Below are 116,340 nucleotides of genomic sequence, written 5' to 3'. Positions count from 1 at the left end.
ATAACATATTATTGTACTGAACCAACAACAAATTAATTGATAAATGTTTAAAAAAGACGAAATGTGCGTGTGTGCATAGTATTCTGTTCAATTAAAAAAACATGTATCGAGATGAATCGAACTCGATGCATAGAACGAACTAAATGCTTTACTAGCTTGAAAAAAATAAATAAGACAACAAAAATTATAGGCATATAAGTAAAACTATGTTTTGCAATAATATTATTGAATAATTTTCTTTCAAATAATTATTTTAATATATCATGTCAGGCCAAAACGATTTCTTTCGAATCGATGTTTTACTTAAAATCGATTTTCAACACATCTGGGAAATGTCAAAATTTTGCAGGAAGGCACATGCAACGCTGTTTACAAGTCGACGTCGTTCTGTTTGTCGTACAACGTTTGTTTTTCACGTAATCGGCCCGTGTTTTGTACAATGCCTTCCGGCGCCGTGGGTGTCATATTGCGTGTGTTTTCGTGATTTTAAAGTTCTGTTGTGACAGGTGTGTTTTGCGTAACAGAGTCGCAATGGGCGCTAAGGCTAGCACCGCGAATGGGGGGCAGAGTCCGCGGGCCAGAACATTTTCTACCAGCTCTAGTTCCGATGTAGTGTCGGGTGGTGCGGGTTTTAGCTTGTTACGCGCGATTCCGGGTATACAAGTGTCGAATGATAGGCAGCGAGCGCGCTCGCTTTCGTCAGTGCCGGATTTGCATACATCACACGAAGCTATCGCTATCCCTCCAAACTCCCAGAGCTACGAGGCTTCCGCAGCAGCTAGTCCCGATACAGACTCGAGTTCCAATGAAGAGGCAGGGCCTGTAGCGGGCACGTCCTTGGCCCTGGGAAGGGTTTATGCGGCGCATTCTCTTCCTTCACATATTTGGTCTCTAAACGGTAAGTGTTTTACTTTGCGAAACTTTTGATAAATTGCAAGAAAGACTTTGATAAATGGTTATGTTCAGGTTCAAATGTAAATATTAGGGAATAAAGGCTGCATAGGGGTTTTATTTGAAGCTGTAAAATGTGTTCTATGAAGTTTGTAATCATTATGAAAATAAAGCAAGTGTAGTGTTAATTACGTATTACAATATTGATAACAATGAAAGTATATCTGTTAGATAATAATTACATCTTATTTTCTACATTGTTGTATGTAGATAATATAATAATAGAGATAAGAACACGTACACACACAATTACAAATTAAGTTTTCCATCGTTTTGTAATACTTTTCTTTTACTTTACATTATTTACAGTGTTTTCAATTGAATATATTCATGTTTTTGTTTTATCTTACATAGAGTTAGTTACTCTTAAAGGCTACAGGATTCCAATAAGAATTATATAGCTTATATAATGAACAAATAATATATTTAGTTATTACGGAATAGTAAACAATAAGGCTGTTTCTTGCACATAAGGACATTTATTACAAGTGTTGATCAAAGTGGGTGGTATGACAAAGTGACGTCATTGGTCATACTCTGAGGTAATCAGAGCATTTATTTATTTCTTTGAAGCAGATAGATTTGATATTGGTACCATTGATCAAGTTTCTTTTGGGGGCAAGCGATTCGTGTTTCAGCAAACATAATTTTTTTTTTAGTCCCAAATGAGAATCAAATTTCTTTAATTTTATACTGCTCAAATTTTTGTAATCTAAATAACTTCTTTTCCAAAAAATATTTTTTTGATCTGACCACATATTCCAAATTTGTGAGACCAAAACAATTCTTTTTAAAGTTTTACAATTACTCTGACTGACTATATTATAAGTTTATTGGAAATTGTTTTCAATTACCTATAAGTAAGTAGTCTTTTAAGTAGGTCTTTTAAGCAATTTGAAGTAGGTATTTTAGATAAATATTAACCCATTGACCACCGAGCGCCCCGATCGGGGCGCGACACAATAGATTATCTATTGTGTCTGTGATTCCGGGGACTGATGGATTAAGGATAAAAAAACTACTGCAGGGTTTACGTCTGCCAATTTTTTAATGTACTTGATTTATAAAATTGGCACACGTTTATAATTCTTATCTATTTGATGCCCTTTTGACCTAGTTCTTTACACGAGTTAAAGCTTTCATACAAGTTTTAGATTTGGCTTTTGTACAGAACCAAACTTCTTTGTGTCAGTTACCAACTTTTTGAATAAGTTCATGTTTGAATTTCAGTGTCTTAAGAAACATTACTTTGCTTTGGTTTTTTTGTTGTAGAAAGGGCATTTTTAATAAATCTATTTCAAATGGGCAAATATTTTGGTATAATTTGTATCATGCTATCAAAACATTTATGGATTGGCTATAGTTAAAAAATAAATTTACATCATTTATAAGATACAGTAAAATACACTGTACCATAGATAATTATAAATACATGTTGAGTAACAGTAATTATTTATTGCTACAAATTATTGCTTTAAAATTGATTGACACACAGGAGTAGTTTTAATTGAAGTATCCCTTAATATAACGGGGCTTCACAAAATTTGGATAGTAAAAATGGATTAAGTATCATTAAGCATGCTTCAGTGATTTTACAAAGTACTGTTTTGTTTTAGAAGCCATATGAATGTTTATCCTTTATAGGGTGTTCATTTGGAATATTTAAAGTATGTACAGTGATTATCTGTAGGAAGGATAGTTGAACAGGGTGCCCTATGTAATAAATATGTCAGTATAGAAGTAAACCTTATTGATAGAATTTTTAAGTTATAGACGAGACTCATACATAACTGTAGGTATTATTGTTTTTGATAATATTGTACACATACCTATTATGAACTAGAAATATATTGTTGAAAATCATCATGTAGCAATTTAATAATGCACAGTAGATTTTGTATGGCATGATTATTTTTCACAATAATTGTTGTCGCTATAATATATTATAATTTCGGAAATAATATAAGTATATATTAATTGAATTATTTACCAGTTAAATTTGTTTATGTTTTTGTCACATTATTTCTTTAATTCATTCCTTGCTTTTAGAAATAGCACATACCTTAATGTATTTTTCAATTATTTTAACTCACACCTCCGACCTTCACATTTATTATTTTGTCATATATACATTCAAATTCAAGTGTACTTACTTTACATATGTACGACGTAATTATATCTCATTATAAAAACAATGATAGCAAACAATACAGTGTGTATAATTTTAGTCACAGCTTATGTTTGCTCGAGTTGTTAATTTAAAGACATTGAACGAACACCTCTTTGGTATTGTTAAGTAGCATTAGAATCAGAATCAAGTGGAAATAAAACCTTATAAGCTGTGATATAAATAAATACTTATGTCATAAGAATACTGAATAATCAAATGATATGGTCAATGGGTGGACCAATTTGAATAATTCTTTTTTTAATATATTCCTTGAAGTATGAGGATGGTTCTTATGTAGAGAAAACGTGAATATGTATGTACCACGGGCGAAGCCGGGGTGGACCGCTAGTTCTTAATAAAAAATAATAATATTTATAATATTTTAACATAGAAATAGATAAATGGTTATGACGTCTTTTAATTAAGAATAATATGTTTTGTGTGGAATTATTTAAGATAACATTATTATCAGTCTTGCTTTGAGCTCTATGTTAACAGATGTTTACAGTTTCCAATTTTATTTGTATTATTTTTAAATCCAGTGTTAGTTCGAACTACATGATTTCTGTTATATTAATAGAGGTTTATTGCCAGTGTTTGTTAGTTCTACACTCGTCTATCAGCACAATTACATTATTATTTACAATTTATAATCTGTTTTCAGTTTAGATGTGTTCTTACTTTACTTATTGGAAATTGATTTACGTCCGTTACTGTGGTGCGCTTGAACGATTTTATGCAAGCAACCTTGATTTTGTTTTTAAAATTAAAATAGCTGCTGTTACTGCATATTACATAACCTGCAGTTTTAGAGATTAACAGAAACATACAGACTGACATCTCGCTACTAGAGGTAGTATACTTTTAATAAAAAGTTACTATGTACACATCATTATTTAAATTTTATTTCTTTCGATAGACAGAAAGTGAATAGAGTGTAATGAATTGGATATCAAATATCTAGATATCTATTTATTTAGTTTTGTGTGTATTTATTGTGGACTGTGGTGTTAGAAAATCTTGCATTTGATCCTTAATCCAGAAATGTTATGTTAGATTTTCTGTTTGAATCCTTTCGTAATAGATTAATCTAGAACCTATGCCCTTTAGTATGCATTATACGATGCAGTATAAAGTTTTGGTATTTGATTATATCATGTTTGGTTTTTATACCGTCATTTGAATTGCGTCAATTCTTGTCCTCGAAAAAATGTATCCTCAAATTTGTTTATTTTTCTTCGAAACATATTGCACTCATTTGTGTATATACATACTACATAATTTAAATGTATTTGAACGGAAAATAAATTAGAATAAACGCAAATCTGGACGTTATTTGTAGTAGCAAAAGTTTATCGCTACCCACCGCTGCGTGCAGCGTGCTACACAGAAGACTTACATCTCCACATAAAAATTAAAAAGTAACGTATTTTCCATCGCCCGCGCCGTAGTCTATACTAAGAAAACGTTCCCATCGACGCTTCTCGTAATAGCAAATCTCTAAATAGGATTAATTTGCCGCCCCTTTAAGGTTGATGTTCCGACCGTCCCTCCATACATTTTTGATTACCTCTAAACACTTAACACAGACACTATTTCTTTAAAACTAATCATTTTATCACTTCTCTATAATGAAATGTGTGCGCGTTCGACCTTTTTAATCAATAATTTACAATATTTACTTAGAAAAACAACAGTAAAATACCGGAAAAATTTGACACTTCTACAGTAGTGTGCGTGACTTTTGCCAAGCGAAACACGACATAAAGCACGACATCTAGCGCATAGACTATATACTTATTACAGATCTAGCGCGTCAATGTCTAAACGAAAGGCGATGTTTAGACATTGACGCGCTAGATGTCGTGCATTCGCGTTCGTTATCTTATATACATAATGAGCATAATTCTAATAAATCAAAGTTCTGTGTAAAAATTGAGTAATTTCATTTCCAATCGTTCAAAGAAAATAACAATAAAATAAAATAAAACTAATGACCTTAGAAACTATGTTTTTTTTTGTAAATTTATTACTCATTATTGTTCGTCCGTCGTAGGTCTGTAAACTGTATTGTACACTGAAGGTAAATGGTACTGTAGGTACTTTAGTTCGGCGTCGTCATCGGCTTGATATAAAATTACATTCTTGATTTCATTGACACGCGCTATGATTTGCGCGCGGAATTTCTTGTGTTGTGAATTTATTTTTGTATGCTATGCATTTTAATTGATTCAAATTGCAATGTTTCTCTAGTATGCATTTGAGACTATATTGTAAATTGTAATAATTGATCGTGGGTATAGTAATTAATTATTCTAATAACGCAATTAGTAATATATGTATTTTCGGTGGGATTCAAAACAAAAAATTGGCCCGTGATTTTTATGAAATTTCACCACATTGCAAATCACATCAATCATAGTTCATACACATGTATGACGAAAGTGATTAGTATTGTGGCTAACATTGACTCATCAGTTCATCACTGAAACCAGTGATAAATCAGTACCTAACTATATCATATTGTGTTTGAATATTTTTAAACAATGATATAAGTATACAATTATTATAAATCGGTAAACTATCAAAGTAATCACAAACTTGCAAACATTGGTAAAATGTCCAGTAGTTTATGAGCCTATTCATTACAATCAAACAAACAAACAAAGTTTTCCTCTTTATAATATTAGTGTAGACAAACACTATGAATACGATCACGAATGCAAATTCGGGGATTTTCTAATTATTGCTAAATAATAATTGAATTCGTTTTGAAATACTCTATAATTTTTAGTGTATAAATAGACATTTATAATGTGGTGCTCATTTTTTTTGTACTGCTAACGCTATTGTAGGTACCTATTTTCGTTGTTTTATTTCAAGTGAACACGGCCATACAATTTTGTCACGAGCCGCCTATGATTGTAGGTACTTTTGTTAGGCTCCTTCGTCGTCCGCGTCGGCTCGAAAGTTCTTGATTTCATTGTCACGCGCTATGATTTGCGCGCGGATTTTCTTGTGTTGTGAATTTATTTTTGTATTATTATTATTTTTTATTTATTTTTTTATTTTATTGATTCAAATAAAATATTTCACTAGTATGCATTTGAGACTATATTGTATTATGTATAATTTATCGTAGGTATAGTTATTCTTATAACGCAGTTATATTTTCGGTGGGACAATTTGACCCGTGATTTTTCTGAAATATCACCACGTTGCAAATCACATCAATCATACACACGTATGACGAAAGTATAGTGGCTATAATTGACTCATCAGTTCATCACTGAAACCAGTGATAAATCAGTACATATATCATATTTTATTGTGTTTGAATATTTTTTAAACAACGATATATACAATACTAGCGACCCGCCCCGGCTTCGCACGGGTGCAATGCTGATACTAAATACACAACAGAAAAACTGAACGTTGTTTATAAAAATTAAAAACATAGCGGCCCGCTCCGGCTTCGCAAGAGTATAAAATATATACAGTATAGCCGGGTGGCCGGGTGGCCGGCCGGTACAGCCGCAAACGCTACGTCCCGCAATTTTTAAATCTGTAATATCTTCGAAAATATTCACTTAAATCATACGGTGTAATGGGCCAAATAGATCTAAATTAAATGAACAATGTATTCAAGGTATTTAATTGGTTAAGGATTAATGCTGTATTGGTTAAAATCGCATCGAAAATTAGCCATTATTCGTCGTAAAAAGTAAATGACAAAAAAAAGTTATTGTGGGTTATTCATAAGAGATAGACATATACCATCGCGGACTTTTCTGTTGACCTTTTCAATGTGTATGATACTTAGTACAATATTTTGATAAAACTCGTAGGATTCAGCCTGCGTTTGCAATGTAAGCGGAAAAAATGTAATTTTTTACGACATCTCATTAGAAACCTCAAAAATAACAGTACTTCTCCACTATTTAATGGATGTTATTATACATATAAACCTTCCTCTTGAATCACCCTATCTATTAAAAAAAACCGCATCAAAATCCGTTGCGTAGTTTCAAAGATTTAAGCGTACAAAGGGACATAGGGACATAGGGACATAGGGACAGGGAAAGCGACTTTGTTTTATACTATGTAGTGATTATTATAAATCGGTAAACTACCAAAGTACTTCCGAATTTTCAGACAGACAAACAAGTAGTTTGAACACGCAGTTTTCTTATACTAGTAGCAAAAATCAAAACCATAATATTATGTTTCCCTACTATATTTTACTAAAAGTCGAGTGCGTCGAAATCGTAAATAATAATATGTTTTTCACCTTCCTGGTTATTTTCCCATAGTAAATAGTGTTTTAGGTTTGTTGTTGTAGGTAGGAATAATAATAATTATTCTTACATGTTGGTTATGAAATGTATATTGAAATAATTTACTTTTACAAATCATTAGTGATATAAGTTTTGAGTGAAAATGCTTGGATCAGCATAATATTATATGGTACTTCAAATACATGTTTTGATAAAAAAAACAATAGTGTAATAAAATAAAACTGCGTTTTATTGTAATCAATGTTGACAATTTTAAATTCCAAAATTATTGATCAATAAAATAGTTTACACCAACAAATATAACTTTTATTTTTATAACAATCGTTCATAATATAAACCGTAGCAGGTGGCGTTTTGAAGTTCTGTCTACTCATACAGAAAAATGGAAAACTTGTTTTTTTTGTAAACAATTTATTACTCATGTTGTTTGGCAACTCGAAGCGTGGTCGTCCGTCGTAGGTACTTTTGTTCGGCGTCGCGTCGTCGTCCGCGTCGGCTTGATATAAAACATTCTTGATTTCATTGACACGCGCTATGATTTGCGCGCGGAATTTCTTGTGTTGTGAATTTATTTTTGTATGCTATGCATTTTAATTGAATCAAATTGCAATATTTCTCTAGTATGCATTTGAGACTATATTGTAATAATTGATCGTGGGTAGGTATAGTAATTAATTATTCTAATAACGCAATTATATTTTTGGTGGGATTCAAAACAAAAAATTGGCCCGTGATTTTTATGAAATTTCACCACATTGCAAATTATATATTATACAATTACAATTACAATTATTATAAATCGGTAAACTATCAAAGTAATTACAAACTTGCAAAATATGCTTTTCCGAATTTTCAGACAGACACACAATTTTATTAGTTTGTTTTAGCAAAGTAGGTACCTATACCTATACGCTTACGTCGCGCGTCGCGTCGTCGAAAACGGTGCGCCCAGAAACAAACATACCTAATTCAGTTACAATCCTTTTTTTGTTCCGTAATTTATTGTATTTATTCTAATACGATTTTTTTTATTCGTCGGCCAGTTCTACTAGGTATAAAAAGATAAAATTGAAATATAATTATTGTAGCGACAGCCATATTATGTTACTATGTTTTCGTAAATATGTTTTTCACCTTCCTGGTTATTTTCACATAATCTTATCTTATATATAAAAATGAATCGCAAAATGTGTTGGTAAGCGCATAACTCGAGAACGGCTGAACCGATTTCGATCATTCTTGTTTTATTATATTCCTTGAAGTACGAGGATGGTTTTTATGTAGAGAAAACGTAAATATTATGTACCACGGGCGAAGCCGGGGCGGACCGCTAGTATATATATATAAATGAATCGCAAAATGTGTTGGTAAGCGCATAACTCGAGAACGGCTGAACCGATTTCGATAATTCTTTTTTTATTATATTCCTTGAAGTACGAGGATGGTTCTTATGTAGAGAAAACGTAAACATGTACCACGGGCGAAGCCGGGGCGGACCGCTAGTCTTATATATAAAAATGAATCGCAAAATGTGTTGGTAAGCGCATAACTCGAGAACGGCTGAACCGATTTCGATAATTCTTTTTTTATTATATCCCTTGAAGTACGAGGATGGTTCTTATAGCTAGAGAGCTAGTTAGTTTAGTTTTAGTGCAGTGGCAGTGTAAATGTTGTTGTTGAGGTTATGTAAATTTAACACTTTAGTTAACTACCAAGATATAAAGAAATGAGGATAGGACACAATAACTATTGGTTGAGGTATTTATAAACTCATAATATACTTTTAAAAAAATCACGTTTTAATAAATTTCTAGAATTAAATTAGAACAGCTGATTCAAAATAGCCTAAAAAATCTTAATAATAATAATTACGCTTCACAGCAAGAAGAAATGTACCATATGTACCCGCACAAAGTCGATATTGTGTTGCCTACCGTTCGACTCAATGGCTAGGGTTGTAACTACCTTTAATAATTATTACCAAACTAATAAACCGAGTGATGCGAAATAACCATAATTCTTTTAGAGTTTGATAAAATGATCAGGCAGGTATTTTCTTTAATCCTCTGAATTCTCGGTTACTAAATTGTATCGTTGAAATTATTCTTAATCGCGTAAATTTAATAAATAATCATATGGAAAACACTTTTCATTTGTTTTTTTACTTTCACGCCCAACTACTATACAATAATTACGTTGTTTCGGTATTTTGACGAGAAAACGCAGGAAACATCCGTTGTATCATTTTAGATAGATTGTATATTTTGTATCTGTAGAATTGAAATCAAAGCTATGTATATGTTGTCTCCATTCTTTTCTTATCGGATTGTTGATCCCAATGCGAATGCGTCACTTAAATTTTATAAAAGACAATTAAGAACATCAAAAATAAAGTGATACGTAAATATTTCACAGTGCAATATATTATGTAATTAATAATAATTATATATTTATGAAAAAATAATTACATCAGATTTAATAATAGCAATTGTTTTGAATGTACATAATATGAATAAATGATTACATCATAATAGTAATAATCACAATTGTTTTATTTCCCATTTGTTGCAACCCTAGCATATTTTCATGTAGCAGCAGAAGTACCTACACTGGCGGCGCGGCGGCATCGTGCGACATCAAAGGCATTGCCTTACTAGGTAAGTTTATAATGACTCATTTCTTTTATTATATAATTTACGTTTTACTTTTACAGAATCCGATTCAATGGATTATGAAGACGAGTCACACAACGCCATACGATAGTGATGATGAATGAACATTTCAATAAATGCATGCGTGTTTTTTTATGTTGTTTTGTAATTGTTAATTGTTTCTTAAATAAAGAAATAAACTAAATATTTAAATGATGATTTGTTATTTGCAACACAACTTTATATTTGAGATTCTTTACAAATGTATATTTAGTTTTGTATCATCAAATTTATAAATTTTATTCCATAGTTTTCAAAATTAAATGTAAATGACCATAAAAACATTAATAAAGTAAATCATTGATGTAAGGTCAGGGAACGTAATACATATATACATCTGACCATGTAGAAGCTAAGTCTTGTTGACTGCTGAAGTCTGTAAAGTTTTGTTGTCTGCTGAAGTCTGTACGCAATGAAAATGTCTGCCGTTTCGAAAATAAGTTTTTAAGACCCTAATAAATAAAATATATGAATGGCAGATCTGGTCAAATACTTTCAAAATTGTATTTTTTTCAGCACTTTCATAAGTGTCTGCCAGAATGTTATCCGCGTGATAATGGTCTGCCATTGTTATTTTCCGATAGTAATAATAATCTATTTTCAAATATCAAAATGGCAGACGTGGTCAAATGGTTTCAAAGTTCGCCAAAAATTTCCACCTGTCTTACCTAAGCGCGCGCCCCGTCCACCACTCTGGGCTTAGTGACTCCTCATCTCATGTATAGTAGGTATAGGGGAATCAACACACAAAAATCCAGGTCTGGTCAAATACATACAGGTAGCTTTGCGCTAGCTCTCTAGCTATTACTTCTTATGGAGAGAAAACGTAAACATGTACCACGGGCGAAGCCGGGGCGGACCGCTAGTAAATAATAAAATAATAAATAGTGTATTAGATTTGTTATTGTATCTTGTATACCTACGAATAATTATTCTTACGTCTTGTTGGGAAATGTTCAAATACCTACCTATTGAAATAATTTACTGTTACAAATCATTAGTGTTATTAGTTTTGAGTGAATAGGCATGGATCAGAAATTCAGAATATAATATGCTACTAACTACTCAAATACATACATGTTTACACAACAAACACCACTGACCTCTATAACTATAAGTTATAGAGGTCAGTGACCGTCAGTGACAAACACTATGGATACCTACGCTCGCGAATGCAAATTCGGTGATTTACTAATTATTGATACCTAGTCATTGAATTCGTTTTGAAATAGCCTGTACTTTGTAATTTTTAGTGTTATAGACATTTATAAAATGTGGTGCTCATTTTTTTGTAATAAATCATCCCGAACGCTATTGTATTTTCGTTGTTTTATTTCAAGTGAACACCTAGGTATACAATTTTGTCACGAGCCGCCTCTGGCCTCTGGGTGAAATAAACAAGTCAAATGATTTTTGTTCTAATTGTATTTTGGTAGTAGTTTGTTTAGAATTTACATTACCATTGTTTAATTTTTATTTTGTATTTGCAGTAAAATAAAAAGATGAAAAACTTCATTAGGTATATTGTACGACACCTCACTCTGAATCGCGCTAGCGAAATTTTTTCGTTACAGAGCACATATACAACTTTCGGACAATCTTCATTGAGGCCGGCCGGCAAATCGAGTATGTCGAGAAACTTCACTTATTCGATGGAGGTATTCTACCTTCCTTCCTCCACAGTTGTGGGACCCCGACGTGCATTGAACACGCAGCTTTCTGATACTAGTAGCTAAAATCAAAACCACAGATATGTCTGTGATCAAAACCATAATAATATTTTTACCTATTATTTTACTAAAAGTCGAGTGCATCGAAATCGTAAATATGTTTTTCACCTTCCTGGTTTTTTTTCCATAGTAAATAGTGTTTTTGATTTGTTGTTGTATGAATAATTATTCTTACTTGTTGGTTATGAAATGTATTTTGAAATAATTTACTTTTACAAATCATTAGTGATATTAGTTTTGAGTGAAAATGCTTGGATCAGCATAATATCATATTTGCTACTTCAAATACATGTTTTGATAAAAAAAAAACAATAGTGTAATGTAGGTAATAAAATAAAACTGCGTTTTATTGTAGGTAATCAATTTTGACATTATTTATTTCCCAAAATTACAATAAAATAGTTTACGCCAACAAATATAACTTTTATTTTTATAACAATCCTACTTCCTACTAATGCGAAAGTTTGTGAGGATGTGTATGTGTGTGTTTCACGCAAATACTACTGAACCGATTACAATGAAATTTAGCACACATATAGAACGTAACTTGGACACATTGAATAGGTTTTATCCCGGAAACCCCACGGGAACGGGAACTATACGGGTTTTTTTTTGAAAATGCGGGCGGAAAGCTAATCGTTCATAATAATATAAACCGTAGCAGGTGGCGTTTTGAAGTTTTGTCTACCCATACAGAAAAATGAAAACCACAGGAGATTGCCCAAGTGACTATGGCACTTGGTATCGCAATCAAACTTATTGTGTCAAGATGAAATATAGCTCAATTTAAAGCTTGATGTTAGTACTTTTAGATATGATTAAAGTTTTTATGTAAATAAGCCGCAGTTCGCGACAATAAAAATAAAACAATAGTTTTATTCAACACTTCAAAAAACTACTTAATCGAGTTTAAACTAACGATGAACGTTAAGTTTTACATTTATTACATAGGTAATATTTTAATTTACAAGACAAATGTGAAAAGTAAATCGTAATTTAAACATTATTTCAAAATAACATCGAACAATGCGTCGAACACATTCATTTGACATTTCAAATAGAAACTATGACATATGACGTTTGCAAGAGAGATAGATATAGGTATGTGTCAAAACAAAACTTTTACTTTTATTTCTATTTATTCGGTATAATTACAACTTAATAGTGATAAATATGATCATTATAAATACAAATAGGAATTAACAATATCACGAACACGTGACACAACTAGTATTTTACCGATTCCATACGTAGTCATACATGTTTCAAAAGAAAAACTTTTACTTTTACTATTATTTCAATTTATCCGGTTTAATTAAGACTTAATATTGATACATATGATCATTATAAATACAAATAGGAATTAACAATATAACGAATACGTGGCACAACTAAAATTTTACCGATACTACCCGTGGTCATTCTCCTTTGTGGGTCATTTGTAACAGGATGGCGGTTCTACAGCGAAAAAAGAAAAATGATGGTCAGAACGCTGATACCGGATACCTTAAGATACTGTAATATAAAATATTACTAGATTAGATAAAATATTATAGGTAGTATCTTCACCGTGTGTGACGCGCTTTACATTCACGCCATCTAGAGTTAAATCTTTATCATTTTTGTATACGTCTGTGTGTGTAAACGACCCTGTATGCAATGACAGATGTTAAAACGCATAATTTTACCGAATTGGGTGGATTTTAAGGCAATGATATAACATATTTCAATAAAATATAATATTCAGTAACCGCCATGACTATTCCTAGGTTTGATGACTATTCCAATTACGCAAAAACTCAAATAAACTAGAAATGTAGAATTCAGCGCCATCTAGCGGGACATTGGCTGGGAACAGATCGTAGCAATCACCTTAACTCGTATGAACTAAACTATCGATTATGTTCTACGTGCGTCAGTCTAGTTTTCCCGTAATATATAGGCGGCCGCTTTTCCGGGTTGCGCCGCGGGCTGCGCGTGCACAGGCAGTCGCTCACGGACCACCGTCGCGTTAACACGTCTACAATGTATCGCCGCCGCTACAGGACCACGCTCGGCCTCGGCCTGGGCTCCTCGTTCTCTTCTTCCTTCTCGACGACACTCTCGTTCAGTTCAAGAACGTCCACAACGGACTCTGTGAGGTCGGATGCGCGCGCGACGGCCGCTAAACTCAAGTCGAAGTATGAAAATGCCGGCACAGCGCAAGGTCTGTTTGTGTGCTGTGTGTGTGTTTAGGATATGTGGGTCGATGACCTATGACAATTAAATTTAATAAAAAAATGCTCGAAATTTATTTATAATCGACGAATCCACTTAACTACTGAAATTTTCATACAATTTTTTTCAATAAATTTTATAAACCTACCCCTTTTGAAATACATATTAAAATGTTTGTAGAATGCAACCTAACTATTTATACTTAGTGCGGATATTTATATTGTAGTAACAGATTAACTTTTAATTTCAACCAGTCTTTATACTATGAAGCATCTTCGGAGATGAACCTTATAAGCTCATAGGAGCGTTAAAAGTTCGTAATAAGCTTCGATCCACTTAATAAATCACTAAGGTCTGAATGGAAAATATATTCAATAGTTTTTTGTGTACGTCCATTTTTAATATTTGAATTATAAACCCCACAAAGTGCTGAGCCATCGATTTAATACAATAGATCCACGATTAACAATTCATACATCAATCACTTTCAGGCAATTTGAATGAATGTAAAATGAACTTGTTAAATGTGTGTATTGCGAATAAGCAGCCGGCTTTTTTGTCGTATCTGTGTGAACAAATTTATAGTAAATAATTAATCGGAATTTGTATTATTTATTTATGTTGACTTGTAAAAACAACATCGTCATCATATCCTACTTCCATCACGAAATAATGGTATCGTAGCGTTATCATAAAGTATATTGTAAAAAAGTCATTTTGCTGATGATCCTTTAAAACAAGTTAAAGTTCAGAACATTGGAAATGTAACCTTTTGAAATAGCCAGCTATTACCTGCACGGATATATTAAGTGAAGACGAGAAAGAGAAAACGTTGCTGAAATTAAGAAAATTTTAGATAGATATAAAAAAATATATTAATATATAAATAAATTGTATCTACAATCCGCCTACAAATAAATTCGCGCCCTAAAAGGTTCGAGATTGTGCTCTCTAAAGGGCGCCATTAATGTAGTGTGAAGTGATAAAGCTTGTACATAAATAACAACCGGACGATTCACTGGAAGTCATGACGCTTTTAAGGATACAACGCCGAGTTGGATGTTAAGCACTTACGGGAGATAAACATATAGGTCGAATAAACTTAAAGGCCTAATAAGATCCTTGCCTCCATTTCACTATTTTAATAAATATCTACTAGCAAACCCGGCGAACTCCGTTTCGCCACCAGATGACTTCGTTTTATGTAACATTTCATTTTTTCCCGCTTTTCTGTTGAAAATTTTCCCGAATTTTCTTTGCTATAAACCTCACGGAGCCCGAGACCTTTCCAACGAATGCAAAACCGTGGAAATCGGTTCGTGCGTTCTGGAGTTATAGCGTCAGGAAGGAAAACCCGACTTATTTTTATATAGTTATAGTAGATAAAACTAATAGAACTTCTAAATAGCATCCAATTCTATCTTTGGACAGTATGCTTTTCTGCCTTCTTATCCATCGTCTATCCCTATACATTCAAGCCATTTTCAGCATTATACATCTTTCATCGTTATCGTATCATCGTTTTAATTCAGCAGTCCGTTGGTCGGTTAAGTACTCGTTTATGCACAGATTTTCTAAACGTTGCCCTGGATGTAGTTAAAATAAATAAATGTTGATAGCCAGAGCACATGGAAAGCACTCGGCTAAATAAATTCCCACGGCCCAGTTCTTTGGCCTCGACCACAATTGCAATATACAATATTTAAACATACCAATTAGTAAGCCGATATGAATACACTCTTAGTGAATTGAATAGTCGTAGAATAATACTGTAGTGACAGTAATAATAACTACTTAGCAGTATTAATGCACTAACTATGTGCTCGCTAATTAAATAGGAATCACACCGCCAATGTAACTTGGTCAATAGTTTTTTGAGCTATGTACTGGTGTTAATTCCAATTTGTGTACAATAAAATGTGTATGTTTGCTTGTTGATCGATCTGTTATTATAGTGTGTATGTGTATGGTAATTTATTCACATGGCAAAATTAAAGGACGAAACTTTCTGCTCCTTTTTATCAAGGAGTATCGCGATCAAAGGAGAGGAGGAGTCCCAAATTATGTAATGCCTTCACTGAAGAATATAAAGAACTTGCAAATGTAATTGTTTCTATATGGAATATGAAATGCAAAAGTATTATGTTCTTTACTCAATATTTTGTGGTATAGATTGACACAGAACGGAATACCGCTTCGATAGTCGTCCTTTGAAAGCTAATAATGCACGATATCTTATATCTTCACGATTTAAATTTTATAAGGAAGTATTTGATTTGATTACTCAATAATTGAATTATTTTTTTTAATATAAAAGGATTTCTCAAGATCTAAGAAGTATATTCCTCATTACGAAATATGGACTAACGAGAAAACCAGCTTTAAACGTTAAAATCGTACATCACGTGTTTTCAGTGTTAAATGAATGTCATTAAACTATTCTTCTTGCTATTTCGAGTGCAGTTTTGTAACTTTATATTTACTGTTTGGAAATTGGATATTAACTATATTGGACATAATTGATATTGGAGTAGCGGAGAAATTAATATTATACATGCAAATGTAACAGATATCGTATTCAAGTCAATCAAGATATTAAGTTCATTGAATTAATTAGAAGCAGCTTGTGGATTTCTGAATTGTAAATAAAATAATATTATATTATAGAAAATTAAATTATTTAGTTGGCTACGTGTAACAAAGTGTTTTCGTAGGATTTCTCTAGGTTAAGTGGAAACCGATTTCCGTTACATGCCGCACGAGTAGCTAATTCAGTATTATAAATCGGACCTGAGGAACTAGACATATTCGTTGTATTTTAATATACCTAAAGAAAATTAGCCTTGTCGTGTATAATTAAAAAACAAATATGTAGTAACCTATTTACAAATAACAACGAGTACGGAGTACGGTACTCGTATGTTATCGACTTCTCAAATTCAAAACCTTGAAACCACAACAAAGAAATTACTATAATATTATTGTCATATGGGTTGGCCAATGAAATCATTCCGGTAGAAATGCACTTCGCCAAAAAAGGCGACAAACAGTTGATAGACCTCGCTTACCGAAATCGTTAAGGATTCTGATCCTGTTTTGATCTGCCTTTATATCAGGTGTCACTGACCTTCGCATATCGTAAATATATCCAGGGTGAGTGCTCCGAGCGAGGGTAAAGACCTGCATTTGATTCCAGGCCAAAATTATTGTGAATACGTTGAAATTATATTGTTATGATTATTCAAATTAGACCCGACAATAGTTATATTTGGTCGTGTCAAATGACTTGTGCGATTTGTAAGACCTTCTTGTTTTGTTTGACATTTTGGCGTCGATTCCCGGTAGGCGGAAAAAGTTAGGCTCCGCTAGCGTGCAAAGATCACCTGTCAACATGGACAATAAAATAAAATTGAGCAGTTTTATCTTCAGGAACGATTTAAGTGTCAAAAATTAAATGTATAATTCATTCAGAAAACACATGTTCAATCGTCAGCGTACCATTTTCGAGTTATAAATTAACATAGCATTTATGTATGCCTGTATAATGTTTAGGTATCGTCATAAAATGTAATGTTGTAGAACCACCTGCAGAGATGATTTCGAAGCCTCGTATCCTAATACGTATTCCATTTCACGGATTAATTATTCTTAAGTTACAGATATATGATCAGCTTTATGTCTACTGTTGCCTGCTCCAAGAATTTGCCTTTTCTTATGCCTTCCCAAGCTATACTTTCTCCTTAAAATAATCTTTAAGGATTGTCAAGGTTCTTAAAACAAAAACGAATTAACACATATTTAAGGTTTAATTGCAAATTGCCAAGTGAAGCTGCACCAGAAGTAAATTAATTTTCTCTTTAGTGTCCGTATAAATTAACGATTGTATGCGATGAAGTTACTGGATGTTTTTAATTTTATTTCGTTCGTCGGAAGCCCCGCGCAGACTGGACGTGGACGTACTGAGTAAACCCACAAATGTTTACAGTAAACACTGTTACAGGGAACTCGGCGTTTTATGTAGTGCAGGATCGAATGTCTGGACTGTATGTTTTATAGGTTCATGTATATTGCAGAATGTATTTAATTGAATTTGAATTTACTATTCAATTTAATAGTGTACGTGTCGTGTACTACTTGTTATGTAACTAGGTATGTGTATATTTAATGTTTTTTGAAAGCTTTTGATTTTATTATCTTAAATATTCAATGCAATCTCCAAAAAATACGCGAAGAACAAAAGTTATAGCATTTATCTATTCCCGTCACGAGACATGAATAAAGACGTGTCAACAGAGTTGAAATTCTATTTAATCATTTGTTTATTTAACACCGCGTAGATTCTTTATGGTTTTTTACCGTTGATTCATTAAATGTTTTAATTAGATTCCCCTAATAATGCATGTAACCGAATCACTTTTAAAATAACTAGTCTAGCAATAGTTCGCCCCACTGACTTGGCCTACATTGTCTGAAAATAGCGCGTGCGCACCCCCCGCTTCCCCCTTGCAGATTAGCAGCTGTCGAAGCAATGGGGAAATGACACGGTTAAAGAGATTATAGAATAAGTGGTAATGGAGATTTTCTTGTAAAGTAATGCTTCTTTGTGTTTTCTTCGTTGGTTAAAATGTTAACCTATTTGCCTATATGGCTAAAGTTTTACAGGCGCAAGGTTGTTGCCCTGGCTTCACCTGGCATGAGTATGAAGTCTATGTTATGTTCGGTAAAATTGTACACGGTAAAAGAATTTTCATTACCAATTCAATAGAACTTACAAACTTACAACTGTGAAAGATGTACCTTTATTATAGTCAAGTCGAGAGCTTTTATATCGGTTAAGCAGTTTTTCAGGTAAATCGTTACAAACATACAAATAAACTATAATTTTTTCTCCACATATAAGATTAGAGCATACAAGAAGGTATCCACTTATTCTGTTCGTTTTTTCTTGTATTACTAAACACGATACAAAGTAGGATAGGTACTATATTCTATATGCATGCATATAATGTGTGTTGGAGCCTGGAGGTGCGCCAGCCGCTTTGTCCGGTCCGTGAACCCGCTGCACTCGAGTGAGGTGCGCAAGTCGCAACCACTGAGTGGGTGCTAGTGTTTGCACTAAGGGTTACGTAGTAACTATTATTCTGTGGTAAGGTTCTGATGTGCAGTGTTAGGAACAAAATTATCAATAAGAGGATGAATGAAGCGATGAGATTGAGGTAGTGCAGTCGACTGTTCGAAAGAATCATGAGTTATAGAGATGGGCAGACTTCTTGGTAATGTTTGTGGACAAGTCTGTTTTTGTCGAAAATTGAAACTTTAGTCGAATCTTGGAAATTAGTAAGGAAATATCTATGTATGATAGTTGGTATACCAACTTTCTATTCCGAAATAAACTATTATCAATCTATCTGTTTGATTTGAAAGGAAAGTGAATAAGCGATAAAAACATATTCGCTTTTCCAATAAAATGTTCGGGAAATACGTTGAATAGCGCTGTTTTTCAAGAGATTTTTATACACAGCTGGTTCTTTCGACAAATTCTAGGAAGCTGGGAAAATTGACTTCCACGAATATATACGAACGTTAGGAAATAGTTGATACAAAAAAACCTTAATTTCATCCACGATACAAATGGGATAAATCGTATCAACTATTAACCATATTAATTCATTTCAGTAACAGAATTTTGCACTATGGCAAGGATTTTATCATAGATATGTTGTTTTTAATTAAAAATTAAATAAATATTGACATTGATGAGGTCAATAGCTTTAAATTTTAATATATTTTAATGCTCCTGCCCATAATGCGTTGGTGACGGCTATTTTTGTCTCGTTAACCAGCAATTGCCATATAAGAAAGAGAGGACTTGTTTACTTGCTCTCATAAAAAACTTCATCAACAATCTACAAACATGAAAAATAATAAACGCAACCTTCACACCTCCATTCCCTCGAGTTTCCATTACATTTCACTTTAAACTGTCACGTTGAACGTTCTTTATTCTCTCTCCGGTGTATTGCGCTTAAATAAATACAAATAATTAGAATTACAGCGATAAAAGAGATATTACGTAAATGGAGTTCTCGAGAACGAAATCGAATTGAGATAAATACGCGGCATTATTTTCAATTGACTCTGTACTGTACGTACAGTGTACGGTTGTAATGAAGTAAATAAAGCGGTAATTGAGAAACGTATTTTATTTTTTATGTTCAAAAGGAGCCTGGTTTTTTATAATTAATTGTATATTTTCCGTTTTGCACGTTTGTGAGGACAGGTTTGGTAGATAAATAGAATTTATTTGCGTCCGTTGAATCTACATATGTACAGTCTTAGTATGTGATTTTAATACTTTTATTTGTTCCGAAGTAATATTTGGTTAAATAAATATAGAGAGAATGAAAATCAAACGTCTTTTATAACTTAACTTTATCGTGATAAGGTCGTGTCATTGGGTAACGTTACTTCAGTTATGTTATTGCTTTGCTCTTGTTATAAACTCCTGCTAAGAAGTGATGAGGACAGAAACAAACATAAAATATACTTCTTATATACATTTTTCTAAGTCAAAAAGTGTTCTCCTTTATTTTGAATAAGTGAAGTCTATAAAAATTAAAAACGTTAAAAACACATGCATAACATATTTTTTGCAGAATTTCAAATGACAAAAATGAAAAAACGAAGTTATGAATGAAAATCAAACGTCTTTTATATTTCCTATTGATACAAAAACAAACCAAAAGTAAATATTGTTTCTCATTCAGAGCTTTATAGATTTTTCTGCTATAAAACAAAGGTCGGGATAAAGGGAGCGATTTCGTCTTATCCAAACATCACGCGACCTCTTCAATAAAAAACCTATAGTTTTGCCTTTTACATAATATGTCTTATCGGTGATCGAGAATATAATGTATCGATTGTCTATTTATTGAAGGTATCTAACGTTGAGTTTATAAAAAATGTAGAAGGTCGCTGGTTGTCGCACGATGTTATATTTTTAGCTTCTAGACACGGTGCGAAGTTTTAAGGAAGGTTATATTATGTGCTTAATAATGTATGGAATAACTCGTCCCGATATATGTACAAGTGATAACTGCGTTAAAAACAACCGACTTCAAACTTGCACTTGCAACATTTACAAATACAGACAAAAATGCTCATAAAATAAAAACTACTAGGCCTATCCGAATAAAATTTTTATGGGACCAATTCGACACCATCCCGCATCGAACAAAAAAAGAATCACGTAAATCGGTTCAGAAACCTCGGAGTAATCGGTGTACATACATAAAAAAAAAACATACCGGCCGAATTGATAACCTCCTCCTTTTTTTTGAAGTCGGTTAAAAATTAAAATTAATTATTGTGAAAGGAAAGTTAATGTAAGTCAGTATGTTTGTTACACACAAAAGTTGACTCAATTTTAAATTAATGTTTTTAAAACAAGTTTTTCAGAGAATTTTTCCTCGATGAAATCATTTTTTATAAATTAATTTTCTATCTGCAATATATAATACCTACATAGTTTGTAGGATACTTAAGGCGAAAACAAGCATTGTTTACGATAAAATAGCAATACTCTATAATCCTCTTCTATCAGATTCTAGTCTATTTCTTCTTCAGAATTCACCATTATAAATGGAAAATACTATTTATTGATGCTTATTTCTATCAATGGAGGCGGTTGCTTATTAGACTAAAGCACTTGTAATTTGTTTACTTTTATGACTGATATATTATTATACTTTATGAGAAACTAGCTTTCCACCCGCAGCTTCGCCCGCGCAGTCAAAGAAAAAACCGCATAGTTCCCGTTCCCGTGGGCTTTCCGGGATAAAACCTATCCTATTTCCCGGTGTAAAAAGTAGCCTATGTCCTTTCTCGGGTATCAAAATATCTCTATACCAAATTTCATGCAAATTGGTTCAGTAGTTGAGGCGTGATTGAGTAACAGACAGACAGACAGACAGACAGAGTTACTTTCGCATTTATAATATTAGTATGTAGTAAAATATAAAAGTTTATAACTATAATAATGTTAACAATTGTATAATACACGACGAATACAAGTATTGAAGAGAATCGCCAAACGGTTCCAATCCAATAAAATATATCTAGTATTTGAGGAAATATTAAACACAGCAGTCATTTTCCGCGACAGGCCGAATGTTGCCAAAGTTTTCGATACAAAAGATAAATGTTTCGTCATCGGAAGAGAAACGAAGCAGTTCCCTTGGCAATGACCGAGCGTCTGATCTAATAATCTTGTAAACGTCACAATAATTTACTTTTTCCTGAGTTAATTCGGTCACAGAGTAAATAATGGGCTCACGGTGGCCGACGCTGAAAGTGCGTTTTGGCTTCGCTACTCTTTTATATAATTGAATCAGTTGATGTAAATAATGTATTGTAGTTGTGGCAAAATAGTGTACTGGTACTTCTATGCTCCAATGCAATTATGATCTATTTATTATTTACCCTAAAATTCACCAACGTATATTAGAGCGATAATAATAGACCTCGAAGGAATTGTAGCGTGCGTGAAATTCAAATAAATATAGTCGTTGCAGGTTTAACAAGTACTATATAAATAACAACCCTATTCAAATAAAAATACACTCCACTTGAAATAACAAAGTACTGGAATAGACACTAATTTAAGTACACTCAGCATTTTATGCCCCTAAAAGTTCGCTAGCAATTTCATTTTCCAGCGGCATTTTCATTGTTGAAGTGGCAACCTTGATCCTAGAAGCCGGCATTATGAGCGACGCTCGTTACACGCCGTCGCGGTCGGTTATACTGTTGTGGAACTGGTGGATAGGCTGCAGAAAGTTTTGACTTTGTTCCAAATAAATCTAGGACGTGTATTTTTTAAAATTGAGCATTAGCGGCGTTCGCGGTGCCAACATGCAGCTTTTTGGAGCGATCACGTAATACTACACGCTTCTGTTTTATTGGACAAGTTAGTTTGATAAAATTTTCGAAAATAATGTTTAGTTGATGCCCTAATGGATTCATGGACCTCTTAAATCAAGTTCTTCATGAAGCTTTCGCAAATACAACAAAATTAAATGAAAAATCTTAAGAATTTTCTTTAATCGGAGCAATTCATTCAATTTAAACCTTAAATATGACCGCACAGAAGTTAATAAGAAAAAATGATACTTACAAATGGAGAGAGACGACGTCATTTTTAATACCGGTAATCCTAAACGATTTATTAACTTTTTCTCCTAATATTCTCTAAGGAGATGAGATCAAATTTGATCCTCTTTCTATAATTGAAGTCATAAATTTCCAGCATTATGAATCTAATTGGATAGCAAAAGTCGCTTTTTATTTTGACAAATTATGAAAATCTAAATAGGTACCATTTTTTGTCCTCCCTTTTTATTATAAAAGTAACGTACTTTTAAAAAGAACCAACGAAAATTTAATCAACTTCAATCATCTTTATCCCTTTCTGGGAGGAACCCACACAGGTGCCACTAGTTTTAAATAAATGCGTACACATGAATAGTTACATATAGTTGTACGTTAATGTATACGGCCAGTTTTCGGACAGCGAGAAATTGTGTCGGGAATATGTCATGAATAAGGAAAATATACACAGACCTCGCCCAGATTCGGGAGTATTTACTGGTATTGGATTGAATCATTTTTCGATTTTTATTTCGACGCTGCGCGTTAAATGTTTGTGTTATCTGTCCAGAACACGGAGAGTCACTTAATGTTTGCTATGCAATTAGAATCTTCTGATAAACAGTATGAATCAAAACGATTCAAAGCTTTTTTTAAAAGCTTGCTAACCGTAACACAATAATATGGTTTAGAACGTAAAGAAAAATTCGTAAAACAATTTTAAAATCTAGTTTGAAAGAGCTGTAATCTATGCAGCTTAACTGAATCAAAGTTTTGTTTACTGGCATAAATAATAATTATATATATTGCAAACCTCAATCCAATTTATGATTAATTAATTCCCTGCAATACATATTGGACAATAAGCATAGTGCAGGAACTGATATGCGGTGGTGTGCCACGTAATTTCCTCTCTCAATTACTACAGATGAGGTTCTACAATACATTATGCAGTATGTACTCCATCCCTGTATAGTTCTCTTTGCTCTGTCAAATGAAGACGAAGCTTCAATAAATAATTCGTCTCAAAAGCACTGAATTCAAAGACAAAAGGAGTTGAACAAATTGGTCATGTCCGGTGAGTGTGCCGGATTTCAGCTCAGTCTTTGTTCTGAGATGTCCAATTTGCGAAATTGTTATGAATTTAACATTCATGACTTTAATATGAGCATTGCTTGGGGGTTTGCATTTGTCTTGTGAAGTTGACAGCGACACACAATGTAACGCACTGCGTAAATGTTATGAATAAATTTATCGCGTGGAAGAGTGAGCTTCCTGCTATTAAATTAATGTTCGGGAACATTTATATACGTAAACAAGTTATCCAAATAAAGTTTGCTTCTTTGTTGGATAGCGGAAAAGGGAATCATAATTACGTAATGAATCTAGTCTTGAGTTGAAATATAGGGGTGAATCGTTCACAATGAGCCGGAAAAAACTACGCCTCAGGAGATCTATCATTACAATTTTCCACGAAATTTTAGCTTTATCCCGCCGTATTCAGCAGAGCGTTTTACCGGTGAAAATATTAATAATTTCTTCTATAAATTTTACCAATTGGCAATGGAAATTAAGCAAAACAGATCCTCATCGGATGTGGTTTTTCGATTATAAATAGTACTGTTTCAATGGTAACAATTTATTCTATTTTAATTTATTACTTCAGTTGAAGACAATACTGCGATGTGAAATTTGTATGTAGAACATTACAATATTAACGTCAGTAAATGATCGTATTTAGTTTATATGTGTTCGTGATCGAAAATCTTAACTGAAAATATAGATACATATATATGTATCAGTTAATTGAAAAAGTCACTATTCACTATTCCATGACCGGAAAAGCTTCCACAACTGAACGACTGCGTCATTAATGACATTATGGTTTATTTAATTAATTAAGAACTGTATCCGTTACAACGGTTTTGATCCATTTTGTTTTTAACTAGCCGTGGCATTTCGCCAACGGACGTCTCCGCATAAATAATATGCGCTATCATGTTAACTAATAGTGGAATCGCAAAAAATATAAAACATGCCGGTTGGCGAGCCGCCAAATTGAGTATATATGATTTTGTATTGTCTTTATGAGGAGCGGAGATTGCACCCCCGATAGGAAGTTATTCTTCTCGCCTTTGTCATGTTGAACTAATGTTTCTGGAACAGTTAAACGGTTGTGCAATATCCATCATTTCCACTTTTTAGTTTCTAAGTGATGCACATTTGAAACTATTACTGTAACATGTTCATGAGTTTATTTATGTGTTATTACATTAAGTTTATAATTTGTTATTTCTTTTGTTACAGGTAATTCTATTTTTGATTCATCTTTGGGAAATGCTGCTTTTTCCACGCGTTCATTGAGTGATAAGTATTGATTACTTTATGACTTAATGATTTTTCAGCAAATTTGGTTATCCATTGCACTTCGAAGCGTAATAACCTTACTTGCATTTAAAGCACGTATAACATCCCCTTTTCATGCATCGCGTGGTCCAGCATAATGTGCAAAACGCATTTAATTAAACCAAGTGTAAAATTTTCAAATCAAAGTAACATGCATGCTCGTTATTCCCACCGCTGACCCTCTGTCACGTTCGGTTTGATTACGTGACGTTTGCACGTTTCACGCGTCCTACGGTAGTTGATTATCGTTTTCATATCGTGCAATTTTTCTCTTTTATTATATAGGTAGAGACTTTAAAAATTGTCAAATAGGGGGAAGTTGACGTACGAGATATGGAACAGTTGCACTTTTATTGATTTGTTGCGGCAGGTCAGTTTTCCATACTATTTATATAAACTGGACGGGATCGAACTGTATTCTTTTCTATCATATGTACAAAACAGGCTGTTTTTATTATGATTTTGCAATTAAATTCGTCTGAATCATTCGATTACAAAATGATTATAAAAATACGTTCATCAACAAATCAATATCCTTATCATCAATGAATATAAATTATTCCAAACAAGACTTAACAGTAACTGACCTACATAACAAGCAACGACTCTTTGTAATCTCCTGCTTCAGAATAGCCAAGGTATTTGTCAGTCGCGTCCCGCTCAGCATTAACTCCCTAGCCTCTACGAGGGGTGTCTCATCTCGTTAACCTGATCTGTTTAATTATGCTGAACAGCTGAGAGCCGGGTGAGCACGATGTTGCACTCGGAGTGGCATTAATATGCCCGAGAGTAGCTACGGCATGGCAAATATGTTAAGGAAGTTTTATGAACTGGGGTGCATTTTAGTTAGAAGTTCTTGATGGTATGATAGGAGGATCTGGATGGGTTGTTCAATTTATAATTGATTGCCTGTGGTGGTTACCTTTTGACCCAGAATTATTTAGCATAAACAAATACATAATTAACACTCTATAATATAGGTACTTTCGAGTACCTATAATATATTATTGATAAGCATTTATTTTTATTTTCTAAGTAGGAACGTCATCTACAAAACAGCTATTAATCATTTTAATACTATGTCTAATATAATTCATGTTATGAGCCAGTTGGAAATGAGTTTCGCTGCCTTTATATTTACGTCAGCGATGTTGATGTTTTCCTGTAAACATTGAAGAGCTTTTGGGACAGATTGTATTGTTTTTTGATCCTTTGTGAGGGTTTAAAAAATGAAATGTGAAATGTTCCGGTTCCGGTAGTCTATCTGTCAATACGTACGTTAGTAAGCTCCGTGATTAAAAATCGAAAACAAGTGCACAAGATCAAAAAACTCGTGAAATTTCGGTGTTTCGTAATTAGTAAACCATCAAAACCTAGAAGAAAGTGGAGAATTTGCAGAAGGGACTAAGATTAATGCGAAAAAGTGCAGTGAATACTCATTGTGACATATCATAACAATTCATGCTAAGTGAAGTTAGTCGCAAATCAATCTGTCATCCATCAAGCATACCAACCTAACAGAAAGACAGTTTACAAGTGTTGCAAGCAAAAAATTATTAAATATACGAAAAGGGTTACCACTACAAATTAGAAAAATTCCCACAAATTCTTAGTGTTGCAAGTTAAGAATTAACAAAGAAAAATAGGGAAAAACAATTGCAAAAATAAAAATAAAAATGAACGAACAGATGGAATTACTATTTTCAAAATTGGACGCGAAGCTAGATGAAAAACTCAAACAACAAACTCTTACGCTTACAACAGCAGTTACGAAAAATGTCATGGAAGTAATTGACGAAAAGATGAAAACTTTAATGGAAGAAAACGTTCATTTAAAATCTAAAATAACGAAACTGGAACACAGAATAACTAACTTGGAAAATGACAAGCGGAAAAGCAACCTGATATTTTTTGGCGTCGATGAAAATGGAAAAAGAGAAGCAGAACTTGTTGACTACATTAAAGATATCATCGAAGAAGCAGAAGTACATCTAGACAGCCACGAAATAAAGAACATATACAGAATTGGAGCGAAAACCAGCAAAAATCGCCCTGTGGTAGTTACATTCTCTACTATGTGGAAGAAACATCTAATATTAAAATCAAAATCAAAACTACCACCAGGCATCTATGTCAAAGAGGACTTTCCCAAAGATGTCCTTGAGGCTCGGAAAAAACTACAGTCCAAAGTTGAGGAAGAATGGAAAAAGGGAAACATAGCTTTTATGAGAGGAGACCAGCTTGTAATTAAAAAGCAAAAAGACAATCAGCGTGAAAAAAGGAAGAGAGACAAAACTGTATCCCCCAACTTACCAACGTTGAAAAAACCGAACACGCATAACGAGCTCGAGAACAAAGCAAATAAAGCAAAGAGTACGGGGCAAAAAGACATATTGAAACCAAACATATTACAGTACATGGGTAGAGACAGAACTACATCAACCTCAAACTCAGAAAGTTCAAAAAACTAACAAGCTCACATAATAAACTTAAACAAAAACCAACAACTAGAACCGGAAATTCAAAATTCAAAACAAAAACAGGAAAAACAACCATTTAATAATTTTAAAAAATACTTAAAAAAATCCTTCCCACCACGGTTGGTCGCCGAGGGAAGTGTAGACCATAACCCTCCAGATTATTATAATTATAATAGAAAAATAAATAGAATCAATATTGCAACATTAAACACAAGAACTCTAAGAACACAAGATACACTTGCAGAACTGAATATTGCCATCCAAGAGATAAAGTGGGACATACTAGGAATCAGTGAAATGAGAAGAGAAGGCGAAACGATATGTGAATACCAAGATTACATATTGTTTAACAAAGGCGAAAAGGGAGGCAAAAGAGGAGTTGGATTCCTCATAAAGACGACTCTGAAAAAACAAATACAAAACATCTATGGTATCTCTGAAAGGATAGCAGTGCTTAACATTAAATTACCAAACTATACAAAGACTTGGACTATCATTCAAGCATATGCACCAACTGAGCAAGCTGCAGAATCAGAAACAGAGTCCTTCTATGCCGACCTGGCAAAAGTTATCAGGAATTATACAAACAACCATATCATACTGATGGGAGATTTTAATGCCCAAGTTGGGGAAAAACAAAATGAGGAGGAGTATGTTTTGGGCAGATACGGATATGGCAAAAGAAGCTCTAATGGCCAAAAGCTTGTGGAATTCTTGTTAGAACACAACCTAACTCTCCTCAGCAGTATATTCAGAAAACATCCAAAAAATAAATGGACATGGATCTCACCAGATGGCAGATATAAGAACGAAATAGATTATATGATGAGCAATTCCCCTAAGGCGTTTTCAAATACAAGCGTGATATCAAAACTAAATTTTAACACAGATCATCGGATGGTCAGAAGTACAATTCTGGCATTACCACCAAAAAAAGGAAGGAAGAACATTACCACTTATAACTCAATCCTAACCACCACGGAAAATTACAAAAGAATTGGCATGTCTATAAAAGATAGTTTTAAAGAACTAACATTTGAAAATGAAACCGACATCACAGTAAATTATGGAAAATTGGAAAAAAAACTTGCTACAACTATTAATACCAACAAAACCAAAAACAAGTACCCGCTTAGCGATGAAACCATCCAACTAATCAACCGCAGAAAATCCTTACTGGCCCAAGGAAAAAACAAAGAGAACATAAAAATAATTACTGAAATAAGCAAACAAATCAACAAAAATATTAGGAAAGACCGTAAAAATAAGAGATTAGAAGTGTTAGAGAGACAAGTAATGAGAACAGGTGGTGTAAGAAAAGCTCTAAAAGAACTGAGAGAATCAGGAAAAGAGTGGGTGCCCAAACTAAGGAAAAAAGAAGATACTATCACAAACAGGAAATGTATACAGGAACTAGCCACGACGTTCTATAAAGAACTTTACTCTAACAAAGACGCACACAACCATCCTAATTTACCACCATCTCAAAGTATAACAGCAGAAAGCATGCCAGATAGGGAACCCGATATTTTGAAGAGTGAAGTGGAAAAGGCAATAAAAAGTTTAAAAATGGAGAAAGCTCCGGGACCAGACAAAATAAGGAACGAGATGTTAAGAGGCACTATTGAAGAACTAGTACCAATACTTACCAAGATGTTCAACCAAATTTCGATATCTGGATATGTACCAACACAATGGGAAACTTCACATATAATCCTACTACATAAGAAAGGCGCAAAGGATGACATCAGTAACTACCGACCTATAAGCTTAATGTCGAATGTGTACAAAATTTTCGCAAAGGTCATTTTGGACAGGATAAGCGCAAAATTAGACGAAAGCCAACCAATAGAGCAAGCTGGATTCAGACGTAACTTTTCTACAATAGACCACATCCACACACTAAAACAGATTATTGAAAAGTATAATGAGTTCAACAAAACATTATACATAGCCTTTATAGACTATGCTAAAGCATTTGATTGTATTAGTCACAAAGCAATATGGGAAAGCTTACGAAGGCAAGGTATACCTGCTTCATATATCAACATTATTAAGAATATATATTCAAAAAGCAAAGCAAAAATCCAATTGGAAGCCTTGGGTAAAGAATTCAGAATCAAGAGAGGAGTTAGACAGGGTGACCCAATGTCGCCGAAGTTGTTCTCAGCAGTTCTGGAGAACGTCTTTCGTAATCTGGACTGGGAGCACCTAGGCCTCAACGTAGCTGGAAGAAAACTAAACCACTTAAGATTTGCGGATGATCTTGTTCTTCTGGAAGAAAATCCAAAGACACTCGGGAAGATGATCAAATCTCTAAATAAAGAGAGCTCGAAAGTGGGTTTAAAAATGAACATAACAAAAACAAAACTGATGACCAACTCGGTAATGGATCCCATTGTAATCGAAGATCAACAAATAGAATATGTCGACGAATATTGCTACTTGGGTCAGATAATCTCCCCAAGAGACCAAACAACTAAGGAACTAAATAAAAGGATTGCTAATGGATGGAAGAGATTTTGGTCTCTGAAGGAAATTGTAAAATCAAAAGATCACAGCATGGCAATAAAAAGAAAAGTATTCAACACCTGTATCCTTCCTTGCATAACCTACGGCTGCGAAACATGGTCCCTTACCAAATACCATCGAGAAAAATTAGCAAAGTGCCAGAGAAGCATGGAACGGAGCATCACAAGATCAAAAAGGCAAGATCGAATCAGTAACCTGCAATTAAGAGAGAAAACAAAACTGACTGATATCCTGGAAAGAATAGACCTCCAAAAATGGAGATGGACCGGCCATATGTTGAGATCTAGACAAGAAAAATGGAGCCAAATTGTGACTAACTGGTATCCAAGAGATGGCAAGAGAAGTCGAGGACGTCAACATATGCGCTGGGAAGATGAGCTTAAACTTACCGCGGGACCCAATTGGAGGAGAGTAGCCAAAGACCGGAAACAATGGAAACTACTGGAGGAGGCCTTTGCCAGAAGGCACACTGAGCTGAGAGATATTCTATAGAAAATAATTCATACATAAAAATCACTAAGAAAATTATACAGTCAAAAAAAAACTATCCTCACCCAGTTTAAAAGGCTAAATAAATAAATAAATGAGGGTTTAACTAAAGTGACAAAGTCGGGGAGGCATTTGCATGAAACATTCATTTGGTTTATTGCTAGCGTTGTATGTATATTGACGGCCGGCGTTTCAAAGAGTAATTAATTGACTCGTGACCGTGTTAGTTGGGAAATGTTTTATACAGGTAAAAGGTAAAAAAGTTTTAGCTATGTTGGTGAAATTTATATCAGGGAATTCCATACTGACATTATCAGAACAGACTTTCTGTTTGCATGTCTGTCTGATCACACACACTTCTTCGAACATAAAATCAATTAAGATACAATTTAGATTGACAATAGTTTGAAACCTCAGGATCAAAGTTAAGTTTCTTATTAGTCAAATATCAAACTGAATTAAACGCGTGATTTTGTCTGCGCGTGAAACCACGGGACACATATAGTTATCATATTTTATAAATAGAGTTACGTAAAGATCTTAATGTGAATGTTTATACCTAGTTCTACGAAAATTCCAAAGATTTAGGTTAACTCGATATTCCTGGATGATATAAATATTACGATCGGTCGTTAAAACTATTTGCTGATGTAATGTTAGGATAATATGACTTCGATATGATGAGTTTTTGAATATAATTTATCTAGCAATTTATTTCAAGGATTGGTGAAACAAATTTGTAACCCAACGGTGCCATTAAATCCATATTTAACGTCAAAACCTTGTTCTTAAGGATATTCAAATACAGGTAGCAATTTTTTAGGAGTTACATAATTTACCTTTTCGTGAAATACGGAAGCTATATGTTTAAAATATCTAATACATTAGTAACCAGCAGGTCATTTTCTCATAAAAATAAATATCCAAGGCAATCCTAAAATATCTTAAACCTTTAAATTAGACATTTTCACTGAAAGCGCTGAAACTGTTATGCAATTCATACAAATTAATTGAAAGCCGGAGTCCCATTGAACGAATTTCCCTGAAAAGGCGGTTGAATAATGTGACGCAACCCGTATTGGGGCTGGCTTCAAGTGCAAGGTCGATCAATGGCAGCCAAGGTCGCTGCAGGGGGACGCCGACGTGACTCGACTGTAATGCTGTGATGTGCAATTGTATAGGGAATAGCTGGTTTTGAAGAGAGAAAATGTTAGTTTGGTGGGTAGGGTGGATTTGGAATGGATAGATCAGAATTTTTGTAACTTAATTGGTAGCTTTTTAATTTTATTATACGCTTATGATGATGCTGAATGATTTAAGTATATATACGTCATGATGTCCAAAATCTCGTGATGAAAAACGTGACCATTTAATTTCGCGCTAAAAGTACGATATTACGTTTCTGGCTAATTTAATTATTATAACATGTTTAGAGGGTGATTATTTTGTATTACATACTGAAGAACCAAGAGTTTGACGTCATTTGACATAAATGTATCCGCACTTGACCAACCTAGTGAATTATGGCCGAAACCATCACTAGAGGCCTGTATAATAGTTTTACAAAATAATAAATAACGATCCAATGATCCGAGCATTCAGCATTCTACTAATATATTGCAGTAACTTGTCTTCAAAGAAAAACAGAATAAAAATATCAAAGAAAAACAGACGCGACAGTTTAGAGTGAATTATGTTATTTTAATCACGTCTTTCTGTCATGTTGTTGCCATGCCCCCCGCTGAAAGCGACGGCCTTGCGGTAATTGGGCTAAATCTATTTCGATGCACCTCTTCCCGATGTTCCGGTGTCATGCATACAGGCGTTGCGTTATTTTACTTTATGAACAATAGCAAAGAATGTGATCGGGAAAATGATCCGCTTGAATCGGTTGTAAAAGTTTGTGTCTTATATTCTCACAAGGTTGAGTAAAGAATGAGTTTGATCCAACCATCAGTAATTATAGAGATTAAAAAAGTAAGGAATTTATTTTTCTTAATTTCTGAACGTTCATACAACGCCATCTAGTTTAAAACTAAGAAGCTATGTTGAAATGAATGAATTGATAATGCTTTCTTACTCACGAGTAAAAATAAATTTATCCGCGAAACACTTGAAAAGAAATTTATAGAGGCTGGCCGTATTGCTAATATGTAGTTTACTCTCCTTAGAAACATAAATCTATGAACATAATACTACAGATTAGTTAATAGTTACTAAATAATACAACCAATTGAGGTGCAACAGTTCAGGCTAGTAACTACCCTGAAACCGGGTTATTGTGTTTTTCTTATTTTACTATTGGTCTAGTTTTAAACAGTACTTTATAGCAGACATTTTTAAAATTGAAATGGATATAAAATTGTTATATTACATATTTTTACGGTTTGATATTTTGAATTTATCAAGTAATTTAAAACTTTTATAACCTGTTTGAATGAACATAGCTGAAAAAAAAAAATACAGTGTAGTTATTACCCTCATAACGGTCTTAAAAGGTGCTACTTTTTGTATAACTAGAAAATATAAAAAAAATCTCCTTTCTTTAAATAAACCTATAAAAGCCCAAGTAGAAATGGGGTAACGACTTACAAAGTAGGAATCCTCGTAAAAACGGTCCGTCTGCCTGTAAGTGCTAATCGTTGTTACGGGGCGGAGTTGTGATGGGTCATTAGTTAATACTCTAATTAAAGGTCCATTTTGAGCTGTGAGATTATTTCTTGGCCGAATTTTTGCAGAACTAAATGAAATCCAAAGTCATAATAAAGATATGAGAACAAAGGCAATAAATAAATAAGTAATTCAACATTTCTCTGTAAATAACGCATCTGTCTTCAACTTAACAAAATTTAATAGGATATATGGACAAGTGATGAACATACTTGTGGGCACGTCTTTTTGGTACATCTTTTCCAATTTAGTACAAATATCTAATAATAGCCAGATTTGTCGCAAACTAAAAACACTACATTCTTAGGATTTAATGAAAAGCCTCGACGCTGTGTTATGTTAATGAAAATAATTTTTCTCATCAAAACTTGTGTGTAATAAAGTGTGCGATGGCCAGCGGCTGGCGACAGTGACCTTGCGGTTATTTCGATCTGTGCGAGTGGACTCTTGTTAGTGTTACGGGGTTTATTGTGATTGAATCCGTTTTTGTTGAGTCTATGCTGTTTGGTTTTGGCTGTAGGGTCTGTGTGTGGTCCTGGTGGTTGATTTTGTATTAGATTAAGTGGATTTTTCAATGGGTGGTAGGGTGTAGGTAAGTTTTAACTTATAGCTATAGATGGTTTTTGTTGTCGTTGTCATGAGTGTTTTCTACTTCTTCTTTGTTTCTTTTGCAGTTGAAACACAATTTAGTTTAAATTCAATGCTCAACTTTACTGTGCTCATAGTAATTATGACATAATTTTCAAAATTTAAAGTGAAACTTTATTTTATCTCCTTCATGGGCTAAATGGTGATTTGTCGTTCTAAAAGGTCTTATTTATTTAAATGCTCACTAGTGCGTGACCTTTGTCTTTCTCATCTTTAATATTAATATGTCTAACAGACACATATGAAGACGTGTTTAATAATTAATATTTATCTATAGTTAGTATTTTCATGTCTAGTCAAGTACATTCAAAACGTTGCATTTCTTTATGGGGTCAGTTAAAATCTTTCGATATACGGTCATTGGCATACCGTGTATGTAAACAGGTCTTGCTTTAATATTATCAGATATTTTTTTGTAATCCTATATTTTTCTAAACAGTTATCTTCGCACCTTTTTGTCCAATTCTTAACATATTTTATGTATTTCGTATAAACCAGTAATTTTAAGTAACTGCTTTGACTTTAAAATGTGAAATCAGGAGTGCAATCTGAAATATAGAAGAATTTATGATGTGCAAGTTTAAATTTATTTTTATTTCTGCATCTGTTTAGTTAAAATAAAGAACGAATAAGAATTTAGAAATGCAGACTTGTTCCCCGTGAAAAAGTTGCTAACGAAAAATACATCGTTTGAGTGCTTTTTGTTCATTCAATTAAAATGTTTTTTTCATTTGTAACGAGTTCATGGTCTGTATAGGAAAATAGCACCACAACATTTTCCGTTCGTGTATTTTGCGGGAAGCGTGGAAGTCTGTCTGTCTGGTCTAACGATAAGTAGATTGGAAATTTTACGAGCGGCCTGCTCTGAAGATTGAACGTTGTATTGAATATCGGCTTTTTACTTGCCCCCTTGTTGCCGCGACGAATTACATCACTTGCGAGCTTCACGTTCGTTAATTTTGTATGATGTGAAGATTATTTTGATCGTATGGTGACTGGGTTTTAGTTGTAGCTGAATATTAGGTAGTGCCGTAGTGGGGAAGACGATGTTTTTAAAGAGCTGTTTAGTTTGAATAGTTTAGTATTGGAAGTTTGTTTACTTCGTTTTAAGGGAATGGAATTTTTGTTTGTTAATGCTTGTTTCATTGTTTTAAAGTAAATGAGGCGACGCAATGGTAATCATGTAACTATTCAGTTTTTTGCTAACATTAATTGTCTCAGTGTCCTTTATATTATATCAATTGCAAGAATTCCAGTTTTATCCTAATCCTAATACTATTATAAAGGCGAAAGTTTGTATGGATGTTTGTTACTCTTTCACGTAAAAACTACTGAACCGATTACAATGAAATTTAGCACACATATAGAGGGTAACTTGGATTAACACATAGGATAGGTTTTATCCCGGAAATCCCACGGGAACGGGAACTATGCGGGTTTTCCTTTGAAAACGTGGGCGAAGCCGCGGGCGGAAATCTAGTATTAACATATTTTAATTGTATGTAATATGTAGGCATAATAAAACCGAAAGACAACAAACAAAGCAATTTGTAAAAATATTTTCTGTTAATGTAAATAATAAAATTCTTTTTAGTTTTTATTAATAATACATATATTGTTAGTTAAACTAAACGTTAAATTGCCCGGTATGGCAGTTAAGCAAGCGCTAAAAGCGCCATATTGAATGCAAAGTACGGATGCACTTTCAATGAATGGCCCCCGCTAGTGATGTGACAGGGGAGAATAATTAATGTTTTATGTGTATAATAATATGTAATGTTTTATTATGTTCTTTACAAAGCTTTATCAGTCATAATAAAGTTGGCAAAATTAGGCGATCCAGTGATTCATACTTGCAACAAATTTAAGACTTTTTGACCTCATTGCCAGCTCAAAAAAATACTTCATTTATCTACGTAATGTTCCGTTTTTCTGCAACATGATGTCGATTCATAGTAACACGATTTAATTTTTTTAACTGCTATAACTTATAACTTATAACAATTTTGAATGATCAGACTCATTTCACTAACTGGTAAAATTTGTATAAGTACATAATTTATGTTATTTTTTTTAATATAACATAATATGCATAGTAACTCGAGTATTGTAATTCCATCATGGGCACCTAATTAAAAGTTTATCGACACAAATAATACATCAATGTAATATGTACATCACTAAACTAGCACTTAGCGTAATGCCCGTGCTGCAGAGCCTGTTTAATTGTTAAAGTGCCTCTAAACACTGGGATTCTTGCCGTTTTTCACTCGTTATTTATAGAGCGAGTGTTCTGTTGAAACAGGAATCCTTTAAAATGTTAGTTTAGCTTGTTATTTTTATTTTTATAGGTTAGGGATGGTTGGTAACATCGATGCATAGAAATACTATGCTTGGAATGTTTTTTTAATATTTTTGACAAACCATTTGTAAAGGAATCATGCTATGCCATGCTAACGCCGATGAATTTCGTCAATTGTAGTTTCGTCAATTAAAATATTTTCCATTTTTCAATTGTAATGAATTAATCGTGACTTATATTTTCATTTTATTGAAAGGAAACTAAAAATAATATCGATAGCAAAAATTGTTGCCTAGAAGTTTTGCTACATCCTCTAGAGGGCGCCATTATTGAATTTAACGTTACGTGACGTAGCTCTTACCCAACGGACGATCAAGAATATTCGAACAGCTTTTGCCATAATATTATATGATAAGTTGTTTAGAAGTTCTGATGGAGGAAATAAATAGATCTACATACGTCATATCTACATATTATGGAGAAGGCTACAGTTATAGGTATCTACCCTTTTTATTTTGTGATTTTCTTGTAAAAAGGGTACCTAGTAAGAATTAAATCATTTCTTATTAAAAAAGGGCCTAGTTATTTAAAACCATCACTTATAAAGTTTACAACGAACAAAATAGCCAACCACACCATAGTAAAAACATCTTTTACACGCAACAAAGTATAGGTTCTTATTTTCTTTATTGAACCAGAAACATAAAACGTAAATTTTATTCGCTGTAACGTTTTAATTTCATGTTTTGATATAAATGTGTTCTATGAATAGCTTATGCGCAGTGTTTATTAAAAAGCGCCTGCTGAAAAATGACGGCAATATATATTCAACTCGTAAGTTCGCTACTTAATGGGTAGGCGTTTGTAATTACAGCGCTTTCATAAACTCTTTATTTAAGGCTCTGTTCAACGAAAAACGATGTATATTTATTATTTATATTTTCGTAATAATGTTATAGTTAACATTTTCATGGATATCGAAAAAAGTAGGTTTAGTATACAGCAACAAATACTGCAGTTGCCTTGTTTAAATAACATGCTTTTGATTTTATATTACTTACACGTTTTTTTGTTTGGAATATAATTTAAAGCGTCGTCGGGGTAAGAGAAGCTTGCATTGTACAATCATATGCAAATAATGTGCATGTCATAATGTAAACCACAATGTTGTAATTGTTATCGTGAGTATGAATTTATATTCATAAGCAACATTATTTACGATAAAATGAAATCATTTCTATAAATTATTGAGAAAGACACGCTATCTAAAACGTGAACAATTGTAAACTATATTTACGATAGGTATACCTACTAAAGAAAAATGTTTCAGACATATTATTTTACAAAAGAATAAAACTAAATTACAGAGTATGTTTCGATGAACCGCGGAACAGGAAAAGTCCACTTGTTTTTTCTGCTCCGTAGGGATATCGAACAATGACGTAAGAAATATATTTTATTCTGTTTCTATTTCAAACCTCGTTTGATAAAAAAAGAATATGTTCTTCCGCATGTACCTATCGGATATATACACCTATAGAAAATAAATAAAACATATTTTAGAATGCATTAGAACCGGGAATATGCAAAGTTTTTCCTCTACGGTTATGCGTTTAGTTAATTTTTTTATCAATACATAGTTTCATGAGATGGTAAAAAATAGCGTATAGGTCCCGTAGTGAAAATAAACAGCAAGCTCTTAAATTCGGATTGCGTCGGATTCATTTCGCAGTCTGTTTGTACTAGCCTTTGTAGTGAACTGTGAAAACACTGTTGTGAATAAATTAATGCTTTTATATGGCACGTGTGTGTGTAAGGCTTATATTGTGAAACCTGGTATATTCTGGCTTTGTGTTCTCTTATACATTATACATCTGTTTCACTGATCGATTTTCTTTTGGGGACAAGTAGGTGATCAACCTTCCGTGTCCGACCAGACCGAGACATTGTTTTTCTTCATCTCCACCGGAAATCGAACCCAGGACTTCTTGTTGCTACGCTCACGCGTCAACCACTGTAGCAAGGAGGCGATCGGTGTATAAGTGTACAAGTAAGTAATTCTATAGTAGTAATCGAAGGTAGGGCATTTCGGTTATACGCTCACGTATTAACTACTGTACTAATATATATTAAATTATTATCAAAAGGTTTTTATTCGAATGCGTAACAAGTTCTATGAATTTAGATTTAATGATAATAATATATCGTCGTGTGTTCAACTTGACAAAGTGTTGAGTTTCATAAAAGATAATACTCAAATGGATGTAATGAGATAGTATGGCGGCAATCAAGTCACGTATCTTGAATATGAAATGTTTTATGTAATTCGTGTGGTGATTGAAATGATAAATTTTCCTTTGATTGCGGGAATGTATCAATAAATTTTAATATTTGATTGGAGTTCATTGCGCTCTAATCTTCTACATATGAAAATAATATATTTAAGACTCATTTACTAGTACAAATGAATATTGTGATAAGTATCTTGTCTTAGTCTTGCCAGACCAGATCTTTGTATTAACTAGAAACTGAACCAAGGACCCATTGCTTCTACAAACCCTTTCCACTGTACTACACTTGTGGTCTCTATAGATGGAGCTATAATAGGTGTAAAATACAATAGCATGCAAGAAAGTCGATATAACTTGCATTGAACAAGCATACGCTATCGAGTTTCTAAGAAATCTTCGTAATTATTCCGGGTATTGTGACAATGCACGTGATTTGCTTAATATGAAATTAAGTGTTAGAATAACACCGCTGATAACGATATTGTTTGAATGTATGCAATGTTCTCAAGTAATTTTGTAGTGGTTGTTGGACTTTGGATTTTATTATTAACTAGATGTATGCCCTAGCATTGCTTGACATGAAACACAAACTGAAATAATAATAAACTAAAGAACAATGTAAGTCTATGATGATGGAAGAATTTTCGAAATACCTAGGTGTTTTTTAATTAGTTTTCTTTCCACAAAGTAACCAAACACATATTATTAAAATTATTTAGTGTACATATTAGTTACGTATACGGTAATAAACATCTTCACATACACATTGAAACTCTTTTTAAAAATTTAATATGAGCATCAATTTAATCTACCTCAGCTTATACCAGTTTTTACTCGAAAATTCTATGTTCATAAAGATTGTACGAGTTACGGGGAGATTTACCTCGACGTAATACTTTTAAGAGTTTTTTTTTCAGTTAATAACTTAATATGAGTCGTTTATTAAGAACCATTATCTTCAGTGATATTGAATTTTAATTTTATATTAAAGTCGTTAGTAAGTAATAATAATTCAGGATTGTTTAATATCTAGTTAAATTTGATTTTATGGAAGTTTTTTTTAGGATCCTATACTTTGTTAAAACCTTGTAGGTTCTTAAAGGCTATGAATCGATCAGTGAGTGAAATGCTGTCTTGGGTTAAAATGTAATTGAATAAAATATAGCGTAAGTAGTTTTTGGGTATTTGATTTTTGCAAACATTGTTGAAACTTGAAATTTATTCTTTAAGCAATTATGGACATGAAATCGTAGACACAAGTTTCAGAGATAAGCACGTGACCTTTTGAACCATTGAGAAGAAGAATGAAAATCGGAAAATATTATTAGTTTGTTGCTGACCTTACAATCGAAGGGACGGATAGGATCAAAGTTTGACAAGGATATATTGACGTTAGTTTTCATGTCGAATAAATCAATGGGATCAACAAATAGGAATTGTTCAAGAAATAGGTAAAAAGGCTTTTATTCTGAACGAATAACTAAATAGATAAATCAAGTCTACAACTGCGCAGTTGGTGTTTGAACAAAGAGATTACATTTTACAACTTATACTTAGTTGACTGAATCATCAATATGATTACTATTTATAGCGTTTATATAATATAAATAATAATAAATAGAGGCAATCACGTTAATGTAGGAGGGCCCAAATGTCTGATCGGCCGTCATTGTAGATGCTTTTTCATAATCCCCGTATTGGAGGCAATCATCGACGATCATTTGTTGGGCCAACGCTGACCATTGGGTAGATGTCCCATAATGTGCTAGCATTGTCTAGTGGTCTAAATAAGAAATCACTCTACAATCAACACACATGCTTTTGACGGTATGAAACATACATTCCATTATCCATATTTTCATTGTGATGTGGAACCAACGATATAAGGATCATTTTAAAATACCTATTAAGAATTAGCTTTAATAACTTCGTAGTTGTTTGACAAAAAATGAATTGGTGGTTGCTTCGAGTTGCTATCCGATAGCTGATGTAAATTTAATAAAAAATCAATTATATTCGCACTTTGCGAAGGTGCACAATGAAGTGTCATTGACTTGAAGCTGATTTTTTACTATCTTATACTAAAGAAAGAAAATTAGACTGTAATTACATGGAATAAGATCGATTATTCAATATCCAATGTGCTGTCCTTTTACCCTTGATATTTTGGATATACATATTAAAATGATTATTATTTTAACATTTATTTACCGGAACGGTTTTGATTGCAAGGGTCCTTGTAACATATTACTGAGCCCTTTGTATACAGTGTTATGTAAACAATACAAGAAAAATAACGTTAATTACTTTGATAATAATAACTAATGGTGTATAATGCCGCTCTGGATAACCACTGATTAGTAAATAGTTACTACGTAAGTATGACACAATTATGAGAAACTCAATGTTATGAAGGTTACGATTTTCAAACTAGACGAAGCTTTATATAAAATACTAGCTGCAGTCCCGGCAAACGTTGTTCTGCCTTAGGTACTCTTATAACTTAGGTATGAAAAATAGATGTTGGCCGATGTTCAGGTCTAATCGATATGCACACAAAATTTCATGAGAATCAATCCAGTCGTTTCGGAGAGGTATGGTAATTAACATTGTGACACGAGAATTTTATATATAGATATCGAAAATTATTATACATAATTACTATTTTACCAAGATATCTAATATACAGGGTGTACCAAAAAGTAGTGATGAACGGAAGCTGAGAGGTAGAGGACCTAGAGGGCTATCCGAATCACCCCCATGTATGTTATGCGATTTTTCGTATTTTCGGAGTTATGACGTTTTTTTTCAATTTTTCACCTATCGCCGAGTACGATGATATTTTCACTCATGCTGACGTCAATGATTGCGGAAGATGCTTGATTTTTTTTGTGTGCTAAGCTGAAAGATAGGCCAATTCAGTATGGTAACATTTACTATCGTTAGATCTTTGAATGGAATAAAAAAAGTGGCAAATTGTGGCAGTCTCTCGTCTTTGTAGTATCCCCACGGAAAAAAATCAATAGGGTTTATGTCCGGAGACCGAGCAGGCCAGGCTAAAGGGCAAAGATACCCTGAAAGATGGATTGGTCGTTGCAGCCTGCGCATGCGCCGGTGACGCCTGCCTTAAAGCCTGGCCTCTACGGTCCCTCGACCTAAACCCCATTGATTTGTTTCAATGGGAATACTAAAAAGACCTCGGCTACTTGAGAGAATGCCACGATTTGGACGAAATAACCCGGAAATTCATAGTAGCAGAAGAAACCATTAAAAATGATAAAAGGGCATTCAGACATTTAAAAGACAACTTTTTACGGTGATGTCGCACTTGCATTGAGCAACAGCGGGGTTATTTTAAAAATTTCTGGTAATTAAACACCTATTTATTGGTTTTAATGATCATCATGTTAATTCAATTTTTGCACTTACCACATTTAGATTTAAATTTTTCTATTGAAGCCTTCTGAATAAGTAAATGAAATTTTCAGGGTAGCTATCTGATAGATAGAGCAAGTTTTTAAAAGTCAAACGGAAAACTTTTTTTATGTGATTTTATTTTTTTACGGGCCCTTGAAGTGGTGAACATACTGGGTAATTTTATCTTTCTTGCCATTTAATTCTTTTTTTTATTCCATTCAAAGATCTAACGATAGTAAATGTTACCATACTGAATTGGCCTATCTTTCAGCTTAGCACACAAAAAAAAATCAAGCATCTTCCGCAATCATTGACGTCAGCATGAGTGAAAATATCATCGTACTCGGCGATAGGTGAAAAATTGAAAAAAACGTCATAACTCCGAAAATACGAAAAATCGCATAACATACATGGGGGTGATTCGGATAGCCCTCTAGGTCCTCTACCTCTCAGCTTCCGTTCATCACTACTTTTTGGTACACCCTGTATAGATATCTATCAGCTAAAAATAGTAATTTTGTAGAGGTAGGTAGTAGCCAAGTAAAGAATATAGATACATACACAATAAATAAACAAAATAAACTTCAATTTCAAAATAACGAGTGCCCTTTGAAACTATTGTATAAGGGAAACCACATAAAGATTCGACTGAGAAAAATACAAATAGTGAGATGCTATTTTCCATTCGATTGCGTCTGAATACTTTCATACTTCACGGAGCTGAGAGAGATTTGCATCATTTCATGCTGTCTATTGAAGCATTTCATATTTTTATGTATTCACTCACTACCTTTTATTTATTTTTCATAGACAAACTTGTGATGGACATTGCTATAGGTACCTATTATTTATAGTAAATCGTCTATAATGTTGTAATAATTTCAAATTTGTATCGTTATATCTAGAATTAACAAAAAATTTCTACAATGTTCCAAATTTCGTAAGCCGTCCAATTATTTTTTGCATTTATAGCGCTGCTTTAGGCGCGGGTCAAACACAAGCGGCGCGGGCGCGGGCGTGCCATAAGCGCACCTCTTGAATCTGTTTTGCACCACGTCCTTCTTATACATTTTGTATGAAAGAATTTTGGAAAGGCGACGAGGCGGCACGCCACGGTTGCGCCGCGGGCGTACCGCAGGCGCGCTTCCCCCATCGCATCCAAATAGAGGTCAATTCACGGTCATACACAATCAAAAACAAATCGGGTGGTAGGAGACGGTAGCCTGTCAGTCAAAAATGTGTTATCTCTGTGTGGAATTATATAGAGCTGCTATTACATACCCTTCTTCGTTTTGTTTTTAAAGGTGAATTGAATTAATCGATGAAATGATTTACACAGGTGATGGCAGTAGGGAAAGTGAAAATGAAGAAGAGCATAATGAAAGTTCCCATGTATTTACAATGTCAGAAATAAAGATAATCCTGATTTTGATTGTGTTTTTTATTTATTTGTAATTGTAATAATATTGTGGAATGATCAGTACTGTAAATACTTTTGAACTGAGATTTTAATGATAAGATTTATATGGTTTAAATGTAAACCTGTGTTTGAAAACCATATTTTATCTATACTAATATTATAAAGAGGAAAGGTTTGTATGTATGTATGTATGTATGTATGTATGTATGTATGTATGTATGGTTTTCACGCATAAACTAGGTACTTGACCGATTTTGATGAAATTTGGCACAGATAATCTTTAGACCCTGAGAAAGAACATAGGCTACCTTTTATTGCGAAATATGTACCACGGGCGAAGCCGGGGCGGACCGCTAGTACAATATAAATTTTGTGTTATTTTAACCTTCTTTTCTTCCATCATTACACCAGTACTACTTTAAAATTACTTTAAAAGTACTATAAAATTTTCCAAGTAAATTCCAACATTTCCAACAAAGATATATTTGCAATCGTGGGGTTATCCTCGCTATTTACTTACAAGGAATTATCAAAACAAAATCGTTACTTTCAAATTAACGTTACTTTCAAATCTCTTTTAGCACAAAAAACATAATTTTACTAAATTATGCATGAAGAAAATGCATTTAACCACTCTATATAAATATCATTTTCGGACGCCAACAGCGCGCCCGATGCGCGCCGCGCCGCTTGTATATGTCCCGCGCCTTACCTTTTCGGGCATATCTGTTAAAATCCTTGATGTTACTTACCTACTATTGACCTACTATACTTATATTAATTTATTTTACCACTCATCATTCTTTTACTTTTACATAAACATCGATCGATAACACATATATAACTGATAGAGCCCAATACATATAGAGAAAGTGCATTCAATTTTCTCAATTCTGCATTCAGCCGAATCACGTGCATTGATTAATTTTACTGAGCGCAGAATCGCTCTAACGAGATAACGTAAACAGTTCTATCGGAACTTTCAGAATATATTTACGTTTCCATCTATTGTCACTGGCCACTATCAAATCGTAACCCACATTCGTACAATGGAGATTATCTGTAACCACCAAATTATCACGACCTAGGTCACAGTGGCTATCTGTATGTAAACATCTGAAAGATACGGGTCAAAAATTATCGGTCACACTGACGTATGTGGCGCTCCGGCGGCGGGCGGCGAGCGGCAGTCGCGGGCGGGCCGTCGCAGCGGACAGACGTGCTATTATGTGCAGTGAAGAGTGATTTGTTTATTTTATACAAGGTTTAACACATTGTTGTTGTGTACATCATGGGACAAGCTTTCGGAACCAATTCGCACAACGGCGAGAGGCATTACACGAGGAAAGAAATAGGTCTGTATGCTGGTCTCGTTTTTATGATGCCGGGAAAGTAAATAAGGCTGGCCATTCAGACTGGAGGCTGTATCGGCCCGGCGTGACTTAATTATAAAGTTAATTATTTCCCCGAAGAATTAATTACCATTGCACTCAGAGATTATTGGTCGTGTAACGATGTTAACAATGTTGAAACGCAACAAATGCACTTAGAGTTATGTTACTGACTCTCCTTTATACATACTTTCATTTTCACTACGTTTCTTTTAAGCAGTGTTTAACTCGATAAAATAAAACATTTTAATAATGTTCGTTACTAAAATTGGGTTCTTATCAATACCCATTTGCGGTGTTATTGTGCCTGTGCATTTTAATTATATGTAAATATATTAATTGATTCACCATTAGTTAGTCAAGTAAATACTTAACCGGGATCGGATATAGCGACCTTTTCGCCTGAAGTGAAAGTGAATCGCATTGAGTTTATTTTAATAAACTTAAATACAATTAATTTAATCCGATTTCTACACTATTATGTATCTTGCGTTTGTTTTGTTTATTTTGCTGCTAGCTGCTATTTATATAATGTTTTTGCGTCGAATGGTTATTTCATATCTATTTTAAGTATGCAAGGCGTCAACCCTTTTCCTTAATTGCACTACTGACATTCAGTTTGATTACAACTTCTCAATAACAGCTATTTCAGTCTACCCAGTAGCTCAAAGTAAATTCAAACTATTTTTCTAAAAATGTAATTTTACAACATTCAAGCAGTTTTCTTAGAACCTTGCTTTGCTGTATATTTTGTCTAGTTTGCGAACTATCGTCATATAAAATTTCATCCTATTTGAACCGTCGGTTTGGCCGTGAAAGCGTAACAAACAGTTTCCTTTGAATTTGTAATGAAGTTTGGATTATATTTCAGTGCAGTTTCGTTGATAAGATCAAAATTATCATAACAAAGGGAAAACAGTGTTGTAATCGAGTAAATACTAACATTGGATTTACAATCTTAATACGTTTCAAATAAGGATTATTAGGGTTCCGTACCTCAAAAGGAAAAAACGGAACCCTTATAGGATCACTTTGTTGTCCGTCCGTCCGTCTGTCAAGACCCTTTTTCTCAGGAACTCGTGGAGGTATGAAGCTGAAATTTATATCAATTACTCAGGTCTACTGTCCCTTGAAGCTGTGAAAAAATCAAACTTCTAAGCCAACGCAATCAAAAGATACAGCCGTTTATGCCGCAAATTTTCGACACTTGCAAGGGAATCAAAACCTACAGGGTGCTTCCCGTGAACTCAGAATCTTGAAATTTGGTACGAAGCAACGTCTTATAGCATAGATAAAGGAAAAATTACGAAAACCATAAATTTTTAGTTACATCACATAATATATATTTTTTTAATAATTTTAAACTTACTACCCATGTCCTCATAAACGCGTAGAGGTATTCAATTGAAATTCATATCAAATACTCAGGTCTATAATACCTTTAAGCTTGCAGGTTTGTACGGAACCCTCGGTGCGCGAGTCCGACTCGCACTTGGCCGGTTTTGTTTATCTTATTTTCATGCTTTAATTTTACAAAATATGTAGGTACTTACATAACATTAATAAAATTTAGAGAGGTTATCATTGATGTGATACTATCGGATAGATAAAAGAATACATCTTAGCACATCGTTATATCTAGCTATACCTAACTATATTATTCTATCCTACTATATAATACATTTTTGCGTCTGAATGTTTTTTTTATCGAAGCCGAACGAAGCCAGGGCGGGCGGCTAGTATTATACTAAACAAATTTAATAAACATGAAGTATGTTCCGGCAGGCAAACAGTGTTTAAGCGCGTCACACACGGTGAAGATTTTATCTTAAGATACTGTTATATTTTATATTACAGTATCTTAACGCATCCGGTATCAGCGTTCGGACCATCATTTTTCTTTTTGTCATTGCGTACTAAGACCCCTGTAGACCCGCCATCCTGTTACAAATGACGCGAAATTTTGTGGTCTACAGGGGTCTTAGTACGCAATGACAAAAAGAAAAATGATGGTCCGAACGCTGATACCGGATGCGTTAAGATACTGTAATATAAAATATAACAGTATCTTAAGATAAAATAGTATAGTATCTTCACCGTGTGTGACGCGCTTTAATTTAATATTAAATATATCCGAGTAATATATTGCTGCTTCATACAATTTTGACATTATAATTAGTTGGTAGAGGAATTTGTGGCGGGTTCTCGAATATAGGGTATAAATAGGTAACATTCGGTCGTATGGACGTCACAATTGAGGTAAATCAATTAATTATGTAGTATTCTAGATAGTTACAAGAGAAACAGGTAAATCAATATTTATTATTTATTGAAATGTTGAAGACAATGTACATACAAAATATTTATGTCTTGTAGGTACTGTGAATTTATGGCATAAAATGGATAACCGAAAGATGTCTTGAAATAACCTTTACCAATTTCCGAAAAATATCTACTTATTAGAACTGATATAGTCTATTCGCATCAGCATTATAAGCTATTTGTGTGTTTGATTTCATTATCCCTTTAGCCATTTCTACGTCATAAAAACAAACTCTATATGAATGGCTTTTTTCTATTCTTTAAACGAATATCGTTTGTAAAGCATTAGAATGTTACAAAAATAAATATTAATCTCTATATGAACATTGTAGAGATATTACAAAGACAGATATTTTCTTACACGTGAGAGATTTTGCGCAAATGTCGGTGTTAATTCTGCTAATGGGATTTATTTATAATCTTTACAATCGTATTTACTTGAATTGTATCAAGGCTTGTTTGTTACTTTCTCTTCGTAAATACATTTTTGATATTAAACGTTGCCTTTTTATGTAAAGTGGTAAGTAATAAAGTTATTTTTTAAGAAAAAAAAATCGACCTCAAGAATAAGTTTAAAATCAAGTATAAAAATTGAACGAGAATCATAATTTCGTAATCTATGTACTTACCTATCTATTTATTTTACATTTGTTGGTATATTCAAGGATAATGTAAAAGGCAATAATTGGACGAAACCATGGGATACAACTAGTTTTATCTCATGTCTAGATAACGATCTGCGTTTTATCATTCTATAGGTCTTATTTTGCAAATGTGCAAGAAAATACAATAATAATGGAGATCTCTTATCTTTCAAATAATTATGCGCATGCGCTATTACCTACGTCTTTTGTAACTTATTTGTGTTATTTTTAAATAATACCAATTTATTTTTAATAGACTTTTTTCAAAAGAAAATTTCGTTATTTATACGTCTTCTTAAAGTGCCTTCTCCTTTGGGAGGTTGGCGATCATTAGGGCTATTTCAATTTTGGAAACCGCTGTTCTGAACAATGATTTAGAATTATATTATACGTATAATTTACGTATTTATAATCGTACGTATAATTATTGTATATGTTTTATTTTTTTCAAGTGAAAATGTAATTGTGGCATTTTTTTTCAGTTATTACAGTGGGAAACTGTTATAGCTTTTGAGACAAATAAAAATATTGAATCATATCATTGCTTTGTAAAAGATTGTATGATTTAGCATTATCGTCGTTTTTATTTTTAGTTTTTCAGATCAAGATAAGTTTAATCTGCATTCCAATCAAAGGAAATGTTTCAGCGTTCACATATATTTTTGTAAATGATAACAGTGGCATTTCCTGTTGTTTCATCCTATCCAACTTATATTATAAATGCGAAAGTTTGTGAGGATGTGTGTGTGTTTGTTACTCTTTCACATAAATACTACTGAACCGATTACAATGAAATTTAGCTCACGTATAGAGGGTAACTAGGATTAATACGTAGGATAGGTTTTATCCCGGAAATCCTACGGGAACGGGAACTATGCGGGTTTTCCTTTGAAAACGCGGGCGAAGACGCGGGCGGAAATCTAGTATATATATATATATATATATAAATAAATCCATATTTGCATGTTTTCTTTATGTTGAGGTTTTTTTTTATTCCTGAAGTTTATAGCTTAAAAGTTTCGTCATATCTTTGTTCGTAAGTAGGTCATCGTGATGTAGTGTCGCGAAAACGATGAATAGAATTTAATGCTCTCAGTGCATTTTGTATTTTATTTTTCTGCATGGGATATATGCATTTTATTTTTCTACATGGGATAAAAATGTAGGTAGGCAGGTGTTTTCGAACAATGTTTTACTTTTATATTATGAAGTAATCTTATGAATATTCTTATTTTGGCATGATAATTGCTGTGCAGAAGATACTTTATTAGAAAAATTTTAAACGTTTTTGTAATTTAAAAAAAATTATCATATCGTGATTTATAATTGTGTGACATATGTGCTATGTCAATACTCGTGATTGAGAATGAATCCATACGTACTCACATAAATAACCGGAAAAACACCATCAGTTTTAAAACACCAAAAGTGTATATGGGCGGTGCGGTGGTGAGTGCTGACTGGTGACAACTTCAAGTTGCCCACCTGCTCTTTTACAAAGTTTTTACTAAGAATATGTCTTATTGCGTAGTACATATACACTATAAATGTATAGTACAATAACATATTGTTGTTTATATTACACGTAACCCGTACTTGGGTCGTGCTATCTCAATTGAGTTTCCTGCCGCCGCCGCGTGACTGACTGCCTCTTGAGTGATGATAGTTCAGTTTATTGATGCTTTTCTCATTTATTATTATACTAGAGGTCCGCCCCGGCTTCGCCCGTGGTACATATTTCGCAATAAAAGGTAGTCTATGTCCTTTCTCGGGTATCAAAATATCTCCATACCAAATTTCATGCAAATTGGTTCAGTAGTTTAGGCGTGATTGAGTAACAGACAGACAGACAGAGTTACTTTCGCATTTATAATATTAGTATGGATTTTTGAATGTTTTTCCTTTTCAATTGATTTCAAAAAAGGTCGAAGTTTTAAATTCGACTGATTTTTTGGGTTTTTTACCTCAGAACTTATGTATGAACCGATTTTGACTAATGTTTTTTTTTATTTGATAGATAGTGCCTTCCGATTGGTCTCATTTAAATTTTGTCTAGATCTGATAATCTGTAGGTGGTTTAGCTTTTTGTTTAAAAATATTTGTATACATTAGGTAGCCTTTACGCTGCAGCTGTGTAGAGGATTTAAAACGCGATCTAAAATGAAAAGAGCAAAATATAGTATAGTTACCAATACCAAGACAACTCAATAAGAGCGAGCGCCCACGAGAAACTTAGTTGCCCGGCAACTATTTTGTCTCTGTCGCTGTCTCCTCGCAAAGTTTTGAACGATGCGCACACGAAAGCGACAGCAACGCAACTTTTTCTTTAAAATTTTCCGCATTTATCAACATGGATTACGAAGAGACGGTTGTGGTCTGTGCTCTTGTCCCGCATAGTTCCCATTCCCGTGAGATTTCCGGGATAAAACCTATCCTATGTGTTAATCCAAGTTACTCTCTATATGTGTGCTAAATTTCATTGTAATCGGTTCAGTAGTTTATGCGTGAAAACTGAAAGCCATACAAACCATACAAACCTTTCCTCTTTATAATATTAGAATAGATATGTAATCTTAATTGAAAAAAGTTTAGTAAATGTGCAGTTCCAACAAAACGATATAACATATTTTTCTATGGTGTCGTTACTAGATTACATTGCTGAATTTTATTGAACTGTCAATGTTGCCTATTAAAATGGCTCTACTATAGACAGAAAACTACTAATAATAAAAATAACTTAATTAAAAACAATATTATTAATTTATTAAATAGGTTTGAAGTCGGTGCCAAGCACTAAGCACTTAGTATTAAGCCCGTGCATCGACATCAAACCTTTTTAGTAAATAAAACATCTAAATAATATGTAGTAATTAATAATAAATGTAATTATTATTAAAGTGAAACTTTTATTACATCGTCTCAAACTTTTTGGTCTGTGTAGCGCATGTCGCGTGTATCGCGGCTGCGAGTAGGTATACCTACTCGGCAGCCGACCGTCATGCGCTACACAAAGCAGTGTTCGGAACCGTTCGAACAGTTTCACTTTTATCGTGGTTTCATAAAACCACACAACATTTTTTTTTGCTCGTGCGCGCTAGCTGTAATAATATCAATATCAATCTTTTTTATTTTTTACTTTTCCGTTTTTGAAGTCGGTTGTTTTTAACGAAGTTATTTTTATTTAATACTTTTTAGTGTATTTTTCAACACAAATCAAACGAGCCCAAACTCGATAAAGTTGAGTCAATATATTACTAAGTTCCTATGGCCACCTTCCGATTCCATCATCAAATCAGCGCTATGTCATAATAATGTTTCATCGCTATCCAATTTACATACGTATACAAAATTTCAGCTCAATCGGTTACCTGGAAATGAATCAAAGTTACTTGCTACATTTCAATTAAGTCATCGAGACCAGACGAAAATGCTCATAAAATAAAAACTACTGGGCTTATCCGAATAAAATTTATGGGACCAATTCCACACCATTCCGCATCAAAAAAAAAAAGAATCACGTAAACCGGTTCAGAAACCTCGGAGTAATCGGTGTCCATACATAAAAAAATATACCGGCCGAATTGATAACCTCCTCCTTTTTTTTAAGTCGGTTAAAACTACAGTGTACGAGAATAAATACGTTGACATAAATAGGTATTATCGCTACGCCGGTTACGCGGCAACTGGCCGGCGGCCGTCGCCTGGCAACATTTTTGTCGCCGTGCGCGCACTTGCATTGAAACCAATAGATAGGGCGACAGTTGCGTCGCGGGCTTGTCTCCGAACCCGCGGACAAAAAAGTCTCCCGGGAGTTGCGTCGCTACGTACGCGCACTTTCATACTAGCCCATGGCTGGAGAGACAAAATAGTTGCGGAGACAAAATTGTTGCGGAGACAAAGTTGCTCGTGGGCGCTCGCTCTAAAACTACCATTCGATTTTAACTGTCAGTGTACAACTTAGAGCTAGCGCGCACGAGCAACTTTGTCTCCGCAACTTTTTTGTCTCCGCAACTATTTTGTCTCTCCCACCTATGGGCTAGTATGAAAGTGCGCGCACGTAGCGACGCAACTCCCCATACAAATTGATGGGAGAGACAAAATAGTTGCGGAGACAAAGTTGCGCGTGCGCGCTGGCTCTTATAAACAAAACCAAATCCAATTTAGTTTGACGACCTGTCTGCACCTATTTATTATGCATGCGAATTTGACGTGTGATGCATAATTGATGCATACCATCAAATGACGCGGCCATTCATTTACTCCTCCTATTTTATAGATATCAAGATTCTATTTATATCCTAAATGTCGTATTATATATAAACAAACGATTGTTAAACTAGATGCATTTTAAATTAATTTATATTATTAAAGCATTTTACCTTAACAGCTGAGTATATTATTATGTGTTAATTAATTATTTGCAACAATGTTGCGGTAATATAGCGGAATATACCAGGCGGCTATTAAAGATATATTTTATGTATATATGTATGTTTATATTATATGTTAATCGGAGTATCGCCCGACCCTGCGATACGGGGGTCAATTGTGTACGGGGGATAATTATGCGTTTTATGTTTCGTATAGGATGTAGAGTTATAAATAAAGAAATGGGATTTTGTTATTAGTAAGTATGGCTTATAAAAGTACATTGTATAATTGTATAATATAAAGTAATGTAATGATGTTAAGTAATAAAGATGTGCTTAAGAGAAGACAGAAGAAATTATAGATAGATATCTATTAATCTTCTTATATATAAAAATGAATCGCAAAATGTGTTGGTAAGCGCATAACTCGAGAACGGCTGAACCGATTTCGATAATTCTTTTTTTATTATATTCCTTGAAGTACGAGGATGTTTTTTGTGTAGAGAAAACGTTAATATGTACCACGGGCGAAGCCGGGGCGGACCGCTAGTTCATATTAAATACATATGCCAGTTATTTGAGTTCGTGTTAATTTTTTATTTTGGACTAATTTAAGACTGTGTAAATGTCTAAATATAACTATACACATGTAAATGTAGACAATGGCTCAAACAATACATATGTAAGTAGACTACATAGTGTTACAAAAAAACTTTTTCACACTTGTAAAATAAACCACATAAATCATACCCTTCTAAAGATAAAAGCAATGTGTTATGTATATAAGTACACCTCTCGGAAACGATACCGACAGTTTCACTCGGTGCTTCTGAATTAGCATACAAATGCGGAATTTGCATAGTTTCTGTTTTATGAATCAGTAGCCGAATCACATTCATTTGTCGTTACATAGTTGGGATTTATTTCGCGTCACCGGAGATCGTGGTTCGCATTTGGATGCAATAATGTGTTTGTGCTGGTCGGTTTGAGAATTATAATTCAACTTTGTGTTGTATTTTGCTCATATAATTTGAGGGAACAAAGGCCGTGTGTTTGTTCGTTTATAATTTGTTAGTGAGTTGTGATAGTCCAGTGTGCAAATATTTTTCTGGTTTGTGGATATGCGTGTTATTTATTTTATAATTATCTTAAAGTATCCAGTTCTTGTAATATGTGCCTTATCGAAAACGATAGAGCCGTTTTAGCGTCACATCAACTCTCTACAACCCACGATACAATGATTCTTATCTCAAACCACGTGTGAGAGTACACACATACAAACTTTCGCATTTATAATAATAAAGTGAGAAACTTAAAGCAGTAAGTGGGTCGATTTTTTGTCGCCACTATAGGTAGGTGGTTAGGTACCTACTGCGTTCTCTCTGCTATTATGCAAACGCAAAAACTTAGCAAATCGCTTTCTAAAGTAATCATTAGCTTGTAATATTCGCTGACTTTCCTTTGGAAGACTTGGCTTTTATATATTAACTTATATGCACACTAGAGGTCCGCCCCGGCTTCGCCCGTGGTACATATTTCGCAATAAAAGGTAGCCATGTCCTTTCTCGGGTATCAAAATATCTCCGTACCAAATTTCATGCAAATTGGTTCAGTAATTTAGGCGTGATTGAGTAACAGACAGACAGACAGAGTTACTTTCGCATTTATAATATTAGTATGGATTTATTGAGATATTAACGTGAGTGACCTTGAAAAATGTTTGAATTACATATTATTAACTAGCTGCTCCGCGCGGTTTCACCCCCGTGGCTCCACTCTTGTTGGTCGTAGCGTGATGATATATAGACTATAGCCTTCCTCGATAAATGAGCTATCTAACACCGAAATAATTTTCCAAATCGGACCAGTAAGTTCCCGAGATCAGCGCGTTCAAACAAACAAACAAACTCTTCAGCTTTATAATATTAGTAGGTATAGATTTAATACATAACTATATGATTTTTTTTATATTTTTATTAGGCAATGGTAATATAAACAGACTGAGCTTACTAATGAAGGAATATTATTAAATAATTATTTGTAGATAGGTATATAAATATGATCTATAACAAAAAGTTTACATAGTTTGGTAAATATTTAAAACCATCTATTTACTTAAATAATATAGTAAAAATGCGAATATTTTGTGGAAAAATAATAAATATAGAGGTTAATACTATGCAAATACTCATACTTGAACTATTTATCTATGCAATCTGTTACGCCGTTACTGTGTGATTGACAAACTGACATAAATAATACAATACTATTGTTATACTGTATGTATAATATATTACACTAACCTATATTCCTTTTCTAGAATATTGCGTTTATCTGTGCTTGGGCATAATTATCTTCTGGGCAGACACATAAAGCTCTTTCTATAGGATTAGTAGGAAGTTAGGAACGTTCATAAATTTTTTAGTAACGGACGACTGAGGTCTGAGACGTAGATTCCATTTTCTCCATTTTCTGAAGATAAAGTTCTGATTGTCTGACGGTGTGTGTTTTTGTCAGTCTGTCATCTTTTATATAAACGTATAAGACACTAAAATGATAGCGTCTTGTTACGCGACTGATTTAGGAGACGCGACGACACAGGTGTAAAATTACAAATATTTATTTGCACACTTGTGTGTTTGTGCGAATATTTACTCCTTATCCTGTTTTTATAAAAGGTTCGCAAACAAGTGAGTGGCTTTGCACTCGCGACCGTTGGCTCTGTGTGGCCGGACCTTGAGCACTCGCGACCGTTGGCTCTGTGTGGCCGGACTTTGAGGATAACGCGCTGATAAGACAATAATAGTTATCACACTCTTGTTTGTGAAGATGTTTTGTTTGTATGTTTATAGGATGTGTTTTGTGTTGTGATTGTGCGTTTTGTAGATGTAGGTTGGGAGCCTGGATAGACTTAATTGTATTAAGCTCTATGTAAAATGTATGTTTGTATGATTGATGTACGTGTCTTAAAGAATAAAGAATTTTTAAATTAATTGGCTGAAGAAGGATGGTCAATGCTAGTTTTGTTTTTCGTAAATAAAATTATTTGCCTTTAAACAGGTCGTTTTAATTCGGTATGTACGTGAATATATGTGTTCATGCTATTTGCATTGTCTATAAAATATTCAAAAAATTTAAATACAATGAATATATCTAATAAATAATTTAATACAATGAATGATAACACCAAAATAACAGCATATGTTTTTCAATATCGTATACTTACTAGGTACTTCGGCGGATAATTTTTGAATCGGCTCTTTTAAAGTTAATTAATTAAAGTTTTGCACAAAAGGCAAATAATATTATGAAATCGTACACATTTATAAAGTTGTTTACGTCTATAAAGTAAAAGTAGATATTGCCACTGCTGCCAAATGTCACTAATAATTTATTTTTTATTATATAAAATCCTGTTTTCGTCGTTATTAATAGACTTTAAGATCTCACTTAATCAATCGTACTTGAAATGATCATTTTTTATTTTTTATGTAGATATTGCATAATTATGCAAAATAATAACTCACTAGCATTCCGCCTGCGGCTTCGCCCGCGTTTTCAAAAAAAAACCCGCATAGTTCCCGTTCCCGTGGGATTTCCGGGATAAAACCTAGCCTATGTCACTCAGAAATGATGTAGCTTTCCAACAGTGAAAGAATTTTTCAAATCTGCCAAGTAGTTTCGGAGCCTATTCAATTCATACAAACAAACAAACAAAAAATCAAACCTTTCCTCTTTATAATATTTGTATAGATTAATAAATTTAGTAACAGGTTTAGATAGTTTAATTGTATGATATAGATTGCAGGTTTAAAAATAATTCTATAAGGTATTCATTAATTAAACTCGGGTTCTGATGTTTTCACTTTCAAGTTGTCAAAAGTGAAACAACAAATTGAAACATTAATTACATTAATTAAAAACATTTATACATAGGCATGATATTTAATTCGAAAGGCGCTGAATATTAAGTTGCTTACAAAAGCGCTCTTACAAAGTCAAGGCTTGAAACTACCTCTTGTATCTATATACTAATATTATAAAGCTGAAAAATTTGTTTGCTTAAATGACATAATCTCATGAACTTCGGGTTTCAGTTGTAAAATTATTGCACTGTTCGATAGTCCATATATCGAGGAAGGTTATAGGTTATTTATCACCACGCTAAGACCAATAGGAGCGGAGCAATGCGGGTAAAACCGCGGGGCACAGCTAATCGAATAATAAATGTAGAAGAAATCGGTTGAAGAATTCGGAAATCGGAAGTTTTGTGAATTCTCTATTTATTAGCGAAGTTCTAGAAACCAAAGTTAACGTTCAATTGACGATACCAGTCTAGTTTCTAACTTGGCAACTTGTATACAGTTTGAGTGCACTTTGTATTTGAACTGTGTCTTGACTTTATCAAACGATGGATTTTATCTTTAATATAAATTGCTAAGAAGGTTTTTAGGGTTCCGTAGCCAAAATGGCAAAAACGGAACCCTTATAGTTTCGTCATGTCCGTCTGTCCGTCTGTCCGTCTGTCCGTCTGTCACAGCCGATTTACTCGGAAACTATAAGTACTACAGTGATGAAATTTGATGGGAATATGTGTTGTATGAACCGCTACAAAAATATGACACTAAATAGTAAAAAAAAGAATTGGGGGTGGGGCCCCCCATACATGTAACTGAGGGATGAAATTTTTTTTTTCGATGTACATACCCGTGTGGGGTATCAATGGAAAGGTCTTTTAAAATGATATAAAGTTTTCTAAAAAACATTTTTCTTAAAGTGAACGGTTTTTGAGATATCAGCTCTCAAAGTCGTAAAAAGTATGTCCCCCCCCCTCTATTTTTATAACTACGGGGTATAAAATTCTAAAAAAAATAGAGGTGATGCATGCTAATTAACTCTTTCAACGATTTTTGGTTTGATCAAAGTATCTCTTATAGTTTTTGAGATAGGTTGATTTAACTGTAATTTATTATATTTGCTGCTACGGAACCCTTTGTGCGCGAGCCCGACTCGCACTTGGCCGGTTTTATTATTTATGAAAATAACACTGTTTCGTATGATCAAGATACTTTTCCAATAAAGTGTCCATTGTAACAAATAACAGTCAATCAGAGTTATAAGTAAATATTTTTCTAAACACTTTCTGGCTTTGTCTTTATGCTTATTATTTGGGTAGGTTTTTCATCATTATAAAAAAAATATCGTATGAAAAATTTTCGTTCTATTAATTACCTATTTATTTATTGGTTTTTATTATGTCTGCAGTCGAGGCATAACAAGTCGGCAATAAATAAAGATTAATTAATTTGTAACACTTCTAGAAGTGATGTTATCTCTTATCAGCGACTCCGGCGCAATAGGTGATAGCGAGCGTTGTTTGTTTGAAAATAATTGACAATTGCGTCTATCTTGCGATCTATTGTCTGTACGGTGTACGGTTTGATAGGAAAGTGAATATATAACTTAAATAATGTATTAGTGTTTAATGCAATTTTTATTGGTTTAAGACCGTGACGGGATAAAAATTTGATCTTGAGTCTGTTAAAAGGGAGAGCGATTTTAAGTGTACATTTTATATTCTGTAGATGTTTACGTTATTTATCTGCCTCACGATAAATTTTGTTATTATTACATATTTATTACCTACGCAGTTTTAATGTTTTCAACAATAACCTAATGTAAAGATTTATTCATCCAGAAGTTTTACAGATTATCGCGTTTTACAAACATAAAAACACAAATATTTAGCAATCGAAGTAATGTTTATATTTAGTTCATACATACAAAAATCAACTTAAATAATGACGATAAATAGGTGTTCAAAATTAATCTCATAACATCAGTTTCACCGCGCGAATATCAGTCAATTTTGCCTTAAAAAAAGTTTTGCGAAAATTATAAATTCATGCCAATGCAAATTGAACCTTATTACCATTCACCGAGGAATGACCGAGATGGTTATCATCAGTGAAAGTTGTCTGGCTGGCTAAACTCGGCAAACGTAATGATGGCATCAAGCGATGCATGGATTATGTGTTATGTAAGGATATAAAGAAATTTGGATTTTAATATATGTTTAATATTTGATTTTAGTATATTTTAATATAATTTTTATATATTATGATTTTTGAGAAAGAATCTGTGTTTGGGAGATGTTATTCTTGTAAGGGAGAATATTGAACTATCTGGTACTGTGAGCAGGATGATAGACTAGTGATACAAGGCAAACGAAATGTAATACATCTATTTACCTACTGTTTTAAATATAGGCACATATAAGTACCTACGTGTGTTATCTTTAAAACCGATGAAGTCGAAGGAATATAAAAACATATAAAACAAAATAACTACCTACAAGCTAATTATAGGTTGATGTTATTCAGAAAACAAGTTAATTAATAAAATAAAACAAATAAAACTGTCCACGCAAAGTCCCCTTTATGTAATATTTGTTATTTTTAATTCAATAATTGCATCAAAAATAGCACAATATTATTTAATTTGTTGTTTGCATCGGGTTAAATTCAATTAAACTGTCGTCCGATAGCTTCCTCATTGGTTTATATTTCTGATACTAACCTTGAAGTTTTGCTTTTTTCCATTTTGACGGTCGCAAAATGCAGGCCTCTGATTGGCTGAGCGATGCAATACAATCCAGTATCGATAAAAAGTTTGGACGTTCCATGGGTTATTGAAAGATCAATTGTTTTTGTCCAATTTTGGGTTCCAAATGATTGCAGATAGGGTTTATTTTACAATAGGCTGATAGTATTATCTATAAGCATATTATACTTACTCATCATAAATTATATTTGTTCTGGATGATACGGGATTCGATTATTATCTATCAAATAACTTTCTCTAGGATATTTTTTTATATAGTTATTCATCTTCTTCTTCATAGGTACTGAACATTCAAATTGAAATTCATTTATTTAAACATTAAAAGTAGAATGTACTGACTGACTCAGACAAACACTATTAATAATTTGAGAGGGCTGGACCGATCGTAATGTTCTTTAATTTGTCGATTTATTTTCAACAAAATTACATAAACCTATGAAGTTCTCGGATATTTTTCATGAAATTGTCTTCTTCTTCTTTGTTTATGCCCCACCCAATAAAGGGAAATTTGTCTTTATTAATATTGATTTATTAACATTTGAAAGTTTTATAATTATTATTTTGATAGATTTCAAAATAATAATTATAAAACTTTAATTCAACAAATAAAACTATTCCAGTGCTATCAGACAAACTTAAAGCAGGTCACATGCCATTGTATGTCTTATCAGTTCATTGTATACGAAAAACAAGATTGGGTCACCAGCTGTTTTTAAATTTTTGATTAGACAAGCTTCTATCAGTTATTATCGTGTGACGTGTAGTATTTGTCGCGTTATTACGTACTAGATTTCCGCCCGCGGCTTCGCCCGCGTTGTCAAAGGAAAACCCGCACAGTTCCCGTTCCCGTGTGATTTTCGGGATAAAACCTATCCTATGTGTTAATCCAAGTTACCCTCTATATGTGTGCTAAATTTCATTGTAATCGGTTCAGTAGTTTTTACGTGAAAGAGTAACAAACATCCATACATCCATACATCCATACATCCATACATCCTTACAAACTTTCGCCTTTATAATAGTATTAAGATTATTTTTAGTTATTTCGTCAACTCAAAATTAAATATTCCACGTAGGGATGTAACGATACATGATTTTGCCGATACGATACCGATACCGATATTTGTAGTAATGTATCGGCGATACCGATACCGATACCGATATCGATGGCTTGGTAGAAAAATAAATAGTGAATTATGCATAAAAAGTTACCAACATTTAACAGAGACAACTGTTAATCGTATTCTTTTAAATAAAAATGCCAAATCAAAAAACAACAAAACCATTTATTTTAGTATTATTATTTTACGAAGTCAGTTAAACTTTAAGTAATACACATACAATCAGTACCTAATAAAAGTTTACTATTCTGCCGTCCTTTAACTAGAAAGCCGTTAAGCCCACGAAGTGAGTTTCGAGTAAATGGCAAAAAACACGGAAATCGTTATTTCTTAAAAATTATGACACTTACAATAATTATTGTGAGATACATCGATCGACATTTAATTATATTATATATAAATATTAGTTTTTACCCAGAAACTGTTATAATTTATTTTTAAATTCACTTTTTCTCGTTTAGTTCGGCATATAATCTGAAAATTTTAACTATTTACTGGACAAGACGGCCGTTCACATACCATAGCGACTTTTTAGCTAAGTAATTTAGTATTTTTATTTTCATTTTACTATACTACTATAACTACTTTTAAGCTATGACTTTCGTTTTAATTTAAATTTCAAAAACTTTATAATCAGCGTTTAAGGGCTTTTGGATGCTTTTGTACTATGATTCTATATAGTTGTACTAAATTTTAATCTTACTAATGTTAAAAATTTGCTGCTGTCTGAGGCTTTGCTCTCGGGAATTACATCCTCTAGGTCAACCAATGGAAAGGAAAAGGATCAAAAGCTTTTAGGTTTAAGTATTAAGGATTTAAACACTATCTAAATTAATGGTTTTAGCGTCTTATTGTGAGTAACAAGTATTTTAAACTCTTTTACTAAATGACTCTTTTAAGTTTTCGATAAAATTAACCTTTATTTCTCGTCATGTTCACGTTTATTTCATTACAGTGGCTCATTAAGGGGTTAAGATTGAGATAAATCTTCTCGCTTTTCTTTTTTGGAACCGTATATTCATTTAGAATTGCAATTTTAACGTTATTTTATAAATATTCTTCTGCGAAGCCATCATACGAGTCACGGATATGTGAGTACATATAGAACCACAAACAATGTAAACATAAATCGTTTCCTGAAAAAAAAATTAAGACTTGTGCACAAGGTTTTTGAAAAAATACACCCTGGTTTCAATAGGGCTTCAAGCTCTTACATGTGGGATGCTCTTAATAAATAATGTAGAACCGCTTATCAAATGATTAGAAGACTCTTTCATCCACATTCAGAAAATATAATATACCAGAATATGTGGAAAATAGCAGGAGGTAGAAAACTTTTTATTTGCTACAATGTAAAAAATACAAATCTTAATAATCTAATACATATAAAGATAAGAAAAAATAGCAATTGTTGCAAAATGGACTCCCCGTCAGCGGGTCAAAGGTAGTGTACTCCTAACAATTTTTGTATCACCATCTCTAGTACATTGCTTGACAGTCGATTACTAATTCCACCCACGGGGTAAATTACATAATTAATAAATAGTTTTAAAAATTAAATAGTACAGACTGTCTTTCTTCTCTTTCTCGGTTACAGAGACAAATCAGAGTCTAAACAGAGAAGTACGATTGAAAGTTCGCACTGTCGTAACCATTATCTACCAAATTTTCGTAACTTTGACTTGTTATATTTTCCGTAATTTAGCTGCTAGATTGTTTAAAACTTAGTAAACCTGATCAGAAACAATACGTCTTGAAAAAGAAAATCAAAAACAATCGGTACTCTGCTTGGGAGCGACATTATTTCATCATCACTCTCATCCCCAAAACTGATGCATCACCAGAATCGGATAACTGCCTTTTAGCTAAAAAATGAGGGTTAGCTGCTTTGTAGCTAAGCAAAAAAGTGTTATTAGAATTTTTCCTAAATAAAATTACTTAACTAAAAAAGCGTTAAGGGCGAGTAACTGCAAATAAGGTAAGGATTTCCATTGGAATCGTTATATGAAAGCATATCATAAAGCAGTTATAGTCCTTTTGCGTCCCTATAGTCAAGTATAATCTGATAACGTACTTTTAGTCAAGTAAAAAGCTAAAAAATAATTATTAAATCTGGCGGTTAAGGTACTTTAAAGGAAATTTAGCGAAGTAGTGTTGGTTAGACGCTTTCAAGTTATGGAATCGCTGAAAATTGTGTTACTTAACGACTTACAATATTTTCATATTAATGCTAGAGAAATGATTCTTAGACAGAAAGATAGAGAATTCTGAACTCTATCACCCTACATTTAAAACTGAAAATTGACCATTTGAGGGTTAACGGCTTTTTAGTTAAAGGACGGCAGTATTGGTAGAGTTTTTTCAGAAAACAAAGTGCGCACGCGCGGGCGGCCTCCCGCATCGTTCATTGGGCGCGGATTTTTGAATTATTTGATATCAAAAAAATTGGTTGTTTGTAAAGTAGGTTTACGATCGAGATGTTTACGTGATAACATAATGCAGTGGCAGCGCTCGAGATGAAACGGGAGATCGGTCCGTCTCTCTCTCGTTATACCTGCGATCGCGCTCGTGAGGTTTTGGTGTGACACAAGTTTATGAACATGTCACCCGACTAAAACGATTTTAAAAACGTTATCACGTTAAAAATTAAAAAAATTCAAAATTATTTATTTCTTTCCTTTACATAAACAAATTTGTGATTGGAACACTCCTAGTAAGCAAATAAAATGAATGAATACAATGCAAAAACATAAAAGAAAAGAAAGAATTTAATAAAAAAATATCGGTATCGGTTGATTTATTATCGGCGATACCGATATATCGGCTTGCCGATATATCGGCCGATATATCGGTATCAGTATCGGTATCGTTACATCCCTAATTCCACGGTTCCATAAGTAAAAGTACCTATCTACTTTTAGATATCATTTTCTACGGAGGAACTTTCATTGAGAATGTTAGGTGGTTGCGTTTTCAAATACAAATTTAGTTAAATATTTAAACTCGAAGTTGAATACATATTTATAAAATCAACAATCTTTTTGAAGGGAAACTTCTTTAAAATTTCAAGTTCGCGTCATAGAAATTTCGTCACGTCATGGAGTAAGGTGACGATTTTGGTATATTTGAATCTTGCCAGAGAAGTTTTAGTTCTGCCACTTGTGCTCGGCACACACGCAATTTTTTTATATACCTACCTAAATAATGAAATTCCGTCCATATTAATTTTCAATGAAAACATAAAATAACATCAGAAATGGACATTGGGAAGGATAGGCACAACAAGTAGGTAGGAATAACAAACACATGCAGACTGAAATATCAAATGACTCATCGCTTTATCCATAACGCGATGTGATTCAAGGATATCCTGGGGTTAAGGCACTGCGCAAATAATATACCTTTGTTGTTCATACGGCTTTTTCTCAATTTTCCGAGATTCACAGCATAAATTTAATTTCAATAGGTACATACTTTGCTGTATCGGTTTATCTCAAACGTAATTTTAAGGGTATAAAAATAGTGTTATATGATAACGAAATTAAAGAAATAGGTAAAAAGGTCCTCTATCACCACCAGGTTATCTATTCATTACGCCACACCCTGTGTAATACATATTAGTTATTACATATTTAATAATACAAATACATTTTTACTGTTATTTAAATTACATTATTTCTCTATTTCCATGTATGAGAGGAACAAAATATATAATCTATAGGTATATAAAATTCATAATTCTCGAATTGTCATAACATTGATTACCATAGCCCACAATTTAGGTTTCAACTTCTAAAAACATAAACAAAAGAAATAGCTAAGTTTTAGAATAAAACATAAACATAATTGTTGAGCTTCTAGCAGCAGTCATGATAACTCGACAGCGGTGGGAACCAGGTTAAATACATCCGCTGCCTACTTTACTTTATGGAGTTTTTCATGTTTAGGTTTTATACTAGGTATTTCTAGACTGAAAATAATCATAAACGTATATGTATTTTTTACATGACAAAATATTATTATGGTAGCTTTTCTAGGTACAGAAATGAGACAATAGCGAGGAGTAGGCATACTTTAGTAAACGCTTGTTATGATTTCTTTGTTTTGGCTTCTTTTATAGAAACATTACTTGTATCTGCATCGTCGTCAGCATCGTGATCATTTGTTTTCGTTACACGAAAAATTTGAAATAGGTGTTTGGTAACGGTTCATTGTTCTTTGTTCTACTTGTCACCTTCATTTTATTCACCAATTTGCAAGAAACAATCATGCAATGAAACATTGTAACTCGGTCTCGTCTCGGCTACCGCGGGTAAGTCTAGAACCTGTGTCTAGGTGACCGGCCTTTCGCTGCAACGGCGCTGATTTAATGAGCGCACGACTCGCTCTGGCGCAACCACTGTGCTGTAAAAGGGTGCGCAGGCACGAGGCGGGTCGAGTAAAATACGAGTATATTTTAATAAACAAAAAGTAGAATGATAATGAGGGAACCCTTGTAATGCGAAGTTAAGCTGGAAATTAAATCCTGTCTCGTAAGTATTTTCGGATAGAATATAGGCCAATAGGAATATTTTTGAACTTTCCCTAATAATCAATGTGTTATGTTTCGGTAAGAGAGTAAATCGCATATGTTCTTACTTTTTTACACAAAAAGTAACTGATTGAACTACTGTTACATCAGTTTTAACAGACATTCATCTTTACGTGTTTGTTCCTACACTATTCGTCATAGTGGCACGTGTACCCCGTACTTCATGTCTATTTAATATCCATAAAACCACCATAAAGTACCTCAATTAATCCGGATCTAGCAACCAGGCAAGTATAATGAATATTTGCGTTGTGTCAAATAAATTAGACCTCGCGTGCGAGTTTTAGCCCACGTATTTGCACTCAGCACCATGTTTGACTCCAAAACATTTGTACAATTCATTATTTGTACGCTATGTTTGATCAGTTGTAATGATTACGCGATTAAATCTAAAAATATGCCTGTACTAATTAATTTGTAAATTTATAAGCATATTTTGCGAGGTATTTTTGACCTCGGTTTTGCACATTGTGAATATAACCTAGGTCATTTAATTAGTGATATTGAGAAAACATGCGTTGCGATTGTAGCTTCGGCGATTTAAAGAGAAAATTAACTAAGAGGAATAAAAAGTTTCAGTTTGAGTTTAAAAACGCATGGTTTATAAACTACCTAGTACATTTATTGCGTAGTCAAGTCTATGATCTTGCAATCAGAAGTTTTTGCTTCTGTTAAGGGCTATTTTTAGCCGCTAGATTTATTGATGTTTACATATAAGTATCCTGATCTTCTGACTTTAATTGCGATAAGATTATTAAATTACGTACTTATAAATTATTGTTTTGCTTTATTATATGAACAGGTTTTTATAAAGAGTTATAAACCTTTGTAATGTTTTTAAAACTACACATCTATATGTTTGTTTATTTTCCATTGCTGCAGGATTGTGTTTATGATTCAAGTAAAAGTTTTATTGATTTTTTTTTTTGTTACAGGTATGTCATTGAATTATCTGATGTCTTTTATTTCACCGGTAACTCAGTAAGTTCGTTTTAAAAATTACTAGCGACCCGCCCCGGCTTCGCACGGGTGCAATGCTGATACTAAATACACTACAGATAAACTGTGGACGTTGTCTAAAAAACATAGCGGCCCGGCCGGCCGGTACCGCCGCAAATGCTACGTCCCGCAATTTTTAAATCTGTAATATCTTCGAAAATATTCACTTAAATCATACGGTGTAAAGGGCCATATAGATCTATATTAAATGAACAATGTATTCAAGGTATTTAATTGGTTAAGAATTAATGCTGTATTGGTGAAAATCGCTTCGAAAATTAGCTATTATTTGTCGTAAAAAGTAAATGACAAAAAAATGTTATTGTGGATTATCCATAAGAGATAGACATATACCATCGCGGACTTTTCTGTAGACCTTTTCAATGTATATAATACCATGGACTGTACATTATTTTGATAAAACTCGTAGGGTTTAGCCTGCGTTTGCAATATAAGCGGAAAAAATGTAATTTTTTACGACATCACATTAGAAACCTCAAAAATAACAGTACTTCTCCACTATTTAATGGATGTTATTATACATATAAACCTTCCTCTTGAATCACTCTATCAATTAAAAAAAACCGCATCAAAATCTGTTGCGTAGTTTCAAAGATTTAAGCGTACAAAGGGACATAGGGACATAGGGACAGGGAAAGCGACTTTGTTTTATACTATGTAGTGATGTTGTGTAATTTACATATCTAGTTATTTTTCTCGTACGTAAGCTTTCTTGTGACAGTACATTCAGCTTTCTCGTATTGCATGCATTATAGAGCATCATAAAATATATTCATTCACGATAAAGAAGTTTACAAACATTATGCGAAGATATTCAATATCTCGCAAAGTATTCAGATGGACCAAGTAATTGAAAGTGTTATGAAATTGCGCAGGAGCTAACCCGATCAAATCTGAGCTGAACTAGATCCATCCGGTAACGTTTCTAGATCTAAATTGTCTCTGCCGTTCGATGCTATTCAATTTTTCTGTTAAGACATTATCCATCTACTGTTGTGATTTGTTTAGTGGTAGGTATTGTAGTTTTACTTGCATTTTCTATTGGTCGCTTTGGTTAGTAGCAATTACCTACAGCTTTATTGCTATACAAGCTGCGCTCCGCGGTTTCACCCGCGGCCGCGTGGCTCTGCTTCATATAGCGGAGATACATAGCCTATAGCTTTCCTCGATAAATGGGCTATCCAATACCGAAAAAAAATTTCAAATCAGTTATCAGACCAGTAGTTCTTGAGATTAAACAAACAAACTCTTCAGCTTTATAATAGTAGTATAAATATTTAAACTTATGGATACCTTTACCTCCATATTTATTCAAAAAAATACACACCAAATGGAAAATATAACAAACACATTATCTTTACAGCGAGGAAAATGTTCCCACCCATTCGTATAATCTTTGAGCGAACTTTGAAATTATGACCCGGGACCTAAAATACAGGTTCTGTTTAAATTGATATTTTTGGTTTTATGGCATTCAAATGCTTTATTAGGTTCTGTTTATCATATCATCAAGTAAACAGTAATAACTCATACAACTTAACCAATAACCATGCAAGTAACGGTTATGGATGACGTTTGTTAATTGCCGTCATAACTGGTACGGGTCAATTGTGGCCACGAGTGAAGTGTTACAGTAATGAGGTGTGTCATTTGTGATAACCCTGTGTGTTGGTGTCGAGTGTCGATGGTATAATGAAAGTTTCCTCGATAAATTAATAGAGGATTTTATTGTCTGAATTGATTTAGTTTTATAATATAACAGAATTGAACGGGAATATGGTTTTATAATAAACTATAACCTTCCTCGATAAATAGACTATCCAGCATAAATAATTTTTCAATTTGAACTAGCAGTTCCTGACATTAGCGTTCAAACAAACAAAACAAATTTTAGAATGTTAGTATACGTAGATAGTATGTATAGGTATAATGTTATTTACCTTGTATAATTATAAGACAAGATTAAACTAATCAGCTGAATTTTATATATCCGTACAAACACATAATATGCCATACACGTGCATGCTGAAACCAAACCTTTATTCCATGCTAAAAACAAACCTTTTAGATTTATAGTAGCTATCAGCGCAGTAAACGCACGTTTTATACTTATTCTTAAGACATTTGTCGATAAATTACCAATGACATTGCAATATGAAAACACACATCATATAAATCTATTAGAATTGTACGATTCATAATTTGTGTATGATTACATATTGCAACATAATATGTATATCTTTATACACTAATGATGCGGGTTAGTCAGCGTAAGCGCAGATTGTATCGGCGGATGTTGAATATAATCATAGTTTATGATATAATTGCGTTCGAGATAATATTTCTTTCCTGGAAAATTGTTTTGATTTTTTTAAGGATTTTTCCTGAACGTATCACGTAGTTACGTATTAATTGGCTCAATAAACTTCTGAATATTTATTTCTTTACAGAAAATTGTTGTGTTGTCAGATAATATTGGTCAGGGATTTGGCGCTATGCTCTATTAATCCCTTTATATCACTCTTTGCCATTTAGTGGGTAATATGAATATCCTGAAACTGTAGTAACACATGTACACATACAGACATACAAACGGCAGTCGACTCGCGTATGACTCAGCACTGGGGGCTACCAGATGCTAAGTTATGGCCAATTAAACACGGGGGGCGAGGCGTGTGTTGATACAAATATGTACATTATGTGTAGGATTGGTTTGCTGTTGTCATGCAAAGGGTTGGATGAAAGAGGAGATATGGTTAGTGTGGGGTATGATATGTAATTGGTATGCTTTAGGGAGATTGTACCCTATTTTTGAATGGTCTAAAAGAGTGAACCTATTTGAAAAATGTGTTATTTTGGCGGAATTCGTGATGTAGAAACGAAGAAAGAGATGTAGAAAGGGTCAATAGTGACCCTTTTCTATCTACCCAATAATATTGCCCATTATAAAATATAGTGGAATAGTTTCAAGCTAAGCAAAACTTGTACCAAGTTTATATTTCTAATTACACATATTTAAAGAGCCCACTTAACCAATTCAGTCATCCACGAGTAAGGTCTTTTTACGTAAGCGGACGACGCCGAGGGCATAATCTAGCAAATGATCACTGCGTAGGATCCGATCATAGGCCGAGTGCAATAAAACCAGTTATCACAATAAAGTCCTTGTCTGAAAACGTTACAATGTGGGGTCTTTGGCCGACCATCCTGTGTACTATCTATGTATAGGTGTAGATAGGTATGGGCATATTATGTATGTGTATAAGTAAGTACTCGTATATATATTGGTGTCATATGTACGTGTATAGGTGTTGGTACATACATAGGTAATGGTATATAGGCGTGTGTGATTGTGAAGGCGGTTTGATGAAGGTATATGTATTGAATTTATGGTTTTACCTTGATATTATTCTGCGTGGGATAGTGTTTTGTTAATTGTTGAATATGCGATGATTTATTAATTTACGGAATAATGTAATGCGTTATTAAGTCGGCTATTATCAGCAATGTGCAAAAAGTATTCGGTTAGTTAAGAAATTGTAGAAGAAATTTTATCAACAAACGTTATTTTATGCTATACAAGAAAACGACATGCTTCCTCGTTGCGTGCGTTAACGACTACGAATTGATCAGTGAGATAGTATAGTTTCCTTTAGATTAAGCACAATAGAGCATTTATAATTAACTCGATATCAATTAATTTTCTCACGCGCAACTAACACAGAAACCGGCTCTACATTGATTTATACGACTTGCAATAAAGAATCAACGAACAAGGCATAAACCATGTAAATATTCAATGGAATTGATTTGCGAATACTAACAGGTAGCAATTGTTAGTCAATGTGCGTAAATGTACATATAAAGTTTATTGTACTGTGTGTTTGCGGACGGTAGGCGCCAGTCAAGGCGAGCCACTGTAGCCAGTAGCGAGGATAGTGACAGACGGACGTGCAGTCGACTGACAGTGACAGTTTGTGTTAAACTTCCGTTTTCAAGGAGTTAACTGTAATCGATAGATGGATATGATTGGATCCGGCTTCAAGGACCAATGTATAAGTTAGTGGTGACCAGTGATATCATACATTGAAGGCTTTTGAATAATAAAGTCTGTTTAACTATCTTGAATGGCAACTTACACCGATCACATTGAAGTCGAATTCTGTTATTGTCAAGTTTTGTTCAGGTAATGAGATACTTCCCCGGGGGCCGTGGGTATCTTTGGAAGATTTCCCCACTATAAAAAAAAAAAAAAAAAAAAAGGTAATGAGATACTTTAAATATTGTCGTTTTAATGTTGAATTAAAAAGATACATTACAATAACATATTTTGCAAGCAGCAAGTATAGGTATACATTTTTAAGAGAACATAGTTTTGTCGTTATTCAGTGCACTTCCTTAAAATGCTTTAGGTACTAATGTAAATAATTATAATCTAAGTAAATTAAGTTACAAATGGTAATAAACAAAATCAGTTACAGATAGTGTCCCATAAACGGCACAGATAAAACAATTGACCGTCGAGTGTCGCCACATTACATTGCAAGCGCGGTAATGGCCGGTGCGCGCCAAGCGCGGTGTTGCCAAATCGCTCGCTGCAGCTCTGCGGCGGCCATCTTGTTACGTCACTGAGTTATTGAGACGTTATGGGTTTATTTAATGTTGTTTACAATTACACCATTTATGTATTATCTAAAGAACGGCTTAATTCATAAATATTAGGTACACACTACACATCAATAAAATTGAAGTGTAGATACCTACCTATTTTTAATTTAACAAACAGTAAATTTTAATCATTGAACTTCAATTTTATTGATGTGTACCTATTACCTAATATCTATTAATTCAGTAAAAATAATAAATATAAGTAGGTACTTTAAAAACACGCTTAAACTCGTGAAATTATTGCATTGTCACTGATCCTTGAATAATAATACGAAGTTTGAATTAAATCTGTTTTAAGTGGGTCAAAATCGAATCTAAAGAAGTCGGTTACAAACAAATATACACGTGAAGCTAATAAACATACACATAACAAACGGACGGTCAATGTCATCGTCATATAGCTGCCAAGTGTGAATTTTGTGCAATTAATCAAATATTTAATGCTAAGATATCGTATTACCACATTACCTTGTATGTTGTCACGTAGGTATATGTATATGTACTAAGTTTTTTTTCATGGTTGTCTAATAACGGATACAATGTTTTTAGTTTTTTACGTAAATTTTAAGTACTTTGATCCCTGTGCTTATCGTTAACCAGTGTTCAATTGCACATAATTAATATCAAAACATTTGTATTTTCCTTCACCATTGATGCTGTCACATCAAAGTCAACCAGTGTTGCCAGTCTCGTCGCCGGGTGCCGGGTTCGAATCCGTGCGATTAATTTGTTCCCATTGTTTGCTCGTAAATTGTTTCGCCGTTCGTTGTGGACATAAAACAATGCCTTCATTTAAAAAATATATATTGAACTTGGTTTCATTGGTTTTTGGTTAATTGAAATTGTCTGAGTGGATATTGAGTTCATAACTTACTTGACTTAATTTTGATATTGTTATTTTAAGTACCTATAGTAAGTGAAAAGCTCAAATGAATAGAATAATTAGCTACAGTTAAAGTTAGCTAGTAAGTTATTATTATAGGTATTGTAGAAGTGAACAGGAATTGTAGAATGACTTCACAATAATTACAAGACAAAGACTTTCTTCAATGTCCATTGTATGACCATTTTCTTGTATTATCTAATAGGAAACGTCTCTGTCACCGGCTCGCTGCGGTTCCAATTGTAACGGTATGCGCGTGCGCAATCGACGCCCCAATTTGTATTATATTCAGTTTCCAGTAATGTCTGGTTGTGGTCCTTCATTTATTTGTAGAATGAAGTTGGGATCAATGGTTTCTGTATAAAAGAAGGGAGAATGTCCAGACGAATTTGTATACGTAAAGAGTTTCACTGCTTACAAGAGCACAATCATGTAAACTACTTACTAAAATGAACAGGTATTCTTCAACCAGTGATGTTGTATAGGTACGTACTATGTATATAGCCTCCAAAACATACTAGATATTAGGCATATAAGTCTGAACGAGTCTCTTCTTTTAAAACATTTAAAAATTTAATTGAAGTAAAGCTAGCTAGTAGAAAAACAACAAACAACAATTTTACGGAAATGTTTTTCCAGTGTAAACAATTGCGCATAGCAACTTGTTATCAATTAGCGCCTCTTAATTGTGTTAGACACGAGCTGAGAGCGTTAGCCGATGTTCGTAAACATTTTCATTGATGGAATCGAAGGTATTTTTAACAAAAATAAAGAAATAAGAACTTTTATTGAACATTTAAAATCAGTTTTCTTTTCATAGAAAATTTTACACGATTTATCGTCGAGATTCAGGCCGCATTTTAAAATTTATTTATTTTTCGCTCGGCTCGTGTGATCACAGAAATTAAAAACATAGATACAAACAAATTCCTTGACGTCACAACCTATAGCTTATTTTCATCAGATTTTGTAGGTAGTTACTTACTTTAAGTGTATTTAAAGTTTGTTTTATTTAGGTACTTAAAATTTAACTCGAGTTATCTAAGGGCATACACGTTACTGCTATCACATCTAACGGCATTAGCTCTAATAAAATAGATTTATCAGTTTGTTTAGACGCGCATCGAACCCGGAACTTTTAGTTTGTCCGTTATCTTATCTATAATACGTTCATTAATTTATCTAAAATGCCTAATGTTTTATTTTTGATCGTAATTCATCAAATTTTCATTAAGGCGTTATTTGGCACAATCTGAATATTGATAATATATTTCTTTTTATATTTACTAAGCCCCAGACAGACTTATTATTTGTGAAAGACTTTTTTCTTGAGTTTTTCAATTAATTAACTTGTTCTTAATGTCGAGCCTACACGAATTTATCCAAGTTAAATTTAATAATCTTATATTAGAAGTAATGAGAAATGTCGCTAATTAAAGGGATATCATGAGAAGGTAAGAATATGAAGGCATATTACTTCGTACAGTTATTTTTAAATATGTATAATTAAGATGAATTCTAAGCCCTAAATTGTACCGCAAGGCTAGACGAGATCCAATTTATATTAGTGTAAATCCTTCTGCGGTTAGATTGTCAGTTTGTTGATTAATTTCACACTACATAGCGTGGATTAGTAACACTATGAGAACAAGTTATCTGTAGAGAACACGCGGCTCAGGTAAATTGGAAAGTCTAGATCTATCTTAATTTAATAACAAGTGGCCTAAAATATATTAATATCTATGTATTTCACATGACTATATGGCTGTCTTAAGGTGATGAATTAATTTTTCTAACATTTACGGCCCTTTTCAAACCTTCGTAATTTTTATATTATTAAAGTGGTCGTGATGAAAATTCTTGACAAGAAAGTTCAATAGTAACACAATACGTCTACCGTTTTAGAAACATGATTCCATGATATTTTCTCGATAGAAAAAAAATACAAAGTTCTCATTGTTATTTTTTTATAATCTCTGGCATCTTCAAAATAACAAACGTAAAGTTACGACTTTTTGTATATTAACTATAAAATATACAACCTATATGTCTACCGATTTAGAATTTTGAAATATGCGATGGTTTTGAAATAAACAAGAAATACTTGAAATTAGCGCGCGACCAGCCAATATAGCGAGAGCCGCCCTGTACCTTCCTACCCCGATCGCTGCACGAGTCATTCCCGCTACGGCCGTCACACGGGGAACTTGTGTCGCTCACGCAATCGTAAAAAAGAGTGACAACACGATAAGACAAAATGAGACAAATGGGGACAATAAAGAAAATAAGAAGAAGAAACATAAAGGTTGGAGAAAAAAGAATGCTTACAATTGGAACAAATTAATGAAGAAGTTGGTTTTATTTTAAATTTGATGATAATTGTATTATAGACGATGTTTGATATGTACCCCTGTTTTAAGTACATAACGAATATTGTGTAAGATTTTTTTCATTTATAGCATAGATAATCTTTTCAGAAATCCGGAATCCAGAAGGAAAATAAACCCACTGATTGTTCACAATGTGAACCCACTCCTTCGTAAGTACCTTTATTCAGTCAAAAATGTATGTTATCAACGTTCTACTGGTTTTATCGCATGATTCCATTTTTAGCAAAAAGCAACAAAGTGCAAAGAAATAAAAAATCATGGTGAACTTAGTGGAAGTATGGCGGACGTGATATGGAACAGGAGCTCATTGGAGTAGTATTATATTTAAAAAAAAAATACGAAAAAATTTCAAGAATTACATTTCTTAGTAGGTGGTAGATAAGTATGTTGTATAAAGAATTTGATGTTGATATTTATTTCATTTATACTTACTACACCTGTGCGGGAAATTGCTTAGTACTAAAACAGGTTTATATTCATATTTACATAGTAATGTGAGTTTTAATTTCGAAAAATTTTGTGTAAGTATATTAAATTGAGTTCCTGGGTGATCTGGAAACACAATTGGGCCCGGAAGATGGCGCTGCAGTCACTCCTCCTAATCACATGAACCGATTTGGATGAATATTTGTGTGCACATTTCATTGTTGTGGGATGATTGTTTGATTCGTTTTCACATTAGCTAATATTATGTATTTTTGTTGTAAACTTAATTTAATGTTTATAATACATTATTATTGGTATAAATAAGCCAGTGTTCGTCTCACATTGCTGTACCTGCCTACCTACCCTACCAGGGCCTAACTTTGTGTGTTGTGCACTCTATTATAATTACAATTATAATAGAGTGCAAAAAATAAATACATGCATCAATATATTTTGTGTTTTTTTTAAAACAATTTTTCTATTTAAAAAAATATCATTCCGACCGCGGCTTTGCCCGCTTGGAATTAGGTTATATCGTGAATCCTGTTTTATCCCACAGAAGTGTTCAGTTCGGATAAAAAGTATCAAGTAGCAATTAGCTATATTTTATCAAAATTGGTAATGTAGTCTTGACGTGATTAAGTAACAACTAACAAAAAAATATACAAATTAACATCCAAAGTTTCGCATCAGTTTTACTGTATTAGTGATATCTTCCACTCTTGACTTTGACTGAGAAGAATTAGGGTTTATAACTTCTTTCAGAAATAGTACCTTTCATTTCTGGGCATGATGTAATATCTACGTCAGCATCAAATTCTATCTAAATCAATTCAGTATTCCGCGTTATTGATTACCATTTCATTTTTTCAGAGTAACAATATTTTTTGTTATTTTAAAGATTATTTTATAACCTGTATTATTTTGTAATAAAGTAAACATTACGAAATAATAATAATTATTAATAATGTCTAAGTAGTTGTTGGAAAGAAGATTATTTGTTTATAAGCAAGAAAATAAAACCAATAAATCAACAATTGAATAAATGTATAACAATATTATAACTGTATGACGACTCCATACATGTTTGTCCCGAGTCGGCCAGCGGCAGCGCGGCGAGTTTGCAAGAATGACTTCGCGCACACCCGCGTTCGCGATAGCGAGCTATTAGACTCCGCCCGCCAAGCAGTGGATTTTTTTTTTGTGTATCGTCTTAATAGGGAAATTATCGAAATCAGAGGGCTTAGGGGGTATTATTTCACGTGATGGCGTTGACTCATGTCCGATTCCGAACGTATAAATATGTAACGTTAGCATATAAATATTACAGAAAAATATACAAAAACTACAACCATATTTATATTTATTTTAGTGTGAATAGTATTGTTTATTTCTGAGAATATTTTTAACGACATGAGAAAATAATTGAGCTACATATTTTACAACTACGTAAATATCCACTCATTGAAATTATTACTAAAAATTGCATTTTTCTAACATTAAAAATAAATGTTATTTTTAAGATCAAACTAGGTATTAATAAAGCTAACAAGATAAAAAGTAAAACAACTAAAACCCAACTACGACAAAAAACGACGCTGAAAAAGTATAAAACAAAAGTTAAATTGATGAACTAATAAAGAAGCTATGAACGAAAAGATGTGAATTATATGCAATCAGCCCATGAATACAGGTAAAGTCACAAGCAAATGCTAGTAATATATATATATATTCAAAATGTGCAAGTAAAAAGCTTTCAAATGATACCAAACACGGCATATTTATCTTAACTTTATTTTTTTACTCTGTATGTTTTGTCCGCTAGAGGGCGTCACATTAGATTTTATGAAACCCCATATAGCCTATAACCAGCGGACAATTAAGACGCTTCTAATGATATGTCATTTGTCGAATTCTGATAAGTAGTTTAGAAATTACGAGGGAACAGATGAACATACATACATACATACATACATACATACATATATACATACATACATACATAGCCTGTCAAAATCATAACCCTCCTTTTGCTTTGCCGTAGTCGGGTAATTAAAATAGTTGAAATTCAATCAAATGAAAATATTTAAATCTGTAGTCTAGACCAGCCGTGACTTTGTCCGACTTTGAGCTAACAAGTGTTTTCAGTTTTGTTCTCCATTCACCGTCTATTTCTAATATTGAATGGTTCATTATTTCAAAAGAATTAAAATTATAGGTAAAATTAATGTGATTGGAGATAACAATACTTGAAACAAATCAAATCTATTTGTTGTGAAATGGAAAGAATTATAATATAATAAATTTAGTGCTCATATTTTATATGCGTACATGCATCGATTATGTGAGAAAACAGATCAACCTATTTTGATTAATTCTAAAGTAATTGAGGAGATAGGTAATTGAAATTTTTGGCATTTATACTAATTATTGGTATAGGTACTTAAAGTGGACGGTAATAATAACTTATCTTTAAAATTCAACGTGAAGAATTGAAATAGAGGTTAGTTATGTCACATGTACGCATGTTAACGCGGACGAAGCCGCGGGCGGAAAGCTGAGTGGTCGTCGTATTAGGTTACATTTGAGTCAATTATATTGTACCTGTAACCTAGAAATCGATACTAATGGTACTAATTATACTGTAGCACAAAGGGAATGAAATACAATAATGATGGTTAATATGGCTGCCAAGAAAGGAAAATAAAATGAAAAACATGTTTTCAAAGAAACGTTCTATTTCTTTATATTTTGTCTCCCATTTCGTACAAGAGTTACGAGTTTCTGAAAATATTTAAACAAGTTTTAGAAGTGCGGATTAAATGCTGTTTTCTATTTACGTTTCGTAATGTAGAATAAGTAATATAACACTAGGAAATCTAGGCTTTATTCCGCGATTATCAAATTAATAACAAAACAAATACTTGTGTAGGTATAATTCTAAAATATTCAACAAATCTTATCTATATAATATTTGCTATTAGTATAGGTGATCGATTGACGGGACTTCCCCTAGCAGTAGGGAGGTAATAACATGCGTCTTAAACACAACTTGCTTAATCTATGTCCTACAGTGCTTAAAGCGTGAATTTAGAATCGTCAGATCCTGAATTCGATTCTCAGTTGAGATTTAAAGGCTTGATCTCACGAGTCAGTGATCAATTACTAATTTTCCGTAACGGAAATCAATCTGAAAAACAGAACAATACTTCACACGTATTTGTCCAAAATATAGATGATATACCTAGAAGAAGTAATTTCATCGCCGGAACGGGACCATGGTTTAAAGCTAAACGTTCAGGCGTCGCGTCGCTGCGGTACGACGAAGGAAGCAAAAACGACCCGCATCATGATCGAATATTTCCAATTCTTTAAATTTTTAAACAACCAATTATAAAAATAAACAAGTGTTGATAGTAATAGCAAACGTCATAAATCAGTAGCTGATAACGGTGCGTTAGCGGCTGGCTATCGGGCAATAACTCTGATAGGTCTAGACCTCACAATCAATGAACCTGGCCAGCTGGGAGCATCGAACTTGTGGTCGGTGGAAATATTTAGGTTAAATGGGTTTGGAGTACTGCGGAGTTATTGCCAGTGCTTCCCCGTAGAAACTGCTTTCCGAATCGGTGGTAAGTGGTAAAACTATGTATAATGACGATTCAAAAGTACTTCTAGTCTTATTGAATACATAAATAAATGTTTGAGTTTGGAAGAGGGAGACAATTTGTGTATGCAAGGTCTAGAGTAGAGAATTAAATCACGGTTCAGGTCATCCATTCTAAATACAGTCTACACGAAGAGAAGTTCCACTAAAATTGTCTTATAAAGTAGGTAATAGGTATATTCGTGGCCTAATTCATAGAGCGTTTATCTGCAAACTAGCACCTTATATAACATCTCCGCTCTTATTCCCCGAAAACGTTTACTAAAATTTTAGAATCCCCAGTAAAGCGTCGAAACTATCGGGGTCAACAATACATAGTAGGTACATAGTATAGCTGGTGCCGTGGAATTGCGTGCAATTTGCTGGAACAAAGACGCGCTAAACGGCCGCGGGAGGGCCCTCCGCTCTGAGATTATAATGATCTGTGATGATTGTCGGGAATGGACGCCCTTGCGCGTTGTTCTTGTATAGCAATTGTATGACTGTTTTCAGGTTGAGAATTGTTTGTTTTAAAATCGCATCCCGCTGTCTGGGTCTGTCCCTATGTTTGCCTAATTTTGCGATAATTTTGGTTTTAGATGGCACGATAGTACCGATATATCACTTCGTAAACTCTTCATATATGTATGTGTAATATGCGCTAAAGTGGTGAAATTTTCATCTACGCTGTGGAAAACATATCGTCAATAGCGACTGCTATAAGAATTAATTATTAAGCTGTAATAATGCAATTTCCAAATTGATCAAGTATATTGCTTCCAATGTCAAAAGAGTTATGTAAAATTTAAATATATTTCAAAAGAATCAAGTACTTTGATAACTCGAAGACGTTGTTTTCGAGATAACATCTCTCATACCAGTTTGAGATGGAACAATCAGAACTAAATAAAGAAAGTAAATTTATAAAAGAGAGTGCAACTGCGTGTGCGCACATGCTAATGCAATTTACTATGTCCGTCGCAATTGGCTATTTTTAGATGCGCTAGACCATCGCGAATTCGATTACATGCGTTTTGTTTTGTTTTGAGTTTGCTTTTTATTTATCTCATATCATATATTACTAGCTGCGCTTCGCGATTTCACCCGCTTGGCTCCGCTACTGTTGGTCTTAGCGTAAAGATATGTATAGCCTATAGCCAGCCTTTCTCGATAAATGGGCTATCTAACACCGACCGTTTGTCATACTCATTGAAAACTACTTGACAGATTTTTAATAAAATATTAATTTGATGCTAGGAATGAGAATAGATCGTTTACCTACTATTTTTCTACCCCTTTGTCATTTGAATAACCTGATTCCTGGCATAACAATATTGCCGGGTTACTTAGAATTATTATAATTATACAGTGACGTATATACTTCATGGAAATAGGGTGTGTACGTGATTATTAATAATTGTACAATTTTTTGCATGAATCACTCAACGTGTGCAGATGTCGTCATATTAGTCATGCTCTTAACTGATAACTGTTTGATTAGGCGGAAGTAAGTGGGGAAGCACCAGATTGAAGATATTGTTTGTCATTTAATAACAATTATGTTTTACGAGCTTTGATTGAGTTTCTAATAGATAGTTTCAATAGAATAAGATGCATATACTGATGCCTGTTAAGACAACGGGGACCTAAATTCTTTGAAAGCTTTTTATAGGTTTCTTATTTTTTAGGCTGTGGGTGACGTGGGTAGCCCAACTGTCGAAAGTATCGCTTCGGTAAAACTAAACACGGCGGTATTTGTATCTAAATACCGCCTCATCATAATATTATTTTCCGGTTCTTTAATATTCTACTGCAAATATTTTTTTTTCTTGCGCACGAAAATTTTCCAAATATGTTTAGGAAGTTGATAGATATTGAGGTAATATTATTTGACAAATACACGGATTTAGATATGGGTTGTTTATATAGAGGTGTATCGCGTAAATATTACAAGCGATAGGCGATAACATGGGGTCAATCGATCAGATAAAAACAAGGATGATTAGGTACCATTCTGGAAGTTGTAATTCGAAGCAACGTTGACGTGTTATCAGTAAAACCGATTAAATATAGAGATGATGAGGAGCAAGTTACGTATAATGAAGTGACGTTTTATGATTTTATTGCACAGTGAGATGGAAATTTTCTGTTTTAATGGTCTTAAGATTTGTGGTGTTGACTTGTCGTTACTATTTTAGGGAAAATAGTCTACCTAAATTTCATATCTTCTAATTTTAATGACAGAATTTATTTTAGAAACGAATTCTGACAGAAGTTTCAAGGTTTATATTTATTAACTTTTCCCAATAGCTTAATGTTTAAAATTACATGAATTAATCGTATAATTTTGTTCTTTACAGGTATGTTTCGAGTCTTCAGTAATGAATGAGGACAATTTGTCAACAAAGTAAGGCAGTGCGATTTTTAAATTACCCTATCTCTGTAATTTATGAAACTATAATTTATTTACTTTTGGCTTCAGTTAAGTATTCATTATTCGTTTATTATCATGATTACAGTTTATCTGATATAAGGAAGGATATATTTATTACATAACAGTTGAAACGTTATCATCGACGATGTCGTGTGCAAATACTATCTGTGTGGAAATTTCTTATATCCATAATGTGGAGATTCTAAAGAGCTTCTTAAATTGGTTGAGTTTTACTTATGAATACATAAAAAACATACATTTTCATATGAAATAGTTGTATTTTGGTTTTATAACCATGTATTTACTTGAGCAAAAATATCTTATTTTCCCATTCAATTTTCCCGGAACAAGGCGTTATGATCTCGCTGTTGGAATATTTTTACGTCATTTCAATGTTGATTTTCTTTCTGAGAAAAATTCGTTCGGAACGTGTTAATATCGATACAGTTAGGAACCTATATTTGGGAAGACATAACTGTTTATAAGAGAAATGTCGTTTACATTTGCTTTGTCATTCGTTCCGGTTTTTGTGTTAATTATAGAAATATGGAAGCGGTTTCAATAGTAAGTTATTTTAAACGTGGTCAATTATTTAGTTAAGTGCGGGCTAGCGGGTCGGCCCAGATTGAACTGTACATCATTGTTTTATTTTGTGAAACGTGGAAATTCGATAAATGTATGTGAAACAAAAAATATATTGCAATTAGCATGTCTTTGTCTCATCACTACTTGTTCTAAATAAGTAATAATAATTCATAACACAAACTGAAAATTCGCCACTAATACATTTACTACTAAAACGATAACCTAATAAATGTATTCGTGATAAGAATACCGTGATAAGTGTACATTATCCTTCCACATAGAAGAGGGTTCGCATCATATTCACATTTATAAAAATAATCTCTCGTATTATTATGCCATACAACTAACTAAACTGAAACTGAACTCGTATTATTATGCCATACATATTTAACAAGTTTTTGTCCTGTCTCCCGTCTAGACAGTGTTCATGCAAAGCATTATCGCCCTTATCCTCATTGAATTAAAGGTTAGTTTTCCTTGAAGCGAACACTTCCGGGTTATTTTGAAATAGTAAAATCCTTAGATGGTGCGCCGTCTAGCCGCATCGATCGCGAGCGACGCCGGGTGTGGCCGTAGTCTCGGTACCTGGTATGTTTATTGTTTTCCGGGATTTTGTTGTGGACTGACTCGATAAGTTCCTTTGTAACGCCTTGAAATTGTACATGGAAGGACCTCGACTCTTTCTTCCTATCTTTTCAAGTAAGTCTCAGTCTGCAAAATACTTGATGCAATAAAAAACTGATAAAAATTTAAACAATTCCACCTCAAATGATGTTGTTCATAATATTTAGTATCGAAAGAAATACCATTTGTAGATGTTCTGATCATTATGAGTTAAAAAAAATTCTCGAACTGGAAAGTCCAAAATATATTTAAATGTTTACTTTAAAAATCTGAAATACTATATGTATTTCAGCCATACTTCTAATTCAATTAGTACGTCTTCGAATGTGGGTTATTGTTTAAAGGGTATCGAACTACAGACCAGTGCATTGGCATTGCTTACTGGCACACAGCCATTGGGAATTACTATCTGTGCATTGCCAAATACAATTTTTTTTTTTCAATATAAAAATGCACTTTTAACGTTTATGATAGGGTCCAAAAGAGAAAAGTGCACATACATTTGCGTAAATTGATCATGCTTTACGTTCGTGTAGATGCACTATTATATTTTATTAAAACAGTAGAAGTTGGTATGCAATTTTCCACCCCTTCTGCCTCCAGGCTTAGAACGGTAGAACCTAGCTGAAAGGCGAAAGCTTTCAGTCGCCGCCCGGCGCTCGTTGCGTGCGGACGTGTTTGACGTCCCGCTCCGTAATTTCTAGATTATGTTCGCGTTATCGTGACACGGATCGCGGTAATTTCCATGTCTTTAAACAGCATTCATTATGATATTGATTCTCAATTTCAATAAAAATGTGTTTGCGTCCGAACAAAAACATTAATACCTACTAAAAATATACCCTTTTGGATTACATTTGAAGTAGCCTCATTATTTATTTCTTGCCACGAGGTTAAGGAGGAAGGATTTTACATCTAATTAGGAGTTAATTAAAAATTACGTTTCCTATACGCTGCAAAACATTTTCAAGCAAATATTTTAATTTTACTGCCGCAGATGTTAAATACATTTATCGTTTTAACTACGCATGAGTAACTTTCGTTCAGTCGAATGTTTCAATAAACTATTATCAATACGAGGAAGTCCGTCGATAATTTATTTATTTAACAAACATATGTACGCTGGGTGATTGCTTTGTACACAGTGGTGCGGTGTAATCCATTAGTACGTCAAACAATGAGTCGTAAACAGCGAAATGATCTCGTGTGTTTGTGTGTTTGATGTTAATAGTGTAGCCGTGAAATATGCGATATGGATTGCTTTCTATTATGATGAAGTTGTTGTGGATGAACATCACATCAAAGTTAAATAACAGTGGCGTGCCTAGGGTGAAAGGACGGGGCAAGCCCAAAGTTTTCAAAGTTTTTGCTGGGTACCCTTTTCTTGAATCAGAAACCTTCCTAAGGTACCTATACTGTGTAATTACCGAATCAAATCTTCTAAATTTTTACGCGCGCCCGCTAACAGTTGAGTCAAACGTTTATCATTAAAATCGATAAATTATATTAAACTGTATGACATTATATTATTAATAAAATTGAACAGATCATTTATATTCTAATAATTCAAAACGGCGATCTTCTGAAGGAAAGATTTTATAACATCGGAATCGGAATCGGAATCGGAAGAAAGTAGGTGATTGTTTTAGAATTCAATTACCTAACAACTTTTAATTATTGATAATTCAAGGCGTTCTTGGCCTTGTGTATTTCTTAAATACGTACCTATAGAAAGCACGCTCCGTGGAAGAACTACCTTATACCTACTAGCAGAAATCATAAATACCAAGTACCAAATGTGCAAGTTTCAACAGCTGGGGCTTCTTAGCAATTCTTATTCATGAAATCGATTATAGACTAGAGTAGATAATTTTTGAAACAAAAAAAAATCGCAGTCGGATGAAACCCATTAGAAAAGGAGGGGAATATGATGAAAATTAAAGGAAAAATAAATTACGGTCAATCCGAGTTCGGGAAAAGGGAGGGGGGAGCTTTTAAGAGAAAAAAATGGTTTCTCTTGATTTCCGACAAAACTACAAGTCCTACGGAAAAAAGTTCAATGGCAAAGTTGTAGATAATAAAAAGATCTACAACTTTTGTATTGACAATTTTTTCACATAACCTCAAAATTTAGGTGAAAAATTCAAAAAACCAAGTTTTTGGTTTTTTATTTTTATCTACTTCAAAATTTATTTTTTTTCTACGAAATTTGGTGGAAACTTGCTTTATTATGTCCTAAATACACTGTAATTTATTTGACTGAAAATATTTATTTTTTCGCCTTATTTTGAATTAATACCAAAAAAACAACCTAATTTTCAATCGAAAAGTCACCCGTCAAAATATCAGCTGTTTTCAAAAACTTGGGGTGCCTTTTATTCATTGAAATCTCTACTTTCATATGGTGTAAAAAAAAATAAACATTACCATAGTAAATGTTCTCAGAAAATGCATACAAACAGTGTGAAAATGAGCTTTTACTAAATCAGGCACACTTCTCAAACTACCTGAAATGTTTTTATCGACATCATTTTGCTTTTGAATATGCTGTAAAATATTATACTTAGAACAGATAATTTTTTTTCTTTTGAAATATTACCGAAAAGCCGATACAAGAGAAGATATAGAGTTCGAGAAGTGTGCCTGATTTAGTAAAAGCTAATTATGACACTGTTTGTAAGCATTTCCTGAGAACATTTACTATGGTAAGGTTTATTTTTTTTACACCATATAAAAGAAGAGATTTTGATGAATAAAAGGCTCCCAAAGTTTTTGAAAAAAGCTGATATTTTGACGGGTGACTTTTCGATTGAAAATTAGGTTGTTTTTTTGGTATTAATTCAAAATAAGGCGAAAAAATAAATATTTTCAATCAAATAAATTACAGTGTATTTGGGACATAATAAAGCAAGTTTCTACCAAATGTCGTAGAAAAAAAATAAATTTTGAAGTAGTTAAAATAAAAAACCAAAAACTTGGTTTTTTGAATTTTTCACCTAAATTTTGAGGTTATGTGAAAAAATTGTCAATACAAAAGTTGTAGATTTTTTTATTACCTACAACTTTGCCATTGAACTTTTTTCCGTAGGACTTGTAGTTTTGTCGGAAATCGAGAGAAACCATTTTTTTCTCTTAAAAGCTCCCCCCTCCCACTTCCCGAACTCGGATTGACCGTAATTTATTTTTCCTTTAATTTTCATCATATTCCCCTCCTTTTCTAATGGGTTTCATCCGACTGCGATTTTTTTGCACTTTTTATTATTTTTAAAGGGATCTACCCCAGTGTATAATTCGTAAACATATTTTAATTAAAATTTCGTTTAAGTGACTTACTAGCTGTTTGGGTAATGCACAAATCGGGAGTTGGTTTTTATGAAGAAATTAATTGATGTTTTTCAGTAAAGTTTAATGATTTTACCTTTCCCCCGAGGAGCACAAAGCAAACCATCACAATTTACAACACAATCTGCTGTCGCGACACTCATTTTATCACAAAATTCGAAAAACATAACCTAAATTACACCGATATAATCACCCGCTCAAACAAACTATACCTAATAACAATAATATTCACGACGTTCGTTCGCGCAATCGTAACTATCTTCACACTGTTAAAGCCGGGCATTATTTTCCATACTGATTGCTATAGAATTCTATAGCTAGGTATGTAGCTACTTAGACGAAATTTCATACGTTAGAAGAGATGAGCGCAAAGCCCGGTAAAAGCCCACGCGTGCAAGCGAGACAACTACATGTTATAATCCATCCAATTTAGATTGTAACGTCAAAATAAAAGGTACGACCTTATTCTGATAGGAAGAAGGATGAAATTAAAAGTTTACTCGAATTCGTCATTGTTTTATGCTAGGCGTATTATTATCATATATATATAAAGCTACACTACCACTCACTCACTCACTCACTGACTGACATCGCTTTTCTCGGAAACTACGTGGAAAGTTGGGGGGATTTTGACGTGATCGTGTCGAGGTGCGCCGAGTGAGCAGAGGAAAAATATAGCGATCTCGATCATCTTCGAAAACCGAGTGGACCCCTGGAGGTGCGCAAAAACGGTGATACCTGGAGGGGGGGTGTCTGAACAAAAAATGCTCAGAACTGGTGGCGATTACCAGGGGTGGTGGAAAAATGGGGATTTTCGCGAAAACAAGATGGCCGCCGTACTTTGCCAAAATCGCCGTTTATGAATCCTTACGTCTCAAATTTGGCACACGTGCTCTGTGCAAGCCGGCAAATCGATCGGTGCCCCGTTCGAGTGGCTCCGGGCCCCAGTTTCAGACTTTCATACATTAGAAAATCCAACGGCCCGCGGAAACGGTACGAGTTGGGTGGGGGGTCCCGGAACTAAAAATGATCACCACCCTGGGACGCTACCAGGGAGCCATAGTGGGACGCTCGATTTTGGAATTTTCCCATTTTTGGCGAAAACATAAAAACGTAAATTTAGAGGAGGTGGCGCAACGGAGAAACATACCAATGATGCATTCATACTCGCCCAGCTCCCAGGATATCCAGAAAAATCCGAAATTTGGAACTTTCTCACAGCCCGCGGAGACGGTCAACGGCCCGCGCAAACGGTAGCAGCTACATCTGGGGTGCTCAAACTAAATGTGTAGTAGACCTCGAGCAATTACCACAGATGGTGAAAAAAATTCAAAATGGCGGAAAAAATGGCCGCCGCCATACAAATGCTAAAATGGCCATCGCTGGTCCGATCGCGCTGAAACTTGGCACAGGGGCTTTAATCGAGCCGCACATTAAGTTGGCATACTCATAATCGAGTTTTCACCGCTGGTTTCCGAGTTTCATACAACGCGAAATTCAACGGCTCTCCGAAACGGCGCCAGATAGATGGGGGGTGTAGAACTAAAAAATGATCAGAAACATGGGGCGCTACCAGGGCAATCGAGAAATTTCAAATTGGACGCAATTTTTTTTTCAAAAATGGCCAATTTTTCAAAGCAAGATGGTGGCGCCGGTTACTTTACGATCGGTCTGAAAATTGATTTCTGTGCTCTAATCGGCCAGATTTACAAAACTGCATACTCAGAATTTCTCGCCGACCCTCGGTTTCCATTTTCCATACATCACGAAATTCAACGGCTCTCTGAACCGGTGGCAGGTAGGTCGGGGTCGCCGAAGTAAAAAATGCTTCAAAACCTGGTCCGCTTCCAGGCATATAAAAATTTTTGGTAAAAAGCGAAATTTTTTTTTTTCGAAAATTTTGTATGGAAATTTCCATAGTAGGAAGGGTAATTGAATAGCAACGGCAAAAGACGGCGCCGCGGGCTGCTTGCTGCCCGCGCACCGCGCAACCTCGAAGGTCAACAGCCTCCCGGAGTAGAAAATATTTATTAACTTTTGAACTACCACACGAGCCAAGCGAGCGAAGCGAGCGAATCACGGCAGCGGCTGGCGTAAATATTCAAATAGGTAGCGAGGAGCGAAGCGACGAGCGAGTTAGGTTAACTTTTGAACTACCGCACTAGCCAAGCGAGCGAAGCGAGCAAGTCACGCCAGCGGCCGGCGTAAATATTCAAATAGGTAGCGAGGAGCGAAGCGACGACCGAGTTAGGTTAACTTTTGAACTACCGCACTAGCCAAGCGAGCGAAGCGAGCAAGTCATGTCAGCGGCCTGCGTAAATATTCAAAGAAGTAGCGAGGAGCGAAGCGACGAGCGAGTTAGGTTACTTTTGAACTACCGCACTAGCCAAGCGAGCGAAGCGAGCAAGTCACGTCAGCGGCCGGCGTAAATATTCAAAGTAGTAGCGAGGAGCGAAGCGACGAGCCAGTTAGGTTACTTTTGAACTAGCGCACTAGCCAAGCGAGCGAAGCGAGCAAGTCAAGTCAGCGGCCGGCGTAAATATTCGAATAGGTAGTGAGGAGCGAAGCGACGAGCGTGTTAAGTAAACTCTTTAACAGTTTATTATGAAAAGTCACTGCCCGCTATCGATTAGACACCTCAAAATGATGAAATTCAGGGATCACGTTTCAAGAATTTAACCAATATTTGAATAAGTAATTTATAAACAGTTTCGACTGACTGTAGAATCGCTGTTAGCAGATGTAACAAATGGACAGGAAATTCAAATGCATTTTCAAATGACTAAAGATTTCTGCCCTGGGATGAGCCGCGAGCTGCTGGCAGCTCGCGCACCACGCACCCTCGAAGGTAGAGAGCCCCCGGAATAGAAAATATTTGAATGGGAAATTTATAAGCACTTCCGATTGACGGTGGAATCGCTGTTAGCAGATAATAACAAATTGACGGGGAATTTTTATGCATTTTCAACTGACTGAAGATTTCTGCCCTGGGATGAGCCGCGAGCTGATTGCAGCTCGCGCACCACGCACCCTCGAAGTTAGACAGCCCCCCGGAATAGAAAATATTTGAATGGGAAATTTATAAGCACTTCCGATTGACTGTGGAATCGCTGTTAGCAGAAAATTATAAATGGACTTGGAATTCTAACACATTTTCTAATGACTGCCCTATTGCTTCAACCCAGGGGCAAAAGGGGCTCGCGGGCTGCTTGCAGCCCGCGCACAACGCACCAGCTAGTCATATTATTATTATTATAATATATAAAGCTACACTACCACTGACTGACTCACTGACATCGGTTTTCTCGGAAACTATGCGGAAAGTGGGGGGGATAACGACGTGATCGTGTAGAGGTGCGCCGAGCGACCAGAGGAAAAATATAGCGATCTCGATCACCTTCGAATACCGAGTGGACCCCTGGTGGTGCGCAGAAACGGTGCTACCTGGAGGGGGGGTGTCTGAACAAAAAATGCTCGGAACTGGTGGCGATTACCAGGGGTGGTGGAAAAATGGCGATTTTCGCGAAAACAAGATGGCCGCCGTACTTTGCCAAAATCGCCGTTTATGAATCCTTACGTCTCCAATTTGGCACACGTGCTCTGTTCGAGCCGGCGAATCGATCGGTGCCCCGTTCGAGTGGCTCCGGGCCCCAGTTTCCGACTTCCATACAACGTAAAATCCAACGGCCCGCGGAAACGGTGCGAGTTGGGTGGAGGGTCCCGGAACTAAAAATGATCACCACCCTGGGACGCTACCAGGGAGCTATAGTGGGTCGCTCGATTTTGGAATTTTTCCATTTTTGGCGCAAACATAAAAACGTAAATTTAGACGAGGTGGCGCAACGGAGAAATACACCAATGATGCATTCGTACTCGCCCAGCTCCCAGGATATCCAGAAAAATACGAAATCTTAAACTTTCCCTCATCTCTCGAAGACGGTCAACGGCCCGCGCAAACGGTAGCAGCTACATCTGGGGTGCTCGAACTAAACTTGTAGTAGACCTCGAGCAATTACCACAGATAGTGAAAAAAATTCAAAATGGCGGAAAAAATGGCCGCCGCCATACAAATGCTAAAACGGCCATCGCTGGTCCGATCGCGCTGAAACTTGGCACAGGGGCTTTAATCGAGCCTCACATTACGTTGGCATACTCATCATCGAGTTTCCATCGCTGGTTTCCGAGTTTCATACAACGCGAAATTCGACGGCTCTCCGAAACGGCGCCAGATAGGTGGGGGGTGTAGAACTAAAAAATGATAAGGAAGATGGGGCGCTACCAGGGCAATGGAGAAATTTCAAATTGGACGCAATTTTTTTTTCAAAAATGGCCAATTTTTCAAAGCAAGATGGTGGCGCCGGTTACTTTACGATCGGTCTGAAAATTGACTTCTATGCTCTAATCGGCCAGATTTACAAAACTACATACTCAGAATTTCTTTCCGACCCCCGGTTTCCATTTTCCATACATCACGAAATTCAATGGTTCTCTGAATCGGTGACAGGTAGGTCGGGGTCGCCGAAGTAAAAAATACTTCAAAACTTGGTCCGCTTCCAGGCATATAAATTTTTTTGTTAAAAAGCGAAATTTTTTTTTTCGAAAATTTTGTATGGAAATTTTCATAGTAGGAAGGGTAATTGAATAGCAACGGCAAAAGACGGCGCCGCGGGCTGCTTGCTGCCCGCGCACCGCGCAACCTCGAAGGTCGACAGCCTCCCGGAGTAGAAAATATTTATTAACTTTTGAACTACCGCACGAGCCAAGCGAGCGAAGCGAGCGAATCACGGCAGCGGCTGGCGTAAATATTCAAATTGGTAGCGAGGAGCGAAGCGACGAGCGAGTTACGTTAACTTTTGAACTACCGCACTAGCCAAGCGAGCGAAGCGAGCCAGTCACATCAGCGGCCGGCGTAAATATTCAAAGAAGTAGCGAGGAGCGAAGCGACGAGCGAGTTAGGTTAACTTTTAAACTACTGCACTAGCCAAGCGAGCAAGTCACATCCGCGGCCGGCGTAAATATTCAAAGAAGTACCGAGGAGCGAAGCGACGAGCGAGTTAGGTTAACTTTTGAACTACCGCACTAGCCAAGCGAGCGAAGCGAGCCAGTCACGTCAGCGGCCGGCGTAAATATTCAAAGAAGTAGCGAGGAGCGAAGCGACGAGCGAGTTAGGTTAACTTTTGAACTACCGCACTAGCCAAGCGAGCGAAGCGAGCAATTCACGTCAGCGGCCGGCGTAAATATTCAAATAGGTAGCGAGGAGCGAAGCGACGAGCGTGTTAAGTAAACTCTTGAACAGAAGCGACTTTAGAGCGATTCCCAGTCAAACAAAAAAACTACGTAGGTTAAAAACTATTAAGACCACATTAAAAAAACCGACTTCAAAAACGGAAAAGTAGGTTCTTATTTTTAGTGCCGAAAGCATACTGAATTTGATTTTAAACGAAGCTACTAATGAAGTTTTCAATACGTAATAATATACACATCTTCACACATTTATTGAGTGAATGAGATGATTTATAAGCGTAGGACTTACACCAAGAGTAGTGTAGTTTTTATATCGAAAATAGCCAATGTTGCGAATAATGTAATTGAATTGCAAGTAGGTAGTTCTTGTATCGAAATAATCGTAGTTCTTGTATCAAGAAATAGCGTAGTTTAATAAGTGCTTAGTGCTTGGCACCGACTTCAAACCTATATAGTGAATAACACAACTAAATAATATTATGTAGTAATTAATTATTTTTTACTTTTCCGTTTTTGAAGTCGTTTTTTCTAAAGTAGTTATTTTTATAGTGTAACGATATCTTATTCGATACACCCTTTGACTGTTATGGCCTTGCATTTAGATATTTTTAGTGCCGAAAGCATAATGAATTTGATTTTGAACGACGCTACTAAAAAGACTTGAAGTTTTCAATATGTTTTATACATCTTCACACATTTATTGTCTTGAACAGTTTATTATGAAAAGTCACCGCTATTGATAAGACACCTCAAATAAATGAAATTCGGGATCACTTTTCAAAAATTTAACCAATATTTGAATAAGTAATTTATAAGCAGTTTCGACTGACTGTAGAATCGCTGTTAGCAGATGTAACAAATGGACAGGAAATTCGAATGCATTTTCAAACGACTTGAAGATTTCTGCCCTGGGATGAGCCGCGAGCTGCTTGCAGCTCGCGCACCACGCACCCTCGAAGGTGGACAGCCCCCCGGAATAGAAAATATTTGAATGGGAAATTTATAAGCACTTCCGATTGACTGTGGAATCGCTGTTAGCAGATAATAACAAATTGACGGGAAATTTTAATGCATTTTCAAATGACTGAAGATTTCTGCCCTGGGATGCTTCCGCACCACGCTCCCTCGAAGGTGGACAGCCTCCCGGAGTGGAAAATACTTGAATGGGGAATTTATAAGCATTACCGACTGACTGTAGATTCGCTGTTAGCAGATGTAACAAATGGACAGAAAATTCGAATGCATTTTCAAATGACTGCCCTATTGCTTCAACCCAGGGGCAAAAGGGGCTCGCGGGCTGCTTGCAGCCCGCGCACAACGCACCAGCTAGTCATATATATATAAAGCTACACTACCACTGACTCACTGACTGACATCGCTTTTCTCGGAAACTACGCGGAAAGTGGGGGGGATAATGACGTGATCGTGTAGAGGTGCGCCGAGTGACCAGAGGAAAAATATAGCGATCTCGATCACCTTCGAAAACCGAGTGGACCCCTGGAGGTGCGCAAAAACGGTGACACCTGGAGGGGGGGTGTCGGAACAAAAAATGCTCAGAACTGGTGGCGATTACCAGGGGTGGTGGAAAAATGGCGATTTTCGCGAAAACAAGATGGCCGCCGTACTTTGCCAAAATCGCCGTTTATGAATCCTTACGTCTCAAATTTGGCACACGTGCCCTGTTCGAGCCGGCGAATCGATCGGTGCCCCGTTCGAGTGGCTCCGGGCCCCCGTTTCCAACTTCCATACAACGTAAAATCCAACGGCCCGCGGAAACGGTGCGAGTTGGGTGGGGGGTCCCGGAACTAAAAATGATCACCACCCTGGGACGCTACCAGGGAGCCGTAGTGGGTCGCTCGATTTTGGAATTTTTCCATTTTTGGCGCAAACATAAAAACGTAAATTTAGACGAGGTGGCGCAACGGAGAAATACACCAATGATGCATTCGTACTCACCCAGCTCCCAGGATATCCAGAAAAATCCGAAATTTTGAACTTTCTCACAGCCCGCGGAGACGGTCAACGGCCCGCGCAAACGGTATCAGCTACATCTGGGGTGCTCAAACTAAACTTGGAGTATACCTCGAGCAATTACCACAGATAGTGAAAAAAATTCAAAATGGCGGAAAAAATGGCCGCCGCCATACAAATGCTAAAACGGCCATCGCTGGTCCGATCGCGCTGAAACTTGGCACAGGGGCTTTAATCGAGCCGCACATTAAGTTGGCATACTCATTATCGAGTCTCCACCGCTGGATTCCGAGTTTCATACAACGCAAAATTCGACGGCTCTCTGAAACGGCGCCAGATAGCCGGGGGGTGTAGAACTAAAAAATGATCAGGAAGATGGGGTGCTACCAGGGCAATTGAGAAATTTCAAATTGGACGTAATTTTTTTTTCAAAAATGGCCGATTTTTCGAGGCAAGATGGTGGCGCCGGTTACTTTACGATCGGTCTGAAAATTGACTTTTGTGCTCTGATCGGCCAGATTTACAAAACTGCATACTCATAATTTCTCTCCGACCCCCGGTTTCCATTTTCCATACATCACGTAATTCAACGGCTCTCTGAACCGGTGGCAGGTAGGTCGGGGTCGCCGAAGTAAAAAATGCTTCAAAACCTGGTCCGCTTCCAGGCATATAAAAATTTTTGGTAAAAAGCGAATTTTTTTTTTTCGAAAATTTTGTATGTAAATTTCCATAGTAGGAAGGGTAATTGAATAGCAACGGCAAAAGACGGTGCCGCGGGCCGCTTGCTGCCCGCGCACCGCGCAACCTCGAAGGTCGACAGCCTCCCGGAGTAGAAAATATTTATTAACTTTTGAACTACCGCACGAGCCAAGCGAGCGAAGCGAGCGAATCACGGCAGCGGCTGGCGTAAATATTAAAGAAGTAGCGAGGAGCGAAGCGACGAGCGAGTTAGGTTAACTTTTAAACTACTGCACTAGCCAAGCGAGCGAAGCGAGAAAGTTACGTCTGCGGCCGGCGTAAATATTCAAACAAGTAGCGAGGAGCGTAGCGACGTGCGAGTTAGGTTAACTTTTGAACTACCGCACTAGCCAAGCGAGCGAAGCGAGCCAGTTACGTCAGCGGCCGGCGTAAATATTCAAAGAAGTAGCGAGGAGCGAAGCGACGAGCGAGTTAGGTTAACTTTTAAACTACTGCACTAGCCAAGCGAGCGAAGCGAGCAAGTCACGTCTGCGGCTGGCGTAAATATTCAAAGAAGTAGCGAGGAGCGAAGCGACGAGCGTGTTAAGTAAACTCTTTAACAGTTTATTATGAAAAGTCACTGCCCACTATCGATTAGACACCTCAAAATGATGAAATTCGGGGATCACGTTTCAATAATTTAACCAATATTTGAATAAGTAATTTATAAACAGTTTCGACTGACTGTAGAATCGCTGTTAGCAGATGTAACAAATGGACAGGAAATTCAAATGCATTTTCAAATGACTGAAGATTTCTGCCCTGGGATGAGCCGCGAGCTGCTTGCAGCTCGCGCACCACGCACTCTCGAGGGTGGACAGCCCTCTGGAATAGAAAATATTTGAATGGGAAATTTATAAGCACTTCCGATTGACTGTGGAATCGCTGTTAGCAGATATTATTAACAAATTGACGGGGAATTTTTATGCATTTTCAACTGACTGAAGATTTCTGCCCTGGGATGAGCCGCGAGCTGCTTGCAGCTCGCGCACCACGCACCCTCGAAGGTGCGCAGCCTCTCGAAGTGGAAAATACTTGAATGGAGAATTTATAAGCATTACCGACCGACTGTAGAATCGCTGTTAGCAGATGTAACAAATGGACAGGAAATTCGAATGCATTTTCAAATGACTGCCCTATTGCTTCAACCCAGAGGCAAAAGAGGCTCGCGGGCTGCTTGCAGCCCGCGCACCACGCACCCTCGAAGTTCGACAGCATTTCAAAATAGAAAATATTCGAATTGGGAATTTATAAGCACTTCCGATTGACTGTGGAATCGCTGTTGGCAAATAATAACAAATTGACGGGGGATTTTGATGCATTTTCAAATGACTGCCCTATTGCTTCAACCCAGAGGCAAAAGAGGCTCGCGGGCTGCTTGCAGCCCGCGCACCACGCACCCTCGAAGTTCGACAGCATTTCAAAATAGAAAATATTCGAATTGGGAATTTATAAGCACTTCCGATTGACTGTGGAATCGCTGTTGGCAAATAATAACAAATTGACGGGGGATTTTGATGCATTTTCAAATGACTGCCCTATTGCTTCAACCCAGAGGCAAAAGAGGCTCGCGGGCTGCTTGCAGCCCGCGCACCACGCACCCTCGAAGTTCAACAGCATTTCAAAATAGAAAATATTCGAATTGGGAATTTATAAGCACTTCCGATTGACTGTGGAATCGCTGTTGGCAAATAATAACAAATTGACGGGGGATTTTGATGCATTTTCAAATGACTGCCCTATTGCTTCAACCCAGGGGCAAAAGGGGCTCGCGGGCTGCTTGCAGCCCGCGCACAACGCACCAGCTAGTATATTATTATATTGTAGGTGAGTTTTCATTGAATTTCGGAGCAAATTATGAACTGCTCATTGCGCGCGAATATTCAAACGTGAATTTGGTTATTTTCCTATCTCGTAGCGAATTTCTAAGGCAAGCCGGGCTTTTCGGCTTGTATGAACGTACCGCCACTGTTAAATAATCAAATATGTAAATAAATAACTGTTTAGTTTATTTGTCGTTGGTCTACCCTTGTTATTTTCCACATAATTTGAATAACCTTCACATATGTTACGTACACTGAATAAATTTTAGTTCAATTATATTTAAGTTGATATTAATTAAGGTATCCTGTCACGAATAGTTCGATTCCAATTTAAATCCAATTAGTATATCGAATATCACGCTATTTTATTTAATAAGAATAATATCATATTGTGCAATTGAATTAATTTTCCACGATATTAATTAAAACGGATACCTTTTCAATGAATAGCGCTGGAACGTGTCTCGTGTCTACAGATTTTCTCACTCCATTAGACTTAATTGAATAATCTAAATAGCTTATGGAATAATCAAAAGCAAGAGCAAACAGAGTCTATTAATGGCTTTTGCGAATTGAGGTCGTTCAATTAGTTTCCAAAGCAAAAAAGTCGTTTGAGAAATGTGTTAATTGGCCATTGATTGAGCCCCCGGCCGCGGGGTGCTCCAGGGGACCGTATCCGGGTCAATTGATCTTGCAAATTGTTTTTGTTAACCCCTTAGCTAGATGCTAGAATTGTGTTAAGTAGAGCTTGGCAGACGATACACTTTGTACTGTAGATGGACTGAGGTAACGGAATTGTTGGATAAAGTTTTATACTTCTCTGTTAGTAAACGTAAATAAAAACATTAATGAAATCGAAACTGAACACCTTGTTAAGTTTACTCTCATGAAAATCGCTTCAGCTACGAAAATTGGTAAGAACGATGTTATAATAAAAATGCAATTTTGTAAAATAATATGAAGTTAAAAAAAGTAACTACTTAACTGAGTTGAAACGAATTGATAAAAACAGCTTCCAAAGAAATGCAGACGGAGTATTGCGATAAAAAGTTAGTTAATCTTTTAAAATTCTTTTGATTTATCTCAAGTCACAAGGAGGCGTCTGTATGATAAATTGCACTAGAAAATGTAATTTTTTCAGTCGCAATAGCACGAAGTTGTATATTATACATTTATCATGCTCTATACAAATTAGTTCTGTCATGTAGGAACTGTGTTATAAATCGTATTATTTTAATTTCCACAGCCAATTTATTCTTCCAATTTAAATTGGATTAAAATTAAATAAAGAAATTTGAAACAAATAAAGTATAGACAGTACAATGGTTTTACATTTTTCGTACTCAGACTATGTTTATCTTACAGAGTGTCTGATCTGTCTGAGTGTCTTACTTGGATTGTTTACTCTCGAACCTATTTGATAGGATTTTCCCAAATACATACCTGTAACTCTGGCTTCTCTTGGTCGTTTAGTTTTCATGTTTCTTTTCCTTCAATGAATTTCAAATTCTTTTTTTGGAACGATCATCGTTAACGACCCGTAATAAATTTTACTTGAATTGACGAACCTAGGAAAGGACGTTTTGTGCTGAAGCAGCGGTATGGCTTAATTGGTTTCCAAGCGAGTTAAAAGTTTAAACGACATTTCAAATTATCCGATAGTCCCTGTTGTGTTCGCGACGAGCTGGGTTGTTATTTAGTCCTCACAATTCTTGCTAACAATTTCAAACGGTTCTTGTATGCCGTCTGGGTTTATTGTGTCTCGAACTCTTACAAGACAAATAATTGGCTGTATTCTAGGTATGTCTTGAAATGAATTCCTTTCATGACTTCTAAACGTGAAATTGTTATAACTGTTGACGAAGACGCTATTTTTCTTCTATTTATTTTCCTCATTCATACTATTTCTTTTTGTAAGTACGATTAATTATGTTAAGTGCTAAAAAGATGCTCTACGCATGTATGTATCCCTATACAAAAGTTAATCAGGCCAACTTTCTTAGTTGGGTAGTTTTGTTATCTATTTTAGTTTGATGAGAGGCATATCATGTACCGTGACAAGCTCGGGATTGAAGCAATCAGTTCTGCACAATAGACCTTGATATTAGTGCGACGAGGGTACACAGATTTGTGGCTCTTAAGCACAAAGCGTAAGGATCATAATTGTGTACACGATAGTCCTGAAGGCTCGGTGTCTTTTGTGCGAAGTTGGCGATGATCGCTTTTGTTCTTCTTTGTAATAAATGTGGCTAATAATGGCGTTTGTTTGTCTTGAGATAAGTATGTGGGAAAGTAATTGTAGACATCGGTGTGATTATGTATTAAACATACCTGTAAATTGTGTGTTTTACTTAAATTATGTAGTAAGCAATTATCAGTCAAATTCGTAGTACCGTGGCCCTTAAAACAGTTTAGAAAAAACATGAATAGGAAGTAGGAAATGATGAAAATATGTCTTCTTTATGCTTAAGAATGTTTTACACGTGACCTATAAAAAGAAAAGTAATATTAAAATAGCTTTGTATAGAATGTAAAGTTTGACGTAAATTTTTGGTCAGAAATATAACTTCCCACACAAATCAGAGTTTAGTTTATGAATGTGAACGCGAGACGTCATTGGAAAGACATGGTATTTCCGTGTGCTGTTTTATTAGTTCTTATTTAAATTTAATATAGAAAATCCAAAGGGAAATATGGATTTCCTTTACGACTATATGTATAGAATGTGATTTTGATTTCTAGAAGGTTTTAGAAGGTCTAGGTTTAACAATAATTCTAACGATATCTTAAGAAATTGTTGAAGCATTAAAATCAAATTGAATTTTCATATTTGACTTATTTGAGTACCACTTTGTGTTCATGTAATACAAGAATTGACAATTTCGTTCCTAAAATAGACTTGTAAAGTAATTCACGAACAAGTGATTACACTTGAAAACTTGGTGAAATTAAACACCTCATAAATACAAGACAGAATATAAACGAACACGCTCGTTCACTGTTTGTGTAGGATGTCGTGTGAACTAGCGCGGCTGTCGCCCCACTTATACGAGCCGTGGTTGAATTGTGTTCCCGTACGCTTGTGATGGCTTGTGCCAAACGCGCAAGTTTGGGGGTCGTTGACTTGACGGGTGCGAAATGGGACACTACTGGTATTGACATTATCGTAGAGTTGTAAGGTTATGTAGTTTCTAAAGATTTTGAAAAGTTTTGTGTTGTATGAAGAAATTTTGTTGATGAGGCATATATTGATGACTTTATTGCTAGGTTAGAAGTTACACAAGTTATTAGATCGTGTGCATTTTAGTTACACGTAAAATGAATAAGAGATGACTTCAAAATTAAATAAGACCCGCTGCTGTGACGGGGTATTCCAAAAGTTTTTTAGAAGAATGAATGGACACAATACTCTGTATGAAGTTGAGTTGTATTGCACGCCTCATAAGCGAAGCGTTGAGGTGGGTACTACTGTCACTTCGCGCAAAACTTCTGATTTTTCAAACGTAAAATGTCTTTATGTATCATACATTGCACTTGTAAGATAATACATACACACACATATTAAGAAAAAACACTATTTATAACGTTCATGATATTTTTGATGTCATTTTTGTTATTTAAACTAGTTAAAAAACAGTTTAAAAAAGTTCTGTCTTGGACGTCCGTGTGTCTGTATGTGCGGATCCTTTTTCTTGTTAACACGATAGCGACCGAAATACTTTACTAATCGAGTCTTTTTTTTTCTCTTACGCTTGAGTATGCTCAGGAATAGAACCCTTTCATTTTTCAGGGTCTGATTCGATGTGGTTTAATTGTTATTAAATAAACAAAAATAATAATTAATAAATATTTATTAAAAAAAAATTATGAGGCGTGCACTTTTGGATTTTCCAAATTATTCATAATTTCTTGCTTATTTACCCACTGACTCATTCTCTTACGTTATTTCCTTATCCTAAGTTTCCTGCTATATTATATTCTTCATGAACTACCTGTATATACTATTGCTACTTTCTCACACAATCAGTTTCTTATTTTGCAACTATAATAGTGTAATGGTTTTAGTGTAGATTTCTCTCTATTTCAACAACTTCAAAATAAAATTATATCCTTGTTTTCCTTACTATTGGCACAAATCACAATATCCTTGAAAGAACGGCCGTCACTGAAAGCAACGTAATTATGCAAAGCCGCTTTCGATAGTTAGGCGCTATTACACCTCGTTGTATTCTTTATTGCCACCCGGCGAGGTGACCTTACAGTTTCAGTGATTGCGATCTAACCTCACCGTGGAACATTTGCTTGTTACATTACTGCAGGAGTTGAGCTATTTTTAAAGACATTCTTATTTGTGTTTGCTGTTGTGTATCGGTCTTTTATTGGTTATTTCTAGTATAGTACTTCATTGTCACAATCAAGTGTTTTTTTTATATAAAAATGTATGATTGCATATTAAACATTGAAAGCTCTTAATTCTTATCGGAACATTTTTTAATAATGTCCAAAATTCTGATTGATTTTTTTAATTTGATATTTTATCAGCATTCTTTTATTGTACTATTTTTATTTTTCATAGCGTTATTCGTTGTTTTAATTTATCAGATTTTAATTTTCATAATGTTAATGTATTGCTAAATGTTCTAACATTAAAATTTTCCACTCTCATTTCATTGTTTTGCTTATACATAATATTATAATGTCCTTTCTTCATTTATTAAATTTAAAACTTCGTCGTTTGTTTTTGAACAAAAAAGCGCTTTATATTTCTAGACTATTTCAAATATTTCATTATGAAATGCGACGTTGTTTAATCCGGTCTAAGTGAACTTCAGATAATAAAAATTTTCAATAACAAAATGTTATTATAGAATATTATGAGATTGACCTTATTCTTTATCGTAAGAAGTTTCAATATTTTGAAGTTTATTATAATTGTTTAAAACCAATTGCTTTCTTTTATCTTTATTTGTGATTCATCAGTCATTCTTTAATTTATGGTTATACTGATTGATTAATATCGAATTAAATTTATTTACCAAACCAAAGCTACTGTGACAAGGATAAATGTATTATAGATTTCCTTAAAACTTACTGACGCAGTTCGGAAACTCCCATGCATTCAAAATTAGGCTGATAAGTCTATAATTACATCCGTAGTAGTTCTCTTGTAGGCTCTTTCTAGGTGGTTAACTAATATTACTGCAAAGTTCCATTTTCTTATTGTCAAAGTCTATAGTAATGAAGTTGACCATAAAAACTGGCACACGCTTTGTCTAGCCTGGGTTACACTACATTGGCTTGACTCACACAAGATGCGCTGACCCGGCGAGCGAATGCACACCGGCGGGTCAATCAATATTCCATTAAGATTATTATACTGCCATATATACATTATTGCTTTTCACACCCCGCACTCTATACTATGGGCTGTGTGTTTTTACTAGCGAAGGTAGAAATTTAATTAGAAATGCCTTTGAAGCTAGTGTGTATATTGGTTTAGACTTTGTTGGTATATCATAAGCTCGAGGCCATCGAGTTATATAACATAGTAGTAAATTGAAGTACCTAAGGTACCTAATGACGAAAGATCCAATTAATTTTATTTATTGTTCCAACCGTGTATACAAGAACGCTAGTAGCAAGCAAATATGCTTATAGCTTCAAAATGAAGGGAAATATGTTTACTCGAAATGTGTATATTTAATAAGAATACATAAAACCGTTTAGATTAGAAATAAAAGCCATACCACATCACCTTTCGAACCTATTTAGTCACGTAAGAAATCTCCTATTTCAAATATTAATTGCATTGATACAGGAAATACCTCGATCATTATAACAAGTACACCATTCAAACTAATTTGACGTACACTCTACTAGGGCTTTCCTTATACGAGTGCAAAGACCTTAGGATGCCGTTTTAGTGCACAGTAATGCGGTATCTTCCATTACGGTGATGAGGGAGTGGTAAATGGTAATGTATTTGTTCGGACGCGGACGTGTAGATGAGGCTGGTTGACGCACTCGTGACGTCACGCGGCGCGTGCCAGTGTTGTGCCGGAGACCTGGTGATTTGCTACCAAGTACTACCTATGCTCTATAGTGACCATTCGTTGTCCTGCCTCCGTCCGAGGCGGACGTGCGTTCTTAATTTAAACAAAACTAATAAGACACGTAGCGAAATCTATAGATCGTTTATTGTTCTGGAACACCTAAGCTTTCCGGGTTATGTAAAGCGTGAAATTACTTTGTGTTGAACAATAAGGAAATTGTAATAAGCGGTCAGTTATCAGTAGTATCGCGATACGAGTTGCGACTTCCTGCATTGTAACAATGCAAGATTAGGCTGTGTGGAGTGGTGTAGTGCAGTGTGGTGATGTGTCGGACGTGGTGACATGGGGATCATTATTGGTACCTGTGTGCCGGATTCTGAGCCTGATGCTGCTTACGGGGATCAGCTGAGGCGCCCGCCAAGGAGGATACTCTATGGTAATGGTAAAGTCTCATTAATGTTACTAAATTATAATATGAATGATAGTTTGCGTTAGCTTAATTAGCGTTCCGCCCGCGGCTTTGCTCGCATTGATTGAAACTTAAAAAATTATAGCTATATTAAAATTTAAAATCGGTGCAGTATAGTTTTTAAGTTTGTCGCGTACGGACAGATGCAGCGGAATACTTTGCATTAAAATAATGTAAATTTAATTTTTAACACAATCAAGAGTAGAGAGAGTAAAAATAGTAGAGGTAGAGTCACAGTAAAAATAGAAAAGTTGTTGTCTAAAAATATCAAAACACATAGTATTGTCCACTATACCATATAGTCCAGTCTGTGGGGAAATGTAAAAGCCTCTGCTCTACAAAAGGTGGCGTAGAAAATGTTTTGAAACAATATTGTTTAGGTATGAAAGGTTTATCAAAATCCAAGTTTTCGACCTTGACGGACCCAGGCGCTAGCCGCCATCTTGAATTAAAGGTGCTAAAATTAGGTATATTTTAAATAACTTCTCAATTGTTTACTAAATCACAAAAGTGTCTATGAGGGGTTCAAAGAAGACAAAATTACCTACATTTTTTTCATACATGATTATTCTGTAAGTCTAAAAGGTAAAAAGTTACAAGCGACGGAAATAATAATATTTACAGAAATCATATAATTTTAATTTTGTTTAAAAATTGTGCAGCAATCTTTTTTTATTCCTTTTGATGGCCCGGGCTGGTTAATGGTGGCTTCTTCATTATCGTCGCTGAAATTTTCTGTTTCATTGTCTGTATTTTTAGTTTCCAACCATGAAATTTCGTCGATTAAATTTACTTTTTATTGATAACTTTATGAATCGTTCATATCGGATATCTTCTAAGGATTCCTTATCCATGTCCCCTCCGTAAAAAGTTACTAGAAAGCGTGCTCCAGCGTCTTCGATTTCTTCTGGTCATGATGACGAAATTTCATGGTTGGAAACTAAAAATACAGACAATGAAACAGAAAATTTCAGCGACGATGATGAAGAAGCCACCATTAACCATCCCGGGCCATCAAAGAGAATTAAAAAATGATACAATTGTACAATTTTTAAACAAAATTAAAATTATATGATTTCTGTAAATATTATTATTTCCGTCGCTTGTAACTTTTTACCTTTAAGACTTACAGAATAATCATGTATGAAAAAAATGTAGGTAATTTTGTGTTCTTTAAACCCCTCATAGACACTTTTGTGATTTAGTAAATAATTGAGAAGTTATTTAAAATATACCTAATTTTAGCACCTTTAATTCAAGATGGCGGCTAGCGCCTGGGTCCGTCAAGGTCGAAAACTTGGATTTTGATTAACCTTTCATACCTAAACAATATCGTTTCAAAACATTTTCTACGCCACCTTTTGTAGAGCATAAATACCTACAGACTGGATTAATATGTTACTTTAAATATGTAAATTGCATGTTGTTATATTTGCGTATTTAGTTAACACAAATGTCACGTCGACTGCCGGTGACAGAACAAAGGTCACGTAAATAAGAAGCCTTCTAGAGAAAGTGAAACTGAAAAACAAGGCTCAGTCAATTTTGATGATATAAAGCGAATTTATAATAGGTCAATCTTTTAATATACATTACGTATAGGAATTGGTTGTTGTTGTTGAATTTAATATTATTATAATGCTCTTTAACTAATTATCGTACAAATATAATGTTGAAATGCGTTTTATATATTGCAGTACAATTTATTTTGATGATTATGTATATATATATATATATATAAACGTTTTTTTTTAATGAAGGTTAAGTTTTTCCAATTCAGTAGCAGATTAAAATAACATTTGACTGTTAGTCTTGCAAAATAACAACCTTTATTTGTGAGATTGACTTTGAAACGTCTTAATTTTAAAATTATATGTATTTACATATAATTTTAGTTTACTCGAGCATCAAGGTGCAACGCGTCCAAAAATATAGGTCAAGTTTTTTATTTAACTGTGCTTAATTTTGTTAGTGATGTAGTTTGATTCTCTTTGAACAAGATGGATTTAAAATAATTTTATTATTTGGATAAAACGGATTGAATTATATAAATATTAATTTAAAATAAAGCTTGCTTTGTTATTTACTTGGCCCTATATTATGTACCTTCGCTAGCTTTTGAATAAATGAAATATATCTTGTTACTATTACGTTTAAAATAGTAATGTGTATCACTCCCATTAGAATATTTTATGGTTTTAAGAGTGAAGAAATTGGTAATTGTGATGGGTGGAAACAAACATGTTGAAAAAATAAACTTTTAATTTTTAGTAATGACTAATAAATTAATAGTTAAAACTTAATGACTTAGAAAATTACGTTTATCAATGGTCGTGTTTCATTTGTTTGATTTAATTTTCTAGAACCGTACACTAAATACTAATATTGTTGTCTTTAGAGCAATTTATTTAATGCTGCAGGATTCTAGTGTGTAGTATCAAAATGGATTAATTAGATATGTTAGTTTTCGGTAGAGCTTCTAAAGAATGAAACGATCCATCTTAAGTTTTTATAGGCTTATCGAAGAAACGGCATTATGTTCAATATATACAGATTACAGACACAACTACAATTATATATTAGTAGAGGTAATAAACCTTTGCATTGTTTTATGAACTACATTAAAGGCTACATGGCTTTAGGCGGGTTCCATACAGAACGCAGGTGTTAGGCGCCGTTCGCATGCTAACCACGTACGCATTATTCTGTGACGTTAGTGTCAGTCGAGTATTGTTGGTTGATAGCCTCTGTTTCAACGATCCTCTATGAAAATGTTTAAGTAAGTTAAGTATAAAATATGAATTACAAAATCAAGGCTACAGTTCTTGTTGATACGTAGGGCTATAAAGTTGTTAAACACAGTGAATAAAGTATAATTTGAGCCAAGATGCACTAGACTCATCGTGAGAATCAATACAATATTTTTGATTTTGAAGTTTTTATTGTCTCGTTTTAAATTTAACGTTACGTAACGTTTACATTAATAAATCAAAACGAATTATGCAAAAAAACACTTTATTTTTGTTGCATTAATTGTCAGAACAAAGGATCTATTTGTAGCTCTTGTAGTTTATTAACTTGAAACTTAAATTATGAATTAAGAGAACTTTTATTCAATTATTACTTAGTTAAATGTTTATAAATGTGTAATACTGCGTTACGCAAAAAATTACTAAATCGTGTAATTAAGAAGTCAAAGGTCCTTGACCTGTGTTGATCTTAGGTAATTATTCTCTGAATTAAGCTCCATCGCGTAGCCTTCCCACTGAGTAGTAATTTCCGCAGCATCCTGTATAATAATTACATGGTGTAAACAGGGCTAAAGGAGCTCATTGTTTGTCGCTTACACTCACTGCGCGAAATATGAATGAGTATTAAGTACCTACATAATATTATATTATGTAATGCTTACAGAATCGAGAAATATGCTTGTAAAATTTAAGTATCATTTGTTTATTCTCGCTGATTTTATAGTGATCGAAATTGTGTGTTAATTGTATGAAAATTTTTAAAATAATAAGGATAATTTTAGATTTTAATTATATAGTTTCTATTTATATGTAGGAATATTTGATTTTCCTTAATTTGTAAATACAAACCGAATGCAAACCGAATGAAACTTAAAATAGCCTTTTTTTATTTTTTTTTTATAGTGAAGATACCCACGGGGCCACGGCCCCCGGGGAAGGAGCCGTGGGTTATGTCGGATTCTTACCGACTAAAACCCCACTGTGTTCCGTCGAGCCGCTTTAATGATGGGGCCGCGGGTATTTGTTAGAATTCTTCCGCGACCAAACTTAAAATAGCCTGCTGATATCATAGCGAATTTTACAACAGTCTGAAATGGTTCTATAGATGACTTCATAAGGACACTCGCTACCCCAAAAGCCTTAGAAACGAGCTCGTTACCGAAATAGACGGATCGAGGCTGTTCACGATATTGGTTAGGGACATGCGACCACCTGTTGGGGTGATTAGATCGATACAGTTTGGTTTTGTATGAAAGTGATGAGTGTGGAACTTTGGAGGTCAAGGGCTCGTCACTTTTGTTTAGTGACCACAGATTATTTTACATAGATGTACCTACAGCTACGTACTAGCTTTTCGTCTGTATACTGCTGTAAAAAGATTGTTACAGTGTGACAAGTCTATCTATCTCCAGACTCAAAAATCATAACATCCATTCGTTGGTTGCGACGCGACGTGAAATTAAGACAAACAAACACACTTTCGCATTTATAATATTAGTAAGGATGTCTCTTGGTTGTGGGCATTAAGTGCCAAATTTGCATTTACAGGCATTGTAAATGCATAATATTGGATATTTCAAAAGGAGAGGATTGAAAAACCATTGATGCAATCAACATTACTAACAAACTCGTCGTTTGCTTCTATCTTAAACGATTAATTTATCTATAATAGTTACATATTTTATACAATATTATTTATGATCTGGGTCCCTCTTTGTGCTCTAAGAGTAAAAGTATCGAATGGCCCCATCTTACCGGTGGTGTCGGGTTTCTATTTGATCTATAGCGAGAGTTTATTAATAGAAAGTATATTTAATATTATATATCCATTTATAACCGAGAGGCTCTCAGATGAGTTGATTAAATGATCTTTATTATTGATTGAATAGAGTATTATTAATTTGCAATCACGTGTATGATCCCAATACCTACCTCAGGACAAGCCTGATTTTTATTACTTTTTATTTTCATTTGTGAAATGTAACATCGAAATTCTACATGAATTTTTCATAAACCGTGAATGAGTTATTCTGAGCTAAAAATTATTTAAAGTATTTAACCCTAATGGCAAGGTTGAATACGAATGTGAAAGAAAAATGTCAAGTGCAAGAGGTAAGGTTCCGGTTATACTTATACAATTTTATAAGGTACATATATTTATGTGATGAAGAAATAAATTATTGTTATAACTCGTATTGCTGCATTTTATACGTATTTTAATTCAATCCACGTTAAAAAATATCTAATTTCAATATAAATCCGGCTGTTGAGAAATATTACACACGTATTTTTTTATTCTCTCATCTCTTCTTCAGTAAGTATCTCAAAAACTATGATCTGCAGAAGTAAGAATGCACTCGTTGCTCACCGCTCACTAGTAACACGTTTCACCGTTCACGTGAACGACACGTTTCTTAGTGACACGCACGATATCGTTTCCGCGTGCAATCACGTAAATACATTCCGCTCATGAGAGGCATCTTGCTTTTTGGTGTTTTCGGTACAAATCGTATTAAGTGTTTTGATTGAAAAGCGCTTTGAAATTTTATGGCACTGAGGGGATGATGATGAAGTAGGGGATGTTATTTTATAAGAAATAAAATTATCTCATTGTTTTTTATTTGTACATATTATATTAAACTATCTTACGAAATAGCTCTCATTATCAACGAGATTCCTTATATTCGAATTTCAAAGAGTTACACAAATTACAAAGAGTTGTTGTTATCACGTCATTTGACTAACAATAAATTGGCTAGGCTGTCGTTCTTTAATTATAATGTAAGTTTATACACATTATAACGTTTCCTTTTAGAAATACATCATTATTCATAACATGATACATGCATATTTACGTCTTTATCATAGTACGTCATTTGATTTGTATTATATTTTACCTTCTACAAGAATAAACTACGTGCTCCTCATTATTCTTTATGAGAGCGTTTCTCGCAATCGTGACGGAGACACGTGATGCATGCGAAACGTTTTAATAAAGCAGCAGAGCACGTAGTATTATGTGCACAGCTCAGCATTCAGACAATATTGTGCCTAACACCTTACTAACCATCTACAAGCGAAATAAAGATATTTGTTTGAAGCATGATTTACGCTACACCGAATCGGGGCCGGGCCGTGTCGGAGTCGGGAAACAAATGAAACAATATCCATAGAAATTTCAACGCCGTGCCCCGTCCTAGCACCTAGCACGGCCAGGCATGCATCACTTTATACAAAAAGGATACAATAATGTTGGATCCAATATGCATCTATACTTTAATATTATAAAGCTGAAGAGTGTTAGATATTGGTGAAGAAGCTGAAGGTGTTAGATAGCCCATTTATCGAGGAAGGCTGTAGGTCTATAGGCATATCATCACGCTAAGACCAACAGGAGCGGAATACTGTGGGTAAAACCGCGGAGCACAACTAGTATATAATTATAGCGTAAATTATCCTTTATTTTAGAGACACCACTGGTTCGTCCAGCAGACTCTTCGGTACGCCTACATACACATACATGTAGTCGTTGTTTCTGATTTGTTTTAGTTTCTTTGGCGGCTCCGTCGTGAGTGGAATTGTAGGGCAAGGGCACATGGCGATTGGCTGGTAGGGTAGGCAGAAGCAGGGTGGTGGAGGTCGCTTGCAGGGCAGCGTGGGACACGGTCGCTTGGTCGTCGTGGTCGTGGTCGTGGTGGTGGTGGTGGTAGTAGGGGTGGTTACGATTTTCTTTAATGGCACTTTTGGCGGTTCTGGCTCTTCGCAAGACTGCGGGGGTGGACAGTCGGGGACTTCTGGAAAGTGGAGATATTGATTTTATATAGATTTTTCATATTTTTGTACACGATTCTAGGTTCGATAAATGATTTGCAGTTGATAATGTTAGAGTTAGTAACAAAAATACCGACATATAGTTAACTGTTTGTAAATTTGTTTTATATTATATCTAAGGTAATTGAATCCGTTATTTCAGAAGATTTATGGGTAATAGAAAATAAAATGAAACAGAAATCAATGGGTTGATTGTTCCATTGTTGTGAGAAACAAGTGAATTAGTTACGCCAATATTTTCGCATGCAACAAGCAGGGCCGGATGCAAATTATACGTTTAATTTCATAACGTCAATAAATCTCCACTTGTCCAATAAATTATATGGCAGTCGGTATCCGGAATTAAATAAATATCACTTTGTATTCCTTTGTGTGTCAATAAATTTAATTCCGTGCCTTCCAGCGTTAAGGTAGGTATGTATTTTAATCAAAATTGTATACGGAACTTGTAAATTATTCTGCATTTTTTGTTGCTGATATGGCAAGCCAAGCACGTGTTATTTTTATCGGATTGCAGCGTATATATTAAATCGTTATTTGTTTTTGAAATAGAATTGTTTCAAACTCAAAAGATACCTAACATTTTAAATATAATGCAAACTTTGAAGACGCCGGCTCTACATACAGAGACACAATTCTAATTCACAATTCGCTATCATTAAACTTAACACTCCCTTTACTTTGCTGCAACAGAATGAAAGCACATTTTTTCTTAAGCACCTTTCTATGATGAACTATAAAAACAGTTCCCATACCATGAAGTATGAACAAACCTTGCATATCATAGCAGTCATCTCTAGGTCTATCACTAGTGGTGGCCGCCTGCATACGTTCGACCCTTCGCTCCTTGCACTCGTTACACATGGCGCAGTACACCTCGACCAGCTCAGCAGGGTCAGCTCGCTCCCGGCAGCGGCGGCATGCGAGCCGGCAGTCGACCACGGGGCTGACGGGCTGCAGGCAGGCGAGGAGCGCGAGGATGACGAACATGGCTGTAGAGATGATATTATGTACTTTATGTGTAAAGTATAAAATGGGTGGACCAAAATGAACCACGAGGATTAAAATATCTACGTATAATTCGATCTAATGCATGTAATCGAATGTTTAGATGGTCCTAATTGTATTTTACATTACATTATGGAATTGGTGATAACGCTATACGAGGATAGGGACATTATGTTTCCTATATTAAATATGCATTACCTAAATAGTAACACATTAGAAATTCTAGTCATATCAACTTGATATGCGACGTCAAGGCACCTTATTAGTGTAAAAGGTAAATGATTGCTTACGTATCCATACTAATATTATAAATGCGAAAGTAACTCTGTCTGTCTGTCTGTTACTCAATCACGCCTTAACTACTGAACCAATTTGCATGAAATTTGGTATAGAGATATTTTGATACCCGAGAAAGAACATAGGCTACTTTTTACCCCGGGAAATAGGATAGGTTTTGTCCCGGAAATCCCACGGGAACAGGAACTATGCGGGTTTTTCTTTGAATGCGCGGGCGAAGCTGCGGGTGGAAAGCTAGTATGCCATAAAATTGCTATTCAGACATGCAAAGTGTAAATTTTAAAGGTTTTTTAAGTTATAAATGTGTTCAAACGTCGCTTTTATAATCGGCCACGATTAAAACTTTCACGTCTGCAAATTGAACAAATTGTGCGCTGCGAGGATTTCGGGCTTCAACAGAAAATATGAAATGAGAGTTGAATAGTTGATTAATGAATCTATTCTATGTCTGGTTTGATATTAAAGCCGCGGTTAAATTATAGCTTGTTTCGCCGCAATCAACGTCTCGAATTAGATTTACTTCGGTGAAAATATTTTAAAAAATTTACCCCAACCTCTCTGTGTGTTTCACGTTTCCATTTTTCAATCACGTCGGTTATAAATCTAAAATGTTTATTGGAAATAAAATGTGCCGAGTTTTTTGTGTAAGGAAAATAAAATTCAAAATGAAATGGGTTTGATGTTTGCGCGTACATGAGTGTATGTTTCTATGACATGGAGATTGCTATTTGCTTGCTCGCTTGTTTATAACTTTTCGGCGGTATATAACGTGCAAAATGTGTAAGCGTTGAGTTTCATTTTATTCATATAAATTTAGTTGAGGAACGAAATTATTATTTAGCGTAAAAGTTATAAACAAGTTATATTTTAAGGGATAGTAACTATATTAAATCTTATTTTAAATTATATCCTACTTATCAATACCAATTGAGATCATACAATGCTATGACCTACAAAGCTACAAAACCACACACCTATACGCAAGGAGGAAGACAATATCGTAAAGTAGAGGGATATTTGCAATGCATCCTGGGAAGTCAATTTCCCGTTTGTCGGCGAATACTGAGCGTCTCCGGGGGAGGGAGGGGGAGGAAACGATTGAAAGGGGAAGTTTATATCATGTGTGATATGATTTTATTTTAGTGGTTGTTTCTCGATTGCCTTTTGATGGAATTGGTGAATATTGGTTGGTTATTTAAATGTATTTTATGGTGGGGTGGGATATTTTATTTATTTATTGGTGGCGCGTTGGATGTAATAGTTTTAATTCAGCGTTGAGTGTGTGTTGTTTTTACGTTGTATGCATAATCGTATGTCTTGTAACATCTTATAACTATTGCATAATTTATTGTGAATATTATATTTATTGTATAGTTCTCTGAACGTACCTACTATTATTTATATCTATTGATCGGTTCGACTGGACGATACATTCAATTCGATACCTCAACTGTCCAATTTATAAATATCAAATTTTTCGCATTCATTTGAAAATGTAAAACGGAGCTCTATTTTCACGGATTAAAGGAAAAATGCTCAACTCGAGTCCCACACAATGGATAGACATGTTGATAACCTGTCAACTGTCAAACGCTCATTGACGATTGACAGCTAAGTGCCGTGACTGAGTCGGGCTACCGGTATTAATATTTTATTACTGATATACACATATACATACATACGGAAAAATGAAGTGGTTTTCTCTCTAAGCTCTAATTGATGTTCAAACGGAACAGTCAAAACTCGAATTGATATTTATTCAAGCAGATTTATTTTAAAGTGCTTTTGAAGCATAGAAATAGTCATAATTCATATAAAATTATTCCACTGCTTTGGAACGCAGTTTTCACTATATTATGTTTATTAAATGATATACTTTATGAATACCAGAAATTATTTATAAAATATCAGAAGGCACTCTTACACATACCTTCTTCCTTCAAAACTAAACATTATATATGTATGTTTAGTGTTTACATTATACTTACTTCACAATTAGCAATAAACTGTCTATTTACTGTTTAATTGAGTGTCAATACGTTTGTTCAATAACCATTCGTCCAAGGGTACAGTGCACCCGCCAAATAGCCTGTCGATTGCATTCAGAGCTATTTCTATTACATTCGCAGCGATCCGACATTCTATTGTGAAATGGTTCAATGGAACCGTTTATGGTCCGAAAACTTGCCTTTTTAACTTATGATATTGGATTCTTTGATCCAATTTACAATAGGGAATGCGAGTTATGTTGAAACGGTTGGGAGTTTAAATGTCTTTTGCAAGGGAAAATTGAAAAAAATTACTTTTAAAAATATAGAATGTATGCAACTCTATGTTTTTGATATATTTTTTGATCTGGAATGTTTTTCTAAATTACGCAACTAATATCTCTAATATTTATAATTATATGTAATAGCATGTTATACAAATTTCCAATAACGACAGTATATAACTAACTAATAACTTAGATGATTTCTCATTTCTTCATTAACAATAAAATACAAAAATGTATGGAATCTGTCATATGAAAAGAAGAAGAAAATTCCACTATTATTAGTCCGGGATCCATCGCTCATTAATTTTGCAAGTGATTACTATCAAGCTAATTTTTCGTGAGTAGCTTTATTTTGATGAGATGCCCAATAATTTCATGTACGAAACTCTCGATTGTGGTAGCTAACAGAGGAAACAAGGATAAAATATTTTGATTTGATGGTTCTCAAATATTAATTACTAACTGAATGTTTTTTTTTGTTCAATCTCAAGATAATTATCTAAATTATTCGAAAAAAATATTTGTCCTACAAAATCTATGGTTTGATCAAAGAGTCCCCCTTTCCAATGTGTATCGATAACGAGGTCATCATAAATGATTACTAACCAGCTGATTTTTTTATTTTCACTTATTTAATACTTATATAATTCAACAGACATATTGTCCTACAAATTGCGTAATAAATATTTGAGAACCGTCAAATCAAAAATTTTTATCCTTGTTACCTCTGTAAGCTACCACAATCGAGAGTTTCGTACATGAAATTATTGGGCATCTCATCAAAATAAAGCTACTCACGAAAAATTAGCTTGATAGTAATCACTTGCAAAATTAATGAGCGATGGATCCCGGACTATATATTATAGGAGATATAAACGTTTAAATTGGACAGGTACCGATATAATATACATACATATATTCAATTGTTCGCTTTATATTCAAATCAGTTATTGATATGCGGTCTATTGTTGACACTGAATTATTAAATCCAGTTACAATATTATGCTAACCAATAACGATATTCAAGAGATATTCGTAGAATAAATTGACTCTAATCGATTTATGTTTAATTGTTTCTATAAATGTAGTTACTTGTGTTGAGAATTCTCGTAGCCACGTAAATTATTCAATTATCTAGTTATTGTTATGAAATAATAAGAATAAATTTTATATGAAACTTGTGACGTTATTTTTCTTTTACAGTGGGACATTTTCTCATTAATTATTCTTCTTGTGATATATATCTCGTAGACAACCGTCTACTATAATGTATATAAGAATTTGTTGTTTGTTCGAGACTTATCCATCTGTTTAATCCTTTCATAATTTTGCTTCACGTATTTATTCTACAGTTGTAAAATGTTATTCTCTTTGTTACAGGAATAAAATGTCCAGTGTGCAGCAAATTCGTGTTGCCGGACGACATCGAGTGCCACCTCGTCATGTGCCTCACCAGGCCACGTCTATCATATAATGGTTAGTAGTCTGTATTATATAGGTTTAATTTTTTTATTCTTAAATGCAGAGAGTAAGATTGTTTTCATAAAAATAAAGTATGTTATCGATGTCATTTTTATTACTTCTGACGATTTTAGTGTCTCTCGTTCTGATGGCCTGGGTTGAAACGAGATAAAAACTAACACAAATATTACTGGCGAAATCATTTTCCAAATCGCTTTAAAAAAAAAGAAAAAAGTAAAAAAAAACACAATGTTTAAAGTTTAAACATTATTGGAATAACTGGAAAAATTATTATTTAGGGTATTTGAGAGAAATTTTAATAATGTATTCGTAAAGATTTTATTATGCAAGTACAGCCACTAAATGCAATTTGCATGCATTTCCAGAGGACGTGCTGAGTGACGCGAAGGGCGAGTGCGTGATCTGCCTGGAGGAGCTCTCCGCGGGGGACACCATCGCGCGCCTGCCCTGCCTCTGTATCTACCACAAGGGGTAAGTTATATTATAAAGCTGAAGAGTTTGTTTGGTTGAACACACTAATCTCAGGAACTACTAGTCCGATTTACAAAATTCTTTCGGTGTTAGATAGCCCATTTATCGAAGCAAGCTATAAGTATCACGTTAAGATTAGTAGAAGCATAGTAGTAGGCATTAAGTAGGCACAGCTTGTTATATATAAAACAGATAAAAGGACAAATTGAAGAGGCAACTTTAGAACCTTATAGAAAAAAGAGTATAATATGTTCTTAAAATTCAAGTTAATTGTTAGAAATTATGTTACTAACATAAATATAAGCTCTATGTATTACATAATTACATGTTATCTAAACACGATAATCGCGATTACAAAACAAACCAACGACCTCTCAAGGCATCTGATTAACGAGCACATAGCCAAGATACTCTGCCAAATATAAGCCGAGTCAATCCCGGTCTGTAACCGCTCATTTGGCTCGCCATCTAGTTAGGGGTTCAATGGTCTTATCGCTTATCGGCTCTTCAGACAGTTAAGCCTTATCGATCTGTGGTTGGATTTGCATACGAGCCTTGACAACGGGGAAGGAAGGAATATAGGCAGGCTATTTTGGCTAGTGTAGCTGTATACGGATACAGCGGTGTTTCACCCGCATTAACTTCAGGAAAAAGCCAGAACCAGATTCTCGTTCCTGAGATGAGCACTTTCAATCAAACATAATCTTTAACTTTTGAGATTTTTTATAATATGGAATAGAAGTATTCTTGAAATAGAAATGTACTTTTATCATGGTAGGTGTTATTACTCCAATGCAAAGTAAATTAGGATAGGTACTCTTCTAATTTCCGCTGACGGGGTCACGGAAGAATTCTACCATACCCGTGGCCCCGTCGTTGATGCGGCTTGACGGAACACAGTGGGGTTTTGGTCGGTAGGAATCCGACATAACCCACGGCCCCTTCCCCGGAGGCCGTGGGTATCTATGCAAGATTTCCCCACTTAAAAAAAAAAAAAAAAAAAAAAAAAAAAAAAAAAAAAAAAAAAAGGTACTCTTCTAATTTAATCTTGTCGACTGAGTGGCTTGACAGGGAGCATAGTGATTGACATAATATTATTTGCGGTGTACGTAAAATGAATAGTTTGTAAGTTATCGAACACAGTTTAACTTCTAACATGATTATAAGGCTAGGACTTAGGATTTGTTGGCAGCATTTTGTAAGTATCTCATAAATAGTTGAAAATACGTCAAGTAATGTTAAACAGTACATTTAATTGGGAACAAATAGATGATGTTATATAGGCTGTTAGTGGAAAATGTGGTGGTTTAGTTTCATTTGTATGTTTTCCCTCACAGTTGACCGGTTTGAGACACCTGTGAAGTGCACGGCGTGCAAAATAACACAGATTTAACTGTAACCATATCTTTTTACCATTAACGAATAAACGTAGCTGTCCAATCTAAATGCGATTAAACAGTTTCTTTAATTAAATTGAAATTAAACTTTTGTTACGGCTTTGTGATGGAAATAGATTTGAAGATCCACCTGCGCTCAGAAACTTTACATTTTAGCTAAAACATTCGAACCTTCCTTCCTTCACTTAATATTAATTACTTTCTCTGTTCTTTATTTTTAATATTATTATGACGTAATGTATAATTTTAATAACATTCCGTATTTACCAAAGTCATAACATGTCTCGTTTGAAACATATGGCAATCGAGGTCCCCCAATGTGGCTAATTTTAAACGTTAAATACAAGGTTAATGTTTGTAATAATATTTCAGTTCGATACTTAGCAAACCCTATATAAATTACATACTATTTGCGATCATTTTATTAATGTAACTTTCGTTTATTTTCAGATGTATAGACCAATGGTTTGAAGTAAACAGATCGTGCCCCGAACATCCTGGCGATTAAGGATCGCGCGGGCGATGCCTCCCGCCACGGGGCAAACGCCGCGGGGCACACCCCACGGGGCACAGGCCTCGGGGCAAACGTCACGGGACTCAAGCCTCGGGGCAAACGCCATGGGACTCAGGCCTCGGGGCAAACGCCACGGGGCACACGCCGCGGGCCGAAGCCCAGCCAAGTGCCATGTCGCGAGTGATAATTTTATACAATGAACAGACTGCGGCCCCCGGGCCTTGTAAATATAACTATGCTAGTGAGATGTTTTACCATTTATTGAATAAAAACTAAAAAAAAAACAAAGACAATTGCGCGAAATTAACAGTGTATTTAATTGAATTTTACATCGTTACGGTTTCGTTTTGTATGTATTGTAACTGTATTGTATATTATGTATAGTGTTGGGTTGCAAGTGTAGTTCGTTTCGCCGCCGCCGGCTCCACAGTACACATATCTGTTAGCTTATGTATTATATCATTTGATCTTTTTTCATCTTGATAATAAAGTTGATTTGTTTCTAAATTTTCTAAACTTGTTTTATTTCCTTGCCTGTATGTAAGTATTTTACGTAGATAAAAAGCATCTTAATCATGACATATTTCTACCAAAACACTTTAAAATAGACGTAATTTAGTATGTGCGTCTACCTCATTGCCAAGTGGAGAATGCCTACGCTTTATATATGTGTAGTACTTGTGAGTTGTGTATACAGTTATAGTGAAATGATAAACCAAAAAATACAATTTTCCTTCACCAATCATCAATACACATTGAATGATATGAACATGATATGAACTAAATAACTACTGAACTGAATAACTACCGATAATAATTATTGTGTTACTTGTCACATTCATGATTATTGATGATGCTTAAAGATGAAGACAATGTGATGGCGGATAACACAGTGCATCTGGAGTCCGCTGATTTTTTAAATTATACAATTCATTTTTTATATCTTAACGATCTTGCACTTTAAATTTTAAATAATTTTACTTACAAATATGAATAAGAAAAATATTACCTAAACTAAGATTCTAACCTTCCCACCAACTGTTGCTTTACCTATTAC

The 116,340-nt window shown here is 34.5% G+C and overlaps 2 protein-coding genes and 1 long non-coding RNA gene across 7 annotated transcripts; 2 read left to right on the top strand and 1 right to left on the bottom strand.

The window, feature by feature from the left end:
- The first annotated feature begins 333 nt into the window (after positions 1 to 333).
- Positions 334 to 115,790, top strand: LOC149483715 (E3 ubiquitin-protein ligase znrf2). 5 transcript variants are annotated; one of them, XM_089701989.1, is made up of 4 exons: positions 334 to 898; positions 112,800 to 112,895; positions 113,267 to 113,372; positions 115,220 to 115,790. In XM_089701989.1, exons 1-4 carry the CDS (start codon positions 532 to 534, stop codon positions 115,275 to 115,277), a joined length of 627 nt encoding a protein of 208 aa, XP_089558115.1. In that variant the 5' UTR covers positions 334 to 531; the 3' UTR covers positions 115,278 to 115,790. The 5 variants fall into 5 exon arrangements, with proteins under 5 accessions (XP_089558115.1, XP_089558116.1, XP_089558119.1 ...); XM_089701990.1 differs by lacking the exon at positions 334 to 898 and adding an exon at positions 13,867 to 14,066; XM_089701993.1 differs by lacking the exon at positions 334 to 898 and adding an exon at positions 45,050 to 45,234.
- Positions 73,288 to 75,156, top strand: LOC149483717 (uncharacterized). Its single transcript, XR_016316432.1, has 2 exons — positions 73,288 to 73,864; positions 73,991 to 75,156. It is a non-coding gene; the product is annotated as an uncharacterized LOC149483717 (long non-coding RNA).
- Positions 107,468 to 108,829, bottom strand: LOC149483716 (uncharacterized). Its single transcript, XM_089701257.1, has 2 exons — positions 108,613 to 108,829; positions 107,468 to 107,802 (listed from the first exon to the last, which is right to left on the bottom strand). The coding sequence occupies exons 1-2, from the start codon at positions 108,827 to 108,829 to the stop codon at positions 107,468 to 107,470; spliced, it is 552 nt and encodes a 183-aa protein (XP_089557383.1).
- Positions 115,791 to 116,340: the final 550 nt, after the last annotated feature.

This window comes from Colias philodice, chromosome 12 (assembly GCF_061535455.1).
Source record: "Colias philodice isolate Cphi_HAF_F1 chromosome 12, ilColPhil1 Martin Lab GWU primary, whole genome shotgun sequence".
Taxonomy (NCBI): Eukaryota; Metazoa; Arthropoda; class Insecta; order Lepidoptera; family Pieridae; genus Colias; species Colias philodice.
This window is presented reverse-complemented; position numbering and strand designations above follow the sequence as displayed.

Coding starts and splice junctions, on each gene's coding strand:
- LOC149483715 (XM_089701989.1), top strand. CDS start 532: ATGGGCGCTAAGGCTAGCACCGCGAATGGGGGGCAGAGTCCGCGGGCC. Junction 899..112,799: donor ACATATTTGGTCTCTAAACG/GTAAGTGTTTTA, acceptor TCTTTGTTACAG/GAATAAAATGTCCAGTGTGC. Junction 113,373..115,219: donor CTCTGTATCTACCACAAGGG/GTAAGTTATATT, acceptor GTTTATTTTCAG/ATGTATAGACCAATGGTTTG.
- LOC149483716 (XM_089701257.1), bottom strand. CDS start 108,829: ATGTTCGTCATCCTCGCGCTCCTCGCCTGCCTGCAGCCCGTCAGCCCC. Junction 107,803..108,612: donor TGACTGCTATGATATGCAAG/GTTTGTTCATAC, acceptor TCCACTTTCCAG/AAGTCCCCGACTGTCCACCC.